Source organism: Helianthus annuus, chromosome 13 (genome assembly GCF_002127325.2).
Source record: "Helianthus annuus cultivar XRQ/B chromosome 13, HanXRQr2.0-SUNRISE, whole genome shotgun sequence".
Lineage (NCBI taxonomy): Eukaryota > Viridiplantae > Streptophyta > Magnoliopsida > Asterales > Asteraceae > Helianthus > Helianthus annuus.
Genome location: NC_035445.2, coordinates 8,165,715 through 8,309,893, shown reverse-complemented (window position 1 = coordinate 8,309,893; position 144,179 = coordinate 8,165,715). Strand labels below are relative to the sequence as shown.

The 144,179-nt window shown below is 38.7% G+C and overlaps 4 protein-coding genes, 1 long non-coding RNA gene and 1 other non-coding gene across 16 annotated transcripts in view; 4 read left to right on the top strand and 2 right to left on the bottom strand.

Annotated features, from left to right (window-relative positions):
* Positions 1-62, top strand: part of LOC110897480 (early nodulin-like protein 2) — a 1,071-nt gene extending 1,009 nt beyond the window's left edge. The window contains exon 2 of the mRNA XM_022144226.2: positions 1-62. This exon is cut by the window's left edge and continues 663 nt beyond it. The gene's annotated coding sequence lies outside the window, so the exon portion shown is untranslated.
* A 24,282-nt stretch (positions 63-24,344) lies between these two features.
* Positions 24,345-28,459, top strand: LOC110897478. 11 transcript variants are annotated; one of them, XR_004877005.1, is made up of 9 exons: positions 24,345-24,911; positions 25,640-25,860; positions 25,983-26,188; positions 26,260-26,340; positions 26,812-26,981; positions 27,370-27,477; positions 27,713-27,845; positions 28,054-28,237; positions 28,319-28,459. It is a non-coding gene; the product is annotated as an uncharacterized LOC110897478 (long non-coding RNA). The 11 variants fall into 11 exon arrangements; XR_002568684.2 differs by having other exon boundaries at positions 24,345-24,995; XR_002568685.2 differs by having other exon boundaries at positions 24,345-24,995; positions 25,357-25,860.
* Positions 28,460-61,383: 32,924 nt separating this feature from the next.
* LOC110900492 (rapid alkalinization factor) lies at positions 61,384-61,701 on the top strand. The gene has a single exon (XM_022147380.1). The coding sequence runs from the start codon at positions 61,384-61,386 to the stop codon at positions 61,699-61,701; it is 318 nt and encodes a 105-aa protein (XP_022003072.1).
* A 2,699-nt stretch (positions 61,702-64,400) lies between these two features.
* On the bottom strand, positions 64,401-95,771 carry LOC110900491 (zinc finger MYM-type protein 1-like). Its single transcript, XM_022147379.1, has 5 exons — positions 95,600-95,771; positions 66,912-66,962; positions 65,530-66,829; positions 65,328-65,439; positions 64,401-65,186 (listed from the first exon to the last, which is right to left on the bottom strand). The coding sequence occupies exons 1-5, from the start codon at positions 95,769-95,771 to the stop codon at positions 64,401-64,403; spliced, it is 2,421 nt and encodes an 806-aa protein (XP_022003071.1).
* Positions 95,772-97,876: 2,105 nt separating this feature from the next.
* LOC118486236 lies at positions 97,877-97,983 on the bottom strand. The gene has a single exon (XR_004878088.1). It is a non-coding gene; the product is annotated as a small nucleolar RNA R71 (small nucleolar RNA).
* A 1,035-nt stretch (positions 97,984-99,018) lies between these two features.
* On the top strand, positions 99,019-99,645 carry LOC110900490. The gene has a single exon (XM_022147378.1). The coding sequence runs from the start codon at positions 99,019-99,021 to the stop codon at positions 99,643-99,645; it is 627 nt and encodes a 208-aa protein (XP_022003070.1).
* The last annotated feature ends 44,534 nt before the right edge of the window (positions 99,646-144,179 follow it).

Sequence of the window (144,179 nt, the reverse complement as noted above, 5' to 3'; positions counted from 1 at the left end):
TGTTTGAGTGTCATTGTATTGTAATATATTGTTGGATTGATGTAAGTAGGAGAATGCTTATACATGAGTGGCTACATAATAATAATAATAATAATAATAATGATAATAAATTCTTGGGTGATTAAATCTTTTAATTTTTGATTTTCACTATAAATCTTAGGTGACTACTATTTCTTTTTGAATTATATAAATTATTAATTTTTGATTTTCACTATAAAGTTAAAGCACCAGCCAGACTTGTGGAAGAAATTAAAGAAGAATCACTGGATTGGGTGAACATAAGATCAAAGAGACTAGAAATATCATGGAATGAGTGGCTAAAATTCTGTCCTAGAGTAGAATAATCAGAAAATATGTACTAGTATGTGTCTAGAAGGTACTTGTAGTAGTTGGTGTCCTCGAGATGATTTTGTTTGTACTTGAGACCTGGGTGGCGATTATCTAGCATCTTGCTAGGTGTCGTTGTTAACCTATGACCTTGACGGAAATAAAAATTTATTGTTGCTGTTCAAAAAAAAAAAAAAAATATAAATTATTAGAGGTGTTGGTAAAGTTTTGTGTATTCTCTGTGTGAAATAATCCGTATACATGCATATTGTGTTGCAATGGAACATTTAGAACATGTAGCTTGATACGTTTTATATTGTAATGGTAACTAATCAAAATCATTGAACAAGGATCAGAAGATATGTAGCAATTTCAAATTTGACAAGTGATTTAGGTTTTATTCGCAATACTTGCAAGGAGAAAGCTAAGTAACTAAGGGTGGAGGGTATAGTCAATCACCCTAGGGTGTTTGAGTGAAATCTTATCCAATAATATTATGTCATGTCAACTCCTCATTCTATTCCCCATTTTACACTCAATCACTAGGTATAGTCAAACACCCCTCAATTAAAAAAAAAAAAAAAAAAAAAACTTGATTGGTTGAGTGATCCTCTCTCCTCTCCTCTCCTCTCAATCACTCTCACCCATTTTCGGTAAACAATCACCGAATTCCCCACACTCTCTCCAACTCAAACACCCAACTCAATCAAGAGGGGTGGTCACTGATCGGTGACTCCCACTCAAACACCCAACTCCCCGCTACTATACCCTCCACCCTAATATTTCATAAAATCCCTATGCACTCATAAAACAAACAAACAAACAATCGTTTGAACCAGCAACTCATTACCTCTCACATGCTAAAACCATTAATGAGACAAAGTTAAATAAATTATTAGTATAATAATTGATCATAAAGTAGATAATTAATACCGGCATTTCTAGATTATCATATATGAATGGATACTATTTTGTATATTTGAGAAAAAGATATACTAACCATCGATTAATATTTGAACAAACAATGTGGTGGTGACTTAATAAGTCAATAGAATTAAAGGATGATGTTACCCAACCCTGATGTTATGTGGGCACATGTTAAACACATCTCACAATATCTTAACGAGTAAAAAATCGAAATAAATGCCACATCATTGGTTATATTTGAATCCTTACAAATTGGTGTGCCACCAGATGCTACTTTTCAATTCATTCTAAAAGACAGGTGTCATATTGATCATATTTCACTTCATAATATTAGGGGTTTGCAAAAAACCGAATTAACTGAACCATAACCGTATTAATCGACAAAACCGAACTAAAAAAACCGAATCAAATAAAAAATCGGCGGGTCGGTTAATGGTACTTTTGAAAACCGAAATTAGCGGGTCGGTTATGGTTATCATTTTTTCCATACCCACTATAACCGAACCGAACCGACATGTAATAAATCTTTGTAGGATTTAGGACTTTTCACCATATTTTTAATATTTGATGTTTATTACTGAAGATTTTGTAGGATCGTTTGCTGATCCGAACGAGTCGTTCAGAGGTTGTCTCTTGCGTTTCAGATGCGGAATAATAAGAAATGCAAGTAGATATAGCTTGTTCTTCCTCCTAACTGCTTGTTTTATTGATTTAAAACGTTTTACAGCTCAATCTTCACACCGGCAGAGCTTCGGCGTGGAATTCAACTATCACTACTGAGGACCGCCCTAAAGACCCCTATATATAGACTGTTGGGTCCGCTTATGTGACACTTGTCCATAAGAGCGGACCAGCATAGTCCACATAAGCGAACCATAGTGACAAATAAGCGATCCTAAACTCCTATGTCCCTATGAGCGGACCTAGCATATAAAACCTATACAGACTCCTGTTTTCTCATAAAACGTGCCCTACGCTATACAATACGATGTAAGACCTGATCCTAGACATCTAGACGCAATCAACAGATGTAGTGCACTAACAGACTCCCCCTCAGATGTTGATGGAGTCGCCAATACACCCTGACAACAAAACTGACTTTTTCATATCTTCAGTCTAGATCAGTCTCTGGGCTTTCTCCTTTTTAATCTTCAGACTCCCCCTCTCGATTTACTTGCATTCTTTTGTTCATCAGTAACTTCTTCAGGATCTTTGTCTGGCTTTAAAACACTCAAATTCTTTTGATCAGATCTCTTGATTCCTTAAGTTCATCAGCATCAACGATAGACGTGATCTTCAGGATCAAAATCTGACTCTACTCATTTTTTCAGAATTGATTTCCAGGATCGAAACTTGGCTCTCTTCTATCAGAGATCTTCAGACATCGAAACCTGGCCACCTGCACAATCTCAACCCTGAAATAAATTTCTTTCACAAACATTTCAAATAACTCTGCACCAACATATGAATCTCATATCTTACTGAACAAATATATAAATGCAACAACTCATATTCTTTCAAATCTTTATGATGAACCACTTGAAGAAGGTTAGATTTAACGAAAACAGTTAGATTTATACAAACACTCCCCCTCAAATACTGCTCATCATGTTTAGCACTCGGAATTTTGAAAATCAGTTTTCCAACCTCAGTTGTCGAAAATCTTTTTGACTTTTTCAAAATTTATGCTAAAACACACTAAAATTTTTTTGGATTTTTTTTCTGAAAGATATTTCCTGACACAACTAGTGAACAAAAACACACAGAAATGAAATATTTACAAACAATATTTTTGTGAGTTCGTGTAAGAGAATCATATCAGTTTTGAGACCTATCACCAACACCGTTAAGCTTGATTTCATTATAAGTTTTAAACAATTTACCTAGATTGTCAGTATGTTTGTCCTCTTAAATTCTCAACACAAATTTCAATTGACCCGAGATACGAGATTAATGCTTTAGAGACTTAAACTTAATTGTGTATCACTCCACTTGAATATACTCCTGTATCCAGATCCCAAATATTCAGTCTTACAGGTGAGTATACCACAGATGATATATGTAAAGGGGTTAGGTGCGAAACCGTGAGAGCTCAGGTCAGAACTTCCGTTCAGCAGAGAGATGACGGCTCGACTTTTGGTGGGTCCCCTTTAGAGGATCTTTTTTACAACAGCAATGACTATCAATTTTATTGTTTAATCAGATTGCTGAGGGCGGCGCTTTTTCAAGCATTTGCAGAAAGTATTATCCGGGGACTAGGTCAGTACTTCCATACAGCAGAAGTCCCGGGATAATACCCCAGATATCACTGAGTATAAAGACCTAGTATCTCAGAATATGGGACCTTTCAAACAAGATTTCGGGGGTTACCCATATATCCAAGAATAGCTACCCACGAATCAAGCAAGTTTGAATTTAGGTTTATATCTCGTTTCAATTTACTAAATGTGCGAAAATCTACTGACACATCCGCAGTAAGGTTGTTTATCACATTTTATCTTTACATTTCTTTAGCATGCCGTGATAGTCCACTGATGTACTATCATTTCCTCTGTTTACAACAAAACTCATTTTTTAAAATTTTATCATGTTTTTGTCTTTTTCAAATTTTCAAATGTTTTTGGATTTTCCGAAATTTCCCTACTCCCCCTAAAATGCAAACACATTTCAAAGAAAATTTGAAAACTTCTAGACTCTTGACCCACTTAGAAACATAAAAGTAAAACAAACTGTACAAAAACTTGACAACTGACATCGAATCACATCAAATCACCATTCACTAGGCATAAACAATCTGAACTCCCCCTATCACAAATCATTTTCTCATTTAGATTTCAAAACACTTAAGTTTGTTTTAATCGAAATGACTTTTCCGAAAAATGAGTTTGTGATGATAAAAACCACTTGTAGGTCTTATCATTTTAAAAACAGGGATGTGGTTCATCATCTTGTCTATCTTTTGCCATGAATAGTAAATCAAGTACAATTTAATGTCCCTGATTTACCATTTGCATTTTAGAACCTTCTGTACCACTTGTAAAAATACAAACATCTCAAAATATAACCACAAATACCACTTGCAAGATCAAGGTTACCGCTTGTAGGAATGTTACGTCTACATTACCACTTTACCAATCAGGATGCCGATTCCTGCTTCGCACTTGCCAACCTGGAAGCTCCGGCGTAGTCCTTTCACCTGCAAAACATTAACAACATTATTCAAAATCTTTCAAACAATCTCTTCAAACACTAGAAAGATGCCGATTCCTGATCCACGATATAAACTTGGGATCTCCGGCGTAGTCCTTTGACTATTATGGGAAACAAACTTCCATCCAAGTCTTTTCAGACTTGATGGCTTTCAACTCTTGAGCAGTCGGGTTGTATATAGCCTTTTTAGTTGCGTAAAAATCTTTAACCCCTTTAGCTCTCCCACTCAACATTTTCCCAAAAATCTTTTTAACATTCCCGTTGAATGTTTTCTCGACATCAAATTCATTCTTTTCTTTGTAAAACTGATTAGAAATTTCAGTTTTTCCGATTTTTTTCTTCACTTCCTCAAACTTTAATGATGGAAACTCCTCATCATTCACTGAGATCTTCTTCTCAACCTGTGGCTCTTCTGGCTTTGTGGAACCAGATTCATCGCCGACATTCACTTCACCTTTCTTTGCAACCCACACCTGGTTGTCTTTTCCTTTCTTTTTGTAGAAATTCTTTTCCGAACACTCACCAACCTCAAATTTTGAATTCTCAAAAATTTTAGGTCTATTGGTTGGTGTGTCAACATCAACAACTTTCTCTTTCAACTTCTGAGAAACTCCCTGTTTTGATTGGACACTTTTTGAGCAATTCCATGCAATGTGACCAGTTTCATTGCATCTATAACAGGTTCTAGTCTCTCTTTGATAACATATATCAGCTCCATTCTTCTTTCTCCCAGCAAGAAACTCTTTATTAGACTGTCTCCAGAACGGTTTCTGTTGTTCCTCCTCAGCACTTCCACCTGACACAAATTCAGATTTTGTTTTAGAATTTTTCATATTTTTATCATTTTCTCGTGGAACAAAACCAAGACCTTTCTTTTTGTAGCTACGATTCTGGTTAGGTTTCTTTTGAAAACCAGGACCAAAATTGTTGCCCTTTTTCTTATTTAAACGTTGCTGAACTCTAGAAGTATATTTTTTAGATTTTTCAAAACTTTTCAAAACTTTTAATTCTGGAATATTAATCTCTATTAGTTTGAAAGTTTTGTTTATTAGTTCCGTTTTAATACTCATTATTGGGAACTCTTTATTGTAGTATAATTTGTCCGAACCATTCAAAGTATACACAACTTTGAATGTTTCATCATTCAAATCTGCCTTTGACAATAAAAATTCTTTACTATAAGACCGTTTATCCGACGAATTTTGACTGTTGACTGACGACTTTGACTTTCCAGACCCAGATTTCGACTCAGACTCCTCATCAGTATCCAACACCTGATCGACCACCTTTTTGATTAATTCAGACTCATGATCAGTATCGGACGAGGTATACGTGACATCAATATTATCTGGTAAAACGTCAGTTGTATCGGTTTTAAGCTTTATATTGACTGCTTTTTCCAATTGCTCCTCATTTGGTCTCCTAGGTGAATAACCATCCCAAATCGGAGGCGGACATTTGTTGTAACTAACAGTCGATTTCTTACCACAGTCTTTCTTGTCTTTTAGCTTTTCATCTTTGAAAGCTTCCATACCTGCAACAGTTGGGTAAATACGATCAATGAGATAATCAGAACTAGAATAACTTTGCAATAAGCGTCTAATTCTCTCATTCTCTATCTTTTCCGTCTCCAACTCTTGCTTCTATTTAGCACTCTCTTCGATGTAGAAGTTTATTGCCTTTTGTTTTGTCATTAAAACTGCATTCAACATCGTCAGTGCTTGTTCTCTCTCTGAGTTAGTCTTTTGGAGACCAGTTACTGTTTTATTCAAAACATCATAAGATTCTTTCACATAGTTGAGATTGAACAATAACTGCTCCTTTTTCTTCTCATACTCAGCTATGATGTCGTCTTTGGCTGCACAATTCTTGCAAGCTTCCAAGCACTTCTCACACGGCTTGACGACTTCAACAATCTTCTCAACTTTGATTGTTTTAACAACTTCAACCACTTTTTCAACTTCGATCACCTTTTCTTCTTCTTTTTCAACCTCGTTGATCTTCTCAGCAACATTCTCAGCATTTTGAATACCATCTTCAGATTCAGCTTGTTGTTCTTTAGCAGCTCGTTTCTCCTTCAGTTTCTCCATTCTTTCTGCAAAATAGAAATGAAAACTTTCAGGAGAAAGATGAGTTTTTGCAATATTTATGTGTTTTTCTTCCTCATCATCACTGCTGCTGTGATCAGGTGATTGATCAAACTTTACAGACTTATCAGAATCACTATCTGGTACATCCGATTCAGACGGTGTTTTATCAAAAACAACTTCCTTTTCATGAACATTTTCATTCTGTACACTTTTATCAGAACTTTGTAATTCTTCATCTGAACCCTGTAAACCTTCATCTGAACTTTCTGACACTTCCCTAGAATGTTCTAAAAGTTTATCAATACTGTCTAAACTTTCATCAGTTGATACAGACTTTTCATCTTCACTTTTCACAGTCTCTCCAATATATTTCATCCAAGTAGCAAACAAATCTGGCTCTCGGACAATCTTGGCAATGAAAGCTTTAAACTCTCCCTTTTTATCCACAAACATATCCCAACTGAAACCTTCTGGTAGTTTCTCATCATCTTGATCACTAATGCGTGCTGCTGTGGCTTCAGATGATATGTAATTACTCCAGCTGAAATCTACCAAACATGCTCTTTTCGGATCTTCAATCTTTCTCCCGTGAGCTGTCTGTGGTTCCTGGGATTGACCAACTTGCTGATAGATAGCTTTGCGATAGTAATCATCTTTCCCGAATGGATTCTGTGCTCCGCTAGCTTCTCTTCCCTTGCACTCCCGCTTGAAATGGCCTTTCTCCCTGCATCGAAAACAAGTAACTTTAGATTTATCAAAACCTAAAGTAGAAACACGTGCATCAAGAAAATCATTTCTCCCGGTAATGGTTTTGAATTTCTCAGCTCGTCGAAGAACACTAGCAAGACACCATTTAATATCCATGAGTTCCATTTCTTCGGCGTCTATCTGATCGTAATCCTCTTTGGTAAGCATAGGATTTCCGATTCGACCAGCAACAAGACCCTCATAGGATAACAGAACTGAACCCAGAAGTGCCATGTGATCTTTAGCAGTGTCTTCTGAAAAGCTTTGACCTTCTGGAAGATTAAGAGCTATGTTACATTGAATTATGTATCCATTTCCAGTTTTTGTACTCTGAGACTGAAAACTCGTGTTAGTCTCTTTCGGATTCACACTTGGAAATGATGAAAACCCGCTGCTACTCTTGTTCGAAACCTGATCAGCTTTCTCAGATGAATCACCAGCACTGAATGCAGTTTAAATCTTTGGACTTCTTTCAGACTCAGTGACTGGAACACTACCCCGGTAGTACATCTTAACATCCTGTTGACCACTCGGACTGTTCATCCTTGCGATCTTTTGATGTTCAAGATCCTGACTTTTTATTTTCTCAATGAACTGTGAAATAGTCAGCCCGTCATACACACCAGTATTTTTCAAGATCATCAAATATGTTCCCCACTCTTTCGGAGGTAACGTGTCAGCCAATTTATCCACCCATTCTTCACGACCTTTTTCAACTCCCAACATCGATAGCGATCGTACCAAGTGACAGTATCTCTCAATCAGCTTTTTAGTATCCTCTCCTGGTAAACTGCTAAACAAATCAAACTCCTTTTTAAGCAACGCTTTCTTGCTTTTGATCATATTCTCGCTTCCCTCAAACTTGACTTTAAGAGCATCCCATATAGACTTAGCAGTTTTGTCGTGCTGTAACAAGATGGAGATATCTTCTTTTATTGCCTGCTGCAACAAACTGATCATCATTTTCTCGGCTTTATACATTGCTCCTTCTTGTTCAGTAAATTCTGATATCTCTTTGATGACTTGTAAATCTGTTCGAGGCAACGTGTACTTCTTTAATATACATTCCCACGATCTGAGATGATTTGCCTGAACCCAGTTTTCAAACCTATCTTTCCATCCATAATACTCCTCAATGCTCATCAATCTAGGGGGCTTTTGAGTCGTTCCTGTCTCGTTTTCTAAGTTCATTGCTTGAGCAGTTGCGGCTGGAGTAGTCGATGTTGCAAATGCGTTGTAAAACTCGGAATCCATATTGACTTAGCACGTTTTTCAATGCAGATGACAAAAAAACGATCCAACTCTGATCAGATAGGCGAACCCTTATAAGCGAACCAGAATAATCCAAATAAGCGGACCAGAAAGTGTTCAACGAGCGATCCAGAAATTGTTTTGGAGCGATCCACAAATAATGTCTGTTCGAGCGGACCAGAGTCTGTTCGTTCGAGCGGACCAAGATAATGTTCGAATGAGCGATCCAATCTATGATTTTGAAGCGAACCAGGACCAATTTTGAGCGAACCAACTGAAATGTTGTATGAATGAGCGAACCAGGAAGTGACCTAAGAGCGGTTCACGATGACGTTAGTACGAGCGATCCACATATCGAACATGATTTGACCTGTTAAAACTTCGAATTTTTACACAAAACTTTCCAGGGTTTATCTCGATACAATTGCGCACAATCTGTGAAAATTTGAACGAATTCCGACCGTGAAATCTTTCCGAATCAGTAAAAGAAGGTGTAGAAGTGAGAAGAAATGTTGAAAAACAGCTACAATCTGTAGAAAACCTCCTCCTAGGCTCTGATACCAGTTGTAGGATCGTTTGCTGATCCGAACGAGTCATTCAGAGGTTGTCTCTTGCGTTTCAGATGCGGAATAATAAGAAATGCAAGTAGATATAGCTTGTTCTTCCTCCTAACTGCTTGTTTTATTGATTTAAAACGTTTTACAGCTCAATCTTCACACCGGCAGAGCTTCGGCGTGGAATTCAACTATCACTACTGAGGACCTCCCTAAAGACCCCTATATATAGACTGTTGGGTCCGCTTATGTGACACTTGTCCATAAGAGCGGACCAGCATAGTCCACATAAGCGAACCATAGTGACAAATAAGCGATCCTAAACTCCTATGTCCCTATGAGCGGACCTAGCATATAAAACCTATACAGACTCCTGTTTTCTCGTAAAACGTGCCCTATGCTATACAATACGATGTAAGACCTGATCCTAGACATCTAAACGCAATCAACAGATGTAGTGCACTAACAGATTTTTAGTACTTATGGGTTTTTCATATCATTTTGTGCTTTTAGTTGAATGTTTATTTTAATTTATGAAATGTATCATATCACTTTATTTGAATATTCGATAATAATTGGTATTAATATTATAAATTATATGCATTTTTTAATACTATGTAATATACTAATATATACAAATATGCAATAACAATTTATTCCATGTTAAAAAAAATTAAGCTATTTTTAGGTATGCTAAATACACGGTTAACCACCCATAACCGACCCACTATAACTGTTTTGGTCAAAAATCAAGCAATGATAATGCAACCAAACTTTCTGTTGTGAGGTGTGATGCTTGAATATATGAACAACACTAAGGATCACTCAGAAATGAAATGAACAAGTGGCACAAAGATTTATACGAGGAAAAAACCCTTGATCAATGAATGATCTCCGGCAAAAAAAACCTCGGGTGATGGAAACTACCGATCACCAACTCAGATTAAACAAGAAAATGTATTACAACTTCGGATGATAGCGAGCTAATTACAAGGATCACTATAGTGTAATGTGCAAAAAAGTATGTAATCGCTAAGTGAATTGTTAAGAGCTGGTGAGAGCAGTTGTGAGAGTGTGTGTTAAGCTAAAAATAGCCAAGTGTTTCTTTAGCTCGCTATCCCCTTTAAAAATGGAAAAAATCTAAGCTAACAAACATTCCGCATTTTGTGCAAGTCTTCCACGAACTCCATAACGTCCACTTTAGTTAAGCACGTGCGGAATAAGTATGGAATATGCTCCAGGAATATCGCCAAGACCAAGTCCAAGCTCGTACTCCTGCAAAACAAGATCACATACAAAGCAGGCAATCGTTAGTATAAGGATCACTATGATGATCCATGATCCTGATCCCACAATAACTTTTGAGGATCACTAATTCAATAGAATTGAGGATCACTAAGCCTGACAGTAGTTGAGGATCACTGATCATTGGAAAATCTTCCCCTAACAATTGTCCCCAAAATATAAGGAGTAAAATGTAAAATAATGAGTTATATTTTCTCGTTCTTATCCGTAACCAACCAACGGATATATAGCCGTTGAATCCTGACTAGCCGTTGCGAACATGACGTCATTGAGGTGACTATCCTGCAAAATCATCATTATAAATTGAAGTTAGAGATAAGGGTTGGAGGGCATTTAAATTCGTGCGTTTCATCCTTTAAATCTTCATTCGGAGACTTGATCAGGTATTTCCCTTTCCTTTCTCTCTTTATCTTCTCACTCTGTCTCTTCTTCTTCACCACCGTCATAATCAAGATGATGCTGAGGTCTTCGCCGGCTAAGGATCATCGTAAGGATAGTCCTCTAAAAAGTCAGGAAATCATCAAAGATTCTGTGAAGGAACGGTGCTGCTTTACTGATCCACAAATAGACAGAGTTCGTCATTGTCTTCTGGCGAGTACCGTTTTCAAACCATTTGATCCCACCATTCTAAGTGATTCTGTTTCTGAAACCTGGGTAGCTTTTCCGGTCACCCCATTCACAATAGGATACACATACCCTTTTCCAGATTTCACCTAATCCTTCTTCTCTCTCACTAGCATCTCCTACATCCAAGCAATGCCTATGATCTGGAGGGTCTTGATCACCCTTGAAAGGATCATTGAGCAACAAGGTATTGATCTGGGAATGTCGGAGCTTGCAGAGATGTATGACCTCGTAAGCCATGGGTCTCACCGGTATCTACTCAAACATAAACCTGGTGAAGAACACCCCATCTTCAAAGCCACTAAGAATGACACCAACTGGAAACGACGATTCTTCTTTGTCAGAAGGGATTCTATCCCTGATGGAAAGGATCTGCCTAGAAAATGGACCACTCATGGTAGGATAGAGGATCCTGAAAAGGATCACAGGATAACCTTGTTTCTGTTTTAGGATCACTAACATCCTTTTGTCTCTATTTTGCAGCTATTACTGTCGCACACCTCATCACAACACCTGCAACAAAGGAAAGGCTTGCTACTTTCCGAAGACTTGATCCTGCAATAAGATCATTTAAAGCAAACACCCAGGATTCTCAAGAAGCATCCTCAGGTTCTGTCACTATGTCGAGTAAGTATCCATGTCTATATGTAATTAAATGCTTAAATTAAAATGAAATAAGGATACAAATCTGTTTTGGATGTGTAGGTGCTGGAAAATCTTCAAGATCTGCCTCCAAATTCAGTGTCACTGACCTTGACACTGTCCGATCCTCAAAGAAGAAGCTTGCTGCCAGTCCAACTGTCACGGTCCCCAAGGCAACCACTTCTAAAGGCAGGGGTGGCAAGAAAAGAAAGACCTCTGAGGCTGACAATCTAGAAGGCTTGCCTCTGATCCGTCATCAGTTCCTTGAGTACTTTGCTGAGGTAAGGATCACTGACTTAGCTTAATTATCCTGCCCACTTGAGGATCATGTTATCCTAAGCTTTATATCGTCTTTTGGCAGAAATTTGCTGAAATCGAAGACTACGTAGGCAATGTTGAAGAACTTGAGCTAAAGTACTCGGACCTTCAACAAGTAGCGGTGCTCAAGGATCACAAGATTGCTTCTCTTGAAAAGGACCTCAATGATGCCAAAACCCAGACGGCTAAAGTTCTGATCAATGCTGACTACGAGAAGCACGAGCTCATGGAGGGTGCCAAAGTCTCCGCTGCCATTGCCATGTACAAGACCAAGCTGCAGATGGCCCAAGAAGCTCAGGATCTTGACTTTGACAAGAGCAACTGGGACATGGAGGGCTGGAAGGCAAGGCTGGCTGAGTTGGAGGATGAAGAGGAGGCTAAAGAGGTTCTGGCGATTGAGGCAACCGAGAGTGGCAAGGATCAGGCCGGTGGAGAGGCAAGTGGAGCTGGAGGTGGTGATGCAGCGAAGGTGTAAGCTGCAAGGATGGGCGATGATGGAAACTTCTAGACATAGCCGGAGCCCATTTTTTAAGTTTGGTAGTGGTTTTTTGGTTGTTGATGTTTTTGTTGAACAATGGTTGGTCTGTAATAACTTTAGACAATAGTTTCTAGGGTGAAGGATCATGGATCCTTGAACAATAGGCAGGATAATGGGTGGTGGATGGATCCTCTGTTTGGGGGATGAAGCCACTCGTTATCCTTCCGTCTTTTATTTCCTGCACTACAAAGACTCATAAACAATGGACACCCTTTGCCAACCCATGTGGACGGGCCATGTTTTGCTGGTAGAAACGTGGGTTGGCAATTTTGACAACCTTAAAGGGTTTAATGTTTTGTGAATAAAATAACTTTAACTTTTTGGCTATCTCCCGTGTTGCTATCTTTGTTAGTACTTTACTTTTCAATTTTTGCGATATTCATTTTGTCTAAACTTATCAAATAAGGAAAAAACTTAATAAATATCCTCAAAAAGTTTAGGATATGATCAAGGATCACATATCCTATAGTCGACAAGTTCCGAAAAGTAGTATATTTTAAGGATCATAAGTTCAGTTGTCAAAGTATAAGGGTTATTCAAATGAATAATGAATAAAATCAAAATAGTTAAGGATCATACCTGAGAATCCAAGTTAGGATCCTAACCTTTAACATTATAATCAGGATAACCAAAAGACAAACCTTAGTAAAAGGTAAGGATCAAGGATCCTTGCTTGTTTAACTTCAAAAACCTGAAATTGAATATAACTTGGGACTAAGCCAACATATAAGACAAGTTAGTGACTGGGGACAAGCCCAACAATTCTGGGGACAAGCCCAAAGGATAACTGGGGACAAGCCCAAAGGATAACTGGGGACAAGCCCAAAGGATCTTGTGTAAACTGGAGTATGGCCCTCACTGGCGACTATCCAAACTTAGTGACATGAAAATGCCAAAACCTTAGCTAACGTGAAAACGTTAGAAACCTTAGGAACGGATGTATGGTACGTCTACCATTATACGTAGGATCCCGGATACAGCCAGTACAATGAAATTGTCAGCCCCTAAAGCGAGTACTGGTCCTATTGCCATGAACTGTACCAGGATCATCGTGCGCTACTGGCGATACTGGGGACAGGCCCAAACTAGGGACTAGCCCAAAAAACTGGGGCCAAGCCCAAATAACTGGGGTCAAGCCCAAATAACTGGATACTTGTGTGGAGACTTATCCTCTGCCAAGGATACTCAAACCTTCTGCAAAACTTAGAAACAAGTGAAGGGAGGATAAAGGATACAGGATCCTTATCCTCAAGCATTTGATATATAAAAAGTTAAAGAGTTTGAGGTTAGATCATTACCATGACGAGGACCCTTCGTTGGCTAAGGATCCTTCAAGGATCATCATTGGCTAAGGATCACAGATCCTTATTACATGAAGTATCTTTTCAAATGGACAGCATTCCAAGCTCTTGTTAACAAATCACCTTCCATTGTCAGCAAGCGATATGCCCCCTTTCCTGCTTCAGCTTTAATCAAATAAGGGCCTTCCCACTTTGGTGCCAACTTTCCATCAGCAGGATTGGTGGTATTCTGAAATGCTTTCCTTAATACCATATCACCAACTTGGAATTTCCTGATCCTGACATTCTTGTTGTAAGCTCCAGCCATTCTTTGATGATAACTGGCCATCCTTATCGTTGCCAAATCCCTGAGTTCTTCTATAGTATCCAGGTCTTGAACCAAGTTTTCAGCATTTCCTTCAAGATCACGGATACTTGTTCTTGCAGTAAGAACCACCATTTCTGTAGGGATCACCGATTCTACTGCAAATACCAAAGAGAATGGAGTTTGACCAGTAGCATTCTTGGGAGTTGTCCTATCAGCCCATAATACATAAGGTAGCTCTTCTGCCCATTTCCCTTTCTTGGATCCAAGTTTCTTTTTCAAGTTGTTGATGATGATCTTGTTGGATGATTCTGCCTGACCATTAGCTTGTGGGTGAACTGGTGTTGATGTTATCATCTTAATCCCCCAGCTGTCACAAAAGTTAGTAGTTCTACTCCCAATAAATTGGGATCCATTATCACATACAATTTCAGAAGGGATACCAAATCTAGTAATAATATTTCTTTTGATAAAGGATATCACTTCTTTCTCTCTGACTTGAGCAAAGGCTTCAGCCTCTATCCACTTGGAGAAGTAATCAGTCATAGCAAGCATGAACACTTTTCCACCAGGTGCCTTAGGAAGCTTACCAACTATATCCATTCCCCATCTCATAAATGGCCAAGAGGAGGATATAGGATGCAAAAGTTCAGCTGGTTGATGAAGGATATTACTATGTCTTTGACAAGGATCATACCTTCTAGCATAATCCACAGCATCCTTCTTCATAGTAGGCCAATAGTACCCTGTCCTCAGGATCCTTGAGAATAATGCCCTGCCCCCAGTGTGATTTCCACAATCTCCTTCATGAAAATCCTTTAAGACTTCTTGGATTTCAGGATCCTCAATACATCTTAGATATGGACTTGCAAGAGATCGTTTGTATATCATGTTAGTAAATATTGTAAATTGAGATACCTTAATTTTGAAAGCTCTGGGGTTTTCTCCTGTAGGGATCTCTCCATGTTGGATATATCTCATGATTGGGAGGATCCATGATCCTGGTTGTGGAGCATCACTAGGTATGATCGCCGAATCTTCTCCTATTTCCATAGCCAGATGATCCTCTATAGCAGGATTCAGGATGTGGATAATAGGGATTTTAATGTCTTCTGGGATCTTCAAGGATGATCCTAAATTAGCCAGTGCATCAGCTTCTGCATTCTCTTCTCTTGGTACATGTGTCAAACTAAAGGATACAAAAGAGAGTGCCAATTCTTTGACTATTTCCAAGTATTTGATTAGCTTTTCACCTTTAACAGTATAGGATCCATTAAAGTGATTAGTAATTAATAATGAATCTACATGTACCTCAAGATACCTGATCCTCATATGCTTGGCAATTTGCAAACCAGCTATCAAGGCTTCATATTCAGCCTCATTGTTAGTAGTTTGGAATTCACAAGTTATAGAGTGGGGTATTATGCCCCCCTGTGGCGATTTTAGTAGTATTCTGTTTTGGTCAAAAATTACCTAAGCAATTAAGTGATCAAATTAGTTTTGTGAGGTAGTGTGCTAGAAATACTTTATGAAAAATATGTTGGTTTATTAGTTTGCGAAAACTGTTTCAGGATACGGCTCAGGATATCGAGCTGTATCTATAATCAAACAATGAGCAAAATTATAAAGGTTGACACGTGATGTACGAGGAAAGCCCTTGATCAATCTAGATCTCCAGCATAAAACCTCAGGAGCTGACAATCGTCGGCTGCCTTGTTCTTCTTATTGCTTGAATAACAGGATACAGTGCAGGATATGATACGGATTAACTAAGTGTTACAATGCGATTCGAGTATAAGTGTGAGTGTTTGTGAGTGGTTACATGTGGTAGAGAGCAAGAGTATACGAAAAGTTGTGTGTGTGAAAGTCGTGTCAACCTATGACCCGATCACTCCTTTATATAGTAAAAGGAAATAACTAACTATGCTAAAAATCCAGGATACTTTCCTTTCTGAACGTTGGGGACTGTTTCTACTCATTTTCCACGCGCATATTAACCATAATTCCGGGATTTAAGCTTCCATAACCGTTACAACATTAATAGCATTGACCAATCATCCATAATTCCCATAAAATACGCCTTTCTTCAATGCTGACCATTACAAGAGCTATTCTTCCACCATCAACGTCCTTATCCTGACCAATTTAAGCGGGTTTTCAGGATGACTTGGTCTTCATGGACGTTAGTCCCTTGTAACCAATGTTTACAAGCAAATTGTTAGTAACAGTCAGGATACCGCCTCAGGATATTACCAATATCCTGGTCCGGTATCCTGATCGTAATCAGCTATCATAAAATCAAGATATAGTATCAGGATATGGGCTCAGAATTTCACCCATAACAATTGTCCCCAAAAATATAAGTGTTGGATATCCTGAGTCCAACGGATATATTTTTTAGTCATTCCAACCAGCTCTAAGCCCTTTGCTGCTGCTGCTGCCAAAGGTTTTTCTTATGATGACCTTGGCTTCATGGAATCCATCGAGCACATGACATCCTTCCCCAATAAGGTAAGTATCCAGATCATGTATCCCGTTCACATATTTTGTAGGGTCTAACTCATCTGGTTAGTTTGTCTTTAATGATACCTGTATTTTGTAGGGTCTAAATCATCTGGTCGTCCTGCACTTAGAACAATTTTAATTTCCTACAAGTGGAATAGTTTGATAGTTGAAGGCAGAGGGATCCTGTGTTTCCAGGATGAAGCCTTCAACTGTTTATGTAAATATGCTTTAAAAACTTAATTATGTTCTTGGTGGATGGGTCTATTTTGGAGACGTAACCAAGAATACAATCTTTTGGACTAATAATAATAAACTGACCTTTTAGTCTTATTTATTATGTTTTTATTTTGAAAGGTATGTTTCGAATATCCTGATCAAATATCCTGGTCAGGATACTGATGAAATGTCTCCTAAATGTTAGACAAAACTTGGTTGAATATGACTTTTTTGAAAACTTAGATCATTTAGATAAGGTTTTCGAGACTTGAAGAATAATAAATCATACCAGAAACACTTAGGCAATAATTTCCAACCTCAACCTTTGAATCCTTTGCAATGTCCCCAGCATGGATGTCCCCTGTTTGTGCAGGATATTGCATCAATGCATGACATACTTGAGTATTTCTTCACTTAGTGATTAAACTTCGTAGCTTCTTATCCACAAAGAACGTGTGTAATCACAGCTTGTCATTTCTTTGCAATCTTGTTAAAAACTTTAGTTTTACTGGGGATAAACCCTTACTGTACTGGGGATAAACCCTTAGTATCCTGGGGAAAATCCCAAATTTTCGTGCGCTACAGGCGGGAGTGTATAAACTCCAAGACTTAGAAAGGTGAAAACCTTTAAACCTTAGAGAGTATGAAAATACCCTTTCGCGAGAGAGGGTGATCAATCCTCATATACCTTAAGGATCCAGGGTATAGCCAACAGTAACGAAATTGTCAGCCACTTTTACATGAACTGGTCCCGCCACCTTGAACTATCCCTGGATAACTTGCGCTCCAGGCGGGGTGTTTAAACTCAATTCGTGAGAAAGGTGAATACCTTTAAACCTGTGAAGGGATCAGGATCCCTTAAACGTGAGAGAGGGGGCCAATCCTCTAATCTTTCGAAGTATCCTGAGTGTGTATCCCGAAGCTATATCCCGAAGCATATTCTGCAAAACAACCTTAAACTAAGGTAGGTGTTAGCTTGGCTAACACCCCTCCGATGCTTAAGTTAGTATTGGGTTCAAATAAAATAAATTATATTTAAAAGAGACAGAATTCATACCATCTTGAGTTAGAAATTAAATTCTAAACTCACTTGAAATAGGCTTTGAGATGTATAGCATTCCAGGATCTTGGTAGTATATCCCCCTCCATATTCTTAAGCTGGTATGCTCCTTTTCCGGATTCCGATTCAATCTCATAGGGTCCTTCCCACTTTGGAGCCAACTTTCCATCAGCAGGATTCGTAGTATTCTGAAAAGCTTTCCTTAACACCCAATCTCCGACTTGGAACCTTCTAGTCCTTATATTCTTGTTATATGCTCTGGATATCCTCTGTTGATATGCCGCCATCCTTAGCTTTGCTACATCTCCTGTCTCATCAATAGTATCCAGTTCTTGACATAAGATTTCAGGATTTGATTCAGGATCCCGTAGGCTTGATCTAGCTGTCGGTATCACCATTTCTGTCGGGATCACTGCTTCTGCCCCAAATACCAAAGAAAATGGGGTTTGGCCAGTAGTGTTAGGGCAGGATTTTTATATGACATGTGATCCTCATGTGTTATCCTATTAGTGATCCTTGCTTCTGTGATAGATAGTGATCCTCGGAAGTGCTTCAGGATCAGGATCATGGATCACCTTAAGGATCCTCATACTAACGATTGTTTATTTAAATTTCGTATTGCTTTGCAGAAGTAACAAGTTGGACTTGGTCTTGGCAACGTTACTAAGGAATATTCCACGGTTATTTCGCACATGTTTGACTGGAAATGGACGTTGTGGAGAACGTGGGAGCATGGCACGAATTGCGGATAGTTAGTTAGCATAGTTAACTTCTATTTTTAAAGGGGTAACGAGCTAGTTTTTAGAACACTTGGCTAATTTTGGCTACACACACTCGTACAACTGCACTTGTTGGTGCATTTCATCTGTTGATTTCGTCTTGGATCAAGTCTTTGTCTTAGAACGTTATTTTTGGGCTCATTGTACAAGAAAACAGGAGATTGTAGGTGTTTAGTGTGCTAGGTTCGCTTATATGACCATATGATAGGAGGTCCGCTTATACAGACATAGGAGATCCTCTTTTGTGTCAGAACCGCTTATACGGACATAGGAGGTCCGCTTTTATGTCAGGTCCGCTTATACGGACATGTCCATATAAGCGAACCCACCATGACTATATATAGGGGACACATGAGCGAATCTAGTAGTAGTGAAGGTGATGGTCTTGTAAGGTACGGTGAAGCCCTGCCATTTTGTCTCCGGAGCTTGTAATTTGTCAATAGATCAATAAACGAGACGTTAAATAGTGAAATCAAGCTACACGAAGACTAAATCAATGAATTCCGCCTCTGATTCAGTCTAAGCACTCTTCTGATCGACTCGTCAGGTCGGCAAACGTTCCTACAACACTCTCGAGCATACAGCAAAACACTTAACAGTTTTCATACATTCTTGCACGTTACACCATAGTGATCCTTGTACCTAGCTCGTTATTATCCGAAGTTGTAAACATTTGTTGGTTAATTTGAAGTTGGTGATCGGTAGTTTCCATCACCCGAGGTTTTTTATGCCGGAGATCATTCATTGATCAAGGGCTTTTTCCTCGTATAAATCTTTGTGTCACTTGTGCAATTTACATTTAAGTGACACTACAACAAAAATGGCTTTTTAGGACCTTTTCTGTGAGACGCTTGTAAAAGAGGGTCCTAAAAAACTATTTAATAGGACTAATGAACTTTTGGGGTCCTTTTATAATATACTCTACTAAACCGGTGTCCTAAAAAACTATTTAATAGGATGGATGATTTTTTGGGGTCCTATTATCATATGATTTAATAGGACACTTAAAATGTAGATCCTAATAAAGTACTTTATAAGACATTTAATTGTTAGTGTCCCATTATGTGGTACTATATTAGGACACTTGATCATCTGGGGTCCTATTATAACATAACTTAATAGGACACGTTGTAGTTAAGTCATAAATGTTCAGTGTTATAGGACCCTTTCTAGTCGAAGTCATATTAGAACTTAACTTAATAGGACACTTGACACTTGGGTCTTATAACTTTAAACTTTATAGGACGCTTAATCATTGTGGTGTTATTATAATACACCGTAATAGGACACTTGATATTTTAGTCATAAAACATTAGTTTTATAGGACGCTTATACGGTAGAGTTTTATTATAATATAACTTAAAAAGACACTTGACACTTGGATCTTATAAATTTAACCTTATAGGACGCTTAATCATTGTGGTGTTATTATAATACACCGTAATAGGACACTTGATATTTTAGTCATAAAACAATAGTTTTATAGGACGCTTATACGGTAGAGTTTTATTATAATATAACTTAAAAAGACACTTGACACTTGGGTCTTATAAATTTAACCTTTATAGGACGCTTAATCATTGTGGTGTTATTATAATACACCGTAATAGGACACTTGATATTTTAGTCATAAAACAATAGTTTTATAGGCACTACGCCAAAATTAGGCTTTAGCCACACTTTTTCAAACACAAGCCTGCCACAGTTTTGACTAATGTGTGGCTAAATGTCATTTATAATATTTTAAAACACTTTTAACACACATTTTGTTATTAATGTGACCATTGTATCGCAACTCAAAACATTTAGTCACACTTTTTTTTAAAAAAAATGTGACATTTACTAGCCAATCTAGCCACAGCTCGAAAAGTGTGTTCAAATGTGACCTACTGTCACGGTATTTGTATAATTTTAAAATTCATGTGATGAAAACACATCGTTTTCAAACCTTTAGTCACACTTTCAATAAAAAAATATGACAATCACTAGTCCCAGTAGAAAAATATGGCCAAATTTTACTAACTCCCATAGTAGATTTTTAATGATATGGCTAAAAGATAATATATATATATATATATATATATATATATATATATATATATATATGGCCAAATGTGTTGAAATCCGATCAAGGTTTATTTTTAATGCACAACATTGTAAATCGATTAATTAAGAAAGTGGATTATTATTGTAACAATGTTGATTTTGTAATCATAATTAAGTAAAAAAAACTGAATGACACAAGTGTTTGTTGGTCAATCCAACCCGACCTGACCTATTTTAATTAGCTGCTATATCTCGTCCTTAGGCTATGTTATCTCATTTTGCATGCCTTAGGAGGATTGAGGTTGGTCTAGTGGTATTGGAGGATCACGTGTAAAGTCATCAGTAAATTGGTCAGTTGGAATACTAGCAGGAATGGTAAATCTAATGGTGCCATTGCATTGATGGAAGTATTCAAAGACCATGGGTTGATTTATGCATACATTTTGATGCATATTTTTGAAGCCTTTATGGTGGAGGAAGTATTTCCTAACAGCCCATGTTTTTTCTTTTAAAATGAGGTCAAGGGCATTTTTGGTATTTTTTTAGTATTATGGTCTTGATGCAGATTTTGGTATATAAGTTGGTGCTAATCTGGTTTAATGAGATTGGGAAGATCTTGTGGACTGATAAAGGAGTCCCCTTCATATGCAAGAAGTATTTAAAAAACTCAGTTGTCAATGGGAAAGCAATATATATACCAGATCTAGAAATTTAATAAGGCAGGGGTATTATGGGACTTTTTTAAATGAAAATCAACCAGCAAATTGTTGGATTTGATTTGATGAGGTATATTAGTTGGCTGCAATTTCTGGATGTTAAACCCCAATATAATCACAGTTAGGACTGGCAAATGGGTTGGGTTGGGTCGGGTCTATAGTTGTCAATAGTGAGCAGTATAGCGCGCTATGTAGCGTATAGGTCTAGTGTCGCTATTAGGGTTGTAGCGATGGATAGCGAGAATAGCGACACTTTATTTTTTTTTATTTTTTTATATAAATAGCAATAATATAGCTATAAAATAGTTGGATTTTAGGTTTTTGTTAAATATACATGTAAAATAGCATATATACCGGGGTTTTTTTGTTAAATATACATATACAAAATTTTCTAGTGTATCGCTATTTATAAAATAGCGCCCGCTATTTATCGTTATTCGCTATATAGCATTTAGGTACCTTATCGCTATTTGTCGCTATTCGCCAATAACAACTATGGTCGGGTCAGAACGGGTCATGGGTCAGAACGGGTTAGGGTCGGAATGGGTCAAACTAAAAAGGGCTGTTTTGGGTCGGGTCAGAACGGGTCCGGGTTGGAATGGATTCGGGTCCAAACAGGTTCGGGTCAGACCGGGTCTAGTTCAAAAATGGGTTTCGGGTCGAAACAGGTTGTGTTTTTTTTTCCATTTCTAAAAATTTCTAAAAACATGATTTCAACATTAATATACCTTTTTGTTTGAGTCGGTACAGAGACCGAAAAAACCGACCAAAAAGAAACAAAAAAGCGAAACCAAAACGAATCCGACCAAAACAATACAAAACAAAACACAAAACGGAAAAAAAAATCTAGAACTTAACAAGAAATACAAAACAAAAAACAATACAAAACCAACAAAATGAAACTGGTGTAGTTTTAGCTTAGAACCGGTTCATTACAGAATTAACACCTGAAGTGGTTTGATTACTAGCATTTTGTACTTAGGTTAAGTGCTTCTCTGGATATTTATCTTGTATCTACAACACATGTAAACTTGAAATAGGTGATATAGAAGATATAATGTAAAGAGTTAGTGTCACATTTTGATCCGTTCACAAACAAATTGACCATTTCACAAGAGCAGTGGAGGATCTAGAAAATTCGCGTAGGGGTGACGTTTCAATGAAAAGGGTAACAAAATCGAAAAAACGTCAAATTTTTCCAAAATTTACACTACCATCGGAGCGTCACCGGAGCGTCAAGGGGCAACTTTTATGTTTAATTTATACCCAAACTTTTATAGTATATTTTTATGTTTACTTTACAACTTTTATATTTTTTTATAGAAATGCATATTATAGCGCAGATAATTTGTACTTATGTAAAGTTATGTTATCATAATTTATTTTAATTATTTATACAAATTACAAACCAGATTTAAGTTTTAAACAAATTTACTTTTGCGTAAAATAATAAAAACAAATACTTTCTTTTAAACAGGGCAGTAATGCCCAGACCCATGCCCATTCCCGGTCACAATACCCGGTTATACCGGACGCGATCATACCCTGCTCGGGAACATACGGTATGAACCATTATGGATCACAATGGACAATAGTAATCGTACATGTCTTAATGGACCACAATAGGCCTTGATGGATCACAACAAATAATAGTAGATCATACATGTTTTAATGGATTATATTGCCCATTCATGGATCACCATGGACAATAGTAGATCATAGATGTCTTAACGAGCTATAGTGGGCCTTAATGGATCACAATGGACAATAGTATATCATACATCTCTTAATGGACAATGTCGGGTCTTAACATATCACAGTGGACAATTTTAGTCATATATGTCTTAATGGACTATCTTGGGCCTTTACCGATCACAAAGGACAATAGTAGATCATACATATCATAATGGACCATGTTTGGCCTTAATGGATCACAGTGGACAATAGTAGATAATATATGTCTAAATAGACCATGTTAGGCCTGAATGGATCATAATGGACAATAGTATATCATACATGTCTCAATGGACCATGTTGGGCCTTAATGGATCCGATGGACAATAGTTGATCATACATGTCTTAATAGACCATGTTAGACATTAATGGATCAGCTAATGGATCACAATAGACAATGGTAGATTATACACGTCCTAATGGATTGACCATATTAGGCCTTAATGGATCACAATATACAATATATCAGATATGTCTTAATAGACCATTTTGGGCCTTAATGGATCACAACGGACAATTATAGATCATGCATGTTTAATGGACCATATTGGTCCTTAATGGATGACCATGGACAATAGTAGATCATACATGTCTTAACGGACCATATTGGGCGTTAATGCATCACGATGGGTGTTAATACATGTTTTAACGGAACATACTGGCCTTAGTAGATCACGTCAAGTTTTGAGCTGAGTATGAGACATGATTTTACAACCACGTATGTGTATAGGATTAGTCATACCTGACCCATTGCGCCATCTCTAAATTTACATATAAGATTTACAAATAAAACATAACTTCCATTTACTTTTTACAACTCTCTATTAGGGATGAACATGGTACTGGACCGGTACCGAACCTATACCGGTATCGAAAGCACCAATATTGAAAAACGGGGAAAATGGGTACCGGTACTGAATATATCAGTTCGGTACCAATGTTCACCGGTAAATAGACCAAAATACAGATGCCGAACCGGTACCAGTTCCGAAAAAATGAAAAAAAAGTATACCGATACCGAATATACCTAGTAACAAACGCTTATCCTCACTCCGTACGTATTAATTTATATAAAATCTATATAAATATATTATTTTGTATGATAAATAATAGTTTATCAGCCAATAAAATTTTCGTCAAAAAATTTCAAAAATTTTCAGATTTTCACTGCTGAATTTCAATTTCCCTCTACATCTCTATTCTAAACCCTAATTCCCTCCTTCCCCAATTGCAAAACACCCAATCTCACCAAAACTTCCGATAGTTACAGGTTTCATATTTCAAATTCATGATTTCAAGAACAAATCTTCTAATAACTTATCGTTTTTGTTCAATATCATGCCACCATACATCCACTTCTTCAACTTCTAATTATCCACCTACTCCACCGGCCGCATCCTGCACATCCTCATCGTCCACCTCGTAGGTGGTAATTCGACTTTCTAGATTTGCATTAAAAGCTTTTGCATAAGCTTTCTGGATTTGGGGGTTTCGGAAGTGAAGGTGCTGGTTGTAGGTGGCGAATGGTGGTGTTAGGGTGGGGATGAAGATGGTGTTCGTCGGTGTCTAGCGAATATCACGCTATTGGAGCCATCGAAGTTGCAGGTCTGGTGCTTTAGAATAACAAGATGTGCAGGTAACATAGAAATCGAATCATGAATAATCACGCTAGAAACAGGGAACAACGCTTGGTTCGCCAATGGTGCGGTCGTGTTAGGTATGGGTGATACTAATGTTCTGTCCACAATTTGCTCGGCTAAAGGCAACGATTGTTAGAGATTTTTTTTGCCTCTTATTGAACGTATGTTTCTGGTATATTGTTTAATTTGAGTTTGCATTTTGAATTGTTGCTAGAGATTGTCTAATCAGGAGGTTTAAATGTTTAATGTTGGTCAGTGGAGAATAAACATCATTTACATACATATGTGATCAGATATGAATTAAGAGGAAGAGTGAAGTTTTAACATTGACTAGTGAATAATAAAATTTTGGATTGTTATTAGACAGATTGTGTAATCTGGAAATGTCAACATTGATTAGAAATTAATGAAGCAATGAACAAATACAAGATAAGTTAAATGAAGCAGCGTAATTATTTAGTTAGGTTTATCTTGCACAAGTTAATGAAGTAATGAACTTATCTTGTATTCTTCTTCCCCAAGGTGGGGCTGTGGAAGGTCATATCACCGCAGTCCAAGTTACTATTCTCCTTCCCTAGGTGGGGCCGCTACTCTCAGTATGCATGTATTTCTCATCTGTACTAAAGGGGCAAAATGAGCCGGTTGGATATTTGAGTAAACAGTTACACTGGGTCGGTCTGGGTCAACCGTGGATCTCTTTTGTTCGTCTCTTATTAATAAATAGTTGTCATTAAAATACTGATTTATGCATATAAAACAGTTGATCGTGATAAAAATGACCCAAATTAACCCATTTAATTTATAGTCGTAGCCGTGAGGTGGTTATAATGTGCGAGTAAATGTGGAACAACTCCATTTTGCCCCGAGACAAAAGGTATAGAGAGAGGTCTTACTCGAGGTCAAGGAGCCCATATGATTCCGTAAGCAGGAGCCTCAGCCCGGTGAGGAGCAGGAGTCCAGAAGGTTATTAGTTGTGATGTGATGCCAGACGAGGGAGATCTTGTAACAGGTGGAGATCTGTATATTGTAAGTCAGAACACTTTAATGTCCTCATTATTAGTTATTACAACCTTAAGTAATCATGTTTTGTTTGTATGCAGAACATGTTATTGCCATAAATTGTTTATTATCTTCTCATATCTGTGCAGGCTGTGTTTGACAACAGTTTAGTTGAACATCTCGTTGCTCTTCCTCCTGATGAGATGAGAAAGATAACATATATTGCACTACCTGGCCAATACTCATTGAAGGTTTTCCTTTTAAACTCCTTTAGGCATCTGTATCTTTAACTACACGTCTACAAGACAAAGCCAGTTACACACTCCTCGCTTATGGCTTGATTTATGTTGTTTCAGTAAGTCAAATATACATCGTATCAATTTGTAAGCTGATTGATGCTCCATTCTGAATTTGAGAAATATGTAGGGAGTCCTCTGTCTTGGTTTTCTCAAACGGGCTCGCCAAAACAAAGAAGCTTCAGCACAGCAAGCCACTAAAGATCTTCAAGTAAGCAGTTGATGTTAATAACCCTGTAAATTGATTGTTTCATTTGTGTCAAAAATTAGTACATTTAGCATCTGCTTTTAATTACTCTAATTTTGAATTGACGGTTATGATTTATGACCCGTTATCGATTTGGGTTGTGTTTTTAACTTTTATCTCTGTTAGATATGGGTCAAACAGGTTGAAAGGCATACAAAGATTATTTAACTGTATAAAATACTTCTAATCTGTTTACTGGAAAAAAATTATTTGTTTTTGCAGTAACATAATTTTTGATTTCATAATTAGCACATTAGTTGTTTATAAAACTTGAAAATGTATAAAAAAGTGTATGGTTGGTACCGACCCAACCTGATAAGTAAAGTTATGAAATAATTAACCGGTTACTCTTATATATGCAAATTGTTGACATTAATAACTGGAAAATGATGTTTCCATGATATGAAACAAGTTTTTCTGATCTGAACATTTTAGGAACTTGAGCTGACGCCGAGCTGAACTTGAAGCACTGCTGATCGTTGATACCCCATGATGCAGATATCAATCCACAAATGCGCGACTAGTTTGCTATAACTATAACGAAGTAGAGTGGGTGACTTTGTTATTTCTTTGGTTTCTATTGTATGGAAACTGGATTTGAATCTGTTAGTGCTTATTTCTGATGATTACAGGATGTAACTAGCACTTTTTGATGCTAAAAATAGAGTAATGACACAAATGGTCCTTGGAATTAAAAATAGAGTAATGACATAAATGGTCCTTTTAACATGGAAAGGTATTTTAGTCATTTTACTGAAAGTTAACATAAAAATTAACCAAGATTAGTGTTAGTACCCAAAGGTGTTACGAAATTGAAACCATGAAACCTGAACCTGTTAAAAAAAAGTTAGTGCCCAAAGGCGAAACTGGTTATAAACCACAGGGTCCATCTGTGTAATTAACTCTTATATTTATACCAATCTTGTATATTTGTTTTTTCTATCATTATCATTTTGCTTATAACGTTTACTAATAATCTCTTCTATGTATCAGCGTGTTCTTGATGCCCTCTTCCCTTCAGTTCTTGTTCTTGGTGGGACATGTGCCATTCCTCGTGCATTTGGTTGTGGGAAAACAATTATCAGTCAAGCTCTATCAAAGGTATTCTCAATAATTAGTTCTTCATGACTCATTTGAATAATTAGACATTAATGTTGTTTTTATATTCACTATTCTCCCTTCTATGCAATACTCAAATTCAGACGCTCTTGTTTATGTTGATTGTGGGGAATGAGGAAATGAAATAGCAGAAGTATATCCACCGAATATATTATTGTATTTTTTGCTTCATTTATAGATGCACTTTCGTCTTCAATGTTTTATAATAACTTTGTAGGTTCTTATGGAATATCCTAAAGTGACCATGATGTTGCCTGATGGCCTTGAAGAATCTGTCATGAAACATACCACACTTGTTGGCAATACATCTAATATGCATGTCGCTGCTCGTGAGGCTTCAATTTATACGGGTAATGCACATGAAAATTTAATTGCATGTTTAGTTCATTCAGGAATTACCTTAGTTGTAATGTACATTACTACTTGTTAGCCTCATGTATTAGAAATCTGAATTGATGTTTGTTTTGGTTACATTGTAACTTGGTTCTCATGATATATTAAAACTTTTCGGAACAGAGAAACCATAAAGATGTTTAACTCCTATTCATGCACATGCAGCGTAGTGGATCACAATGTGTCGCACAAGGAGATGCGGCTGCTGTTGTTGCAAGTGCTGCTAGGAGTGATGCAGGTTGAGACACAAGTGCTGCTAGGAGTGATGCAGGTAAGACCATATGGTTTATTTTCTACAATTCAAGATTGTATTGGTGCATCCAGCGCATGGCCCTATCCATTCATCTCGGTATGTATTTGTTATACTTGTAATACAAATATTTTTAATATCATGGAACTTAATGCTTATACATGGATGGTTTATTTGTAGGTAGTCCATGAGGATTGAGGACGCATGATGACTCAAGATTTTATGCTTCTTATTTCTTTAGTTGCTTTTAATTTCTTTGTTTAATGTTAAGACTTTATGTTATATAATGTTATAACTTATTTATGGTTAGTGTTTTTGTTATGAACATGATTATTTGAAATATAATGAAGTTTTATTTCTTTCATTAGTTGATGTTATACAATAAAGATTAGGATGTTATATGTTGATGGTCTATTTATAAAATTGGTTTTATAATCTTATTTGGGATATTAGGAGCATTTTCTTGATATTAAAGTAGTTGTAACGTTACATCATAAGGGTCCTATAAATTAATTTTTAAGGACGCTTGTATGTGTATCAAAAGATTAAAAGTAGGTAATCACATATTAGAACATTATAAAAGTGTCCTAATATGTTTTTTTAGGACGCTATTTAAGTTGTCTATAGACATATTAAGCGACAATAAAATTGGTTTCATAATCTTATTTGGTATATTAGGACCCTTTCTTGGTACTAAATTAGCTATAATGTTACATCATAAGGGTCCTATCAATTAATTTCTAAGGACGCTTGTAAGTGTATCAAAAGATTAAAAGTATGTAAGCACATTTTAGAACATCGTAAAAGTGTCCTAATATGTTTTTATTAGGACACTATTTTGGTTGTTCAAAGACATATTACGCGACCATAAAATTGGTTTCATAATCTTATTTGAGATGTTAGGACGCTTTTTTAGTTTCGGGACTTATTACGACCCCTTTACATGAAACGCTTTTACCATTGGTCCTATTAAATGAAAGGTCCTATAAAATAGCATTTTAGGACGCTTTTGCGCGTACTATAAACCCAGTTTTCTTGTAGTGTGATCCTTATCGTTGTTCCTCATTTCAAGCATCATACCCCGTAACAAAGAGTTTGGTTGCATTATCCTCATCAGATTTTTGACCAAAACAGTTTGGCGCCCACCGTGGGGCAATTGGTGCTTCGTTCCTAAGAAGTTTTTCTATTTGTGATCATCCCGGTTCATTGCATTCAAGTATATGGCTTCATCATCAAAGAATACTTCTACTGCAATGTCTGCGGTCAATTCATCTCAGGGCATTCTACCTTTGCCTCCACCACCTGCTGGATCTCAGAAAATTACTGCGAAGAAACCAACTCCCATTTTCTCAAAACCTCCAACTTCTTCTGCTTCTTATACTCCTACTACTAGTGACATGTTTACTTTGATTTTGCAGATGAAGGAGCATATACAGCAGCAGGATAAGACCAACGAAAGGATTCTCAAAGAAATCGGAGATCTCAAGAAACAAAAGAGATCAGCAGAGGATCATTCCCCACTGGTGCCCAGATCCTTGAATTTTGATACTCCGGTGATAACTTCTCAGCCTTCAGTGATTCCAGATGTTCAATATGTGGGAGGACCAAAAGGAGTGCACTACGGATCAACAACAGTGACTCAGGCATCAGGTTCATATTTCCAGCCAACAGGATCCTATTCTCAGCATATAGGATCCTTCGCGAGTTCAGGAGGATACTCAGGAGCGCAGCAGATTCAAGGGTTCTGGCCGTTTCCAGGATCATCCCAGGTTCAAGGATCCTCCTTTGTTCCAGGATCATCCCAGGTTCAAGGATCCTCCTTTGTTCCAGGATCATCCCAGTTTCAAGGATCCTTCCAGATGCCGGGATCCTTAAGGAGTTTGCAATCAGGGAGTTCAGATATCCATCAGGGAGATTTTATTCCAATGCAGACCATTGCTTCTACTGGTCCTTCAATCATTCCAGAGTCTCAACAATATGGGTTCACATCCGGTGTTCCTAATTTGAACCCGGTGGGAGGTAACACTTTTAACAATTCTCTTACTACTAATCATGGATTCATGCAGGATACAGGTATCAATCATGCCATGGCCAGAGAATTGCAAAAGTTAAAGGATATGATATCAAGTTTTCCAGGAGTGGTCAAACCTATCCCGGAGATGGCAGATGGGATCCATAAGATATCTCGTTTTGCACCACCAATCTGTGATGCTGAGATACCCAAGAGGTTCCACGTGTCAACCATGAAATTGTATGATGGTTCAACGGATCCTGAAGAACACGTAGCACAATACAGGGAGAGGATGGAGATCAATCCAATCCCAAAAAGGTTAAAGGAAGCATGTCTGTGCAAGGGATTTGGATCCACTCTTACTAGATCAGCTCTTAAATGGCTGCTAAGTCTTCCCCCCTACTCTATTACCTCATTTGCTAATCTAGTTAACCTATTTAATAGTCAGTTTTCTTGTAGTAGAAAATTTGAACGTTTAACTAGTGATTTATATAGGATAACCCAGGGTCATAACGAATCATTAAGGGATTATATCACTAAATTTAGTAAAGAATCCTTGGACATTCCTAAGTTTGCTAGAGCGTCAGCTTCAGCATTCTTTTCTGTTGGTACCTGTTCAAGTATAAAAATTTCGAAATATCCTGCTAATTTTTTAACAATTTCAAGATATTCAGCTAACTTTTCACCTTTTACTGCATAAGATCCATTGAAATGGTTAGTAATCAACAGGGAATCAACATATACTTGTAAATTTCTAATATTCATATTTTTAGCTAATTCTAATCCTGCTATCAGAGCTTCATATTCTGCTTCATTATTAGTGGCAGGAAACTCACATCTAATGGCCTGGGGTAATATGCCCCCCTGTGGCGATTTTAGTAGTATTCCTAATCCTACACCTCTTATGTTGGATGCACCATCAGTATGTAATATCCAAAATTCTGAACTTTCACTTAGTTGTTGTACTTCTAGGTCTACTTCATTTTGAATATCACTACTGAAATCAGCCACAAAGTCAGCTAGAGCCTGAGATTTTATGGCATTTCTAGGTTCATATACTAGATCATAGGCACTTAATTTTACTGACCACTTAGCCATTCTACCCGACATCTCAGGTTTCCTAAGCACATTTTTAACAGGATAATTAGTTTTAACATGAATCCTATGTGTCTCAAAATAATGTCTAAGCTTCGTCGATGCCATAACTAGAGCCAATATTAATTTTTCTAAATGAGAATATCTAGTTTCAGCATCTAATAAACTTTTACTAACATAATAGACAGGATACTGCTGACCTTCATGATCCTTTACAAGGACAGCACTTACTGCATTCCCTGATACTGCGAGATATAGGGATAATGGTTCACCATCCTCAGGCTTCATTAATAGAGGTGCGGTTGAAAGATATTGCTTTAATTCCTGTAGGGCTGCTTCATGCTTTTCTCCCCACTCGAACCTCTTATTCTTCTTCAGGATATCGTAGAATTCCTTGCATTTTTCCGAGGATCTTGATATGAATCTGTTTAATGCTGCTACTCCCCCTGTTAATCTTTGAACATCTTTCATATTTGAAGGTGACTTGATATCCAAGATAGCTTTAATCTGCTCCGGGCTTGCTTCTATCCCCCTTTTAGTCACCATGTATCCTAAAAACTTTCCTGCCCCCACTCCAAAATGGCACTTGGCAGGATTTAGTTTCATATTATACTGGTCCAGGATATCAAATGCTCCTTTAATATCCTGGAGATGATCCTCATCCTTCTTGGATTTGACTACCATATCGTCAATATATACCTCCATGGTGTCCCCCAGCTTGTCTTTAAACATCATATTTACCAATCTCTGGTATGTTGCACCTGCATTTTTCAAACCAAAAGGCATAGCCGTATAATAATAAATACATGTTGGTGTCATGAAAGCAGTATCCTCCAGGTCTGAAGGTTCCGTTTGGATCTGCTGGAATCCTGAGGATGCATCCATGAAGGTTAACATCTCATGACCGGCAGTGGCATCCACTATCGAGTCTATATGAGGCAGAGGGAATGGGTCTTTAGGACAAGCTTTGTTCAAGTCTGTGTAATCTACACAGACTCTCCATTTCCCATTCTTCTTTTGAACTATGACCACATTTGCTAACCACTTGGGGAATTTGACTTCCCTAATCATCTTGGATTTCAATAACCTTTCAACCTCCTCCTGTATGATTGCATTTCTTTCAGGAGCAAACTTCCTTCTCTTTTGTTGAACGGGCTTGAAAGACCTGTCAATCCCAAGTTTATGAGTTATAATATCTTTCGATGTTCCTGTCATGTCTTCGTGTTTCCATGCAAACGTGGATATCCTGCATTTCAAAAAGTTAGTAAGCTGATCCTCAATATCCTGAGGGATACTGGTTCCTACGAGCACCGAGATATCTGGATTATCCTGGTCCAGGATAACTTTCTTAACATCCTGCTCCGAAGCCTCCGCGATATCCTGGGCTCGTATCTTTAATTGCTATCCTGTATTGCGCTTGGTTGAAGATTTCATCGAGGATGAGTAACACTCCTTAGCTTCTTGTTGATCACTTTCCACCTTGACAACCCCCCAAGGGGTAGGGATCTTGATGCACTTGTGATAGGTAGACGGCACAGCTTTCATATCATGAATCCATGGCCTGCGCAATATAATATTATAGCAGGATAATGAATCCATGACACAAAATTGTTGCATCTAGTTTACTCCTTCGACATATACGGGTAGTTTTATCTCCCCAGCAGTATTCTTTACTTCTCCACTAAACCCTACAAGCACAGTGGACTTTGAGGTAATCTCCATCTCGGGGATGTTCATTCTCTTCAAGGTTTCCAATTGGATGATGTTGACTGAGCTGCCATTATCCACCAGTATCCTGCGTACAAAGTGATTAGCAACATATAAAGTTATTACCAGAGCATCATGATGAGGATCCTGGACAGTATCCCTGTCATCACTATCGAACGTGATCATTTTATCAGTCGTGAGGGTCGATATCTTGGTTGGCTTATTCCCCCTTTCGGCCTTAGCCTCCTTTGCATGTCTTTTGGCTACAGAATAAGAAGTCCCGCAGATATCGGACCCTCCTGAGATAAAGTTAATTATCTTGGCGTCGGCGGGAGGTGATGCTGCTCGTTCAGGATCCTTCTCAATATCCTGACCCTTATTCTTCTTTCTGCCCAGAAGATCCTTCAGATATCCTTTGCTTAGTAGGTAGCTTATTTCTTTCCTCGGGGCAATGCAATCCTCAGTAACATGTCCGAAATCCTCATGGAAGGCACACCATTTGGACTTATCCTTCCAATCAGCTTTTTGTTGATTCTTCCGAGGCCACCTGGCTTTATCTCCCAAACCCTGCATAACATACATTAGTTCAGTTACATTAACAGGATAACAATATTCTGATAATTCAGGATACTCCTCAGGATCCTCATTTTCAACAGCGTTCACTTTTTTGCTATCATTCCTGTCATATGGCTTAGAACGATATGGTTTGTATGAGGATTCTGACTTCCTGTTAGTTGGTTCATATGTTGAGGATGCATTCATCCTCTCTTGCATTTTCTATCATCTTCCAGCCCGATATATCTCAAGGCCCTGTTTCGAGCTTCGTCCAAGTTCCTACAAGGATTCATCATAAGATCCTGATAAAACTGGGAATCCTTTTGTAGTCCCATCTTGAATGCTTGGACTGCTGTAGCAACATCAAGGTGTGGGATATCCAAGGATTCCCTGTTGAATTTGTTCACATAATCCCTTAGGGATTCTTAAGGCCCCTGTTTTATCCTGTAGAGGTCACTTGTTAGTTTTTCAAAGCTTCTACTACAAGAAAACTGACTATTAAACAAATTAACTAAATGAGCAAATGATGTAATTGAATAAGGTGGAACATTTAGAAGCCATTTCAAGGCTGGTCCTATTAGAGTAGAGCTGAATCCCTTGCACAAGCATGCTTCCCTAAGTTCTGGCGGGATAGGGTTAATCTCCATCCTCTCCCTATACTGGGCAATATGCTCCTCAGGATCCGTCGTCCCATCATACAACTTCATGTTAGGAGTCTGGAATCTCTTTGGGATTTCTGCATCATAGATGGGGTGAGCAAAGCTGGATATATTGTGACTATCCCAGGATACTTCTGGTATAGGCTGCACTATCCCAGGCACACTTGATATCATATCCTTCAACTTTTGAAGCTCTCTAGTTATCGCTGATGTCACGCCTGCATCCTGCAATGATCCAAGATTACTAGTAACAGGGATACTGGTGTTAATAGACAAGTTACCAGCTTGGTGATTCTGGTCATATCCTGGAGCGCATCCTGGAGCATATCCTGGATTTCTCACAGTTGACACCCTGACCGAAGAGGGTATCTCCGGAATATGACTCTGGGAATGGCTAGGCACAATATTCCCCCTGTTATCCTCAGTGTATACTGCCGAACTGAAGTTTAAAGATCAAGGCTGCAAGGGTGTGACAGTATCTGTGACACCCCAGGAAAACCAGTGAACGATATAACGTACCTAGCTTCCTCAGTGAGTGCGTACCAAATTTCGGGACGAAATTTCTTTTAAGTTGGGGATAATGTGACAACTCGAATTTCCAAGATTTCTATTTCGCATTTATTGCACGTTCATGGATTGTTTAGCTTTTTATTTGCACAATTGATTGCTATAAAATTGTATACGTTTTGATACAATGAAGTGTATTGTGTGATTGTGCATGACTATGTGTTAATTGTGATAAACTTGTCAAGTGTATAAACTTGGTGGTGAAACTGCGAAATTAATTGAGATAGTGCACTCTTGTAAAATAGAATAATGAAGGGTGTAAAGAGTTATTAGTGAAACCTAAATCATACTTAACCCTAATCCCATTTCACTAATCATTTTCACAAACCAAAACACGTACTATACTCTCTAATCTCCTAGCAATCATCACCATCATCATTGGCAAGCTATTCATCACTTTCGATTCCACATTTCTCTAGGATCATCACAAGGTAAATGATTATTGTTTATTGATTTCTTGATTCTATCAAATGATTATTGTTTATTGATTTCTTGATTATGTGATTCATGTTAAAACCCTAGTTCTCCATATATGATAGTTCTGTGGATGTTGATTGAATCATGATTATTGTGAAATAATATTGATCAGTGGTGTAATCGTATGCTTAATATCAAGATGCTTTGCATGCTTTAACTGTTGAATGATAATTGGATGAATGATGTTCGTAATTAGGGTTTCACGATCAAAGGAGAAATGAAAACGTAACTGATGTAATCTCATGGAACAAGAGTATTCGTATGTTAATTTGTTGTCCGACCTTTATATTGTTGTTTTGGTCCGAGTTTTATGAGGATGTAAGTCCGATCTTTATAAATGATAAACATGTCCGAGTTCTTGCTTGTATTGGTGATGCCCGAGTTTCATTCATGAAGTATGGCTCGAGTTTCAATCATTAACTATGGTCCGAGTTTAAATTAATCAAGTATGTCCGAGTTTAAACACATGCATATGGTCTGATGTTTGTCAAATGGGTCCGAAGTTTATGATTTCTTGGAGTATGTCCGACTTTCATGTAGTCAAAAGGTCCGAGGTTAAGCATGATATTATGAGATCCGAGTTTTAGCTCCCCCCCAACACCTAGTCCGAGTTTCTTCTCATATGTATGTCCAAGTTTAATGGGGGGGGGGCAGCCTAGTCCGAGTTTCATGGCACCCTTGCATGCTCCGAGTTTTGATTCCCAACCCCTGGTCCGAGTTTGTTAACCTTGCCACATAGTCCGACCTTTAAACCCTCAATACATTGGTCCGAGTTTCATATAAGGGGTTGGGTTATTGTCTGAGTTTGTGACTTGTTTCTCAGTTGCCATCCGACTTTTAAACAGGGGAAACCCCCCCCCCCCACACTTGTCTGATGTTGTGTAATTGTCTGATGCTGTGTAATTGTCTGATGATGTGTAACTGCCTGATGTTGTGTAATGATCAATTTGAAACAACGAGCTGCATGTATATTATGTTAATTCTGTTAAGCTGTGTATGACACTTTGATTCCCTGACTTCGTTAAACATGTGAAGTTATTTACACTGTTAAATGTATAAAGCGTGTTAACAGTGGCCACTAGAATAATATACACGTAAGATTAAACCGTGGAATCAGGGACGCTACGCATGAATTACGTGAATAGGATTGACTGCTTACATGATGTATGATTCTATGTGAATGATTGTATGATATTGAATGCAACGGTATGATCCTGCATGTGTGAACATTTTATGTAATATCATCGTGTACACAATAAACACACAAAGCACCGTTGCTTGAATATCGAGGATTGTAAACCCTAATGGAATGAATCATGTGCAATATGTCCTAGGTCGTGTGTAACGGACTTAGAGATTAACAAACCCTAGAAGCAATAACATACCGAGCAAACCAAGGTGAGTTCACACAGCCAAGGCATGGGGTTCCCAGGGTGGGAATGGGATTGGATGATTATTTCGTGCGTACATAGTTAATGGAACCTAATGATATGGTCCTCAGGGTGAGGATGGTAAATGATGAGATACGGCTAGACTAGTATACCTACTTGAACTGATCTTCGCACACACGCCAAGGGTTGGCTGCGATATTATGACTGATCTTCGCACACATGCCTTAGGAAGGCTGCGAACTATACATACTAAACTTCGCACACATGCCAGGGTGGCCAGCGATACTAATATACATAGTCTAGAATACTTGAGAACCTTACTTAATCTTCGCATACATGCCTAGAGGGCTGCGATACGAACTATTACGATACATGGCTTAATGAACGAATACAATGCTTACTATACCTTTACTATTACTGAACTTACTTACTGTGAACTCGCTCAACTAGTTGTTGACTCTCTGCTGCATGCCTTGCAGGACCTTAGGTACTAATGGAGCTTGCACAAGGAGGAGCAGGTCGTTGTGGGCAATGGATTGATAAACACTTTATACGTTTCAAACAATTATTACTTATGATTGGGTTTTTACTTTAATGCTTCCGCTACACTTAATTATGTTGGTTTTTGATAGACACCTTTCGTATTGATGGATAACTATTACTACTTACATGTTCAATATGATTGGTGGCTTGATCCTGGTCATGTCACGCCTCCAAGCGGTGGTACTCCGCGTGTGGTTTTTGGGGGTGTGACAGTATCCTCAGTGGGCCTTCTTGAGCTAGATTTCAAGAGTTGTATCTCTCTCATCAGCATTTGGTTGGTCTCCTGTTGTTGCCTCATCTGTTCCTGTACACTACCAAACAAAGTTAGAATTTCTTCATTAGAGGCCAAAACAGGACCGGATCCCTGAATATTGCGAGCCGGGATAACATCCCGAGCCACATGAATTTCAGTTCCTTGAGAAGAGGCTTGCGATCTTGGAGGAGGTGGTGGAAGCACCGAACCAATTGTTGCAGAGGTTGTAGCAGACATGGTGGAAGAGCTCATGTTTGATCTCGAGGCCATTGAAAATAGTGTAGCAAAAAGTTTTGAAAATAGAAAACCGATTAACGATTTTACAAAAGCTTTTAGTAGAAATAGCACCACTTGCCCCACGGTGGGCGCCAAATTGTTTTGGTAAAAAATTACCTAAGAAATTAAGTGATCAAATTAGTTTTGTGAGGTACTGTGATAGAAATACTTTATGAAAAATATGTTGGTTTATTAGTTTGCGAAAACTGTTTCAGGATACGGCTCAGGATATCGAGCTGTATCTATAATCAAACAATGAGCAAAAATGTAAAGGTTGACATGTGATGTACGAGGAAAGCCCTTGATCAATCTAGATCTCTGGCATAAAACCTCGGGAGCTGACAATCGTTGGCTGCCTTGTTCTTCTTATTGCTTGAATAACAGGATACAATGCAGGATATGATACAGATCAACTAAGTGTTACAATGCGATTCGAGTACAAGTGTGAGTGTTTGTGAGTGGTTACAGGTGGTAGAGAGCAAGAGTATACGAAGAGTTGTGTGTGTGAAAGTCGTGTCAACCTATGATCCGATCACTCCTTTATATAGTAAAAGGAAATAACTAACTATGCTAAAAATCCGGGATACTTTCCTTTCTGAATGTTGGGGACTGTTTCTACTCGTTTTCCACACGCATATTAACCATAATTCCGGGATTTAAGCTTCCATAACCGTTACAACATTAATAGCATTGACCAATCATCCATAATTCCCATAAAATAGGCCTTTCTTCAATGCTGACCGTTACAAGAGCTATTCTTCCGCCATCAACGTCCTTATCCTGACCAATTTGAGCGGGTTTTCAGGATGACTTGGTCTTCATGGACGTTAGTCCCTTGTAACCAACGTTTACAAGCAAATTGTTAGTAACAGTCAGGATACCGCCTCAGGATGTTACCAATATCCTGGTCCGGTATCCTGATCGTAATCAGCTATCATAAAATCAAGATATAGTATCAGGATATGGGCTTAGAATTTCACCCATAACATATTCCAAGCCCTGTTCCTTTAACACTAGAGGCTCCATCAGTGTAGAGTATCCAAGGATCCTTAGTTTCCTCTAGCTGTTGGACTTCTAATTCAGCTTCCCTTTGCAAGTCACTACTGAAATCTGCCACAAAGTCAGCTAAGGCCTGGGATTTAATGGCTGTTCTAGGCTCATATCTTATATCATAGGCACTGAGTTTCACTGCCCACTTAGCCATCCTTCCTGACATTTCAGGTTTCCTGAGAACATTCTTAATTGGAAAATTAGTCTTAACAATAATGGCATGAGTTTCAAAATAATGTCTTAATTTAGTGGATGCCATGATTAAAGAAAGGATAAGTTTTTCTAAATGTGAATACCTGGATTCAGCATCAAGCAAACTCTTACTTACATAATAAACAGGATGTTGTGTACCTTGGTGATCCTTAACAAGGACCGCACTTACTACTTTTGAGGATACCGCTAAGTATAAGGATAATATATCCCCTTTCTCTGGTTTCATCAATGCAGGGGCTGAGGATAGGTAATCCTTAAGAGCTTTAAGGGCACTTTCATGCTTCTCAGTCCATTCGAATTTCTTGTTTTTCCTCAGGATGTCATAGAATTCCTTGCACTTTTCTGAGGATTTGGATATAAACCTGTTTAAGGTTGCGATCCTGCCTGTTAATCTTTGCACATCCTTAGCATTGGCAGGAGATTTGATATTCACAATAGCCTTAATTTGCTCTGGACTTGCTTCAATGCCCCTCTTAGTCACCATATAGCCTAGGAATTTACCTGCTTTAACACCAAAATGACACTTGGAAGGATTTAGTTTCATATTAAATTTATCAAGGATATTAAATGCTTCCTCCAAGTCTTTAAGGTGATACTCAGCTTTTTTAGACTTAACCACCATGTCATCTATATAGACTTCCATAGTGTGTCCAATTTGATATTTGAACATCATATTGACTAGCCTTTGATAAGTAGCACCTGCATTTCTTAGTCCAAATGGCATAGCAATATAACAATAAATACCAGTTGGGGTCATAAAGGCTGTATCCTCTTGATCAGATGGTTCCATTTAAATTTGTTGAAATCCAGATGAAGCATCCATAAAAGTTAACAGTTCATGACCCGCGGTAGCATCCACCATGGAGTCAATGTGGGGTAATGGGAAAGGATCCTTGGGACATGCCTTATTTAAATCAGTAAAGTCGACACATACCCTCCACTTTCCATTTTTCTTTTGAACAACAACCACATTGGCCAACCATCTTGGATACTTAACCTCTCTTATCATACCTGCTCGGAGTAATTTTTCTACCTGCTCCTGGATAATGGCATTTCTTTCTGGTGCAAACTTCCTCCTCTTCTGATGGATTGGTTTGAATGACCTGTCAATGCCAAGTTTATGAGTGATTATATCCTTAGATATACCTGTCATATCTTCGTGTTTCCATGCAAAGGTAGATTTTCTCCTTTTGAGGAAGGATACCAAATCCTCTTCTATTTTGCCAAGGATCCCTGATCCTATGTAAATCTTGGATTCAGGATCATGAGGATCCATAAGGATTTCTTTCAAATCCTACTCTCTTGCCTCCAAGACATCCCTTGGAGGATACTTTAATTGCTATTGCTCTCTAGGCCTTGAGGATGGTTTCATTGATGAAGTGTAGCAGTTCTTAGCCTCTTGCTGGTCACTCTCAATTTTTATCACCCCCCATGGACTAGGAAGCTTTACACATTGGTGATAAGTGGATGGGACTGCCTTCATGTCATGTATCCAAGGCCTGCCAAGGATAACATTACAACAGGATAAGCAATCTATAACACAAAATTTTTGATAAGAATGTAATCCTTCAATATAGATTGGGAGTTTGATGTCCCCCAGAGTATTCTTGGTCTCCCCACTGAATCTGACAAGCACTGAGGATCTTGGTATGATATCGGATTCAGGGATATTCATCTTCTTAAGGACATCAAGCTGGATGATGTTCACAGAGCTTCCTCCATCTATAAGGATCCTGCGAACAAAATGGTTAGAAATAAAAAGAGTAATAACAAGACCGTCATGATGAGGATCCTGAATGTCAACACGATCATCCTCATCAAAAGTTATGACTTTATCCTTGGTAACACTGGATGTTTGAATGGGGCTGTCTCCATTATCCATCTTGGTTTCTGTTTTGGTCAAAAAATCACACAAGGATAATGCAACCAAACTCTATGTAAACGGGGTATGATGCTTGGTTTATTGTAAAAGTAAAGGATCACTTCAGTATGAAATATGCAAAGACACAATGATTTATACGAGGAAAAAGCCCTTGATCAATGTATGATCTCCGGCACAAAAAACCTCGGGTGATGGCAACTACCGATCACCAAACTTAAATATAAGAAAAATGGTTACAACTTCGGATGATAATGAGCTGAGTACAAGGATCACTATAGTTTCGAGTGTCTAAGCGTGTGAGAATTGTGTTGTGTGTTCTTCCGAATGGGGAAGAGTGTTATATATACAAGTGTAGGTGACCTATTTTAGGTAAAAAGACTAATAATCAGCTCATTACCCCTTTAGAAATAAAAGTAAATCTAGCCTAAATTGTCGCCCTTGAATCATGCCAAGTTTCCATATCCTTTGCAACGTCCATCTCCGATTAAGCACATGCTATAATTGTAAAGACGCGTCCTTTGATCATGATGCTAAGAGCGGATCCTGCTAGATGTTCCTGCAAAATATCACTTAATTCAATGAAGGTAACTGTTAGCATGAGGATCCTATAATGGTCCATGATCCTGATCCTGAAGTCCTGCTGAGGATCACTATCTGCTAAAGAAATAAGGATCACTGATTAGGATCACATGTAAGGATCATATATCATAAAAATCCAGCCCTAACAATTGCCCCCGAAATATAAGGAGTTTATTGTAAATTAACGAGTTATATTTTGCTGTGATCTTATCTGCAACGAACAACTCGGATAACTAGCCATTAATCTCGAACTAGCCGTTGCAACCCTTACGTCATAGATGTGACAATCATGCAGATCATCATTATAAATAGGAGATATAGTTAGGATCAATTTGCATTTAAATTTAAGAGCTACTCCCTTTATAATCTCGTCCGAAAGATCGATCAGGTATTCTTCTTCTTTTCTTTCCCTCTCTTACTCTGTTTTCCTTTCTCTTTCTATTCTTCCGCGAATATGTTGCTCCGGAACTCTCCTCACAAGGATCACCAGAGGAATAGCCCCTTGAAAGGTCAGGGGATTATTAAAGACTCTCCTACCGAGAGATGCTGCTTCACCGATGCTCATGTCGATAGGATCCGTCACTGTTTTCCGGCGGATGCTATCTTCAAGTCATTCACTTCCACCGCTTTAAGCGATTTTGTTTCCGACACCTGGGTGGCCTTTCCTGCAACTCCGTTTACCATAGGATATTCATATCCTTTTCCAGCCTTCACCCAATCCTTCTTTTTCTTGACTGGCATGTCTTATATCCAAGCCATGCCGATGATCTGGAGGGTTCTGTATACCCTCGAGAGGATCATCGAGCAGGAGGGGATTGACTTAGGGATGTCTGAGCTGGCTGAGCTATATGATCTTACCACGTTTGGTTCCTGTCGATATTTGTTGAAACGGAAAGCTGGGGAGGATCACCCTGTTTTTAAGGTCACCAAGAATGATACAAATTGGAAGCGACGATTCTTCTTTGTTAGGAGGGATACCATCTCTAATGGGAAGGATCTGCCCAAGGAGTGGGCCACTCATGGTAGGATAGAGGATCCTGGAAGGATCACTATCAGACTTGTCTCTTATGATGAGGGTCACTAATGTCTTTCTTTGTTTTTTGTGTTTTTTCAGCTATATCCGTTGCTCATCTCAAGTTAACCCCTGCTGCAAGAGAGAGAGTTTTAGCTTTCAAAAAGCTTGATCCTGAGACCAGAAGTTTTCAAGTCACCATCCAAGATTCACAAGAAGTATCCTCCGCATCTGCCACAATGTCAAGTAAGTATCCTTACCAAAAAGTAAGTTCTATGCAAGACTGTTAAATTAGTTAGGAAACTTATCTTGTTTTGATTGTGTAGGCGCTGGGAAATCTGCTAAGTCTGCCAAGTCTGCCTCCAAGTTCGGGATTGATGAACTTGCCAATGTCAAGTCTTCAAGAAAGAAGACTTCTGTTGCCAGTCCCTCTGCTTCGGCCCCTAAAGCACCTGTTAGGGGTAAGGGGAAGAAGAGAAAGACTTCTGAGGATCTCCAAGGATTTCCCCTGCTCCGCCAGCAGTTTCTTGATTATGTTAATGAAGTAAGGATCATTGCCCCTGTTTGCTATCCTACCTGAGTATCCTGTCTGTATATTCTGTTTCTTTGAGGATCATCTGGTCCTGATCTTACCTTTTTCCCTTTTTGCAGAAACTTGCTGAAGTAGAGACCTACCTAGGCCATGTCGAGGATCAGGAAAGCCAAATCGCCGACCTTCAACAAATGGGCGTGTTGAAGGATCTTAAGATAGCTGATCTTGAGAAGGAGCTCCGGGCTACAAAGGATGAGGCTGCTCAAATGTTGATCAACATGGATGGCGAAAAGCAGGAGATCACCCAGGATGCCAAGGTCTCTGCCGCAATTGCTATGTATAAGATACAATTGCAGATGGCTGCGGAGGCTCAGGATCCTGCCTTCGACAAGAGCTCATGGGATGTGGAGGGTTGGAAGGCAAGGCTGGCGGAATTGGAGGACGATGATGAAGCTGAGGATATCCCTATGCTTGAAGGTGGTGATACTGGCATGGATCAGGGTGGAGAAGCTGGTGGTGATGGAGCAGCGAAGGTTTAAGCTGCTGGATTGGGCGATGATGGATATTTCGAGACTAGGCCGGAGCCCAATTTTTTAGGTTTGGTAGTGGTTTTTGTGGTTGTTGATGTTTGAAACAATTTATGGTCTGTACTTAAACAATAGTTTTTAGGGTTAAGGATCCTGGATCCTTTGGACAATAGGTAGGATCGCAAATGGTGGAGGGATCCTCTGTTTGGGGGATGAAGCCTTTGTGATCCTGCCGCCTTTAATTTCCTGCACTTGCTAAGACCGCACAGACAATGGACACCCTTTGCCAACCCATGTGGACGGGCCACGTTTTGCTGGTAGAAATGTGGGTTGGCAATTTTGACAACTTTTGGAAAGGGTTTAAGATCCTTTTGTTAATAATATAACTTTAATCTTTCTGGTTTATCTCGTGTTGTTATCCTTTATTTGTCTTCTTATTTTCCAGTTTGTTTTAGAAATATATTTGTTAGAGTAACAAGAGTTGAGCAAACCATGTTTAATAAATTTAGGATATGATCCTAGATCAAATATCCTGACACTGAAAATTTTTGAAGCACTCAATTTCAAGGATCATAGGTTTAGTTGTCAAAGTGTAAGGGTTGTTTAGTATAATCAAAATAGTCAAGGATCATACCTGAGGATCCAAGTTAGGATCCTAACCTTTAATCAAGATAACCAAAAGTGAAATTTTAACGGATAATAAGGATTAAGGATCCTTATTTGTTTAACTTCGAGAACCTGAAAAACGGAACATAACTTGGGACTAAGCCAATGTAAAAGATAAATTAATAACTGGGGACATGCCCAAAGGATAACTGGGGATGATCCCAAAGGATCACTGGGGACAAGCCCAAAGGATAACTGGGGACAAGCCCAAAGGATAACTGGGGACAAGCCCAAAGGATCGTATGTAAACTGGAGTATGGCCCTTACTGGCGACTATCCAAACTTAGTGACATGAAAATGTCAAAACCTTAGCTAACGTGAAAACGTTAGAAACCTTAGGAACAGATGTATGGTACGTCTACCATTATACGTAGTATCATGGGTATAGCCAATACGATGAGGTTGTCAGCCCCGGAAGTGGGTACTGGTCCCAAAGACGTGAACTATATCAGGATCATCGTGCGCTGCTGGCGGAAACTGGGGATAATCCCAAGGATAAATGGGGTTGAACCCAAGGATCTGCGTTGCTTTTGAAGATCTTTGACGATATGCTGTAGATACCTGAACTATCATAACTCAAATGGTTCTTGAGAAGAGGATGAAGGATACATGATCCTTATCCTTAGGTAAGAAGTAAGGAAATGTAATAGTTTTAGGATAAGGACATTACCAGAGTAAGGATCACTGACATCACCGGGATCCTTCGAGGATACTTCAATGTAAGGATCACATGCTTGAAGGATCATGTTCACATAAAGTATTTCTTTAAGTGAACAGCATTCCAAGCTCTTGGTAATAAATTTCCTTCCATGGTTAACAATCTGTATGCCCCCTTTCCTGCTTCAGCTTCAATCAAGTAAGGGCCTTCCCACTTTGGTGCTAACTTCCCGTCAGCAGGATTGATAGTGTTTTGGAATGCTTTTCTCAACACCATATCTCCGACTTGGAACTTCCTTATCCTAACATTTTTGTTGTAAGCACCAGCCATTCTTTTTTGGTAGCTTGCCATCCTTATCCTAGCCAGATCCCTGATTTCCTCAATAGTATCCAAATCCTGAGCCAGGATTGTAGCATTCTCTTCAGGATCACGAGCACTTGTTCTAGCAGTTGGGATCACCATCTCTGTTGGGATCACTGCTTCTGCCCCAAATACTAAAGAGAAAGGTGTTTGACCAGTGGCATTCTTGGGAGTTGTCCTATCAGCCCATAGCACATAAGGTAACTCCTCTGCCCATTTCCCCTTCTTGGATCCTAGCTTCTTCTTCAGATTGTTGATGATGATCTTGTTGGATGATTCTGCTTGACCATTGGCTTGTGGATGAACTGGTGTTGATGTTATCATCTTAATTCCCCAACTGTCACAAAAGTTAGTAGTTCTGCTTCCAATGAATTGGGAACCATTATCACATACAATTTCAGAGGGAATGCCAAATCTAGTTATAATGTTTCTTTTGATAAAGGATATAACTTCTTTTTCTCTGACTTGAGCAAAAGCTTCAGCTTCTATCCACTTAGAGAAGTAGTCAGTCATGGCAAGCATAAATACTTTTCCACCAGGTGCTTTAGGGAGCTTGCCAACTATATCCATCCCCCATCTCATGAATGGCCAAGAGGATGGTATAGGATGTAGCAATTCGGCTGGCTGATGGAGGATATTGCTGTGTCTTTGACAAGGATCACACCTTTTAGCATATTCTACAGCATCCCTTTTCATAGTTGGCCAGTAGTATCCTGTTCTAAGGATCCTTGAGAATAATGCTCTGCCCCCAGTGTGGTTTCCACAATCTCCTTCATGGAAGTCTCTCAACACTTCTTCAATTTCAGGATCCTCGATACATCTTAAATATGGTCCTGCAAGAGATCGCTTATATAATACATTTTTCAAAATTGTGAATTGAGATACCTTGATCCTGAAAGCTCTAGGATTTTCTCCCATCGGAATCTCCCCGTATTGCAAGTATCTCATGATTGGTGAGATCCATGATCCTGAATAAGATTGAGCTTCTTCACTAGGGATCACTGCAGTATCCTCTTCTATTTCCATGGCCACCTGATTTTCAATAGCAGGAGCCAGGATATGGATGATAGGGATACTTATATCTTCTGGAATCTTCAAGGATGATCCTAGGTTGGCCAATGCATCAGCTTCTGTGTTCTCCTCCCTTGGTACCTGTGTTAAGCTGAAAGAGACAAAAGAGAGTGCCAATTCCTTGACTATCTCTAAATATTTGGTTAGTTTTTCTCCTTTAACAGCATAGGATCCATTAAAGTGATTGGTGATCAATAATGAGTCCACATATACTTTAAGATATTTCACCCCCATATCCTTAGCAATTTGCAAGCCAGCAATTAAGGCTTCATATTCAGCCTCATTGTTAGTTGCTTGGAACTCACAGGCTATGGAGTGGGGTATTATGTCCCCCTGTGGCGATTTTAGTAGTATCCCGAGCCCTGTGCCCTTGACATTTGAGGATCCATCAGTGTGTAGTATCCAAGGATCCTTGGTCTCATCCAGCTGCTGGACTTCCAATTCTGCTTCCTTTTTAGATCACTACTGAAATCAGCCACAAAGTCAGCAAGTGCTTGGGATTTGATGGCTGTTCTAGGCTCGTATCTTATATCATGGGCACTAAGCTTTACTGCCCACTTAGCCATTCTTCCGGACATCTCTGGTTTCCTGAGGACATTCTTGATTGGAAAATTAGTTCTAACAACAATAGTATGGGTTTCAAAATAATGCCTTAACTTAGTTGATGCCATGATTAATGCAAGAATAAGTTTTTCGAGGTGTGAGTACCTGGATTTGGCATCAAGTAAACTCTTACTTACATAGTAGATAGGATATTGTGTACCTTCGTGATCCTTAACAAGGACAGCACTTACAGCGGTTGAGGATACCGCCAGGTATAAGGATAACACATCTCCTTTTTCGGGTTTTGATAATGCTGGTGCTGAGGACATATATTCTTTAAGGGCTTGTAAAGCATTCTCATGTTTCTCAGTCCATTCAAACTTCTTGTTCTTCCTTAGGATATCGTAAAATTCTTTACATTTTTCTGAGGATTTTGATATGAACCTGTTCAGAGCTGCTATCCTGCCTGTTAGCCTTTGCACATCCTTAGCATTGGCAGGGGACTTGATGTTCACTAGTGCTTTAATTTGCTCCGGACTTGCTTCAATGCCCCTCTGAGTTACCATATATCCTAGGAATTTACCTGCCTTAACACCAAAGTGGCATTTTGAAGGATTAAGCTTCATGTTATAGTTATCAAGGATATCAAATGCTTCTTCCAAATCCCTTAGGTGATCCTCAGCTTTCTTTGATTTGACTACCATATCATCTATGTATACTTCCATAGTTTGTCCAATTTGATCTTTGAACATCATATTCACCAGCCTTTGATATGTTGCACCTGCATTTCTTAATCCAAAAGGCATGGCAATATAACAATACAAACCGGTTGGGGTCATAAAGGCTGTATCCTCTTGGTCAGATGGTTCCATCTGAATTTGTTGGAATCCAGATGATGCATCCATAAAGGTCAACAGTTCATGCCCCGCTGTTGCATCCACCATGGAGTTAATGTGGGGTAATGGGAAAGGATCCTTGGGACATGCCTTATTCAGATCAGCGAAATCGACACATACCCTCCACTTTCCGTTTTTCTTTTGGACAACGACCACATTGGCTAACCATTTTGGATATTTTACCTCTCTGATCATACCTGCTCGAAGTAGTCTCTCTACTTCTTCTTGGATAATGGCATTCCTTTCTGGTGCAAACTTCCTCCTTTTTTGATGGATTGGTTTGATAGACCTGTCAATGCCAAGTTTATGAGTTATGACATCCTTAGATATACCTGTCATATCTTCGTGCTTCCATGCAAAGGTGGACTTTCTTCTTTTGAGGAAGGATATCATGTCTTCTTTCATCTTGCCAAGGATCCCTGATCCGATATAGATTTTTGATTCAGGATCACTAGGATCCAAGAGGATTTCGTCCACATCTTGTTCCCTTGCCTCCAAGACATTCCTCGGAGGATACTGTAATTGTTATTGCTCCCTAGGCTTCGAAGTTGGCTTCATGGATGAGGTATAACAATCCTTAGCCTCCTGCTGATCACTGTCGATCTTGATTATCCCCCATGGGCTAGGGAGTTTCACACATTGATGATAGGTGGATGGGACTGCTTTCATATCATGTATCCAGGGCCTGCCAAGGATAACATTGCAACAAGATAAACAGTCAATAACACAAAATTTTTGATAATTATGCAATCCTTCTACGTAGATTGGGAGTTTGATGTCCCCCAGAGTTTTCTTCGTTTCTCCACTGAATCCTACAAGCACGGAGGATCTTGGTGTGATGTCTGATTCTGGGATACCCATTTTCTTCAGAACATCAAGCTGGATAATGTTCACTGAGCTTCCTCCGTCGATAAGGATCCTGCGGACAAAATGGTTAGAGATAAAGAGAGTAATAACTAAACTATCATGATGAGGATCCTGGATGTTAATGCGATCATTCTCATCAAATGTTATCGTCTTTCCTTCCGAGACACTTGATGTTCGAATAGGTCTCTCTCCATTATCCATTTTTGCTTCCTTTGCATGCCTTTTGGCCGCCGAGAAGGATGTACCACAGATGTCTGATCCCCCGGAAATAAAGTTGATCACTTGTGCATTCGCCGGAGGGGCTGGAGCCTTTTCAGGGATCCTTTTAGGATCCTGAGTCCTTTGCTTTTTTCTTCCCAACAATTCTTTTAGATGCCCCTTGCTTAACAGATATCCAATTTCTTTTCTTAAAGCTATGCATTCTTCAGTTAGATGTCCGAAATCCTCATGGTATGCACACCATTTTGACTTGTCTTTAGTCCCGGATGGTTTATCATTCTTCCTGGGCCACCTAGCTTTTTCTCCTAGATTCTGCATTGCAAGGATTAGTTCATGATTATCCACGGAAAAACAATATTCTGAGATTGGAGGATAATCTTCATCATCCTCTTCTTGGTCAACAACATGCACATTCTGGTTGTCATTTCTATGGTAGGATTTGAATTTATTGTTCTTGAAGGAGGATCCTTGCTTCTCCTGTTTTGAGGATCCTACTTGTCTCTCCTGGATCCTCTTGTCATCTTCTAGCCGGATGAACCTGAGTGCCCGAGTTCTTACTTCATCAAGATTCCTGCATGGTGTCATAACAAGATCATCATAGAATAATGAATCCTTAAGCAGTCCCATTTTGAAGGCTTCCACAGCCGTAGCCATATCCAAATTGGGAATGTCCAAGGATTCTTTACTAAATTTAGTTATATAATCCCTTAATGATTCATTATGACTTTGAGTTATCCTATATAAATCACTAGTTAATCTTTCAAATTTTCTACTACAAGAGAATTGGTTATTGAATAAATTAACTAAATTAGCAAATAAAGTAATAGAGTAAGGGGGAAGACTTAGCAGCCATTTAAGAGCTGATCCAGTAAGAGTGGATCCAAATCCTTTACATAGGCATGCTTCCTTTAACTTTTCCGGGATTGGATTGATTTCCATCCTCTCCCTATATTGTGCTATGTGCTCCTCAGGATCCGTTGTACCATCATACAGCTTCATAGTAGGGATATGGAACCTTTTGGGTACCTCTGCATCACAGATTGGTGGTGTAAAGCGAGATACCTTATGGCTTCCATCTGCAATCTCTGGGATAGGCTTGACTACCCCTGGGACACTTGAGATCATATCTTTTAGCTTCTGCAACTCCCTGGCCATAGCATGATTGATACCTGTATCCTGCATGAATCCATGGTTAGTGGTAAGATAGTTATTTAAAGTGTTACCTCCCATTGGGTTTAAGTTAGGAACATTGGGTGTGAATCCATATTGCTGGGATTCTGGGATAACGAAGGGACCAGTGGAAGCAATGGTCTGCATTGGAATGAAGTCCCCTTGATGGACATCTAGACTTCCTGTTTGCAAACTTTTTAGGGATCCTGGCATCTGGAAGGATCCTGGTATCTGGGATGATCCTGGAACGAAGGAGGATCCTTGAACCTGGGATGATCCTGGGACAAAGGAGGATCCTTGACCCTGGGATGATCCTGGAACAAAGTAGGATCCTTGAAACTGCTGTGCTCCCGGATAGGTTCCTGAATTCATGAAGGATCCCATATGCTGGGGATAGGATCCTGCCGGCTGAAAGTGTGAGCCTGATGCCTGAGTCATTGCTGCCGATCCGAGGTGCAATCCTCTTGATTCTCCCATAATTTGCACGTCTGGGACTCCCGATGGCTGAGAAGTGATCATTGGAGTATCAAAGCTCAGATATTTGGGCATCAGTGGGGAATGATCTTCTGCCGCTATCTTTTGCCTTTTGAGGTCTCCAATTTCCCTGAGGATCCTGTCATTAGTTTCATCCTGCCGCTGCATACGATCCTTCATCTGCAAAATTAAAGCAAACACATCACTAGTACTAGGAACAGAAGAATTCATGGCAGAAGAAGATGGAGGTTTAGAGAAGGTAGGATTTGGTCTCTTCTCAGCATTTTTCTGGGATCCTGCCGGAGGTGGAGGCAGAGTGTTCTGGGACGAGGTGACTGCAGACATCGCCGTGGACGTATTCTTCAATGATGAAGCCATGTAACTCTTTGAAATGATTTCGAACAAAAGGTTTTCTTATGAATGAAGCACCAATTGCCCCACGGTGGGCGCCAAACTGTTTTGGTCAAAAAATCACACAAGGATAATGCAACCAAACTCTATGTAAACGGGGTATGATGCTTGGTTTATTGTAAAAGTAAAGGATCACTTCAGTATGAAATATGCAAAGACACAATGATTTATACGAGGAAAAAGCCCTTGATCAATGTATGATCTCCGGCATAAAAAACCTCGGGTGATGGCAACTACCGATCACCAAACTTAAATATAAGAAAAATGGTTACAACTTCGGATGATAATGAGCTGAGTACAAGGATCACTATAGTTTCGAGTGTCTAAGCGTGTGAGAATTGTGTTGTGTGTTCTTCCGAATGGGGAAGAGTGTTATATATACAAGTGTAGGTGACCTATTTTAGGTAAAAAGACTAATAATCAGCTCATTACCCCTTTAGAAATAAAAGTAAATCTAGCCTAAATTGTCGCCCTTGAATCATGCCAAGTTTCCATATCCTTTGCAACGTCCATCTCCGATTAAGCACATGCTATAATTGTAAAGACGCGTCCTTTGATCATGATGCTAAGAGCGGATCCTGCTAGATGTTCCTGCAAAATATCACTTAATTCAATGAAGGTAACTGTTAGCATGAGGATCCTATAATGGTCCATGATCCTGATCCTGAAGTCCTGCTGAGGATCACTATCTGCTAAAGAAATAAGGATCACTGATTAGGATCACATGTAAGGATCATATATCATAAAAATCCAGCCCTAACAGTTTCTTTGGCATGTCTTTTGGCTGCTGAAAAGGAAGTGCCACAAATGTCTGATCCTCCAGATATGAAGTTTATAACTTGTGCATCTGCTGGAGGAGCTGGAGCCTTTTCTGGGATCCTTTTAGGATCCTGGGTTCTTGACTTCTTTCGTCCCAAAAGTAACTTTAGATGCCCCTTGCTTAACAAGTAACTAATTTCTTTTCTTAGTGCAATACACTCTTCAGTGAGATGCCCAAAATCCTCGTGATAAGCACACCATTTTGATTTATCTTTCGTAGCAGCCGGTTTATCACTTTTTCTTGGCCACCTAGCTTTCTCACCTAAATTCTGCATTGCAAGAATCAGTTCATTATTATCAACAGAAAAACAGTATTCAGAGATTGGAGGATAATCCTCATCATCCTCTTCCTGTTCCACTGCATGTACATTCTGGTTATCAGACTTGTTGTAGGATTTGAACTTGTTGTTCTTGAAAGAGGATCCTTGCTTTTCCTGTTTTGAGGATCCTGCTAATCTTTCCTGGATCCTTTTGTCATCCTCTAACCGGATGAACCTAAGGGCTCTGGTTCTTACTTCATCGAGATTCCTGCATGGAGTCATAACAAGATCATCATAGAATACTGAATCCCTAAGCAAACCCATTTTAAAGGCTTCTACAGCCGTAGCTATATCCAAGTTAGGGATATCTAAGGATTCCTTACTGAACTTAGTGATATAATCTCTAAGTGATTCATTTTGACCTTGAGTTATCCTATACAAATCACTAGTTAATCGTTCAAACTTTCTACTACAAGAAAATTGGTTATTAAACAAATTAACTAGATTAGCAAATGAAGTAATAGAGTAAGGGGGAAGACTTAGCAGCCATTTAAGAGCTGATCCTGTAAGTGTGGATCCAAAACCCTTGCATAGACATGCTTCTTTCAACCTCTCGGGGATGGGGTTAATCTCCATCCTTTCTCTGTATTAAGCTATGTGTTCTTCAGGATCTGTGGAGCCATCATATAACTTCATGGTTGGTATCTGGAACCTCTTGGGTATCTCAGCATCACAAATAGGTGGTGCAAAACGAGATATCTTATGGCTCCCATCTGCAATTTCAGGAATAGGCTTCACCACCCCTGGAATACTGGATATCATATCCTTGAGCTTTTGTAACTCTCTAGCCATAGCTTGATTGATACATATATCCTGCATAAGGCCATGGTTAGTGGTATAAGAATTATTGAAAGTGTTACCTCCCGGTGGTTTCAAGTTTGGAATCCCGGATGTGAATCCATATTTTCGAGGCTCTGGTATGATTGAAGGACCAGAAGAAGCAATGGTTTGCATTGGAATGAAGTCTCTTTTATGGACATCAGAACTTCCGGGTTGGAAACTTCTTAAGGATCCTTGATCCTATGGAACATTGGATCCTTGATCCACTATGAATGGGGGTCTTGGAGGATAATCCATGGATCCGAAAACCTGAGAGGATCCTTGAGGCTGAAAGGAGGATCTTTGAATCTGAGAGGATCCTTGAACCTGCAAGGATCCTAGAACCTGCTGCGTCCCCATGTATCCTCCTGAACTGGTGAAGGATCCTGGATGCTGGAGGAAGGATCCCTGATGCTGAACAGAGGACCCCGATGGTTGAAAGTAGGATCCTAAAGCTTGAGTCATTGCCGATGATCCATAACGCATCCCTGCCAATCCACCTAAGTACTGGACATCCGGGACTGAAGAATGCTGGGAAGTTATGACCGGAGTGTCAAAATTCAGTGATCTAGGCATCAATGGAGAATGATCCTCCACTGATCTCTTCTGTCTCTTGATTTCACCAATCTCCTTGAGGATCTTTTCATTGGTTTTGTCCTGCTCTTGTATGTGATCCCTCATCTGCAAAATCAAAGTAAAAAGGTCACTAGTAGTAGGATTAGAAGAAACAGAAGAAGTGGGTGGTTTTGAGAAAATAGGAGTCGGTCTCTTTTCAGCATTCTTATGGGATCCAGAAGGTGGTGGAGGCAAAGGTGGAACGCCTTGTGAAGAACTGATTGCCGACATTGAACTTGAAGTGTTCTTCGCTGAAGAAGCCATCTGCTTGGTTGTAACGAACCGAAATAATCACAAAAACAAGAATTCCTTGGGAATGAAGCACCAATTGCCCCACGGTGGGCGCCAAACTGTTTTGGCCAAAATCAAGCAATGATAATGCAACCAAACTTTCTGTTGTGAGGTGTGATGCTTGAATATATGAACAACACTAAGGATCACTCAGAAATGAAATGAATAAGTGACACAAAGATTTATACGAGGAAAAAACCCTTGATCAATGAATGATCTCCGGCATAAAAAACCTCGGGTGATGGAAACTACCGATCACCAACTCAGATTAAACAAGAAAATGTATTACAACTTCGGATGATAGCGAGCTAATTACAAGGATCACTATAGTGTAACGTGCAAAAAAGTATGTAATCACTAAGTGAATTGTTAAGAGCTGGTGAGAGCAGTTGCGAGAGTGTGTGTTAAGCTAAAAATAGCCAAGTGTTTCTATTTAGCTCGCTATCCCCTTTAAAAATGGAAAAAATCTAAGCTAACAAACATTCCGCATTTTGTGCAAGTCTTCCACGAACTCCATAACGTCCACTTTAGTTAAGCACGTGCGGAATAAGTATGGAATATGCTCCAGGAATATCGCCAAGACCAAGTCCAAGCTCGTACTCCTGCAAAACAAGATCATATACAAAGCAGGCAATCGTTAGTATAAGGATCACTATGATGATCCATGATCCTGATCCCACAATAACTTCTGAGGATCACTAATTTAATAGAATTGGGGATCACTAAGCTTGATAGTAGTTGAGGATCACTGATCATTGGAAAATCTTCCCCTAACAATAACCATCAAAACCGAATAACCACAACCACCATAACCGATCGGTTATGGTTATGGTTATGGTTTTTGGTCAAAACCGACCCAAACCGACCCATGCACACCCCTACTTCATATTATACATTTGAACAAAAACCCAAGTGACTAGAAGTGTTTGATTTCAATATTTTTAAATTCTTAATAAAGTTTTAGAGGTTGTTAGGTAACTTCTGAATGCTTAAGTGCTAAATCACTAAAAAGTCTGAACCATTAAGTGTTAAATCAGTAACAGGTCCTAACTATTAAGAGCCAGTATAATACTTAATCATTCAGATGCAAATGTCTGACCAATTCATATTAGTGGTCTTAACCATTCAGACTCATTATAATGATTAACCATTCAGAGGCAAATGTCTGGATCATTCAGACATCTGCTCGCGAAACAAACAGTCTGAACCAATAAATATTGAACCAGTGTCTGGACCATTAAGAACCTCATTAAGTAGTAAACAAACAACCCCTTAGTTACGATTTTTAATTAATCCTTTTGTGCTTTTCCAGTTTTCCGGTAATTTCAATTGTTAAAATTGTAATGGAGAAAAAGGTTCGATGAATATCATAATATGTTAGATAGATATAATATAATAGAGGTGATAATTGTGTCGGTTAATTTGTTTGACAGCTTCATGTTGATTATTTAACTTAGGGGCTGTTTGGTAGCCTCTGAATGGTCATTAAGAGGCTACCTCTTAATGGAACCATTAAGAATTTTACCAATGAGAAGGTAGAAGAATATGACATGTGATGATTTACCATTCAGAGGTTACCTCTTAACCATTCAGACTTGAGGTTACCTCTTATTCATTCAGAGGTTTTAAACCATTAAGAGGTAGCATCTGAATGGTCATTAAGAGGCTACCAAACAGCCCCTTAATGAAGTGAACGTGACATATATTTACTCGTGTAAAGTCATCAATCATAAATCAAACACACTTTTAAAGATGTAAAGGGGTTCCAATCAGGTCATGATAAACTTGTAAATGAATTAAACATGTTATAAATAGGTTAAAGGGGTTTCCAGGAATTGACCCTTTAGTATGAATACAAACATGTGTCTATTCAACGAAATAGAATATCAATCTAAAACAACTAATGGGGTGATGGTACATTGGCAAAGACAATGCCTTTAAAAACACCTTGAGCGGTCTTGAATTCAAGTTCCATAAACGACATGAGTAAAGAAATTTGCCGTTAAAAATATCAATCTAAATATAAATAAGTCATACTAATCAGCCTAGATAGAGTCGTTATATATATAAAAAAAAACTATTTAAAAGTCGTTGCCAAAAGTTAATTTTCATTGGTCAAAAAAATTAAATATTTAAAGAATTTAGCATTGTGGAATGTGTGTGTTTTGTTTGGAAAAAATGTGTGAAAATTTAATATGTAATAAATGACTATTTAATATGTAATAAATGACTATTCAAAGATAAAAACAAGTGGCAAGGGTGATCGGGTCACTCGCGGGGAGTGCGTGCGGTGACCCAATTCACCGCTCGAGAACACCGGCGCCATCGGTGCGGGGACCCAAATCGGTGGGTTTGTTCGGGGCTTGTTCACCGAAGAGGGGGAGATGACATGGTGGGGCCAGCCTGTTTTCAACCAATCAAAAACTTTTACTTTTTTTTTTGAATAAAAAAATAAGTCACCTAATAGGGGAGTGCCGTCATCAAATTGGGGTGCGAGGGGAGTTTAAGAGGGGAGTTGACGTGGCATAACCTGATTCGGTGTGCGTAAGAGAGGGGACTCCCCTCTTAGGGGAGTGCCCCTTACACCCTAAGACCATGTGTAGTGGGGCATTTTTTTAAAAAAATTAAAAAAAAAACGCCCAAAAACGCCTCCCCTCCCATTACATAGGGCGTTATTTGGGAAATTTTTTGAAAAAATTGGACTCCAGCGTTTTATTTAAAACGCTCAAACAAACAATTGCAAGGCCAATGGAAGGTTTGACTAGCCAATCACTTTTCCCCACATGGTCTGACAACTTTTGAATAATGCCCCATATTTCGTGTGTGTGTGTCTTCATGTCCCACTTGCATGGGCGTTATTGGAATAATGCCCTACTACACCACTTTTGCAATAATTCCTCATGCTGACTGAGATGACACGTGTCAGATAATGCCCCATGATGAGGGCATTATTTTTCTTAACCACTACGGATGGTCTAAAGGTTGCCTATTTTAATTACTTTGTATATTACGAATTATCTAACAAATAAAGTGACATATTTTAGCTTCAGTGTATTGTGTACTTAATTATGTTACATCGTAGCAATGGGTACTGATGGTACATGTGTAAAATTAAAGTCTTTAAATACTTAGATTTGAGAGAGAGGTCTTGGGTTTAAAATAAAGAGATCGTATATAATTTGATGATTTTTATAACTATAAAAGATTAAACAATTTTAAAATATATAAAATTGTTATATTTTGTTAATTAGTTTGAAGCTGTTTTTTTTAATGGCCAACAGTAAAAATTCAATTTCCAAAGATAACCTAAAACTAAGGATGCTAAGGATGTTGCATTCTGCCTATACCCTCATATAATAGCCAACCTTTTTTTCCACACTACATAGTGATAATACCTCCAAATCATGTCCATGACTAAGATTTTTACATTGCTGGACGGGTTTCATCTTTTGGTGAGAAGTCTAAGGCAGGGGTGTGGTATACCGCCCCTGGCCACATCATCTTCGTTAGCTTCGTATGGCGTCCCACATCCATCCCGAGCTCGCCAAAGAGGTGGCGCTATAGACCCATCGCCAGCCTAGTAACGAGCCAAAATATGCATTGTTCGAGGAACTTCAAGAGCTGCCACTACCTAAGAGTAGGGATAGAAGCAAGGCAGTAGCACGAGACACCTCCTCTTCAACGCCATCGGATGACCCATTAAGGTTGGATGAGTTCGACGATAGACTCACTCGGCTTCTCTCGATCAAGGAAAAGGAGCATGCAATGAACTTAAAATGGAGAAATAAATCGAGAAATATATGAAGTTTCTCGAGAAAGACTTTTCCAACCTCCCGGAGGATGACCGATTAATTTTAAAGGCTCGTAAGACAAAAATCCGAGCAAAATATATGTAGCTTTTTAGTAGGGTTTTATTTTTATTTTTAAGTTGGTAGTTTTTTTAAGTAACTTTGTAGTTTTTTTTTTTTTTTTCATTTTTAAGTAGTTTGTAATCTTTTAATTATTTTATTGAAATTATGTTATTTTAATTTTGTTTTTAAATAAAAATGGTATACAAATTAAAAAACATATAAAATTCAAAAATTAAATAATTAGGTAATCATGATAGGGGCTTTAAACCATTGCATGCAAGTTAAAGAGATAAACTTTAAAACCCCCTATGTAACATGAATCCTACGTAGAGATGGGCATAAAAACCGGTTCCTACCCGATTCCAGTGGATCCGACCCGGACCCGGTTCCGGTTCCTACCCGATGCTCAGAGGAACCGGTCCCAGGTTTAAAAAACCCGACGGGTATTACCCGGTTCCCATTTTTTCTAAAAAAAGTCAACCGTACCCGGTTTCTACCCGTACCCGGTTCCTACCCGTACTCGGTTCCTATCTGTACCCGGTATGTTACCGTTGGAACCGATTCTTATATGGATCTGACCGTTGTACCCGGTTCCTTGATATATGGTAACTCATTAAATGCAAATCTGACCGTTGGAACCGGTTCCTTTATGACCGTTGGAACCGGTTATACTATAAATATCACAATTTTTTTTTATTTTTTTTCACAACTCATCTTCTTCTTGTATCTATTTCTTCACCTTCTTTACATATTTCAAATGGCTTCCAAGAACTCTAAAAGCACAAACTCCCCATCCGTCAATAATGTTCCAAAAGGTTCAAATGCTCCATTTGTGGTGGGAACATTATCGCATAGCTGCAATATGGATGTTTGGTGCAATTGGGATTTAGTCGAGATGAGCGATGGTTCGCAAAAGGCTCAATGCAAGCATTGTGGCTCCTTGTTAAGCAAGGATTCTAATTCTTCTTTAACGAAGCATGCGGAAAAGTATTGCAAAGCTCTAAAAGATTTGACACCCGGTCAAGTTCAACTTTCAAAAGATGGTAACATTTTCCGCTACGAACAAAAGATAACTCGTGATAGGATGGCGACGTTGGTCATCAAAAAAGCGTTGCCTTTTGGACACTTTGACGACCCCGATCTCACTAAGCTAATTAGGGAGACTCTTCAACCTAGCTACAAACATGTAAGTCGTCGAACTTTAAAACGTCATTGTTTAAATATATGGGAAAATGCAAGAAAAGATTTAATTGCATTTTTTCAAAATTTAAAGACTTGTGTAAATTTAACTAGTGATGTGTGGTCGACTCCACACGGTTTACCCGAATCATACATTTGTGTCACCGCTCATTGGGTTGATCCCAATACATGGCAAATGATGAAACGTACGATCGCATTTGAAGAGTTTCCTTCTCCTCATTCGGGAGAAAATATTTATAAAATTATGAATGCCACAATTATAAAATATTGTTTAGAGGATAAAATATTTTCAATATCTTTCGATAACGCCTCAAACAACTCAAATGCGATCCAAAAACTAAAGTTGAAGTACAAACCAATTTGTGATGGTGCTTTTTTTCACACAAGATGTGTTGCTCATATTATTAATTTAGTTGTGCAAGACGGTTTAAAAAATAAATTTGTAGCGGATTTTATTATAGCTTTTAGAACTATGCTTCAAGATGTTTTTAAAAGTGGTACAGAAAGATATCAAGATTATAACAAACTTTGTAAAGAAGTTAACCAAAAATTAATTGGTCCTAATTGGGATATCCCAGCTCGTTGGAATTCAACTTGTCATATGTTTGAAATGGCTTTAAAACAAATGGGCACTTTAAAAGCATTTCATACAACTTTAAGTGATGACTACCAAGTCGACCCTTTTCCCGACACGGCTTGGAATAACATTCAAACACTAAGTGATTTTTTAAAAGTTTTCAAAAAATCAACAACTTTAATTTCCGGTGTTTATTATCCCACTAGTTCTCGAGTTATTTCCGAATTATATTTGATAACAACTAATTTTAAAAAGTTTGAAAACTCAAGTGACATGTTGAGGAACATGTTGACACCAATGATCAATAAATTTAAAAAATATTTTTTGGACTTACCACCCGTATTTTTATGTGCCGCCGCTTTAAACCCAATTTTAAACGTAGCGGGTGTTAACGCGTTAGTTGATGAAATTTACGACAAGTTGGATATGCACGAGGAGGATCCAACATTGAAAGCCAAAACTAAAAAACTTTTCGATGAATCTTTGAATAAACTTTATGATCATTATTTAAAAAAATATGGGGAAAAAAATCATACCATTTTTAATGGAGCTTCATCATCGGCCTCTAAAGATCAAACAATTGCCGACCCCATCATAACCATGTTGAACGTCGTTAGAGACGAAACGGCGAAACAACAAAGGGGTAACGAACCATCTAGTGAACTCGGCCGATATAAACTAAGGGATGATGCACTTACTATGACGGCCGAGGAGTATAATAATTTTGACATTTTGGCATGGTGGAAGTCTAAAGAATCGGAATTCCCGATTTTAGCCACCATGGCTCGTGATTTACTAACGGTCCAAGCTTCCACGGTAGCTTCGTAAAGTGTTTTTTCTCTTAGTGGTAGGGTATTGTCGATTAGAAGAACAAGATTAACCCCGAAGTCGCTAGAGATGGCAATTTGCCTAAAAGACCATTTGGACGGCGTTGATCGTGTTCAACATAAGTCGAGTCTCGAAGACGAGGTGGAGTTGGAGCACAAGATTATTGAAGAAGAGGATGAAGAGGAAGACGAGGTAGAGACCAATGATTCCGAAGACGATTGTAACGAAGTGCCCGCACCAAAGTGTAGCGGAAGTGAAAGTGTCGCACCGTCCTCAAGCAAACGAGCAAAAAAATAAATTATAGGAACCGATTCTGATCAGTCCCGAAGGAACCGATTCTGATCAGACCCACGGAACCGGTTCTGTTAAACGATTTTGATTACCGATTATGATTACCGATAATCAAAATCGTTTAACGAAACCGGTTCTGTTAAACGATTTTGATTACCGGTTCTGTTAAACGATTTTGATTACCGGTTCTAACGGTACAAATTTAAAAAAAACAGCTTTTTCTGCCGGAACCGGTTACTAACAGTAGCCGTCAGTCGCTTTTTCTGAAATACGCAGTGGAACCGGTTCTGCACAGTACCCGTAACCGGTTCTGCATAGTACCCGGACCCGGTTCTATAGTACCCGAAACCGGTTCCACCGGTTCTAAAAAAATGACGTGTACCCGGGTTATACCCGGACCCGGTTCCACTTACAACCCGGTTCCATTCACTTGTACCCATACCCGGTTCCGGGTTGGAACCGGTTCCGGGTTTTAAAAATACCCGAAAATGCCCATCTCTAATCCTACGTGGTGCTGATGTGGTGTGATAAAGCCCATCATATACCATACCCACCAGCCTTAGAGCGTTTACAAGGTTTCAAAAAGGAACACTAGTTTTTTTTTTTTTTTTTGCTTCTTAAAGTAAAGGATCTTGTTTTCATAAAATTATGGAATATATCACAAAATATAATGAATGTTATATCCAAATTGATTTATTTTTGTACCCTTACAAAAGTTTAGGCGACTCCTCAGTGAAAGTTTTACTAGGAAAACATTCATGTTAAGACTGATTATGGCCATGCATAGCCAGTCAAACGTCAAAAACTCTAATATGTTTGTTACGTTCTTGCATTCCAAATACTTGTGGATCATAAATCTTAACCACAAAACACTTCTGTTATTTCTCCCCAAAAATCTCAACTCTTGCCCAAAACTATAACACCAAAAACCTCTATTCTTTGATTTCATTTCTTCTTATTGTCTCTAAAAATGGCTAACGGTATTGCATTTTTCATCTTAGCGTTGGCGTTTTCTTGTTTTGCACTTTCCTCTTCCATGAATGTGCCCTTTGAGGGGAATGGTCGTGGTGAAATCGTAAGGGACCTTGAAGAGGAGGAGGTCACGATGGAGTCTGAGAGTGCTAGACGAGTTCTAGCAGGAAGGGGCTACATCAGCTATGGTGCACTACAAAAGAACAATGTTCCATGTAATCATCGTGGTCACTCTTATTACAACTGTAATAGTAGACGTCAAGCTAACCCGTATCGTCGGGGTTGCAATATTATTACCAGGTGCGGTGGCCGATAAGTACCATACTTTATATAGATAGATCTTTAGTTTTAATAATATTTTACTCCTCTTTTTTTTTTCATGTGTAGTGAGATTCTTTATTACATAAAATTATGTCTCGTTCAATTTCTATATGGTTTTCTAGGATTGATTCACTTTTCTTTTCAGTTAAGAGGAAATTAATTGTTCCATAAAAACTACCTATATATAGAATGAATAATCACTTTCCTTTAAAAGCTTAAAAGAGTACTTTCAAATCTAACTCACTTTAATTAAACAAGTCGATCCATCAACCCGTTTAAAATTAGAACTAAAAATAAAAATATATATTTTAAAACGCACAACATGTTTAAAATTAGAATTAAAAATAAAAAAACTCATTCCATATATATGACCCAAGATGTTGTTTACATCCATCAACTTGTTTGGATAAATGGTTATACCGGTTGTGTTTAAGTTGCACGGGTTTAAGTATGTCCAGGTTAGGATTGAAGTCCTTGATACGAATAAATATAGGGGTTGACTAAATGTAAATACCCCCTTTCTAAAAATATAATTTAAAAGTTGTTAAATTTCGTCACTCTAAACAATTCAAATATTATTTTTGAAAACTATTGTGTTTCTATAATTTGAAGACACTTTCTATTACTAGTATTTTATTATGTTTCTATAAAACGTCATTAAAATTAATAAAAAAGATATTTTTTATACAATAAAAAAGTTTCAGAACTTTTTTTTGAAAAAAAAAACAGCTGCATTTATATTTTTTATTTATTTCGTATTTTAGTTCTCTCATCTTTCTATTTCTATTTTTATTAGTATTATTATATTAAAATGTTTTTTTAATATAATTAATAACTTTTATTTATTAAAAGTAATAAGACGTAAAAAGAAAATAAAACGTTAGTTAAGTTGGCTGGCTTTAAAGCTTCATTTAATTTTTTGTGTATCATTGTTTATACGAACCGAATTCGCATACCCCCTTCAAGACGCTATGAACAAAAAAATCCATTTCAAAATTAAAATGACTCGCTTTAGTTTAAAACGTAAGAAAACGATTATTTTTCAAATAATCAAAAAAAAGTTTCTTTTTAAATGAAATAATGTTTTAAAAACAAATACGAGTAATAATAATAATTAAAGATTAAAAAAATGAAAGAAAAACAAAAGGGTTTGAATTATATTAATGTAAAAGTTGAAGGAGGGGGTGTATTCAGTAGAAAAGAGGGTACATTTAGCAACACCCTCTTCGTTTATCAGTTTAACTTGCCAATCCAACATGATTGCCACGCCTAGTCTTACTTGAAATTAAAACAACTTGTTTCACACATGTTACCAAACGGCATTTTGTTAACTCGAAGAAGTGGCGTCGAGGTGGTGAATGCACTTTTTTGCACTACCACTAAATCATTTCACTATAAAAGCATGTAATTAATTGTTGAACAAATATAGCTTCCACATTTCTCACTTCCTGCAAGTACTCCCATAAGACTTTTCCCTTGGCCACAGTCACCGGAAGCTGATCATACCGCATATGTTCTTCAATGCAAATAAAACACAAACCCATTGAGTTCATACCAATGAAGCATACGGTTCCTGTCTTATTGTTTAATTCCGTTGAAACATATACATTATCGTTAACATGCACGGTGTGTGATAACGCCCCTTTAAAGCCCCTAACTACTTAAAAAAAGGAAAAATGAAATTAAAATAAAAGGGATTTAATGCATGTTGGACTCCTCTCCTTCCTTTCACGCCCGCCATCACTTTGGCGGAGCCCATCTTCGTCGGTGGTTATAACCGGAACCGAAACCATTTGTACATATATATAAAGAACCGATTTCCAGCCCTTTTACTCAGGGCCGGCCCTAAGAATTCGTGTACCCTATTCGAGCTCCAAAAACGTACCCTTAGGCCAAATTGGGTATTTGGCTCAATAAAGATCTAGACCTAATGCCAATTGGCTAATAACTAATCTAAAGCATAAGAATAGTTTTGTAAGTGGGCCTATCTTGGTCTTTATATAGGTATACCCTATTAAAAAAGAAATTTTTACGTATACATATCGGCTTTTTTCTAAAAATGGCGTGCCCTCCGAAACATCAGGCCCTGGCCGGTGGTCCTCCCCGCCCACCCCCAGGGCCGGCCCTGCTTTTACTACATATGGTTCTGTCCAACGGTTTTTGGGTTGGGTCCAAAAGAAGTAATCACCATGGAGAATTTCTCAAACTCAAACTTTCTGAGGCCGACAAACTACAAAGTGAGCATTGCCTTGGGCGGAATCATGTAAACCTCCTCATGCAAATCATCATTCAAGAATGCATTCTTGACATCCATTTGAAATATTTTATACTGTCGAATAGATGCAACTGCTATAAGAGTACGAATCACCGTCATTTTAGCAATGAGGGCAAAAGCCTCCTCATAATCCATACCATACTTTTGTAAATATCCTTTTGCATCAAGTTTGGTCAGGGCCGTCTCCGAAAATCACAAAAAAAATTTTGGCCTTGTTCGAGATAAAAAATTTGGGCCATATTCGCAAATCTTCATATAACATAAACTCATCAATCATTCAATCATATATATATATAAATACTAAAAATTCATAATACTACGATAATTGTTATGAAATAGATAAAACAAATTAACAAAAATAGTGTAGCAAAAATGATCAAAGTATCGAACTTACTTGCTAAGCAAACAATGTGGTTCTCCTAGCGTTTTTTTGAAGCAAAGCTCTCGATCAACTCCTTGTAATCCATAGTATCTAATATTTCACTTTCAATAGATATTGTCGCCAACCCGTTTAGCCTTTCTTGTGACATTGTAGAACGTAAATAGGTCTTCAACAACTTCAACTTTGAGAAACTTCTTTCTGCCGATGCCACGGTTACCGGAATTGTCAACAACACTTTATATGCATTTATAGCATAAGGATAAGTAGTACTGCGTTGGAAGATATAGTCTAAAACGTCAAAAGCGTTGTCAATGTGTCTCGGTAAGAATGTAGTAATCAACTTCAACTCCGTACACAATTCTTTAGCATCAATATCGGATTCTCCTTCATACTTCAATGCATCTTCAAGGCGATAACAACACTCCTTAAGCTTGGCCTTATCAAGAGTCTTCAACTTTTTAGGAAACAAGAACCCAAATATTTTTTCGAATTTTTGGTATTGTTTAAATCTTGTTTCAAGTGAAAAAATAGCTTGATCAACAATACTTAAAAAATAATTTACTCTAAAATCCTCATCGGGTGAAAATGTTACTTCTTCTACACTTGACGATTCATCAAATTGTTTTTTCCTATATATCACACGTTTTTGACGAAATTCCGCATTAACACCTAATTCATTTGCAATTTCTCTAGCTTCATCAAGTGCCTTAGAGAACCCCACTTCTCTATAATCCTTAAAGAATTTAATTAATTTGTCCACTTCATCAATAGCAACATCAAGAACAACATCTTTTGCTTGTAACCGTTTGCTCACCACATTCACCTTTGATAATAATTCAAACCAAATGACAATTTGTGCCAAAAATTCAAAATCACCAAGTTCATACTCTTCTAATGATTTAGCTTCACTTATGATTTTAGCATCCCTATCCGTCCCCCTAACTTCTCACAAAGCTTTTCTTACATCTCCAAGTTGAGTTCTTATAGGCTTAATACTATCTATACGACTTTCCCAACGAGTTGTAGACAATGATTTAAGAGTTAATCCTTTAACATTGTCTTTCAAAATTTGCCACCTATTAATAGAATGGGCAAAGATAGTATATAACCGTTGTATTGTTCCAAAAAATTCCTTAGACTTAGTAATTATGTTAGCCATGTCACACAATACTAGATTTAGACTATGACAACCACAAGCACTATAGAAAGCTCTAGGATTTTTTTCTAAAAATCTAGTTTGAACTCCTTTGTTTTTTCCTCTCATGTTTGCCCCATTATCGTAGCCTTGACCATGCATATCACCAATATCAAGATCAAGCGACTCTAATTCCTTACATGTTACTTCAAAAAGTCCTAAACCTGTGGTATCATCAACAACCAAAAAACCTAAAAAGGATTCCTCAATGGTCACAGAACTAGAGTTAAAATTCACATACCTCACAATTATGGACATTTGCTCTTGGTGACTTGTATCAGGCGTGCAATCGAGGATGATGGAGTAATACTTTGCTTGCTTAACTTTCTTGATGATTTCGGTTCTAACTTTATCCCCTAATAGTTGTATCAACTCGTTTTGAATATTGTGGCTAAGAAAGTGTACATAACACTCTTCATTCAAAACTCGGCGCACATGTTCTTTCATAATCGGGTCAAACTCTTCCAACATCTCAACCAAACCCAAAAAGTTTCCATTTCCTTTTTGATACAACTTCTCATTTGACCCACGAAACGCTAAGCCATATTTTGCAAGAAACTTCACAAGTGTAATAATCCTTAAGATGACTTGTTTCCAATAATCTTTTTCTTTTCTAAAGTGCTCATATGCCCCTTTGTCAATTGTTTCTTTGCATTTCAACCTTTGTCGCAATTCAAACCATTCATTCATATTCTTGAAATGTTCTAAACCAACTTCATGTTCTTTAAGTCTACCACTGGCATGTCTCCAATCGTTATAACCTTCATCATCCAACCCACCTTTCGGATGCCGCGTTCTAAAAACTTTACAACAAAAACAATAGAGTTTGTCAAGTTTTTTTGAATACACTAGCCATTCTCTATCGCACGTCTCCCTATTTGATAAAATTCTAGTGTACATGGTATTAGAAAAATGTCTTCCAAATTTATCCACGGGGCCCTTAACATCCATATCTCTTTTTGGACCTTTCGTAACCAACTCTTTAATCATGTCATTACTAAGCCCACCCCAATTTCTAGGATCAAAAATATCAATATCTGGAACCGGATTAACATCATCTTCATCTACGGTATCATTAACATTATCTTCACATACGTTCATGTTGCCTTCACCTACGGTCACATTGTCTTCGCCCACATTACCTTCTTCACCTACGGTCACATTGTCTTCGCCCATATTACCTTCTTCACCTACAGTCACATTGTCTTCGCCCACATTAGCCTCTTGACCCACATTATCGTCACCCAAGCTAGAACTAGAATTTTGAGTCTCTTTTGAAAAAAAACTTGTTTATTCGGTTTTGTTTTACGTTGTCCGCCTTTCTTTTCTCTTCCTCTAGCTTCCTCTTCTTACGTTTTTGATGGCCGGATGGGTATTTGTATTTAGGAACGGGAGGCATAATTTCTAAATATTAACAAAAAAAAAACATTCATTCAATATTTCAATCACATTCACAAGGCATCACTTAACAAAAAATATACATTCATTCATTATTAACAAATAACATTCATTCAATATTTAAATAAAAAAAAAACGAAATCAAAAAGAAAAAAAAACATATGAAATCAAAATCGAAATCAGCAACTGATATTAAGTTTATAAGTTATTAACATACCTCCGATTGAAATCAGAATACATATTAACTGTTAACACAACTCTGATTGAAAATATATGAAATCAAAAACGAAATCAGCGACTGATATTAAGTTATTAACATACCTCTGATATCAAAAAATATTGCAATTGAAATCACAGCCGATCAGCGATTCAGCAACGTCTTGCGTCTTTTTGTTTCCCAGTTTCCTCGTCCCCTCATATCAGATCACATATACTGGCCTTATTGTTTGTAATTGGTTATCGGGCCTATTTCAAAATTGAATTCACTGCAACCGTATGGGCTTTAGTGCTTTACATGTGAAACTGATCTAGTAATTGGGCCTATTTCAACATATACAGGAATTTTAGTTTTTTTTTGGGCCCCATGCTGGTTTGGGCCCTGTGCACAGGCCCATCCTGCACATGGGCTTTTGCCGGCCCTGAGTTTGGTCTTGTATCATTCAGTTGAACCATCCTACGTGGTTTTTGTCTTATAGACCCCACGGAAAGTGATTGTATGCTTTCCAGGTGGGAGCTAGTGGAACCAAATCCCACATATGAGTATGGTATACAGCAGTAAGCTGCTCAACTATATATCTAACAGGTGTGCTCTTCGGGTTTCAGATTTTTTGGGTCAGGTTTCTTGGGTTTTCAAAGCTAAAAATATTATTCAATAACCGAACCATTCTAGGTTCAGGTACTTTGGTGTTCAGGTTTTATGTGAGTAAATGGGCTACAAGAGGTGGGCTATATATTGGGCTGCATAATTGACTATGGGTATGTTTGGCAAAAGTAGCCGGTGGCTGGTGGTTGGAAGCTGGTGGCAGGAGGCTGAAAGCTGGTAGCCCATAGCTGGAGCTTTTAATAAAATGTATAAAATGACCAAAATGGACATAACTAAAAAAATATAACTAAAAACTTCATTATCTTTAGAGGTTAAAATAGTCATCTTTCCCTAAAAGATTGTAGCTTCTTCTAAACACTACTAGTAGGAGCGTTCAACCAAAAACTTCAAGCTACTTCAACCAAACATGGTTTTTTATTGAGTATGGGGTTTTTTTTTTAAAAAAAAAAAACTTAAAGCTAGAAGCTACTAAAAGCTCCATGCCAAACATACTCTAAATAAGTTCTTTGGTAGGTTATACTGGTCTGCAAAATGGTTGATCATGGCAAATATTGGGCTACATAATTGACTATATAGAAATTTTTGGTAGGTTATACTGGGCTGCAAAATGGTTGATCATGGAAAAGGTTTAGCGCTATGCATTTCAAAGCTAAAAAAACTAGTAAATGATCATGTGTGTTTTACACCAACTTATAAACCATATGTATTTCAAAGCTAAAAATATTTTCATAAGTATAGGATTATCAACTATATAACGGTAAATGTGGAGAGAATTAAAAAAAATATCAACACTAAACTAATGGTTCAAGATTAACCATTTAATAAAACAAAATCAAAATCCCAAATCGTATCAACCAATCGTCAAACCACTAAAATAAATTCATATATGTCTTCGCTCTTCACGCTTGACATTGCAAAAAGCAAACTTCATGAATGTTCCTCTATATCCAATGCTATATCAAATAAAATTCAATATAAACAAAGCGTGGTTGCGTATTATGATATGAACAAAATTACAAAGCTTATTAATAATAAAACATGCGTTTATCGATTTCTAGGATTGTGTCCCAATCTTCTGCGGTGATGAGACTATTGATTGAAGCAAAACAATCCCAAAACCAACCAAACTCTCAACAATCATAGGTAGGGGTGTTTATCGAATCGAATAACGAATTTTTGAATTATTCGAATCGAATTTTTCGAATATTTTTTTTCCTGAATTCATATTCGATTCAATTCAATTTGTTTTTGAAACTCGAATTCGAATCGAAAATCGAACTGAATTCGAATCGAATTCGAACCAAATTCGAATAATTCGATTTAATTTAAATTCATCATAAACAATAAATTATTTTACTTTCATTTTTAAAAACTACTACAAACTAATTATATTTAACATAAAATATAATAACTTGCAAAATTAAATAACTATCAATATGTTAAAACACCAAAATTTAGAAGATATGTTAGTTACTAGTAGCGATTTAAGTTAGGTAAAAATTAGAAATAAGTAGATAAGTTATTTGTCATTAGATTTGATAATGTTATAAATAATAAACTTTTCAGTTATGGATGTAATTCATACTTTGACCCAAATTTAGAAGTTATATGTGTGTGTATATATATTAAAAAAGTTATGTACAAATTGAATTCGAATTTCGAATCGAATTGAAAATTGTAAATTCGTATTCGATTACTGGACGTGAATACGAATCAACTCTAATTCGAACCTTGATAATCAAATTCAAATCGAGTCGAATTTCGAATTTCTCGAATTCGAAACGATTCTGAACCCTAATCATAGAAGTCATAGAACTCCTATATGGGTCCAAAACCCTCCTACTTTTGCTAAATGTTGATTATGAAGCCACTGCTAACATTGGAATGGTGAATAAGTCTTTGGCCATCAAGGACAAAATCGGGAATCTCATGCTACTAACTTTCCACTATGCTAAAAGACTAAAGTTCTCTTAATCTTTTTCCAAATCTTCTTTCAAAAATTTGTCTAACTCACCAACATGTGCAACTCTATATGTTTGCATCTTTTCCCTTAGTTTGTTTCTGAATTGTGGTTTTGGTGTGATATCATTAGGTTTTTTATGTTTACCTAATACTGATGAATCTGAAGACTCGGTATTACTAGTACCTTGGGAATATGGTCGTAAAAATCCCTACTAGGCGCCGATTAATCCCCGATTAATCACAAGTAATCCTGATTAACTCCAAAAAATTCCGATTAATCGCTAGTCCCCATCCCACCGATCGACTAGCGACCAACGATTTCTACAACCATGCTTAGGAATAAATACTAATATAATTATATAATCCATGCATGAATCCATAACAAGTTTCATATTCCCTTTTATCAACTATTTCTTCATAATGATCAAGAAAAATTAATCCAGGTAGTGCTTTTTTTTTTCCTTGGGCCTAGATGTCACACCCCAACCGATGACGGAAACATCGGGGCGTGGCACTAGGCGAACCAGATTGCTCAAGAGATCCATAACAACTAATTGTTACCAATACTTTTAAAGGTCAATTGTCCCATACCAATCAACAAATATTCAACAAGTAATTATTACAGATAACGAGTTTCTCTCGAACAAAACAAGTCCGACAACCAAGATTTTCTATTGATGTGGTTTCTAGACTGCATATCCTAATTTCGCAAGAGATTAGCATAGCATCCTATCAACCTGTCACATACATTAAAATAAAGTAATTACATAAAATGTAAAGGTGAGTACACAAGTTTGAATAGCCTATAATACCGAAAGCGTTTACGCATAACCAACATGTAACACGTAGAAATGTGAATCAAGTAAGCTATCGACAATGACACATGCAACCAACATGACTGCAGGTTGTAGAATGCGCAACACATTTTCACCACCGTGAACATGTGAAGTAATACCCTTAACAACCCCTGAATAAACAGGTGTTGAGTCCAAACTGTAGTACTATCGTTGCTAAGGTGTCAGGCAAGCAATCACTATGTAAATATAACATACAAGCATTCATCAAATCACGTATAACATGCGAGAGCGGTTAGCGTTTGTAAAAGAGTTTAAGTATTGTGTGCGTTGATATAGAACGTATGTAACACCCCAAAAGTGCGTTAAACGAAAAGGGTTCGAGTATACCCACAATGCATGTTTAGCTAGTAAACACAGACTTGGATTGAAGGGAGCGCGTTGGAGTTAGCCTAATCATAGAACGGTAGTGTAAGCGTTGAACAGAGCGTAAACAGAAGGTCGACTGGTAGAGTGTTCGGATGGTGATCCGAACAGATGAGTATCCATTCGAGCGGATGGTCATCCGGACGGATGGTCATCCGAGCGGATGACCATTCGAACGGATGGCCATTCGAATGAAGTGTATGGTGTTGTTTTGGAAAGTTGTTAAAGTTTGAAGTTTGCTCAAATCGCTTTGAACATAGTTTAGTATAGGGGACAGGTCACCTGGTCGAATGGTCATTCGATCGGATGGTCACCCGATCGGATGGCCACTCATGTGGGTAATCTTGTATTTGAAAAATCTTACAAAGTCTTCAAAGTTAAAAAGTTTGAGGTTTAACGGAGATGGCGTGATGACGTGTCAAACAACGGAAACACACCAAGGTCCAGCTCATTTGATCGGATGGGAATCACCCCATTCAATCAGATTCACTATTCTTGAAGGAGTTTCATGTTTGACCCGTAAATCGGTCATCTCTCGGATGGAAATCCGTTTTCAAGCCGGCTCTCGACTAAGGAACGAGTCTATGGTCAGTTTGGGTCCAGGTTCCATCGGTTTAGAGTAGAAAAGTTGAAGAAAAGATGAAATCAGTTGAAAAATGTTGTTATCTTGTTGAGATTTTTGTTGAAAATTGTGGAAATCCTATAGATCTGAACCAATCTTGATGAGATGATGTCACACAACAGCTTGCATAAGCAACTGAGTGAGAACCACCTTCAAGGAATCCAAATCAGGCGATTTCAAGAAGAAAATGTGTGATTTTGATGGATAAGATGATGTAGAAATGTGTAGTGATGCTGATTGTACAGGATTTGAAGAGAAAAGCTTACCAAAAAGCCTTGAGTCTTGATCAAGATTGGTTGAGAGCGACCGGTGTGCGTGTGGTCGGATGGAGACGTCAAATCAGTGAAAGGACGTGTACGGGTACTATTTATAGGGAGAGAGAGGAGTTAAGTCGGTGGAAGATGCAAGGTGTACTCGGTCGGATGGCCTTTCGATCGGATGGCCATCCGGTCGGATGGCCATCCGGTCGGATGGTCATCCGAGCGGATGTCCATTCGATCGGGTGTCCATTCGATCAGTCGAGTTGTGCGAGTTAGTTTTCCAATTTTCGTTTCTGTGTTAAGCGTTGCGTTGTGTTTAAGCGAGTTGCGAGTGAGCGTTGCGTTGAGATAACCACATAACATAAAATAAGTAATCACACAAATAGCACACGTAATATATAAGATGCACAAAAGTAAATCCGCGTTTCGAGTTTGCGTTGCAATAGCGTTTAGTCTAAGCAAGCAATAAAATGCGTTTAAATAGTGAGCGTTATAAATAGCGTTTAGTTGCGATAACTGCGTTTTGAATAAGCATTGTAATAAGCGTTTAAAATGTGTTTGAAAACATAGTTTAGAGTAGTTAACCCGTGGCGATAATCGGGATCTCGAGAGTACAAGTAATTAAGCAAGAAATGACAGATACACGTAATGACCCGGAAGGTCGGGTTGTTACACTAGAACCAAAGCAGGGTATAACAATAAGTCCATTCTCTATATGCTACAAAAATACTACTACAACTTTGCCTTCATTGCCATTGCAATCTGACAAAGAGTATCATTGCCAATAACCTCATCATATGTTACATAATATGACCCTAAGACCCTCAAAGTAACATCAATAAACGGTTTCAGAAAATACCACAAATCTCTAACACTTTCCCAATCAGTAGGCGTAAGTTCCTCATAACCCATTATTTCAAGTTTGATTCTAAAGATAGTTTCCTCAATATCATATCGCTAAAAGTAGGTGTTTTGTTGTATCGCCATTAACAACCATAACAAAGTTGCTGAATTTGTCAATCCATGAAGGTGATTGCCTAATCCACCTAATTGCCTAGCTAATTTTATCAACCGCCATATTAACTTTTTTTTAATTCCATCCTGGACCACCAGGTATAGAATATGTGCAACGCATCTAATGTGTGTCCATTTAGCATTTAGAAGTCACTTGTTGGAATTTTGGAAAACCCTTTTCAGAAAAGTCTATTGCAACATCGTTAGCACTAGCATTGTCAACTGAAACTATTAAAATGTTTTTAGTTTTTTAAATTTTTGTGAAGTTTTTCAACCGCTTTCTCAATGGCTACACCACAATGTTCTCTTGGGGAAAAAAAGCTAAGATTTTGTTCCTTAATTCCACTCCTGATCTATAAAGTTGGCAGTGAGGCACGTGTAACTAGACTGTTGATTAGAAGTCTAGTTGTCTGTTCTTAAACAAACCCCACCAACATTATTTTTTTATAGAATCGCATACTTTTTTTTTCTTCTCGGAACATATTGTATATGTCCTTTTAATGGTGGTTCTAAATGAAACTTTAAGAGATGGTTGACTTAGGCTCACAAAAAACCTAAAACCTATCATTTCTACAAAAATAAATGGCAATTCATCAACTATTATCACGTATACTAAACCATGCCTAATGGCTTTTTTATCAAATTTTCAAATAGTTATATGCAATTTGTGTTTGACCGCCACTATTTTTAGCTAAGCATGGGGCATACTTTTTTGATGTGTGCAAAGATTAGTCGCACCTTAAGATTTTGATTAACACTTATACATCTTGTTACAATGCATACATCTTACTCTTTGAATACCGCCTTCATCTTTGTACTTTTCAATATCAATCCACACATTGGATAATTCTTATGAGTGGCAGATGATCGTCTTACTTTTACCAATACCTATCATACATGCTCTCAACATGTCTTCCTATGTTTGTATTGTTCTTCCCCCTGCTCATAAGTTGTACTTAGATTCAGTCGAGTTTCCATGGCTTTTTGAAAACTTTCCCAGAAATGAGAAGTGAAATGACTATCTCGATCTGATATAATACATAACAGGATTCTATGTATCGTGACTATTTCATCCATATACAACTTAACTAAGCGTTTTATACTAAAGGTTTCCTTCATTGGTAGGAATTGAGCTGACTCGGTTAGTCGATGCATAATCACCCAGATTGCGTCGTTACGATTTATTGTTTTGGAAAATTTGGTAATAACATTCATTTGTTATCAATCTCATTTCTATACTGGCATTTCTAATTGTTGAAGTAAACTTAAATGTCACACCCCCAAAATACCACCTAGGGAATGTCCCTGTTAGGCGTGTGACGTACCAACAACGAGCCACTAATTACGTTGAACCCATACAAGTTTCAAAATAAAATTCTCAATTATTAATAAAAATACCATCCACAAGTTCAAATGAAAACCAACATGTTCAGCGGAAGCAAACAGTAAACCCAAGTTAAACTGTTTCAAAACCAATGTATAGTATCAATAGTTTAAAGACATAAATCTCTCCAGTCGACCCATGACCACTCCAGCTACTCCAGACAGCAAGTTCCCAAATCCAAGATATCTAACGACCTGCAAGCATGCAGACAAGTGTGTCAGATGACGCTGGTGAGTTCAAAGTTTTGTTAACGCATTTAGTTACCAGGTATGTGTATAAAACAGTTCCACAGTTCAGTAGTTCAATAATTTGATTTAATGTTGTTATTAACTCGATTACCGCAGATGGCTACAAGATGTATTTGACCAACCCCAATGTCTCTATCAAAACATTGGTCATGCTTTAAGGAAATTAGTTCACGCCGTCCTCCCCGGTACGGTGTGAGGGTTAGCGCTATCAACTAATAACCTCGTTGCCTCCCCAGCAACTATCGGTAGATGTAAGGGGTCATATATGATAGAAATGGGTAATAACAAACATCTCATTAACTTGACATTCCTCCCCGGAACGTTACCCGATATCCCTCCCCGGGATGCATGCTTGGAAAAAGAGCAATGAACTCACCTTTGGTTTGCTCGGTAAGACTAGTTACTTGACCACACTCAGTTATTCAAAGCCTAAAAGCTTCATGTATATATAGCAATCAGTTTGCATCCATGTTGATCACGTTATCACACAAGAAGTCACGATAAAACATGTACAATGTATCCTTGGTTTATTTACTACTCATCAGTTAAACATATCACGCAATCTTACACATAATTAACACACGTATCCATACCAGGCTCGATTCCGTACTACAGCCCAAGACTTAATACCCGAGGAGTGCGGCCCAAAGAAGTATTCGGCCCGAACCCAAGTGTGCAGCCCAAAACGACATGTCATCTAACAAGTGCACGTGTGTGTGTGGATAACCCATCGAAGCCCAAATTTAACTTATTAACATAACTCATTGTTGAAACTAGCCTAACACTTTGAATTGTAATCGCCCACTAGGCTTCGGCCCACTTCAACTATACTCATGTCCATACATTAATCAAACACACATATTCTGTTTTGTAAAAACTAGTGCGGCCCATGTGAAATCATCACAATCTCCTTAAATCAATCATATAGGACAAATTCCATTAAATTCGCAGATTTCAAAACATGCAACATAAAGGTAGGTTGTACCCTATGCTAGTACACTTGTACATTCAAGAAAACCCAGAATCCATCACCTCTAATGGCAGCTCCTATTTCCAATTCATATAACATTTATATTCAAGCATCTTTGTCATTAACCATACTAGTAGGAAGTCATCATTTCCACTTAGCATAACTAATAGAACTTCTTATAACCAGTATTTCAATGATATCCATATTAATTTCAATGATAATCACAGTCGTCTAACATGAGCATCTAACATGAATTTATATATATATATATATATATATATATATATATATATATATATATATATATATATATATATATATATATATATATATATATATATATATATATATGCAGCCCTCACATCATTCGATTTCACGTAACATTCTAACTGTTTCATCACATGGCCGATCACATAATACTATAATCATCTACCTTGTTCACATGTTCTTTATTCACAAATCAAGCATATGTTCATACTTGCCATTAACAGTTGCATGTAATCATTTATTCATAAGCACATATGCATTTACAGATCACCCATATATGTATCTGACATCGTCATCTCGGTTCGTGTCCACACACCTTCGTGTAATCTACAACTACGCTTACATATATATTCAGATTAGCAAGTTTCGGCAGTCGTAACGATACACGTTCAACGATCACATTCATGCATAACACCACATACATACTTTCAAAATCTTCAAGTCTACTGTTAGTTTTATATATATATATATATATATATATATATATATACACATGTATATACACACACGCATACATAATACACCCACTAATTCAGATTTGCAAACACATAAACAGTTAAGCATGATGTCACGTAAACAAAGATTCACAAGTTGAACCGAAACCATGACGAGAAACCGCGATGAATGCGTTAATTTAAAGAGTTACAAATGAAGGAGAGGGGCCTTACCGGCGATCGGTAGTTGTGCTCCGGCTGAAACGGGGGTGGTGGTGGTTGCCGTAAGTTTAAAAGTGGGGGTGTTTAGGGTTTGTGATAATATGAATGCTAGTGAATGCTAACTTATGAAAACCACGTACAATTCCTTAGATGTGTGCGTGTATATATCATCTCAACAGTGGCCAACCCAATTCCTCAAATCTCCTTCTTGGGCTTCACTTAACCCATGTACGGTTAAGATATAATTGAGTGTGTAAGTTCGGGTTGGGCCTCAGTTGTGTGGGCCTAGGGTGAAGTAAGAGGGGTGTGACCTCAGGCACAAACGTGTGCGTTAAGCGAGCGAGTTTGCGGCCCAAATGTATCAAGTAACTCGTGGCCCGATAGGTTAGTTTTCTAAATTAGATAAATAACACATAAAAGTGTTTAACGGTTTCCACACATAAATATTTAATAATGCACGAGGTAGGTAAATAAACACAGAAACACACGCTAAGGGTTTATGGAATTTCAAATAATGCTAACCTTAATTATCCGGGTTGTCACATCATCCCCAACTTGAAAGAAATTTCGTCCCGAAATTTGACAAGTAAGCACGAAGAAGTGAAGTGATAAATCAAGATTGCTGCGGATTTTGCTCAAGTGCCACATCATCCCCAACTTGAAGAGTTAGATTGGTCATCAGGAAAAAGTTGAGGATACTTGAGTTTCATCTGATCTTCGCGTTCCCATGTGAACTCCGGTCCACATCTTAGTTCCAACGAACTCTCATGATTGGAAATTGGACTATGTTAACGAACCTTACTTCCTCGTCTTTGTCTTTGATTGGCTCCTCGACAGCTGCAACTTGTCTAATAAAGGTATCACAAATGTTTCATCAAACACTACCTTAGTTCTGAGACATAAATGATGTTGTGCACATTACCCAATTCGTCGGGTAACTCGAGTTTGTAGGTCACGTGACGGATTTTTTTTTTCCAGAACTCAGAATGACTCAATGTAACGTAAATTAAGCTTTCCACGCTTCCCAAGCGTACCACACCCCTCCCAGGGTGAGACTTTCAACATGATACGATAGCCTACAGTGAACTCCTAGTGTTTCCTAAGCTTATCAGCTTTCCTGACGGTCACGCGTTGCCGTCAAACAATTTCTGATCTAAGCAATCTTTCAAGAGTTTCGAGCACGAGTCCTGGATCTGTGATTAGGTTGTCACCCCCGTTAACCCAACACGGATGGCCTTATTGTCTATGCAATGCCTCAAACAGAGCTGTCTAAATACTAATACAGTGACTGCTGCAGTAGAACCCAACCAAAGGTAAATGTCCTTCTAACTCTTACTAAATTCCATCACGCACATGCTTGCAGCATGTCTTCGAGTGTCAGGATGGTTCATGTACTCTAACCGTTTGTCCTAAGTAATGCTCATGTCTAGACGTGAGCCAGGGGTGTTGTGTATTGCCTGACATAGATCAAGCATAGATCAAAATCAGAGGTAACCGGAGTTGGCACCTCGTGCCTAAAAAGAACCGCCTCTCTCAGTGGAATATTTACCAGCTGTGAAGACTCGTCAGTTTCCTCGATTGCAAGAAAGTGTGCTGGTTATGTGAGACAATCAACGACCATCCAGGTGATATTATTTCCGTTCTGAGTTTTAGGTAGACTAGTGACAAAATCCGTGGCAGTCTGTTCCAATCCTCCAAATGGGTGTTTCTGATTACTGACACAAACCAGAAGGTTTATGATGTTCCACCTTGGCTTTCGCACAAGTCAAACGTCGTTCACATGCTTCGCTGTGTAGGCCTAATATATTCCATCAAAATCCAAATGAATGGGATGTCGAGGCTGGTGTGCTTGCTCAACACAAGTTCCCTAAAGTTGCCCTATAATGAGATCCACATTCGTTCCATGAGGTAGCGAATACCATCCGACCTGCCAAAGGTTGCTTCTCCATGCCCCGCATGGGTTCAACTTGAAAAATCCTCTCCCTTCAGTTCTCTAGTTTGAACAGATCGAGTCTGATCAGGTAGGTTAGAGTCGATAGTGAGCGGCAAAGCTCGTGCACATTCAAGTTTCACAGTCATAATCATCCAAAAGTTCCATCCAGCGATGCCATTAACTGATTTAACTCTTTCGAAACCAGGGTACACGGGAGGCCCTTGTGATCGGTCTAAGTAGTGCATTCGGTACCGTCCAAGTAATGCCTCCAACTTACATCCAAAGACCACGGTTTCCACCGCAGATTGTGTGTCATGCAATTCTCCTTGTAAGTCTATTATGTAAGCTATCACATTCTCGTGTCGCATCGGCGTGTAACTGGGACTCTGATTCGAACCATCATGATGTACCACTAAAATACCCGCAGATGGCTACAAGATGTATTTGCCCAACCCCAATGTCTCTATCAAAACATTGGTCATGCTTTAAGGAAATTAGTTCACGCCGTCCTCCCCGGTACGGTGTGAGGGTTAGCGCTATCAACTAATAACCTCGTTGCCTCCCCGGCAACTATCGGTAGATGTAAGGGGTCTTACATGATAGAAATGAGTAATAACAAACATCCCATTAACCTGACATTCCTCCCCGGAACGTTACCCGATATCCCTCCCCGATGCATGCTTGGAGAAAGAGCAGTGAACTCACCTTTGGTTTGCTCGGTAAGACTAGTTACTTGACCACACTCAGTTATTCAAAGCCGAAAAGGTTCATGTATATATAGCAATCAGTTTGCATCCATGTTGATCACGTTGTCACACTAGAAGTCACGATAAAACATGTACAATGTATCCTTGGTTTATTTACTACTCATCAGTTAAACATATCACGCAATCTTACACATAATTAACACACGTATCCATAACAGGCTCGATTCCGTACTACAGCCTAAGACTTAACACTCGAGGAGTGCGGCCCAAAGAAGTATCCGGCCCGAACCCAAGTGTGCAGCCCAAAACAACATGTCATCTAACAAGTGCATGTGTGTGTGTGGATAACCCATCAAAACCCAAATTCAACTTATTAACATAACTCATTGTTGAAACTAGCCTAACACTTTGAATTGTAATCGCCCACTAGGCTTCGGCCCACTTCAACTATACTCATGTCCATACATTAATCAAACACACATATTCTGTTTTGTAAAAACTAGTGCGGCCCATGTGAAATCATCACAATACCCTTAAATCAATCATATAGGACAAATTCCATTAAATTCACATATTTCAAAACATGCAACATAAAGGTAGGCTGTACCCTATGCTAGTATACTTGTACATTCAAGAAAACCCAGAATCCATCACCTCTAATGGCAGCTCATATTTCCAATTCATATAACATTTATATTCAAGCATCTCTGTCATTAACCATACTAGTAGGAAGTCATCATCTCCACTTAACATAACTAATAGAACTTCTTATAACCAGTATTATATTCATATTAATTTCAATGATAATTACAGTCGTCTAACATGAGCGTCTAACATGAATTCATATATATATATACAGCCCTCACATCATTCGATTTCACGTAACATTCTAACTGTTTCATCACATGGCCCATCACATAATCCTATAATCATCTACCTTGTTCACATGTTCTTTATTCACAAATCAAGCATATGTTCATACTTGCCATTAACAGTTGCATGTAATCAGTTAGTCATAAGCACATATGCATTTACAGATCACCCATTTATATATCTAACATCGTCATCTCGGTTCGTGTCCACACACCTTCGTGTAATCTACGACTACGCTTACATATATATTCAGATTAGCAAGTTTCGGCAGTCGTAACGATACACGTTCAACGATCACGTTCATGCGTAACACCACATACATACTTTCAAAATATTTGATTTATCATTCTAACTGGTTTAAACATTCAAATGCAATTCTTATTATTTGCATATTAATTTAAACAAAATAAATCAATGCGGAAGCTTGTTCGGTGCGTTCGGTACCACGTGTTTACCACTTACTTGGCCAGAGTAAGCGATCAATGCCTGGTATACATGACCTTTTTATAATTTTCACATTACACCCCATGTAAGTAATGCCTCTATTTGTTTCTCTTGGAATCAATATCCCAGATAGGTTTTCTATTCGGGTTTTTCCAAGTTTTTAATCTACATATGCAACTTTCAATCTCTACGTATTTGTTGCATATTACTATTCACGTAATAATTTAAAATGTGCACCTGTAAATGCTTGCCCTAACGGGCTTTCTATGTCGTCAACCTTGTTCGCGATCGTCACGCGATTTAGGTCCTTGATGAGTATGCTCTACTTATCATACCTCGGACCGTTCCACCGTCATATCCACAATTTGTTAAACTCTCGCTATCTTCAGATGCGAGTGTCCTTCAATTAAAACATTTACAAGAATTAGTAACATCAACTTCAATAATCGCTCGTATTATAATACAAGGCTTTTTTACTATACGCGTCAACGTGCGCAATTTTGTCAACTATATTTATCATTTAATTGAGGTAACGTGTATCACGCGATAGCCCTATGTGTTGTTTACAACACTTTAGCATGCTAAACTATTAACATACATGTACTTACTATGACACCTGTGTCACCGCGACCCTCAAACAAATACCAAGCCGATGAAATATCGTATTTCATACTTGGGATCTTGTATAATTATGTGTATCTATTGCACATATCAATTCTAGTTCAATTTCAAACTTTACATCGCTCTCTGAAGAATTATACGCAACCTGGTGCGAAAACGTACTCAGTTTAATGCGACAAATACTCTGGGACATCAACATATACTTAACATACCTTAAATAACCTTTACATAACTTAGAAATAAGTTGTGAAGGCTTTGGTATGACAAAAACAAGTTAATTCGCTTACAGGGACTAAACTTGACAAACTGTGAAAGTATGCCAATTTGAACTGTAACAAGCATTCCAGAACATGTCCATAAGTTAAACATATCATAAATATCCTTTATATAGCTTAGAAATAGGCTTTGAGGGGTTTGGTATGCTAAAACAAACTTTTGGGTCATTCAGGGACTAAAAGTGTCAAAAAGTGCACAAGTTTGCACCTTCGCGCATAACTTACGTTCTGAATACATCCGGACATCCAAAAACTTATGTAAGCATCCTAATATTATGCCTTAGTGTTTGGCATGAGAAAAATCCATTCGTTGCGTCATTTGGATCGTTTTCCGCGCTTATGCGCATTCCGTCGTAATTAACGGAACATCGCGATCGTACGGCCAAACGAGCCAACATCCGGAACATTTTTGAGCATGTTTAATGTCCACAATGTTTAGGCATCATTTTAGGGCCTTAAAGTTGGCTTTACGGGCCTTAGAAGTGTCGGAAATGGCTTAAATACGCAACAGGGACCAAAACTGCCATTTTTGAAAGTATGTGCAGATCAGAAGCTTCAGGCGGCCCGCGTGAGTTTTGCCTAAATGTTGAGGCGGGCCGCGTCAGACTGTCAGACCAGATTCAATGTTTCTAATCAATGCAGTTGGCCTTTCGTTCGATCAAGGGGCAATGCCCTTTCACCCAATCAAAGGCCAAAGGCCATTTTCAGTAACCACCACATTTTTGACAAGTGTACGCACCCGATCGTGGCACGATATTCGATAAACGATCCTAACGGTTATGATTTTCCTATAAATACCCCCCCTTTGTTCCAAAAACCCACAAGAATCTGATCTAAGCTCTAAGTTGGAACCTTTGTTTCATACCTGAGCTATTTTGATCTAGATTAGCATTCGGGGACCCTTCGTAAGTCTTCTTTCGCTCTTTTATTCGCTTTTCGAGTCCGAAAGTCAACGTTTTGTTGACTTTCTGCATTGACCAGCCTATGGTCAACATGAAGTTCATGGAACTTCATAACGTGAGCGTGATCACGATGGTTATAGTCCGTAGTGACTATACCTACTGATTACCACGTTATCTAGGCTCAGTGACGAGTCATAGTTTCGGCCAAAATGTGCATTCTTGCATATTTTGTAACCAAACTACTCGTGAGCATCAAAACCGTTTGCTTTGATGCCAAACCTGTTTTCTAAACTTAGTTAAGCATGTTCTAACATGCTTAGCTCGTCACTTTTTGTATAGTGCTTATATAGGGTCGTAAGGTAAGCGATCTAAACCATCGCTTATACTTTCGAACCCGACCCATTTGGTCGATCATTAGGATCTGACCAAACACATTAGGTGACCATAGCTATAACCTCCCGAGGTTATACCTTGTGGTCACGATGTTAGGCGTTCCAGACACGTTCTACGCGAACGACGCGTAAGGTAGCATAAGCTACCTAAACGGGTCGTGATGGACCGTAAGCACTTAGGTTAAGTTTCATTCTAGTATGTAGGCTTTGTTAAACCATATTACACGAGTCTCCATACTCGTTTGGTTTACGAACCCGGGTACTATCCGATCCTTCCATTTTGGTCTGGTATATTAACATAGCTACCTATTAGGTGCCGTTTGATATCCCGTGATCGTTAGCATTATCTGGTTATTATACAAGAACTCCAAAGCAATCTCAGGTGAGTACATTGAACCCCTCTTTTACTGTTTTCTAAACTGTTTTGGGGTGAAACACATGTGCCTATCTGTTACTTTCATGCTTTCCTGTTTTCACATCATATACTTGCTATGTTCGATAGTACATATATAGTACATGATATGTGATTTTATGAACTTGAATGTGATGTATGTGCACGATATGTGATTTTATGAACTTGAATGATTAATGGAATGTAAGATTGTATGCTTTGTGTTATGTAATGTGTGTATGTATTTAATGACCCGAACGCACAACATGGATCAATCACACAAGGCCATTGGGCCGTATTGTGTGCACGGACCAAAAGGGCAGCCCGTGATGGGCCGGCTCACTCCTTCCAAACGTGTTCCAAACGTGTAAACACCCACCTATGGGGCTTGTGATTTCATTTGTTACAATTTACCTTACACACACAAAACCCTAGCTTCTCTTCCTTCCCTCTCGAAGCTCTTGACTTGGCCGATTCCCCCTTTCTCCTCTCAATCCGGTTAGTGATTAATGTTATTGATTGTATGTTGATGATATTAGCGATTTTGCTTGATAACCGAGGAGTCTTGTTAACATGGTTGCTTATGATACTAGTTAATAGTGTTCTTGTTAATCGGCCACATGTGTATGATTGATTTAATGTTCATATGAATAGGTTGGTAATCGTATGATGATGATGATGACTTAAACCGAATGCATGTCGGCTGTGATGTGATTATGTTTGCTAAAGTTAATAATCGTAGTGTTGCTAGATGATCAGGATTGTATGTTGATATGATACATGTTCATATGAGTTGTTAAGATTTTTGTTCATGAATTGACTAGGGTTAGTATGGATTAGATGTTTGATTTCACTGTTTGATCTATTATGTGTTGTATGATTAGTTGGAAACTTGTAACCGATTTAGCATGATTTCCGGAAAGTTTAAACCATCGCACAAGACTTCTTGGCCGTCCAAGAAGTCCAATCGCACAACGATCCAATCGCACAAGGTGTCCTCAGTCGCACAAATAATACTTCTTGATTACTGTCGGGCCTCAAGCCCAATGGATCACTCGCACAACCCAACTCAGCCGCACAAGGCTAACCGGGTCGCACAAGATTGTCTGGATCGCACAAAGGACCCTGATCGCACAAGCTGACTGTTTTGTTTGCTTGGGCCGAGATTTTTATATGAACTTCTTAACTGTTGGGCCGTATGTTAATTGTTGGGTTGGGCTCGTCCGATCGCACAACACAAACCGGATCGCACAAGGCACGCATGTACTATTTAATTTGGGCCGAGTATGTTAATGGATTGTTTATGTGTTTGGGCCGGGGTATTGGATCGCACAACATGTTGTGGATCGCACAACATGTTGGGCCAGATATTATTGGGCTTCTTGATATATTACTTGACTGCTAAGATGTTGCCATGATCAATACGTGTTAGTAACGTGTCAACTTGTATGATTTATACGTGCATTACTTGAAGTAAAAACCTGACTTGTGTGGTAACCCTGTTAGGACGTGGTTGAACACCCTTAGTTCAAGAACCCTTTTATTGTGTATCTGCCGAGCAACCCAAGGTGAGTTCACACAGCCAAGGCATGGGGTTCCCAGGGTGGGAATGGGATTGGATGTTTATTTCGTGCGTACATAGTTAATGGAACCTAATGATATGGTCCTCAGGGTGAGGACGGTAAATGATAAGATACGGCTAGACTAGTATACCTACTTGAACTGATCTTCGCACACACACCAGGGGTTGGCTGCGATATTATGACTAATCTTCGCACACATGCCTCAGGAAGGCTGCGAACTATACATACTAAACTTCGCACACATGCCAGGGTGGCCAGCGATACAAATATACATAGTCTAGAATACTTGAGAACTTTCCCTAATCTTCGCATACATGCCTAGAGGGCTGTGATACGAACTAATACGATACATGATTAAATGAACGAATGCAATGCTTACTATACCATTACTATTACTGAACTTACTTACTGTGAACTCGCTCAACTAGTTGTTGATTGTTTGCTGCATGCCTTGCAGGACCTTAGGTACTCATGGAGCTTGCACAAGGAGGAGCAGGTCGTTGTGGGCAATTGGATTGTGATTACTTATTAAACACTTATGACGTTTCAAACATTAATACTTATGTTGGGTTTTACATTAATGCTTCCGCTATACTTACTTACATTGGTTTTGATAAACACCTTTCGTATTGATTGATAATGATTACTATCCATCTACATGTTCAATATGATTGGTGGCTTGATCCTGGTCAGTCACGCTCCCAAGCGGTGATACTCCGCAGGTGGATTTTGGGGGTGTGACATTACATTTCATGCTATGTATGCCCATTGTGTGCGTACTTAGTACATCGTCTTACATTACATGCTATGTATGCCCATTGTGTGCGTACTTAGTACATTGTTTTACATTACATGCTATGTATGCCCATTGTGTGCATACTTAGTACATTGTTTTACATTGCATTTCTGTTGCATATGCTCATCCAGCATATGAACACATTATGCTACATTTTGAACCGTTGTGACCATTTGACTATGTGAACCGTCTAAACCCGTTTGATTATATGAACCGTTCGTAACCATTGAACCGTGTGAACTGTTGTATCCGCTGACATGATTTACATTTGACAATAGACATTTGACTATACATAAACATTTCTACCGTTGTTAAACATTTCATCTTGATGGTTTGGTTTGAGTAAGTGATTAAGTAACGAGGCGTGTGTAATATGATACAAGCATGGTGGATACGTCGCTGGTACTTCCTATATATAAGTGTTTGTATGGTATTGCATATCGTAGCGTTATTCGAATCATTTCAATTTGAGACATATGACGTTTTATACAAATAACACACTTTTCATGAGACATTGTTTTACAAACTCATTTTACATGGTTATCCGTTTAACCATACAGTGTTCTCTTATTTATACATATCATTTGATCTTATCGTTTTTCAAATGATTTACAAGACAAAGCAAATTACAAAGTTCATGACTAAACATTTTCTCAAACATAAGTCATGAATCCCGTTTTCACAAAACCAATGTATCTCACAGGCATTTTTATGCTGACGTACCTATTTTCACATGTGTTTTCAGGAGATGATGCATAGGACTTATCAAGACATACTTAGGCGGACCTGTGCCTTAGTGACTTAAAACGAGACAAGAACTAGTTAAATTATGTTATGTATTCTTTGGTTCTTGTTTAAAGCAATGTAAACTTTCATGTTTGATTAATAAAACGAAACTCCATTTACCATCGATTTGAACAATTGATTCTGTTACAACACTCCCCGATGTTTCCGCCACGATTTGTGTGTTCTTCGTGGTCGGGGTGTGACACTTACCGGATTTGCGATCAAGCCTCGAACCGAACACTTTATTCTTTTAACCTTGAGCTTTGATTACCAACTTGTAAGACCCGTCTTAAAATAACAGAATTTATAATATTTAGCTCGCATTTATTACAAAAATGCGAGCTTACAAAAACTTTGTTGGGTTTACAATCATACATGATCAAAATATTTGAGTTATCATTCTAACTAGTTTAAACATTCAAATACAATTCTTATTATTTACATATTAATTTAAACAAAATAAATCAATGCGGAAGCTTGTTCGGTGCGTTCGGTTCTTGAAAGACGCTTGATCTTCATCCGGATATCTTGTGAGCATTCACCTAATGCCAAAACCACATAAACTGTTAGTTTTGACAACTTTTAAATACGTATAATCAAGTCCTACGGCCCAACAATGGAAATAAAAGAAAATTTATGAAATATAGATCGGTCGCGCCCCGCGACCGTTTTCGTCTCGGCTTTCGCGACCCGCGACAAGTGTCGCGTCGCGCGACCAGTTTATTAATTCGCCGTCGCGTAGCGCGACGGCCTATTTTCAACAGCAGGTTTGTTTGTTTCAGCTGCAAATGCCCAACTCCGAGTTTTAACCAAATTCTAACTTTAAAATTTCATAACATTAGTTCTACATGTCCGTTTCGCGTGATTCTTTTTTTTCCCACGCGACCGTAATTCGATTCTCCATCATATGGAGTTATAATTCAACATTCAAACTAATAAAATTCCAAATTTTTAAGCATTCGACTTATTATTCGAAATCAACATTTTGACCCGTTTGTATTTAAAACAACCAACTTGTTTCTTAAACAACCAAATACATACATCAATGTACTTAACTCAAGATCTCTAGCTCGGGTTTATAATTCTTATAAATTATGCTATTAGTATGCAAGTTATGCGCATAAATCCGTTTTTAGGCATTCGACCCACGAATGTCATTACCTATAAACTTTATACATATCCAAGGACTACATAATCATAATACAAGTTCGTAAACAACCTCTAAGGGTCGTTTGCCCGACTTACCCCTCAAGGGCTTTTTGGTTAAATTTATGTCCTTCATTTTACAGCGAGGGACCGTCACTATCTATTTGACCAAAAATTACACTTTTAACTATAAATTCAGTTAAGCGTACCTGGCTCGGGTTATAGAATTAACCCGTTTAAATACCTTTTGCTTTTAAACTTGCTAGTTTAAAGCAACGCAAGCCATAAATTAATTCCTGTGATAGCAAAACTCAACAAACGGTCATCAGTTATTGTTGTCAAATGGTAATAACACACCATTTGACCCGTTAAGTCGAAATGACCAATTGTTTTTATGAGAGGATATCTAGTTACCATCTCGCCCTTTTTACCCATTCCGGTTTCCTCCTTGAACTCTTTTTACTTAAAAACTGTTTCTTGTCTTGTTTGACCCGTTATGACTTTCGCCATATGATATCTATTTGAATCTCTTTTCCCATCCGTCCGCTCATGTCTGGATTACCTTTTTACCATTTTTTTTACTTAAACCCCATAACGTAATGTTTCAAAATTTCTTATTTATTCATCACCACATGAATAGTATACCCTTTTACTCTTTTTTACCATATTTCATGGTTTCTTACCATTTCTCCCTTGTTCCGACTCGTATTATTTCGTGCCGGAACATCATATTTCAATTACTTAATAAAGTTCATATACAATACTTGCAAATAAGTATTTCGTAAATGATATAAAGGGGCGTAAGCTTACTTACCTTGCAACCGAAACACGCTTTTCCTTCACACTTGATTCGTTTGACCCGCTTCCTTTCCAAGCCTCGACCTAGCTTGTCAAGCGTCAAACTATAATCATAATTCGTAAGACGGTTAGATTAGTCAGTGTCACATACGACTATTCCATCTTACGAATTCTATGTCGAATCTAGTATTCGACTTCATCATTGGTTGATATGACTTATAAAAGTCATTTACCCTTAATCATACAAAATGCAAATTTGCGTTCATTAACTCACTTAGGCAAACCCATCTATTATAACTGAAAATAGGCTGTTTTTGGTGACCTGTATAACCTGTTTACAAGTCTTCAAAAATTATGATTTTTTTATGTGACGTATATCTCGGGGGTTAGGCCTTGTGTTAGAATTTCAAGATCTAACTTTTTACCAAAATTCGTAAAAATTCATTTACTAAGCTGCAATCAGATTCGTCACTTCTGACTGCAGCTTACGAAAAAATTCATTTAAAATTTCTCGTTTATCCGATTGACGAAATTCCAATTGGAGATTTTTGTAATCACTTAACGCTATCTACAGTAAAAATTTGAGATCATAACTAAATTCCTAAATTGAGTTATGACATTCTTAATGGGCTGCAAATTCTGCCAGAAAACTGTCACACCCCTAATTTCCACGTGTCACCGGTGGGCCCGGTGGGGAGTATCGTGACGTAATTGATATCATCATAGTCAAACAACACAACATATAAATGCACAGCGGAAACAAAAGATATAGATTCATTTCAACTGAATAAAATGTAATGTTTAAGTATCACAACACAGTCGAAACAAATCCACAGGCAGATCAAAATAAAAAGGAAACTGTTCAACAGACTTTGACATCTAAAGCTTGCGAGGCTTGAGTAATGATGCCTGGAGTAGCCAGCCTATTTCGTCTAGCACCTGCACTTAGCCTTTTGGGAAAATACGTCAGTTTGCACTGGTAAATACAACTTAACTGACTCATTTTGAAAGGAGTTTGAAAATTGATTTAAATGCACTTCGGCAAAAATATTTTATAATGTGGGACAATTATTCAAAATAATCTTGTATACAGTTTTACTCATTTGTCGTTCCTTAGGGCCGGTTTGTAGGGCCAGACTTAAGTTAACTGACACGCCATAGGTATAATGCCCACAAGGTCGATTCCTTATAGTGGGATACCAGTTTTTACATAATGCAACTGTCAGGTGTACGCCTACACCCCGTGCTTAGGTCGTGGCCATTTCATGAATGATGCCAAGGATATCCGGGACATGGTCATTTAACCCCCAAGGGCCATACACCAAATAATACATATCAAACAGGTTATGTAAATTCATCAATCACAATACGATTTAAATGACTACATACACCCGACCAAGCGGTACTTTTATAGTACCGTATCCCAAACCCGTATAGGGAAAATAAGTTAAGGATATTTACCTGAGCAAAGTATAATTCAAATACAGCAAGTGCACGTAGCTTTTACTGGGATCCTAATCTGGAACAAAGGTTTTTAATAACCTATTAGAATCCTAACGGGTCTTTAATTAAGCTCAGACTTAGATCGGTCAGTTTTCAAAAGGAATACACGGTTCAAACGCATGATAAAGCAAAGACCGGTTTAGAATGTGTTTTTGACCTGACAAGCTTGTATGCTTGTTTAACATGGGTAACTTAATCACATTCTGGATTTTGAGACAAAAAGATATTGTTCGACCCGTTTCGGCTAATATATGCAAACTAGTCACATAGGCCGATCCGAACGCGAAACATGCGTAACGGGTAACCATAAGAGTCATGAACATGTTCCACAAGTTAATATGCCTTAAATATGTTGCGATATCAGTAGGATATCTTTTATTATGCCCCAAATGATTTTAAACTCGAATTACGCCTCGTAAGGGTATTTTGGTCATTTAAAAGGTTATAAAAGGGTTTAAACATGTTTCTGAGTTTCAGATCTGATGTATTCAGTAAAAATACTCAATTTACTAAGTTATATCAGTAAGGTATAACTTATATGTGAAATCTATCCTTTATGACCAAACTATGCATCTTAAGGGCATTTTGGTAATTTCACATAAGCCTAAAAGGTCAAAATCGGAAATCTGAGCTTAATGCCTTTGCTTACTGTTAGAATGTAAATATTTACTAAAAATATCAGTAAGCATCAAACCTTATATTTATAAAATGGTTTTAATATACTATGCGTTAAAAACGCTTAAAAAGGCAATTTGGAGCCATTTCCGGGCTTTTTTAAAGAAAAGCTGATATTTTTAATATTCCAGAAGGCTCAAAATACTTTATTTATCATATTAGATTAGTAGAAAAAGGTTTGGGGTCAAAAGGATTTGTAAAACTTATTTTATAGCCCAAAAGGGCAAAACCGGCAATTACCGAATCAAGCTTAGAACTCTAAGTTATGCTCAGCCTAAAAATAAATAAAAATCTCTAAAAATCCCGAAATATTATATTACATCAGTGGGTAATAAGTTTGGTATAAAAAATTAGGTTTAGATATGCTATATGCTAATTATCCGGTTTAATTACTAAAAAGCTTCTTATTTACGCTAATGAGCATAACTCCTAATCTAGACCTCAAACTGATGTCAAATTTTAGGGACAAGTTTATAAATCAGTACCTAAAGTTTTCACTCTTTTATATTTTCAAAATTCATGTTTTAAGGTCATAAGGGCATAATAGTCAACATTGAAGCATTTAACGGAATCATGCATATGAATCGGATAACTAATGAACCAAGTTGTATAATCTCAGAGGGTTATACTTATAGGTAACTTGGTCCTATTAGAGCTCTAAGGCATTCCTAAATCATGCTCAAACGGGTCAGAACTGAAAGTCAAAGCATAAGTCAAACTATGCGACTTTCGGTCCCGAACCAAGCTTAAACTAAAAATTGTCGAGTTGAACATGTTTAGACATGTTCTTACATTAATTACCAAGTTATATTAATGTCAAAACAGGTTGCATAGCTTCTACATTGCTAATTATGCATTTATTTGAAAATTAGCTTTCTGTTGACTTTTTATAATCAAGTTTGACTCGACAATTGACCTAATTAGAGTGGGAATCAGAGGGTGACCTTTTAGAGGTTTAATGCCCACATAATTACCAACTCATAGGTACTTTCATAATGAAATTTGACTGGAGCAATTAAGATTAATGACGAAGTCAAACCTTAATTACGACGGTTTGACTAAACGCTAATAAACTAAGCAAAACTGAATTAAAGGAGGTTAAGCATACTTACAATAGTCCTAAGCACAACTAATGATCATTAGGAAAGATGCTTGAGCTCTAGGAACCTCCAAGAAGTGAGTTGTGATGGTTACAAGTGAATGAGCAAATGAAAACCCAAAGTTCATGGCTTTATATAGGTTTCTTGGATCATTAAGATCATGCCAAACAAGTCTAGGAATGTTATGGGATCATTCCAAGTGTCCCTATACTCTTTAAAACCATCAAACAAGCTCCAAGTATTGAAAACCAGGCATTTAAGTCGGTTAAACCGGCTGTAACAGGCAGCTGTCAACATTTCCTGTATCTGGCAGTCCCAGGCGGCCCGTGTAAGGGTCCTGCCTGGGCTTACGCGCCCTGCGTGACATCTGGTTTCAGGTTACAAGTTTTCAAATATTGCATATTTGGTCCCGGGTCCTTCCAAACTTGATTTTTGGCTCATTTCTTGCACTATAAACCCCCAAACTTGACTTTTAAGGACTCCAAGTTATAAACTAACTTGTTAGGTCCCCGGTAATTCATACGTTCATCGAAAAGTTTTAAATTTCAACGTTGACGTTTTTAACCCTTCGTATACGAATATTGTCATAACTTTCTCATATTTTATCGAAACCTCGTGAAATTTTTATCACACATTCTTGTGAGTATAATTTATCATTACAAAGCTTTGGGTCCACTAAAAGATCACTCAGAGGTATATTTTAAACATGTTGACACATTTAGCCCCTGTAGTTTGTAATTCCTCACTTTCTTTCACAATTAGCTTCGTATGATCCATGATTTATTCGTTTGAAGGTATAAACATCTTGTAGGGTTATTGAAAGATATATTTTTTCATCGTTGACATTTTGAATCCTTTTACACACATAGATTCCCTGTTTGTCAACTTTAGTCCCTCTAATTCATTCCTTTACACGTTTTAAGTCCATGACACGTGTCGATACAATATTGGACATGAATTTTCGAGGTGTTACAAAAACATAACTTGAACCTTCGATACGGAAAAATTCATAAAACGCTCAATTTTCATCGAAAAAATGCAATTCCAGTGGGGTTTTAAAGATATTTCCTGGAATTACATTTTAGGCTCAAGAAACACATGTTTTTGTCAAGTTTTGTCCACGTTACAGCCAATACAAGTCGGCTGTAAATTCTGATCAGAAGCTGTTTGAATTCAGCTTTCAATTAAAACCTGTTTATTACATTATAACACTTAATTTTAGCAATCAAAACCCTAAAAACATCACATACACGAATTTAGCATCAACAAATCTGAATTTACTTCATGGAACTCAAATTACACTAGAATAACTATCAAAATCCTAGTGTTTAACATGTTTCTACAAAACCCACTTATCACCTTCAATGGTGTTTATGGATTTTACTAGAATTAAGCATAATTTCAACATGTATTTGTCTAGGGTTTACTCCTAAACACTACAATGTTCCTATTTCATCCATATAACAAGAATGCATCAACAATTTTTGAATTCTCTAGGTTTACTCAGAAATTCAACTAGAGATTTCTCATGAAATTTACATACCTTGTGACTCCTTTTTCAGTGGAGATCATTAATTCGTGCTCGGATTTTGATTTAGGCTGATTTGGTCCTTCAATTTGAGAGATTTAGCAAGAACTAGGGTTGTGGGGGGGTTTCTCATGGTCGCCCTGTGTTTCTGTCGACCAGATACACACACTCCTGTGTGTGTTTGGTTTATTTTACTTTCTTTTTATTAAATCAAGTTTCAGAATTAACGCGTTTAGTCCCTCCACTTTCCTTAGTTCATATTTTGAGTGTTTTAACAAGACTCTCGACTAACTGGGTTATTATTATTCCTAGTTAACTTATTGGGTCCGGGAGTTATAACCCGTCTTATTTAAGTCCCGCTAAGTCGGCCTATCGTAAGATTTGTTTTTCTCAAAACTTTTATTCTCTTTTTATTTAATATTAGGTTTAATTATTTAAATACTAATATTTACCGGGTAAATTTTCACCGCTAACGGTATTTTACCTGTCGTCAATATTAACGTGGTTCGATTACCGAACCCGTTTTTAGGGTGTTATAGTTTCTTTCTTTCTTTTGAATTTACAGGACTAAACGAGCTTAAAAGGACAAAAGGGGCAAATAAGCAGCCAAAACCAACATAAATACAAAAAGAAGGGATAAAACGTGACATGCCCAACCCTTCGGCAGCATCCCCAAAGCAAAAACAAGGAAACAGAGATTGACCATAGGGTCGTGCCTAGCTGGGCATGGGGTGTGGTCAGGAGCCTGCACAACAAGACAAACTGATAGAAACTTCTATGCCCACCACGGGGGCGTGCCTAGCTCAACACGGGGCGTGGTCAACGCAAAGATACGCTAAAATTTTGATAGTACATCAAAGAGTTGACCACGGGGTCGTGCCCAGGAGACACCACCATCATAGGGGTGCTTGGTTCACTTGAAAGGCATCCCTTGGCAAACCATTACTCTCACACATTGCCACCACTACAACACCAACACCCACCACCATCATCCATCATCTATCTTTAGAGTGTGTAGTAGTCTCGGGATCCAAGATTGATTGTAAGGGTTCTTGCCAATCAAAGGCCATTTTTAGTTAAGCCTTTTATATCACTTGGTGAAGACAAGTCTTTTATGTATTACTTTTGATTTCTAATATTTCGGCACTTCTTATTTGGGTTTGTCTCGTTCAGTGTATAGATCCTGCGAGGACCTGGTTCAAGCTTACTAGGACCTCCTTGCATACCCACTGGTATTGGATGGCGGGGGTGCGAATAGCTTGAACCCCTCATATGTAAACTACTATTAATACTTTAAACCGGCTTCTTGTGATTGTATCCTTGCTCACTCAAACCACTTAGCCGACATTAACTTCACCTTCAAAAGAGGGGCCTACCACTTTTCGCATTAATAACTTACTTAATTGTCATTCAATATTCCAACCCTTTGGGATTGTATCCCTGCTGACTCAAACCACTGGGTTGAGGGTAACGTCACCTTCAAAAGAGGGGCCTACTACTATAACTAAGATAATCTCTTAAAAAGTCCGAAAGTGCAAAAATCATCAAAGGATACATTAAAGACGAGTTGGATCCAAGTGATTCTATCTTGTCTATCTGTTTTTATTTTATTTATCTTTGCATTTTTAGTTTTTATTTTCATGTTTCAAAACTTTTCTCAAAAATTTAGATTGATTAGACGTTGAGGATAAACCGGTATTAAAAGCTCTTGTGTCCTTGGACGACCTCGGTATCTTACCAACACTATATTACACTCACGATGGGTGCACTTGCCAGAGTGTGTGTTTAGTGTTAGTATAATATCGTGTTTTATAAATTTAAAACTTGACTAATGCGTAAAATGGGCTTAAAATATTAAAAAAATCATATCACACCTAACGCACACCAAGTTTTTGGCGCCGCTGCCGGGACACAAGGATTTTAAGAAAGTTAAAAATCAACGACCTAATTATTTTTATTTATTTTTCTATTTTTTAGGATTTTTCTTAGTTTTTCAGTTTCTACTGACTTCAGCACGGGCCGTGCCCGGTTAGACACGGGGCCGTCCCTGTCACACCCCAACCAATCGCGGAATCATCGGAGTGGGACGGAATAGATTGCAAGGGACTTCATAACACTATTGGTGACAATATTTAATTCAGCCCATTTTCATTTCATAAAATCAAATTGTCAACATTACATAGAAATTTCAATTAACAACATGTTCATAACATAACAAAACAAAATTGATACAACATTTTAAACCTAAGACATCTAAATGTGTATCTAGGCATCATCGCTACTTCGTTTTATAGCATCATCATCCTCAACCTATAACATGCTTAAAATAAAGTTCAATGCAAAAGCAAAGGCGAGTACACAAGGTTTGAATAAATATAGCATAAGTATAAAAGAATTTTCTTGAATCCACATGGAAATTTGTAAACAAGGTAACTAGCATGCATCACAATATGTCAAACTCAAGTGTCCACTAGTATTTAGCATCCCTCGCCACAAAAGTAACGAGACCGTTTTAGAAAAAAAGACTTAACAAGACCCCGACGGGTGATGTGCTACTCCTATAGCGCTATATATGTTAAGTTGAGGGCTTATCAAAGTTAATGACGTAAAGCATGTATAATCTAGCATGAACCTAAGTAAACAAGTAGCATGTATAACAGATTGAGATCATAAAGCATGTTTTAAGTGTGTGAATGTGAAGTTTGTATAATAACATGTTACAACCCAAAGTGTTTTTAAAGATAAATGGGTCAAGTGTACTCACGGTTTTGCAAGCTTCCACTTGATAAATCCGCGAGAGAGTTGTTGTTGTGGGAGGTTGGAACACCAAGTCCTTCTACACGAAGAAACAAGGCGTATGAATATTGGAGCATAACGGTGGAGTAAAGATTCGGAATATAAAAACGTATGAACATAAACATAAGAAAGTAAATCATCTCTAACACATAATACTTGTTTGACACTATGAAACCCCAAGGGTTAGAATGTTTTCATGGGTAGAATACCCATTAGAATCATAACAAATTATTAGGTCTTAGATGATGTAATCTAGTACTTTGACGAATGAACACAAATTCATCATCAAAGGTTCGAATATTTGGATAGTATATATAAGTATTATATAGGTTATGTAATAGATAAATAAGTCCAATAGTTCAAGCATGAGGTAGTAGGATGAATACTCCATTTAGGAACCTCTTTTATGTCATAGAAGTCATGTAGGAGGTAGGAAGAACAAGTCTTCCATTTAGGTACCTCTAGGTGTTCACCACTACACTTGATGTTATGAACATTCAAGCAGGGTCATGAACATACAATAAGAAAAGAAATAAGACAACTAATCTATGGAAAAACATCAAGCAATGTGTGGATTCTCAAGTAGGATAGCCCAAGCTAATCCTAAATTACACAATTATCAAGCTTTAGGCTTGAACATCACTTGTGGGTTAAACCCTTAAACAAAACAGAAAGTTTGTGAGGTTTACACCTTTGATTTTACATGTCTCAACCTTGTTTTTAAGCCTAACTAACCATAGATGTGGTTATAAGCATAAGGACATAGGTTTGAGATGAGATAACTCAAGTTCAATCAAGTTTAACAAAGTATGAATCAAAAACAGAAACTTCAGTCCACTTTTGAGCCTTTTTGGTGACATTCCAGACCTTGGTTTTCCATGGAAAACCTGTGGAAATGTTCCTAAGGTTGTTCCAAGCAAGTGGGAAAAAGAATCAAGTGAAGAAGTTAAGAAATGAGTGAGATATGCTCACTTTTGTAAGATGTGATGCATCTGTCTTGTTCACTGAATTCAGCTGCAAATTTGAGAGTTTGAGAGTGAATGGAGAGTGTTGAAAAAGTGTAAAAGGATTGGAGGAGGCTTGGTTTATATAGAGTATGGATTAGGGTTGGGTTGGGTTGGTGAGGTATAAATGCAAGAAACACACCTTAAACCAATAAAAAACCCACCAAAAATCGACCAACCAGCGAGCAAACTGATCTGTTCTCAGATTACACTGGCTCGCGACCCGCGAAGGTGTATGGGGGGCGGGTCGTGACCCGTAGCTCTCCTCCAGATGAGTTCTCAAGTTTTTATTGTTGACATGTTTAGTCCCTTAGGTTTATTTTAGATATTTTAAGGTGATTCAAAGGTATAATTTGACATTTAAGCGTAGTATAAGGGCAAAACAAGTATGATGAACATAAACCAAGTATAATGAAGTATGATTAAGCGTATAAATGTCGTATTTAAGTATCGTATGCATTCAAAATACGTATGATTAGCATGTTTCACATATTTGCAAGTTTAGCACAAAGTTTCCAAGAATTATGAATATGTATCAAATGTTTCACGAATTCAAACATACGATCAAGTATGAAGTATGTATAAAACGAATTTAAAGAAATCCAAAGTTTATTTATGATTCAAGTCTCGGATTTTACAACGATTACAATGAAGGAACGATTAGAAGAACTCAAGACTTCCAATAAAGACATAAAAGAAGCTACGCAGTGCATGAGCTCCATCGCAGGGCCTGAATTCTCTACGCAGTGCATGAGCTCCAGTTCCAATAAAGACATAAAAGAACCTCTAGACGAACTCGAACGCTTTCTAAGAAAAAGGGTAAAAGCCAAAAATCAAGAAAAGGCTTCGGGGGACCAACTCCCAATGGCGGATCAGCGTACTCTAATGGATTACCTACGGCCCACGGCCGGTAATCTCGGAGCCACCATCAATGCACAGAATGTTGATGCCAACAACTTCGAACTTCGGCTGCATTTGATCCAAATGCTCCAAAATTCCGCAACCTTCCATGGCGTGGCTGATGAAGATCACCATTTACATATTACCAACTTTTTGGAAATATGTGACACTTTCCGGATCAACGAAGCATCAAACGACGCCATCCGCCTCCGAATGTTCCTTTTTCACTAAAAGACCGAGCTAAGGCTTGGCTAAACACCCTCCCAAGTGGTTCGGTAAACACTTGCAATGAACTTGCCCAAAAATTTCTATATAAGTATTTCCCGCCCTCTAAAACCACTAAATTAATGACTAAAATCAATACATATTCACAATAGGACGGGGAATCCTTATATGAAACTTGGGAATGATTCAAGGAGCTATTAAGAAAATGCCCTCGTCATGGTCTCACCATGTGGCAACAAGTATCCACTTTCTATAATGGACTATTGCCACACACGAGACAAACACTTGACTCAAGCTCCGGGGGACTCCTAGGTAATCGTCGCCCAAATGAAATCTATAATCAAATTGAGGAAATTGCTCAAAAGAATTTTCAATGGCACACCCCCCGAGGCTCAAAATCTATTACCCCAGGCGCCCATAAAGTAGATGAGAGCACCTCTTTACAAGCCCAAATCGAGGCCCTATCCTCAAAAATAAAAAAAGTTAAAAATGACAAAAACGGCCTCGGTTATGGCTTGTGAAGGGTGTGGTGGGCCACATGAAAATTGGAGTTGTATGAAAGAAATGGAAAATCAAACAGAAATGGTAAACTACATTGATAATCAACCTAAGCCGTCGGGTCCCCCAACGGGTACCTACAACCAAGGATGGCGTAACCACCCTAACCTTGGTTGGAGGGAGCCTGGAAATAGTAGTAACAAACAAAAAATAAAATCAACGAATAAACTTTCAACAACAACCAAGAAATGAGTCACAAAATTTCACTCAACAACAACAAGGGGGACGGGAGAGGCTTAAAGATCTCATCACACGCCTTATCTCCAAAACCGACAAAAGGTACTCGGACCGTTTCCTACAAACGAAATCCAACTTTAGAAATCAACAAGCTAGTATTCAAAACGTTAAAAAACAACTAAGTCAACTAGCCCAAAATTTCTCTGAGAGACCACAAGGCGCATTACCTAGCAATACCGAAACCAACCCAAAGGCGCAAATACACCTCATAACACTAAGAAACCAGGCCGTAGGTCCCGAGGAAACCCCACTACCCTCAAATAATCCACCCAGCCAAACCACAAACTCGCTCTCAACCCACAAAGAAACAACTCCCCCACAAAATTCCGAACCTACCAAAAACCCCTCGGTACCCTACCCCGGTCAGTTACTTCGCCAAAAGACTGATGAGTAATTCACAAAATTCATAAACTTGCTAAAACAATTGCACATCAATCTTCCGTTTATAGAAGTCCTCACGCAAATGCCGAAGTACTCAAAATTCATGAGAGACTTCCTCACCCACAAAAGAAAGATTGAAACATTGCAATTGGTCAACCTAAGTGAAGAATGCTCCGCTGTACTCCTCAAGAAACTCCCACAAAAGAAAATCGACCCCGGAAGTTTCACTATCCCTTGTTCCATTGGGGGATCACCCGTACGAAATGCACTAGCCGACCTTGGGGCTAGCATCAATCTCTTGCCCGCATCAATGGTTGACCGACTCGGACTAGGTAAGACGAGCCCCACAAAGATGAGCATACAACTCACCGACAGGTCTATCAAACACCCACAAGTCGCCGTCGAGAATCTATTGGTAAAAGTCGGAGACTTTGTCTTCCCGGCCGACTTTGTCATACTCGACATAGAGGAAAACACTGAAGTTTCACTCATTCTAGGAAGACCATTCCTTGCCACCGCTCGTGCCATGGTGGATATGAGTGACGGGAAGTTAACATTGAGGGTTGGAGACAAGGAGATGAAATTCGGGGTTGGGAAAAGAGTAGAGGACGACCCGGTCAACTACATGGATGTCATAGACTCAAGCTTGGATGACGCTCTCCGACGGTGCAACACGGGATGCGAGACATCCCGCTTGGGTAACATATGACTAACTTTGGGTCTAGCCAAGGACCCTTATAAACGTGGCGCACCACGAAGGCATTCCGCGAAACTATCCTTAGTTTTAATTTCATTTTAATTTAGTTTAACTTTTATGTTTTCTAGTTTAGTCTTACTTTTCAGGAATAAATCACACTCGAAAAGATGGAAATTACCAAAATGGACGTTAAAACCACAACCCATGCACGAAAACAGAGCCTTCCGTCAACTTTTCCAGCATGTGCAGCATGGGGCCGTGCTCAGCCCAACACGCCCCGTGCCCAGGCTCTGCAGAAAATGTCCCGGTTCAGGTAACTGGCCACGGGCCATGCTCACTAAACACGCCCCATGGCTAGCCTTCTGTTAAACTTTGATACTGGCGATCTGACCACGGGGCCGTGCCCGGACCACACGGGGCCGTGGCTAGACGCCCAGTAACATAAAAACTTGTTTTTCAACACTTTTTACACATTCAAATCAACCTAAAAAAAACTTATTTTTGGGACACATTGAGGACAATGTGTAATTGAAGTGTGTGTGTGGGGGGGGGGATGCTAAAACCTTGAATCTTGCAAGTCCTAATAACAAGCCTTACACAAAACTCTATTGGAACCGCTAATCACCCCAAATTTTTTTACTTGTCTTGGTTTAATTCGGGAATAACAAGTTCTAAAAAGGTTATATATTTACAAATTTACAACCGATAGCGTCGTGATAAAAAGAACCAAATAATAAAATTATGAAAAGGCATGACAAATCTTTTTAAAATTTGATTATATATACTTGATCACATTATAAACCCATTCCCACAACAAGTGAGTTTTGAGCCTTTATTGAGCATACTTGCATACATCTTTAAACTCAATGCTCATTTTTGTTTCTTGTGTGAATAGCCGCTTCGTTCTTACAACTCTAGAACTTGCAAAGACGATACATTCCTGGTCCTTACCAACTTGAACCCAAGTAAGTAAATGATGGAGGCATTAGGACTAACCCATTTTCTTTTGAAAACCATTATTTTTCATTTTTTATCACCTACCCAGAATCCCCCTAGTCAACCCATTTGAGCCTAAACCTTTTTGTTTCAAAACTCGAAACACAAACACCCATTACCCACCAAAACCTTTTTCTTTTCAAACCCCTTTTGTTTTAGTAAAAAGCTCGGTTATCTTGTGACATGAAAAAAATGAAAGTCTTGTAATAAACAAACAAGTTCCTCAAAGAAATCTTGTTTGAATATGCTTAGTTTGAATAAAAGTCACAAAAACAAAAAGTTTTACGACGACCGACGCCTTTTACGCTTTTCGCCATTCTTACTAACCACTAACCAAAAACCACCTACCCTTAGCCCAAGCCTAACCCTTCCCCAAGTCCTCTTGATATTTACAAAAGTTTATAGTTAAAAAGGAGGAGGTTTGATCGCTTGGGAAGCATATGGTAGATGTAAGTTCCACGCCGGTCTCGAGTGTTCCACAAAAATACATCTTCAGCCGAGTGTTAAGTGATCTTCCGTGAGGTATGTGAACTTGTATATAAATGGAATTTTAAAGAGGCATGTTATGCCCAAATAAATAATTTTTCTTATAAAATGTTCTAAATAAATCATGACGAATAGGATTGTAAATATAATAAAAATAAAACTCAATAAAGATCTTGGATTCCTGACACTCAAGATAAGCCCAAAACTTCTCCTCTACTTCTTCTATTTGGGTGTGTAAGCCACATATTAAAAAGTTTTGCTTGAGGGCAAGCAAAGATTCAAGTGTGGATATATTTGATGTGTGCAAAATGCAACATATAAATTACATCAAATGATGCATAAAACTAACCATTTGTAGTACTAATGTTAGAAAAAGCGTGTTTCTTTCTTCCTTTTGAATTTACAGGACCAAACGAGCTTAAAAGAATAGAAGGAGCAAATAAGCAGCCAGAACTAACATAAATACAAAAAGAAGGAATAAAATGTGACATGCCCAACCCCTCGGCAACATCCCCAAAGCAAAAACAAGGAAACAGAGACTGGCCACGGGGTCGTGCCCAGCTCAACACAAGGCGTGGTCAATGCAAAGATACGCAGAATCTTGATAGTACAACAAAGAGTTGACCACGGGGACGTGCCCAGGAGACACGGGGTCGTGTGGGGCCTTCTGCTGACAATTGAAATTAATGAAGGAAGAGAAGATGCTGGCCACGGGGCATGCCCACCGGACACGGGGCCATGGACAGATCTTTGTACAGCTATAAATAGGGATGCTTGGTTCACTTGAAAGGCATCCCTTGGCAAACCACTACTCTCCCACTTTGCCACCACTCCACCACCACTACAACACCAACACCACCACCATCATCCATCATCCATCTTTAGAGTGTGTAGTAGTCTCGGGATCCAAGATTGATTGTAAGGGTTCTTGCCAATCAAAGGCCATGTTTGGTTAAGCCTCTTACATCACTTGGTGAAGACAATTCTTTTATGTATTACTTTTGATTTCTATTATTTTGGCGCTTTTTATTTGGGTTTGTATTAATGAATTTAATAACTAGTTTCTTATGTTGAAGGTGAATTTTCTTTATCATTTTCTCATGGTGTCTAGAGGTTACTTTACTGTCTATATAAAGTAAATGATGTCATCATTCATGTCTTTACGGTCTATATAAAGCGCGTGGTCTATATAAAGCGCGTTGACTACCTGGTCGGGGGTTAGGGGGATGGTTTGCTAAAGTTCTTGTCTCGTTCAGTGTATAGATCCTGCGAGGACCTGGTTCAAGCTTACTAGGACCTCCTTCAATACCCACTGGTATTGGATGGCGGGGGTGCGAATAGATTGAAGCCTTCATATGTAAACTACCATTAATACTTTAAACTGGCTTCTTAGGATTGTATCCTTGCTGACTCAAACCACTTAGCCAAGGGTAACGTCACCTTCAAAAGAGGGACCTACCGCTTTTCGCATTAAATACTTACTTAATTGTCTTTCAATATTCCGACCCTTTGGGATTGTATCCCTGCTGACTCAAACCACTGGGTTGAGGGTAACATCACCTTCAAAAGGGGGGCCTACTACTATAACTAAGATAATCTCTTAAAAAGTCCAAAAGTGTGAAAATTTTCAAAGGATACATTAAAGATGAGTTGGATCCAAGTGATTCTATCTTGTGTATCTGTTTTTATTTTATTTATGTTTGCATTTTTAGTTTTTATTTTCATGTTTCAAAACTTTTCTCAAAAATTTAGATTGATTAGACGTTGAGGATAAACGGTATTAAAAGCACTTGTGTCCTTGGACGACCTTGGTATCTTACCAACAGTATACTACGCTCACGATGGGTGCACTTGCCCAAGTGTGTGTTTAGTGTTAGTATAATATCGTGTTTTATAAATTTAAAACTTGACTAATGCGTAAAATGGGCTTAAAATATTAATAAAATCATATCACACCTAACGCACACCACTAGTCGTGGTTATCTTCTCAAGAGTTCTTAATGAAAGTAGAATTACTCTCATTCGCGTAAGTTTTAGTTATACGTTTTGTGCGTAGCACAACTGTTAGTTACAGGTTTCCTACTAGCGTTGAAGCTCTAAGGTAACGTATTGGAAATTCTTAAACTTTCGATGGCGTCCCAACTTAAATGATTCCTATCGTTCATCTTGTCGCACGAGTTGCGACACGGATGATCAATTGGAATAGTGTTTGCTATCTAAATTATAGACGTCTATAAAAGGTTGATGGTAACGAAATCTAAAATTATCATTGACACACATGCTCGTTATTCATCCTAAATTGTCAATCATTATAGTCTTTGGACTTCATTATAGATATACATATCTATACAATCATATGTTTCATATACAATATTCATACCATTCACAAGGTTAATGTATTGAATACGTTCATATTTCCAAAAACATGTCAGATATCAGGTCATGGTATTGTTTTGGGAATTCTGTAACTCTTTAACATAACATATACCTCATCTTACGCGGTCCCACCAGAGAGGCTACCCCATCTTACCCCCAAGTTGGAGATTCTATCACACTATACCCAGTCTTGCCGGAGAGTTAATTATCATTGTATTTCCCATAAATATAATTTTCTCAAATCCTGATTTTAATGGTGCATCTTTAATTAAAGCTTTCATCAGGGAACAAGGAAATTAGTATTCACATGACGGATCATATTCCAGAACTAAGCAGTACCAACAAACAAGAAACGATAGTGGCCAAGTATTACTTTTTATTTACCGTACTTACAATGTTCTAATCATCATCCTCACGGCATACCAATACCCATCACACTATATCTATGCAAGTAATTGGCTTATCTCGAAGTATATTAAGGCATCTTTCTTAAATTCAAGTCTAAATACTCTCCTGGGTGTTATCAATTTCCAAACTCTTTCGTTTAAGCTCAGGTATTATCACAATACCTCTTACCATAAACCTATGCGAGCAAATCACTTATCTCAAAGCAAATCTTAAACCGCATTTCCTAGTTCAAGTCTAGATACTATCCTTGTACCTAGTTCACTTAAACTACGATGCTGATACCAACTTGTAACACCCGCATCCCAGGATAAGCTCTGGGAGCGTTATGCATCGAATATACAGAACACATAGTGACCAGAGAATTCACAGCGGAAGTTTCAAACTTTTATTTAAATATTTAAGAGTATTATGCATATCTCATATTTCACAATGATATTGCGTCAGCTTAACTATAATAACGATCTAAATCTTCAACAACCCTCTAGACCTCTATATATTTAAATCTCATCATCCTCGATTCCTACAATCACATGGCACCTAGGATGTGTGCCTGAAAAATATTCGGGACTCAGTATAAACTGGTGAGTTCATGAACATAAATGATTTTATTTAAAACATATATTTATCGACTATAACATCAGTCAGATATAATCGTGGCAAACAGATAAGAACAAAGTAAGCATAGTATGTTCACATAACTAGGCTATGTATACAAACTCTACTGGCTAAATCAGATATACACAATCAACCCTCAATCATCCTATCAATCATTGCCACATATCCAAGATGCTATACATAGTCGATTCCATAGTTATTACCACTCAGACTGAACATCACATCCCGTTTTAGAAACGGTTCAGAGGAACTCACCTTGCTAGCTTGTAGTTCTTGAGCCTTCAGATAATTAAGCTTCTTATAAGTCTATAGTCCTGGTTCTATGCCTTTTGATAACTAATCATCTTATTTAACAGAGTACAATACGCATAAGTGTAAAAAATGAATCAAACTTAACGACAATCACGAGATCAAAACCTCAACGTAGATGACAAATGTCACACCCCGGCCGCGTATAACATGCAACCGCGGCGGAAACGCCGGGGATTGTTGGGACAGAATTAATTATTTCATAACCATGGAAATTAAAGTTACATTTTTATTTATCAAACACGGGTGTTACATTGTCTTAAACAGGAAACAAAGATTTCATAACATGATTAAACTAGTCTATCTTCATTTTTATGTCTCTAAGGCACAGGTCCGCCCTAGTGTCACAATCGTCATCCTAAGCGATAGCTCCTGAAAACACATGTGAAAGTAGGTACGTCAGCATAAAAATGCCTGTGAGATACATAGGTTTTGTGAAAATGGGATTCACGACTTGAGTTTAAAGAAAACGTTTAATAACAGTCAGTCATGAACCTTGAAAGTTGTTTTGCTTTGTAAATCATATGAAAAACGGTAAGATCAGATGATATGTGTAAATAATATGTAAGGTTAAATGAATAACCTAGTAAAATGAGTTTGTATAAGATAAGTTGTTTGTAAAAGTAATGTCTTGTGAAGAATATGTTATTTGTGTAAAACGTAATATGTCTAAACTGAAATGATTTAGATAACGCTACGATATGTAATATTATACAAACATTTATATATAGGAAGTACCAGCGGCGTATCCACCATGTTTGCATCATATTACATACGCCACGTTACTCAAACCACGTTACTCAAACCATTTTACCCAACCCAACCACCATGTAAGATGTTCATGTATAAATCAATTGTCAAGTGTTATTGTGTAAACCATATCGAAAAGTCTATGTTCAATGTAAACCACCAAATATGTATATCAATGTCAAGATGTTTATGTTTAATGTAGATCATGTAATGTGTACCCAAAATATATCATGTATGGTAAGCGAAATGTATCAACTAAACCATATGTAAAATGCACAAAAACAAGGTATTGAAGTAAAACATGGTTTAAATCAACGTTATGTTTTGTGGAACAAATGCATGCTATACTGATACAAACATTTATGCGGTATTGTGAAAATGCATACATCCAAGCCTTGAGACTGTGGCGATAAACCCTTAAACAAATTAAAGGTTTATCTAAGTTATGTGTATCGAATTCGGTCATTCCTTTCATCCAAACCAAGCTAGGATGTCCGGAACGGGAGTTGTCAATTCCTATGGTACCACTACCTACTAACGAATGGCGTAGCTAGTGTTAATGAATGTATTGTCCCATGTTAAACAAACCAAATGTCATACCGAAATGTAGGCATGTGATGAATAATTGTACTAAGTACGCACACAATGGGCATACATAGCATAAAATGCAGTGTAAAACGATGTACTAAGTACGCACAAAATGGGCATACATAGCATAAAAGTCATGTAAATCGATGTGCTAGCATGCTCAGTCAACATACATAGCAGAAAAGGTAATGTAAAACAATGTACTAAATACGCACACGACGGGCATACATAGCATAAAATGTAGTGAAATCGTGTACTATAAATGTACTGATAAACATAGCAAGTATATGATGTGAAAACAGGAAAGCATGAAAGTAACAAGTAGGCACATGTGTTTCACCCCAAAACAGTTTGGAAAACAGTAAAAGAGGGGTTCAATGTACTCACATGAACTCCTCGAAAACATGTAAAAGATGGGGTTCTATGTACTCACCTGAGATTGCTTTGAAGTTCTTGTGTAATAATCACACAATGCTAGAGATCACGGAATATCAAACGGTACCTAATAGGTAGCTATGTTAATATACCGAACCTAAATCGGAGGATCGGATAGTATGCGGGCTCGTAAACCAAACGAGTATGGAGACTCGTGAAATATGGTTTAACAAAGCCTACATACTAAAATGAAACCTAACCTAAGTGCTTACGGCCCATTACGACCCGTTTAGGTAGCTTATGCTACCTTAACGCGTCGTTCGCGTAGAACGCGTTTGGAACGCCTAACATCGTGACCACAAGGTATAACCTCGGAAGGTTACAGCCATGGTCACCTAATGTGTTTGGTTGGATCCTAAAGATCGACCAAATGGGTCGGGTTCGAAAGTATAAGCGATTGTTTAGATCGCTTACCTTACGACCCTATATAAGCACTAAACTAAAAGTGACGAGCTAAGCATGTTAGAACATGCTTAACTAAGTTTAGAAAACAAGTTTGGTATCAAAACAAACGGTTTTGATACCCACGAGTAGTTTGGTTACAAAATACGCAAGAATGCGCATTTTGGCCGAAACTACGACTCGTCACTGAGCCTTGATAACGTGGTAATCAGTAGGTATAGTCGCCATGGACTATAACCATCGTGATCACGCTCACGTTATGAAGTTCCAATGAACTTCGTATTGACCATAGGCTGGTCAACGCAGAAAGTCAAACAAACTTTGACTTTAGCACTAGAAAGCGATTAAAAGAACGAAAGAACACTTACGAAGGGTCCCCGAAAGCTAAACTTGATCCAGGAGCTCAGGTATGAAGCAATGGCATCAACTTAGAGCTCTTTGATCAGTTTTGTGGGTTTTAACACAAATGGGGGGGGGTATTTATAGGAAAAGCAAAGCCGTTAGGATCGTTTCTTGAATATCGTGCCACGATCTTATGCGTACACTTGTCAAGATGTTGTGATGGCTTATAATGACCTTAACTCTACAGATTGTGAAAGGGCATTGCCCTTTGGAGTGTTTGAAAGGCCAAGTTTTGCAAGGAAAACAAGTTTCTGCATCTGTAGGACTGACGCGGCCCGCGTCAAGGTGCAGGCCAAACTAATGCGGGCCGCCTGGCCCTGTCTGATCTGCACAACTTGCAGAATTTACAGTTTAGGTCCCTGTTGCGTATTTAAGCCATTTTCAGCACTTCTAAGGCCCGTAAAGCCAACTTTAAGGCCCTAAAATGATGCCTGAACATTGTGGACATGAAACATGCTCAAAAATATGTCGGGTGTTGGCTCGTTTGTCCGTACGATCGCGATGTTCGGTTAATTACGACGGAATGCGCATAAGCGCGAAAGACGATCCAAATGATGCGACGAATGGATTTTTCTCATGCCAAACACTAAGGCATAATATAAGGATGCTTACATAAATTTTTGGATGTCCGGATGTATTCAGAACGTAAGTTATGTGCGAAAGTGCAAACTTGTGCACTTTTTGACACTTTTAGCCCCTGAATGATCCAAAAGTTTGTTTTAGCATACCAAACCCCTCAAAGCATATTTCTAAGCTATGTAAAGGATATTTATGGTATGTTTAACTTATGGACATGTTCCGGAATGTTTGTTACAGTTCAAATTGGCATTCTTTCGCAGTTTGTCAAGTTTAGTCCCTGTAAGTGAATTAACTTGTTTTTGCCATACCAAAGCCTTCAAAACTTATTTCTAAGTTATGTAAAGGTTATTTAAGGTATGTTGAGTATATGTTGATGTTCCGGAGTATTTGTCGCATCAAACTGAGTACGTTTACGCACCTGTTTGCGTATAACTCTCTAGAAAGCGATGTAGAGTTTGAAATTGAACAAAAGTCAAAACATGAAAAATGTAAAACACAACCAAACAAACATTGGGATCAAATAACATTGTTTTATTGATAACTGAACTGCTCAAAATGATTACAAGCACAAATGTTACAGTCTCCCCTACTTGTGGAAATTTCGTCGCGAAATTTATTTAGAGGAAACTCGTGGAAAAAGATGCGGATATTTCGCCTTCATTTGATCTTCACGTTCCCAAGTAAACTCCGGTCCACGTTTAGATTCCCAGCGAACCTTGACCAAAGGAATGCGCTTGCGTTTAAGCCACTTGACTTCACGTTCCATGATTTCCACCGGTTTCTCAACAAATTTCAGTGTTTTGTCAACACGAATTTCGTCAAGCGGTATGTGGAGGTTCTCATCAGCTAAACACCTCTTGAGATTGGACACGTGAAAGGTTGGATGAACATTTCCAAGTTCTGGAGGTAACTCAAGTTTGTAGGCTACCTTACCGATTCTTTCGACGATCTTGAATGGTCCAACGTATCTAGGTGCAAGTTTTCCTTTCTTTCTGAATCTGATCACACCTTTACAAGGTGAGACCTTAAGTAATACACGATCACCAACTTGAAAATCCAAGGGCTTGCGTTTTAGGTCCGCATAACTCTTTTGACGGCTTCTAGCTGTCTGAAGGTTATCATGAACTTTCTTAACCTTATCAGTTGTCTCTAAAATGAGGGCAGGTCCAGTAAGTTGAGCCTCGCCAATCTCATTCCAGCAGACTGGTGAACGACATTTTCGACCATAGAGAGCCTCGAAAGGAGCCATGTTGATGCTGGAGTGATAACTGTTGTTGTAGGAGAATTTAATCAATGGAAGATGTGAATCCCAACTACCACCAAAATCGATCACACAAGCTCTAAGCATATCCTCCAGTGTCTGGATTGTTCTTTCAGATTGACCATCCGTTTGCGGATGATAAGCTGTGCTCAAATTAAGTTGGGACCCCATAGCAGATTGCATGGTTCTCCAAAAATGAGAAGTGAAACGAGCATCTCTGTCAGAAATGATGTTCAAAGGAACACCATGTCGAGCTACAATTTCATCCACGTAGATTTGAGCAAGTTTGTCAGCAAAAAAATCCTCACGAATTGGCAAGAAATGCGCTGATTTAGTAAGACGATCAACAACTACCCAGATGGCATCGTGACCTTTCTTTGTGCGCGGAAGTTTAGTAATGAGATCCATTGTAATGTTTTCCCATTTCCAAACTGGGATCTCTGGTTGCTCCAATAAACCAGAAGGACGCTGATGTTCAGCCTTCACCTTAAGACAAGTAAGGCATTTTGATACATATAAGGCAATGTCTTTCTTCATACCAGGCCACCAATACTGAATACGAAGATCCTTATACATCTTATCTGAGCCAGGATGAATAGAATAACGAGACTTATGGGTTCATCCATAAGCAAGGTACGAAGGTTATCTTGGCTCGGGACCCACAAACGGTCCATGAAGTAATACGATCCATTGTCCTTCATTTCTAGAGCAGGCGTTATGTGATAAGGAAATTTCTTATCCATCAAACCTTGTGAAACACAAGATTGTTGTGCCTGAGAAATACGGGCTTGGATATCTGATTGAGCTTGAATAACAGATTGGATACGAACACAATGAAGCTTAGTACGTTCCTTACGACTCAATGCATCGGCTACGACATTCGCCTTACTAGGATGGTAGCGAATTTCGCAGTCATAGTCGTTTAGAAGTTCCACCCAACGTCGTTGCCTTATGTTGAGTTCTTTCTGATTGAAGATATGTTGAAGACTTTTGTGGTTTGTGAAAACCACACATTTTGTACCGTACAAATAGTGTCTCCAGATTTTGAGAGTGAAGACAACTGCACCCAACTCAAGATCATGAGTGGTGTAGTTCTTCTCATGTATCTTCAACTGCCTCGATGCGTATGCTATGACTTTGTTTCTTTGCATTAGGACGCAGCCAAGACCTAATTTAGATGCATCGCAATAAACGACGAAATCATCATTGCCCTCAGGCAAAGTTAGGACAGGCGCGTCACAAAGTTTCTGGTTCAAGTGTTGAAAAGCTTCCTCTTGCTTGAATCCCCAATCAAAGGGTTTGTTCTTCTGAGTTAGAGCAGTTAGAGGAACTGCAATCTTTGAGAAGTTCTCTATGAAGCGGCGGTAGTAACCCGCTAGACCAAGAAAAGAACGAACTTCAGTAGGAGTAGTAGGTGTATCCCAATCCTTAATTGCACTGATCTTGGAGGGATCTACATGAATACCTTGTTCGTTGACAATGTGTCCTAAGAATTGAACCTCTTTAAGCCAGAATTCATACTTGGAGAATTTGGCGAAAAGTTGCTCTTTCTTTAGGAGTTCCAACGTAAGACGAAGGTGTTGCTCATGATCCGCTCGCGTCTTAGAATATATCAAAATGTCATCAATGAAAACGATGATGAACTTATCCAAATAAGCTTTGCAGACCCTATTCATCAAGTCCATGAAAACAGCAGGAGCATTAGTCAAACCGAATGGCATGACTGTGAACTCATAATGTCCATAACGAGTGCGGAATGCTGTCTTTGGAATATCTTCTTCATGCACACGGAGTTGATGATATCCAGATCGCAGATCAATCTTTGAAAAATAAGAAGCGCCTTGCAATTGATCAAAGAGATCATCGATGCGAGGTAGGGGATATCGATTCTTGATGGTAAGCTTGTTAAGCTCACGATAATCGATACACATGCTAAAAGATCCATCCTTCTTCTTGACAAAACGAACGGGAGCACCCCAAAGTGAAAAGCTAGGACGGATAAAACCTTTGTCAGAGAGCTCCTAAAGCTGCTTAGATAATTCTTGCATCTTAGATGGTGCCAGACGGTATGGAACTCTGGCAATGGGATTTGCACCAGGTACGAGATCAATACGGAACTCGACTTGGCGTGCTGGGGGTAGACCAGGTAACTCTTCAGGGAAAACTTCAGAATAATCCCGAACGACAGGAATATCTGAAATAGACTTACCCTTGCCTTTATCTGCTGTAACATGTGCTAAGAAAGCCACATAGTTCTTCCGTAGATACTTCCGTGCTTTAAAACAAGACATAAGTTTGAGACCACCGCGGCAGGCTTCTCACCACGAACCTGTAGGATCTGGCCTGTTGGCAGCGGTACGCAAATAATCTTCTCGCAACAAACTATCTCTGCGCGATACTTGGCTAACCAATCCATACCCACAATAACGTCGAAGCTTCCAAGTTGCATAGGCGTGAGGTCAATAGGAAAAAAGATGGTTGTTAAGGTTCAGCTGGCAGTTGCGGAGAACAGAATCAAGAACAATGGGTTCACCGTTAGCAACCTCTACTGTCAAAGGTTTACCTAGTTTCGTTCTAGACACGCGAAGCATTGGCTCAAAAGACAATGACACAAAACTCTTGTCGGCACCCGAATAAAAAAGAACAGATGCAGGCTGATTATTAATAAAGAACATACCGTTCACCACTTCATTGTCTGCTTGTGCCTCTTGAGCATTCATGTTGAAGACTCGCCCTCGAGCCTAAGCCTGATTATGATTCTGGTCTGGTTTGCTAGCCTTGGGCACCGGTTTCTGTAGTGGGTCAGATCCCCACAGTTATAACAAGCACCTGGTGGGTATTGTGGTCGTGCAGCTTGACCCTGTTGCTGAGCAGGAGGCTGAGCAACTTGTTGAGCCGGGTTCTGAACTGCGCGATTTTGAGCAAACCGACAAACATCGGCAAGATGACCTGACTTCCCACAGTTAGTACAGAAACGACAATGATGTTGCGGCTGATGGTGACTGTTGCATCGATTGCACGAAGGTGCACTTCCTGAATAGGGCTTCTTTGCTGGAGGCTGTGCGGGTTGGTTGGGAGCTGCCTGGTTAGCTTGGGCAGTGACAGCATAGTTTTGGGAAGCCTTACGCTTCTTTGCCCTTTTTGATGAACCAGAATCCTTTCCATTCTTGTTTTGACCTTTCTTGCTATCTTCCTTGTCAGACGACTGTTTCTTGCCTTTGTCACCCTTCCTGTGTAATTTATTCTTTCGAATCTGCGACTCAGTCAATGTCGCTGATAACTCGATTTCCTGACGGAGTGTGGTAGGGTTGCTACCAGTAATAATGTCTTATACCGAGTCGGGCAGGCCGTCGATGTACCTTTCGATAGCCTTGTCGAGTGGGGCAACCATAGTCGGGCAAAGCAGACCCAACTCCTCAAACCTATCAGTATATGCCCTGTGCTCGCCACTATCTTGTTTCAAGTCATCAGACTCTTTCTCCAACGCTCGTTGCTCATGACGAGGACAGAACTCCCTCATCATAAGAGCTCTGAGTTCAGCCCATGTCTGTGCTAGAGCAACGTCTGCACCACGGTCTCTCATTACCCCATTCCACCATGTAAGAGCCCTCTTCTGAAACACGCTCGAAGAAAACTCGACCTTGCGATTATCCGGACACTAAACGTGGCGAAAAGTATTCTCAATGCTCTCGAACCATTGAAGAAGCCCAGTCGCTCCTTCAGAACCACTAAACTTGAGTGGTTTAGCCGAGTTAAAATTCTTGAAATTGCATGGAGCATTGTTGTTGTTGTTGGCTTGGTTCCATTGAGCAAAGAGGTTTGGAAGTGCAGTAGCCATTTGCTGTGCAATAATTTCTGCTAGTTCGGCATTTGCTACCTGATTGTCACGTCGAGGAGGCATTCTAAAAGAGGAAAACATGAAAGGAAACGAGTGAGATGATTGGGTGAAGAGGATGAAATGAAACAAAATCAACAAAAGCTCAGATGGTGGTTACGCATCGCAAAGCAAACAAGCGACACACAATGTCTAGTCAAAGTAAATGGGTCAAAAATAATGTATCGCGAAGACATGTTCGCCTACAAGTGAACACTCACCCCAAGAGTTCCCAGGTAAGAGTGACTGGTCCGATTATGTGGATTTGTACGAACACTCTAGCCTTAGACAAAAAACTCAGGGTACAGGCATTCACTCTTCCAGTTCGCACGTGTTCACACTATTAAAACCCGAAAACCTTGACGAGATTTATGAAAATCCAAAGGGGTTCAAAACCTTATAACAGAGGGTTCAAAGCCTAGTAATCAATCATCCTCGAACAGACGATTAATTTTCAAAGCGGATTGGAATCGAAGTTCCCGTTGTGGTTATCACCTAAGGATAGGTGAAGTGCATGTTTTAAAATCTAAACACAAGATAACTTGTGTTAGGGTCCTAGAAAGTTATAGTCTAGGTCAAAGCATTACTAATAACCTAATTCCCTATAACCATTGGCTCTGATACCAACTCTTCTGTCACACCCCGGCCGCGTATAACATGCAACCGCGGCGGAAACGCCAGGGAGTGTTGGGACATAATTAATTGTTTCATAACCATGGAAATTAAAGTTACATTTTTATTTATCAAACACGGGTGTTACATTGTCTTAAACAGGAAACAAAGAGTTCATAACATGATTAAACTAGTCTATCTTCATTTTTATGTCTCTAAGGCACAGGTCCGCCCTAGTGTCACAATCGTCATCCTAAGCGATAGCTCCTGAAAACACATGTGAAAGTAGGTACGTCAGCATAAAAATGCCTGTGAGATACATAGGTTTTGTGAAAATGGGATTCACGACTTGAGTTTAAAGGAAACGTTTAATAACAGTCAGTCATGAACCTTGAAAGTTGTTTTGCTTTGTAAATCATATGAAAAATGGTAAGATCAGATGATATGTGTAAATAATATGTAAGGTTAAATGAATAACCTAGTAAAATGGGTTTGTATAAGATAAATTGTTTGTAAAAGTAATGTCTTGTGAAGAATATGTTATTTGTGTAAAACGTAATATGTCTAAACTGAAATGATTTAAATAACGCTACGATATGTAATATTATACAAACATTTATATATAGGAAGTACCAGCGGCATATCCACCATGTTTGCATCATATTACATACGCCACGTTACTCAAACCATTGTACCCAACCCAACCACCATGTAAGATGTTCATGTATAAATCAATTGTCAAGTGTTATTGTGTAAACCATATCGAAAAGTCTATGTTCAATGTAAACCACCAAATATGTATATCAATGTCAAAATGTTTATGTTTAATGTAGATCATGTAATGTGTACCCAAAATATATTATGTATGGTAAGCGAAATGTATCAACTAAACCATATGTAAAATGCACAAAAACAAGGTATTGAAGTAAAACATGGTTTAAATCAACGTTATGTTTTGTGGAACAAATGCATGCTATACTGATACAAACATTTATGCGGTATTGTGAAAATGCATACATCCAAGCCTTGAGACTGTGGCGATAAACCCTTAAACAAATTAAAGGTTTATCTAAGTTATGTGTATCGAATTCGGTCATTCCTTTCATCCAAACCAAACTAGGATGTCCGGAAGGGGAGTTGTCAATTCCTATGGTACCACTACCTACTAACGAATGGCGTAGCTAGTGTTAATGAATGTATTGTCCCATGTTAACAAACCAAATGTCATACCGAAATGTAGGCATGTGATGAATAATTGTACTAAGTACGCACACAATGGGCATACATAGCATAAAATGCAGTGTAAAACGATGTACTAAGTACGCACACAATGGGCATACATAGCATAAAAGTCATGTAAATCGATGTGCTAGCATGCTAAGTCAACATACATAGCAGAAAAGGTAATGTAAAACAATGTACTAAATACGCACAAAAATTGCATACATAGCATAAAATGTAGTGAAATCGCGTACTATAAATGTACTAATAAACATAGCAAGTATATGATGTGAAAATAGGAAAGCATAAAAGTAACAAGTAGGCACATGTGTTTCACCCCAAAACAGTTTGGAAAACAGTAAAAGAGGGGTTCAATGTACTCACATGAACTCCTCAAAAACATGTAAAAGATGGGGTTCTATGTACTCACCTGAGATTGCTTTGAAGTTCTTGTGTAATAATCACACAATGCTAGAGATCACGGAATATCAAACGGTACCTAATAGGTAGCTATGTTAATATACCGGACCTAAATCGGAGGATCGGATAGTATGCGGGCTCGTAAACCAAACAAGTATGGAGACTCGTGAAATATGGTTTAACAAAGCCTACATACTAAAATGAAACCTAACCTAAGTGCTTACGGCCCATTATGACCCGTTTAGGTAGCTTATGCTACCTTAACGCGTCGTTCGCGTAGAACGCGTTTGGAACGCCTAACATCGTGACCACAAGGTATAACCTCGGAAGGTTACAGCCATGGTCACCTAATGTGTTTGGTCGGATCCTAAAGATCGACCAAATGGGTCGGGTTCGAAAGTATAAGCGATTGTTTAGATCGTTTACCTTACGATCCTATATAAGCACTAAACTAAAAGTGACGAGCTAAGCATGTTAGAACATGCTTAACTAAGTTTAGAAAACAGGTTTGGTATCAAAACAAAAGGTTTTGATACCCACGAGTAGTTTGGTTATAAAATACGCAAGAATGCGCATTTTGGCCGAAACTACGACTCGTCACCGAGCCTTGATAACGTGGTAATCAGTAGGTATAGTCGCCATGGACTATAACCATCGGGATCATGCTCACGTTATGAAGTTCCAATGAACTTCGTGTTGACCATAGGCTAGTCAACGCAGAAAGTCAAACAAGTTTGACTTTAGCACTAGAAAGCGATTAAAAGAACGAAAGAACACTTATGAAGGGTCCCCGAAAGCTAAACTTGATCCAGGAGCTCAGGTATGAAGGCAATGGCATCAACTTAGAGCTCTTTGATCAGTTTTGTGGGTTTTAACACAAATGGGGGGGTATTTATAGGAAAATCAAAGCCGTTAGGATCGTTTCTTGAATATCGTGCCACGATCTTATGCGTACACTTGTCAAGATGTTGTGGTGGCTTATAATGACCTTAACTCTATAGATTGTGAAAGGGCATTGCCCTTTGGAGTGTTTGAAAGGCCAAGTTTTGCAAGGAAAACAAGTTTCTGCATCTGTAGGACTAACGTGGCCCGCGTCAAGGTGCAGGCCAAACTAATGCGGGCCGCCTGGCCCTGTCTGATCTGCACAACTTGCAGAATTTACAGTTTAGGTCCCTGTTGCATATTTAAGCCATTTTCAGCACTTCTAAGGCCTCGTAAAGCCAACTTTAAGGCCCTAAAATGATGCCTAAACATTGTGGACATGAAACATGCTCAAAAATATGTCGGGTGTTGGCTCGTTTGGCCGTACAATCGCGATGTTCGGTTAATTACAACGGAATGCGCATAAGCGCGAAAGACGATCCAAATGACGCGACGAATGGATTTTTCTCCTGCCAAACACTAAGGCATAATATAAGGGTGCTTACATAAATTTTTGGATGTCCGGATGTATTCAGAATGTAAGTTATGCGCGAAAGTGCAAACTTGTGCACTTTTTGACACTTTTAGCCCCTGAATGATCCAAAAGTTTGTTTTAGCATACCAAACCCCTCAAAGCATATTTCTAAGCTATGTAAAGGATATTTATGGTATGTTTAACTTATGGACATGTTCCGGAATGTTTGTTACAGTTCAAATTGGCATTCTTTCACAGTTTGTCAAGTTTAGTCCCTGTAAGCGAATTAACTTGTTTTTGCCATACCAAAGCATTCAAAACTTATTTCTAAGTTATGTAAAGGTTATTTAAGGTATGTTGAGTATATGTTGATGTTCCGGAGTATTTTTCGCATTAAACTGAGTACGTTTACGCACCAGTTTGCGTATAACTCTCCAGAAAGCGATGTAGAGTTTGAAATTGAACAAAAGTCAAAACATGAAAAATGTAAAACACAACCAAACAAACATTGGGATCAAATAACATTGTTTTATTGATAACTGAACTGTTCACAATGATTACAAGCACAAATGTTACAACAAAGTATAGCCTTATTTAGGCAGCACTTAAACATCCGTTGATTGGTTTCAAATCTATCGGATATGTGTCATACCAATGTGTCACACCCTTTCAAAGGTGGAAGCACGAGGTGTGATCTGAGTGGTTCTCATTGCATACGATAAGTAAACATACCACATGATATAAAACAAACTCCATCTTGCCATTCAAAGTTTAATTAGCCCAAAACACAGAAGATAGTTTAGAGTTTACATCATAAATAAAAGATAATTGTTTGAAAGTTTACAACACCAATTCAAAACAAAGATCAAGGTTTTACTTCCTATATCACCGCAAGAAGGCAAGATATAGCAAGTAAATCCAACAAAAGATGGCAACGAAGGTTGGACAATAAACATCTTGAAACACAACACTACATCTTGACAAAAGAGCCCGTGAGCATATCCACTAATTTCCTGTAATACATGTAAGTTTAAAAATCGTCAACAAAAGTTGGTGTGAATTCAAGCAGATTGTGTACAATGTAACATTTTTAATTGTGTAAAAGCATGGTATGTAATTGTAAATTGTAAGTTTGTAAGTTGTAATGAAATGGAATCGATATCGCACATGTTTAGCTAGGACATTAACATTTGTGACGACATAGGAAGCATCCAAACCTAGGCGATTTTTAACATCGTTTACCCTACGACTGTGACCCAAAGAACTCCATGACTATGTGTTGTCAAGAGAGTGAGGCCTCCCGGACCTGTTAGATCTAACCCTTGTTTTTTCGGTCTAAACTAGATTGATGGTGCTTACGTATCCCCTATTCGTGACATGATCTATGTGTTGGGGCACTGATGTCTGTTAACTTCGTCTTTATCAAGTCTTGTATTGTATTAGATAGATCAGGGCACGCAAAACGAGAAATCAAGTTTAGAGGTAATTCCGCGCGAAAGCATAATTCCGCTTGGAATTGTAATTCCGCGTGGAATGTTAATATCGCTTGAATTATAATATCGCTTGAGATAATTCCGCACGGAATTAAATCTCGCATGGACCTTTCAAGCGGAATTACGTTGCCTATAAATACTAAGGTGCCTGTGTCATTTAAAACGGAATTAGGAGGTGTGATTCAGAGCCGAGGTGCTGTCCGTTTGTCATTTGAATCTGTAAAAGCTCAGAATTGGTTAATAAGAAGATAATTAGAGGAAAACAAGCTGTGTTGCATCAATTTCATTGATTCCGCCTTTGTTTTTGATGTTGAACTCATCAGATTGACTCGTTAGGGTCACACGACGATCCAACAAGTGGTATCAGAGCTCAGGACGAGGAGTTCATACCAATTCAGCTTGATTTCATCGGATTTTCTCACTTCTACTCTTTCTTTTCTGATTTGAACAAAATTTAATGGTTGAAATGGCTTAAAACTCACATATATCACGTAAAACAGAGTTTTAACTAATCCTTGAAAGATTTGGACCTTAATTCGAACAAAATCTGATAAAAATTGCTAATTCCGCTTGTACGACAGAACGAACATGCTGACGTCATAAGTAATTCCGTTCGAAATCATCTTTGTAATTCTGCACGGAATTACACATTTGGGTTAATTTCGCTTGAAAAGTGCACTCAATTTCAAACGGGATTTAATATCGTTTGAAACATTCAAACGGAATAACTAATTCTGCTTCAAAGTATCTAATTTCGTTTGTATTGGCTTAATTTCGTTTGAAGTTAGGCTAATTCCGCATGGAATTAGATATTGTTTGGTAATTTCGTTTGAAATACTTAATTTCGTTTGAGTGGATATTTCGTTTGAAGAATTAATTCCGTTTGAAGCAATTCCGCTTCAACTGATTCCGTTTGAAAACTGCTTTTCAAAATTTCAAAAAACTTTTAAGTGTTTGTTGATTGTTTCAGGTACTTGAAAGATGGATGAGTTTATGAATCCTTTCAGTGACATGTTTGCTTTCGCGGGAAACACCGGAGATGATACTTCAAACAACACCAATGAGAATGTCACACCCCCAAAATCCCACCTGCGGAGTACCACCGCTTGGAGGCGTGACTGACCAGGACCCAGCCACCAATCATACTGAACAAGCATATAAGTAATTATAAAAGTTTAACCATCCCGATTGGTGTTTCAAAACATATAAGTTTAAGTTGCAAGCGGAAGCATAAGTTTAAAGTTATAACATAAGTTCCAAAAGTTTCAAGTTTATCATGGCCTTGTAGCAATCCATGTCCCACAACGATCCTCCTCCATGCAAGCTCCAGCTAAGTACCTATGGTCCTGCAAAGCATGTAGTAACGAGTCAACAACTAGTTGAGTGAGTTCACGGGTGGGCGTTCGTTTTAGTTGTTTCGAAAACAGTTTACTTTATCTGGCATCCAGCCGTGGGGGTTACCCCATAGTTTTAAAAACGTGACCAGTTCGTTCCCAGTTACTCCGGCACTCCGGCCGTGGGGGCTACCCCATATAGTTATCAGGCATTTCGGCCGTGGGGGCTACCCCATGTGTATACTAGACTCGTTACCGTATCGATTGCTGACTGTAGTCATGTTTATGTGCCCTGAAAACATCAATGTCTATCATCATTGACGTGCCCCAGATCCATTAGTTCACGCCCGTCCTCTGCGGCACGGTGTGAGGCTTGTCAGACCTAAATAGCGCTATCTAACTAATGACCCGCTCGCCATTGGCCCGGCGATTAGTCGATACAAAAAAGGAGGGACTTCGTGATAGAGTTTTAGTCTAGTACGTTTATCCGTCCATCCGGACGAGGAATCACATTCCTGAACCACTGACGTCCTACCCAATGGTAGACGAGGAACCCATGTTCCTGAATCCCATTCCCAACCCAGGGAATCCCATGCTTTGTAAAGGGTGTGAACTCACCTTGGTTTGCTCGGCAGTCAAACACAGAAAGTCAATCAAGTCGCAAGTAGTCAATAACGTCCTAACACGGATATCACGTATAATCAGATTCGAACCAAGTAGTGCACAAATGTTCAACACGTTTGGCAAGCACGTTTAGCAGTAACAGTTAACAGTCAACCGTAGCACATACGGTTCACAAGTTCAGCCCAACTACTTAGGCCCAAACACGTAAAAGCAGTTAACACAGAAGCCCATCAGTCTGGCCCATTAACTAAGGCCCAAAAAGTGTGGTCTCGAGTCGCAACCGGACTCGCAAGCATGGTCTCGAGTCATGCTGTGTGTTGATCATGGATGGTTGCGAGTCGCAACCGGTGTCGCAACCGTAGTCTCGGTTCATCATGCTAAGGTCTCGAGTCGCAACCGGACTCGTAACCTGCGGTCTCGGCTTGTCCTGTTATGGTTGCGAGTCGCAACCGCGTGGTCTCGAGTCATCACGCTGTGGTTGCGAGTCGCAACCAGGTGATTGCGAGTCGGTAAGCTGTCATTTTCCACGTTCAGGTGCTGATGCAGATAGTCAGATTAATGGTACAATATAATCAGGCCCAAATCCGGAAATAACCAATAGAATCCCACTAACATATTTCCTAATCAGGCCATTAGTCAAAGATGGATCAAAATCATAAGGGTTTTCAATCTTCAACTATCATTCAAAGTGTTCTTCCTATGTTCAAACACATATTCATCAAGTATTCAACCTTTATTCAAACAAAACTATGAACAAGCATCAAAACACTAAACATAACACACAACTCGGTTTTTATATATGTCCGATTTCATGAGAAATGCAAATCCGATTTCATGTATCATCAAGATCTAGTAGTTTAACTCTATTTAACACAAGATGTCATGAGTTCTTTAGCAACACATTCCAACACTATAACTTGTTAACATACATAAAACTTCATCTCATTCATGCATCCATTTAAACACAAACATAACATAAACTAACAATAATCATCAAGAAATACTAACAATAAACATCATCTCATGCATTTTATCATTTAACATGATTAACATAAATCCATAAACATTAAAAGCACTAACCGGTTAATGAAGTGTGTGTGTGTGTCGATCCGAAGTTCCAAGCCCGAGAGTTCTTGTGCTAACCGATTAGATCCGAGAGTCTTGGAGGTGGGTTTGTGTGCTTAAGGCTTAGAGAGAAAAGTAGGAGAGTGTGTGGGTGTAATGTTCAACAAATGGTAAAAACTAACTAAGGCATGGTATATATAGTCAAGTTCCAAGAGTGTGCACCCTTAGTGGGTTTCGAGTGGGGGTTCACGGCCCAATGGCCCAACCGGCCACAAGGTTCTCGGCCCAAAGGCCTATTCGGTCACTATTCACTCGAGACCTCTTGGTCTCGAGTCGGGTCCGTTGTTTCGTGTCGGGTTCTCGGTTCACATATAACACGTACACACATATATATATATACAATACACGCGTAACAAAGCACTTATCACATAAAAAGATTCACGTTATCATTTTAACTAGTCACATAACGTACAAGTAAGTTACAACGAAAGGTTCTAAATTTCGAGTTGTCACATCATCCCCAAGTTGAAAGAAATTTCGTCCCGAAATTTGATGGCACTCACTGAGGAAGCTAGTCAAGTTGCAAGGTTTTCCCGGTTTTCCTGGGGTGTCACATCCACCCCCCGTTGATCTGGAATTTCGTCCCGAAATTCCGTAGCTTCAGCCTCAGTAGCGTTTGTACTGTTCTCAAACAGTTGGGGATACTTTTGTTTCATCCGATCTTCGCGCTCCCAGGTGAACTCTGGACCGCGACGTGAGTTCCAACGAACTCGAACGAGAGGTATTCTAGTGCTCTTGAGGACCTTAACATCCCGGTCCGTGATCTCGACAGGTTCTTCGACGAATTTCAACTGTTCGTCGATCGTGAGTTCCTTCAGAGGAACTACGTGCGTCTCATCTGACAGACACTTCTTCAGATTCGACACATGGAAAACGTTGTGAACTGCACCGAGTTCTGCTGGTAATTTCAGTCTGTAAGCCACCTTGCCTATTTTCTCAAGGATTTCGAAAGGTCCAACGTATCGTGGGTTGAGTTTGCTGCGTTTACCAAAACGAACCACACCCTTCCAGGGTGAAACTTTGAGTAATACCCGCTCCCCAACCTGGAGCTCAAGTGGTTTCCTGCCCTTATCGGCGTATGCCTTCTGACGGTCACGAGCGGCCGCCATGCGTTGTCGTATTTGAGCAATCCGCTCAGTAGTGTCTACTACATGTTCTGGACCAGTGATCTGACTATCCCCCACCTCTGCCCAACAGAGGGGTGACCGGCATTTACGTCCGTACAATGCCTCAAACGGAGCAGCTTTAATGCTGGTGTGGTAGCTGTTATTATACGAGAATTCCACGAGTGGCAGATGTCTTTCCCAGCTGTTGCCAAAGTCGATTACACAAGCGCGAAGCATGTCTTCTAAGGTTTGAATAGTACGCTCGGACTGCCCGTCCGTCTGTGGGTGATATGCTGTGCTCATATCTAAACGTGAGCCAAAAGACTTGTGCATTGCCTGCCACAGTTCCGAAGTAAAACGTGCATCTCGATCAGAGATGATAGAAGTGGGCACCCCGTGCCTCGAAACAACTTCCTTGAGGTATATCTCCGCTAGAGTGGAGAACTTATCCGTTTCCTTGATTGCCAAAAAGTGTGCGGATTTCGTGAGTCGATCCACGATCACCCAGATAGTATCGTTTCCGCGCTGTGATCTAGGTAGGCCAGTAACGAAATCCATGGAAATTTGCTCCCATTTCCATTGTGGTATCTCTGGTTGCTGAAGTAGGCCTGAGGGTTTCTGATATTCCGTCTTGACTCGCGCACAAGTCAAACACTTGCTGACATACGTTGCTATGTGGGCCTTCATGCTAGGCCACCAATACGTGGTTTTAATATCGTGGTACATCTTGTCCGAACCAGGGTGTACCGAGTAGCGAGATTTGTGCGCTTCATCCATCACAAGTTCTCGTAAATCGCCATAGAGTGGGACCCAAATGCGTCCTGTTACATAATAAGCACCGTCTTCCTTCTGTTCTAAGCGTTGCCTTGACCCGCGTAGGGCTTCGGCTCTAATGTTTTCTGGTTTCAGTGCTTCTATCTGAGCAGCTCGTATCTGCGAAGGTAGACTAGAATGGATCGTGAGTTGTAAAGCTCTTACACGCTTAGGCGTAGTGTCCTTTCGACTGAGGGCGTCTGCCACAACATTGGCCTTGCCCGGGTGATACCTGATAGAGCACTCGTAATCATTCAGCAGTTCGACCCATCGTCGTTGCCGCATATTCAGTTCCTTCTGCTTGAATATGTGTTCTAAACTTCTGTGGTCGGTGTAGATGGCGCACTTGGTTCCGTACAGGTAATGCCGCCATAGTTTAAGTGCGAAAACAACAGCTCCCAGCTCTAAATCATGTGTCGTGTAGTTCTTCTCGTGAACTTTAAGTTGTCGTGAGGCGTAAGCTATGACTTTATCTCGTTGCATCAATACACAACCAAGACCTTGAATTGATGCATCACAGTAAACCACAAAATCATCTGTGCCCTCTGGCAGTGAAAGGATAGGTGCACTACAAAGTCTATCCTTTAGATGTTGAAAAGCTAACTCTTGTGCATTTCCCCAATGATAAACAACGCCTTTCTGCGTTAGTAAGGTGAGAGGCTGCGCGATCTTAGAAAAATCCTTAATGAATCTCCTGTAGTAACCTGCCAATCCCAAGAATTGGCGAATCTCCTTTGGTGTACGAGGCGCAGGCCAGTTCTTAATAGATTCCACTTTGGATGGATCAACGTGAATCCCATCCTTGTTCACCACATGCCCTAGGAAATGGACTTCACGAAGCCAGAAGTCGCATTTCGAGAATTTTGCGTAAAGCTGTTCCTTCCGAAGGAGTTCCAAAATAAGTCGTAGATGTTGTTCGTGCTCTTCTTTGCTCTTAGAATAGATCAGGATGTCGTCGATAAAGACTATAACAAACTTATCCAGGTACGGTTTGCACACTCGATTCATCAAATCCATAAAAACTGCCGGTGCGTTCGTCAACCCAAACGGCATGACCAGAAACTCATAGTGCCCATATCGAGTTCTAAAGGCCGTCTTGGAAACATCCTCTTCTCGAACTCTCAGCTGGTGATATCCCGATCTCAGATCGATCTTTGAATAGTAGCTCGACCCCTGCAACTGGTCGAACAAGTCGTCAATGCGCGGTAGAGGATAACGATTCTTCACAGTCACCTTGTTGAGTTCGCGATAGTCGATACACATTCTGAAGGTACCGTCCTTCTTCTTCACAAATAACACTGGAGCTCCCCAAGGCGATGAGCTAGGACGAATAAAACCCTTATCCAAGAGTTCTTGTAGTTGCGTGGAGAGTTCTTCCAACTCTGATGGCGCTAAACGATAAGGTGCACGGGCTACAGGCGCGGCTCCAGGAGCTAGATCAATCTGAAACTCGACTTGGCGATGGGGCGGAAGACCAGGTAATTCCTCAGGGAATACCTCAGGATAGTCGCGTACAACGGGAAAATCTTCTAACTTCTTCTCCTTCTCTGTGGTATCAGTAACTAGAGCCAAAATCGCAGTGTGGCCCTTTCGTAAGCATTTCTGGGCCTTAAGAAGAGAGATGATGTTCTCAACAGCACTTCTCTTGTCGCCACGAATCATGAGAGGTTCACTACCTAAACCAGGAACACGAACGATCTTTTCGTTGCAAAGAATCTCTGCTCGGTGTTGGGATAACCAATCCATCCCAATGACAACGTCGAAACTACCCAAGACAATAGGAATAAGATCGATAGAGAAGGTCTGGTTAGCGAGAATAAGCTGGCAACCCTTGACTACGTGAGAGGCTTCCAAACTCTTACCATTAGCTAGCTCTACAGTGTGCTTGTCGCTCAGGGGTGTAGGAATACGCTTAAGCATCTTACTAACTTCTAGTGACACATAACTAGTATCGGCACCCGAATCAAATAAGACTGTAACATAAAAGTCGTCGAGAAGGAACTTACCCGTCACCACGTTGGGATCATTCCTTGCTTCACCTTGACCAATCACGAACACACGCCCCCTAGCACCATTGTTGTTGTTTCCATTGTTACCATTCCCCTGGTTGTTGTTGTTGTTCTGGTTCAGTTGGGGACAATCTTTCTTGAAATGACCTTCAGCTCCACACTGAAAGCACCCTTTGTTGTTACCCTGCTGCTGTCGCTGATTCTGCTGAGGTTGCTGACGATTCTGGTTGACGGGGTATGCGCTTCTGCAATCCTTTGCAACATGACCAGGCTTGTTGCATCGATGACAGTTGCCCCTGGTGCATGGCCCACTGTGGTGTAGGCTACAACGATTGCACTTGGGGTGATTCCCCTTGTATCCACCGTGACTTTGACCACCAGACGACTGCTGACTGGGGCTCTTGTGATCGTCCGTCTTTCTCTGCTGAGACTGAGTTTGCACTGAAGTTGAACCCCTGCTTGAAGTTCCATCCCATTTCCGTTTATCCCCACTAGAAGCACCAGAAGTAGTTGCAGCACCTATTCGCTTCGGTAACTTGTTCTGCTCCACCGCTTGGTCGGTGAGACGGTGAGCCAACTGTACAACCTGCTGGATAGTAGTCAGCCTCGCTGAAGTCACATGACTTTGGATTTCTGGCACCAAGCCCTTGAGATAGAGTTCAATTCGCTTATATGGAGGGTCCACCATAGTAGGACACAACAAAGCAAGCTCATGCGATCTCTTAGTGTATGCCTCAATCTCCGACCCCGACATCTTAAGATTGTAGAACTCATCTTCCAGTTTGTGAATGTCGTCACGACTGCAGTATTCCTCCCTGATCATTTCCTTGAAGTTTTCCCATGGGGTGGCGTTGGCAGCAACCAACCCTAACATCTGCACTTGAGCATTCCACCACGTGAGAGCCAAACCCTCGAGAGTACCAGTAGCATACTTCACCCTGCGCGCTTCAGGGCATTCGCACATTTCGAACACAGACTCCAGTTTCTCAAACCAGTGTAGGAGACCTACTGCTCCTTCAGTGCCGCTAAAAGTTGTGGGTCGACAGTCCATAAAGGTCTTAAAAGTGCACACCGGTGCCTGAGCATACTGACCTAAGGTAGGTGAAAGAAAAGACAGAGTTTAGCACAAAGGTTGGTTCACGAGAGTAGGATCCAAACGATCCTAGAACAATTTCGGACTGCAGGATATACCTCCTGCGCGTGCAGCTGCGAGCGCTGCGTCAATTCGCTCGTTGATCAAAGCCGTCAACTGGGCTTGTGTCATGTTAACGCGTCCAGACATGGTTCTTCATAATAAAAGCAATACGTGTGAGAGAGGTTCGCGAAAGCACGATAGTAGGACAGAGTAAGTACGCATGTGTTCAAACAACAGTAGTTATACTAGTCAAGCATACCATGAGCAATGTACTACGCAACTAACAAGTAGGCCATATACATACATTATATTACCTAGAACGTCGAGCCTTGCATGAGGAGCGAAGTGTCGTTGTGGACCGTTGAGCACTAAACCGGTTATAGTCTGGTTTTAACAAAAACGTTTCTCCTTTATTAAAACCAAGTTCACTATAACCAATGGCTCTGATACCAATCTGTCACACCCCCAAAATCCCACCTGCGGAGTACCACCGCTTGGAGGCGTGACTGACCAGGACCCAGCCACCAATCATACTGAACAAGCATATAAGTAATTATAAAAGTTTAACCATCCCGATTGGTGTTTCAAAACATATAAGTTTAAGTTGCAAGCGGAAGCATAAGTTTAAAGTTATAACATAAGTTCCAAAAGTTTCAAGTTTATCATGGCCTTGTAGCAATCCATGTCCCACAACGATCCTCCTCCATGCAAGCTCCAGCTAAGTACCTATGGTCCTGCAAAGCATGTAGTAACGAGTCAACAACTAGTTGAGTGAGTTCACGGGTGGGCGTTCGTTTTAGTTGTTTCGAAAACAGTTTACTTTATCTGGCATCCAGCCGTGGGGGTTACCCCATAGTTTTAAAAACGTGACCAGTTCGTTCCCAGTTACTCCGGCACTCCGGCCGTGGGGGCTACCCCATATAGTTATCAGGCATTTCGGCCGTGGGGGCTACCCCATGTGTATACTAGACTCGTTACCGTATCGATTGCTGACTGTAGTCATGTTTATGTGCCCTGAAAACATCAATGTCTATCATCATTGACGTGCCCCAGATCCATTAGTTCACGCCCGTCCTCTGCGGCACGGTGTGAGGCTTGTCAGACCTAAATAGCGCTATCTAACTAATGACCCGCTCGCCATTGGCCCGGCGATTAGTCGATACAAAAAAGGAGGGACTTCGTGATAGAGTTTTAGTCTAGTACGTTTATCCGTCCATCCGGACGAGGAATCACATTCCTGAACCACTGACGTCCTACCCAATGGTAGACGAGGAACCCATGTTCCTGAATCCCATTCCCAACCCAGGGAATCCCATGCTTTGTAAAGGGTGTGAACTCACCTTGGTTTGCTCGGCAGTCAAACACAGAAAGTCAATCAAGTCGCAAGTAGTCAATAACGTCCTAACACGGATATCACGTATAATCAGATTCGAACCAAGTAGTGCACAAATGTTCAACACGTTTGGCAAGCACGTTTAGCAGTAACAGTTAACAGTCAACCGTAGCACATACGGTTCACAAGTTCAGCCCAACTACTTAGGCCCAAACACGTAAAAGCAGTTAACACAGAAGCCCATCAGTCTGGCCCATTAACTAAGGCCCAAAAAGTGTGGTCTCGAGTCGCAACCGGACTCGCAAGCATGGTCTCGAGTCATGCTGTGTGTTGATCATGGATGGTTGCGAGTCGCAACCGGTGTCGCAACCGTAGTCTCGGTTCATCATGCTAAGGTCTCGAGTCGCAACCGGACTCGTAACCTGCGGTCTCGGCTTGTCCTGTTATGGTTGCGAGTCGCAACCGCGTGGTCTCGAGTCATCACGCTGTGGTTGCGAGTCGCAACCAGGTGATTGCGAGTCGGTAAGCTGTCATTTTCCACGTTCAGGTGCTGATGCAGATAGTCAGATTAATGGTACAATATAATCAGGCCCAAATCCGGAAATAACCAATAGAATCCCACTAACATATTTCCTAATCAGGCCATTAGTCAAAGATGGATCAAAATCATAAGGGTTTTCAATCTTCAACTATCATTCAAAGTGTTCTTCCTATGTTCAAACACATATTCATCAAGTATTCAACCTTTATTCAAACAAAACTATGAACAAGCATCAAAACACTAAACATAACACACAACTCGGTTTTTATATATGTCCGATTTCATGAGAAATGCAAATCCGATTTCATGTATCATCAAGATCTAGTAGTTTAACTCTATTTAACACAAGATGTCATGAGTTCTTTAGCAACACATTCCAACACTATAACTTGTTAACATACATAAAACTTCATCTCATTCATGCATCCATTTAAACACAAACATAACATAAACTAACAATAATCATCAAGAAATACTAACAATAAACATCATCTCATGCATTTTATCATTTAACATGATTAACATAAATCCATAAACATTAAAAGCACTAACCGGTTAATGAAGTGTGTGTGTGTGTCGATCCGAAGTTCCAAGCCCGAGAGTTCTTGTGCTAACCGATTAGATCCGAGAGTCTTGGAGGTGGGTTTGTGTGCTTAAGGCTTAGAGAGAAAAGTAGGAGAGTGTGTGGGTGTAATGTTCAACAAATGGTAAAAACTAACTAAGGCATGGTATATATAGTCAAGTTCCAAGAGTGTGCACCCTTAGTGGGTTTCGAGTGGGGGTTCACGGCCCAATGGCCCAACCGGCCACAAGGTTCTCGGCCCAAAGGCCTATTCGGTCACTATTCACTCGAGACCTCTTGGTCTCGAGTCGGGTCCGTTGTTTCGTGTCGGGTTCTCGGTTCACATATAACACGTACACACATATATATATATACAATACACGCGTAACAAAGCACTTATCACATAAAAAGATTCACGTTATCATTTTAACTAGTCACATAACGTACAAGTAAGTTACAACGAAAGGTTCTAAATTTCGAGTTGTCACAGAGAACACTCCAAGTGCGAAGAAAACTTTGTCCGATGCTTTAAGTGTGGAGAGTTCATATGGTACATATAATAAACCTCCAAAGTTGATGGCGATTGAAGAGTACAATGGGTGGGCCAAAAGATTTGAGGAGTGGTTGAAAGCGTTTGCATATCCAAGCTGGAAAAGTTTAAAGAATGGATTCAATAATGGAGGACAAGATGGTGAAAATCTGACACAAACTGAAGATATAGGAAATTTTGTTGCTGAACAAAAGTGCATTGCATTGCTTCATCAGTCTGTCAGAGACGACATAATATCTTTGATTGAGTACACAAATGCTACAGATCTTTGGGAAAAATTAAGAGTTAAATGTGTGGGTAGTGCTGAGATAGTCAAAAACAAAAAGAATCTGTTAACAAAAGAGTTTGATTTATTTGGCTGTTTGAAAAATGAATCTATCTCTAAGATGATTGAGAGATTTGGGCACTTGAAGTTGGAGCTGGCAAGACACGGAATTAGTTGACAAATTGTTTGACTCGTTGTCGGATGAGATGGATTGGCAATACTTTGCTTTGATGTTAAAGAATACAATCAAGTCAGAGGATCTGACGGTTGACCTGTTGATTGAAAGACTGGAAAGTCATGAGCTGGAGATAAAGAAATCAAACAAAGTTAATCATTCCTCATATCAGCAGAATGTGGAGCTGTACTATCCAAAAAGTATGATTCCCAAGAATGTGTCTCCTAAGACAGTTTTCTCTGCTGAAAATTCCAACACATCAAGTAAAGAGAGTTCAAGCAGTGGATTTCATAGTGGTTCTTCGTCAACTTCAAGCCAATCAGCCTGAAAGAACTTGTTTCAATGCAACATTGCTGTGGATTTAGAGAATGCTCAAAATTTCAGTGAAGAATCCGCAAAGCAGCAGATGGTATTATTAGCTTCTGTGCTAGAGTCATATGAGAGTCTTATGGCAGGCAAGATTGGAAACACTAACCCCACCAAGGAGGATTACGATCAGATCGACCCGGAAGAGATGGAGTTGATCGACATCAGGTGGTGTATGGCTAGTGCAGTCCGACGAGCACAACAGTTCATGGAGATTACTGGTAGACATTCTATCGGAGGGCCGTCCACAAAACTTGGCTTTGACAAATCAAAAGTCACGTGCTTCAGGTGTAAACAAAAAGGACATTTCAAAAGAGAATGTCGTAACGCACCAGCTGATGATATGTCACACCCCTATTTTCAACGTGTCACCGGTGGGCCCGGTGGGGAGTATCGTGACGTAGTTGATATCATCATAGTCAAACAACACAAATTTAAAATGCATAGTGGAAGCAAAAGATAGATTTATTTCAACCAAATAAAATTGTAATATTTAAGTATCACAATGTAGTTGAAACAGATCCACAGGCGGATCAAAATAAAGAGGAAATATAGTTCAACAGATTTGACATCTAAGCTTGCGAGACTTCTAGATGATGCTAGGAGAGGCCAGCCTATTACGCGTAGTACCTGCACTTAATCTTTTTGGGAAAATACGTCAGTTTGCACTGGTAAATACAATTTAACTGACTCATTTTGAAAAGGTTTGAAAATTGATTTGAATGCACATGGCACAAAAGATTTTTATAACTTGGGATAATTATTTGAATATAAACATGTAAAAGATTTACATGTTTCTTATGCGTCCAGTAGCCCGGGTCTACACCGAGTTAAGGATCAATAGACACACCACTTGATATAATCCCGCAACGGTTTTAACTCAAAACTGGCAGTTATACCTTAATATTTATTTATGCACAACGGGTGTACGTCTACACCCGCATGCTTAGGTCGTGGCCATTTCGTGAAATGATGCCAAGGATATCCGTGACATGGTCATTAACCCCCCAAAGGCTTTAAGCAAACAAAACAATTTAAACAGGACATTTCAATGATTTAACCTCTATTGGATCAAAGATTCAATGCCCGACCAAGCGGTATTTTATATACCGTACCCCAAGCCCGTATAGGGAAAATAAGTTAAAAGTATTTACTTGAGCAGGTAAAATCACAGAAGCAAGTGCAAATATCTTTTACTGGATCTCCTATTCTGGAACGAAGGTTTATAATAACCTATTAAAATCCTAACAGATCTTTAATTTAGCCTAAGCTTAGACCGGTTAGTTTTAAAGAAAGAATACAGTTCATTCGCATGGAAGGCAAAGACTGGTTTTGAATGTGGTTTTGACCCGATAAGCTTGCATGCTTGTTTAATATGGGTAACATAATCACATTCTGGATTTTGAGAAAAAAAGGATATGGTTTGACCCGTTTCGGCTAAAATGTGTAAACGAGTTACATAAGCCGATCCGAACGCGAAAGTGCGTAACGGGTAACCATATGAATCATATACAAGTTCCCTGAGTTAATATGCACTAAATATGTTGTGATATCAGTAAGATATCTCCTGTTATGCCCAAAATGATTTTAAACACAAACTATGCCTCAAAAGGGCATTTTGGTCATTTTAAAGGGTATAAAAGAGTTTTATTTGTAATCTGAGTTACAGGTCTGATTTATTTAATAATTACACTTAATTTAATAAGTTATAACAGTAGGGTATCATATATATGTGAAATTTATCAATTTTAACCCTATTATGCACCGAATGGGCATTTTGGTAATTTCACATAAGCCTAAAAAGGTTAAAACTGGAAATCTGAGTTTAAAACTTTTTCTTACTGTTATAATATAAAAATTTGCTGAATATATCAGTAGGTATCCAACTTTATATATATATAAACTAGTTTTGATACATACTATGTCGTAAAAATGCTTAAAAAGGCGATTTGGAGCCATTTCCGGGTTTTGTATAGGAAGCTGATATTTTTAAAATTCCAAAAGGCTCAAAATAATTTATTTATCATAAAAAATCAATAGAAAAAGGTTTGAGGTCAAAAGGATTCATAAAACTCATTTTATAGCCCAAAAGGGCAAAACCAACAATAACCAAATTAAGCTTAAAACTCTAAGTTATGCTCAGCCTAAAAATAAATAAAAATCTCCAAAAATCCCAAAATATTATTTTATATCAGTAGGTAATAAGTTTTGTATAAAAAATTGGGTTTAGATAGGCTATATGCTAAATACGCCAATTAATTACTAAGAATGCTTCTAATTACGCTAATGAGCATAACTCTTAATCTAGACCTCAAACTGATGTCAAAGTTTAGGTACAAGTTTATAAATCAGTAACTACGGTGTCTACCCTTTTACATTTTCAAAAATCATAATTTAAGGTCATTTGGGCATAATGGTCAACATATAAGCGATTAACGGAAACATGCATAAGAATTAGATGTCTAATGAACCAAGTTGTATAATCACAGGGGGTTATACTAACATGAAAATAGGTCCAAAAGAAGCTCTAAGGCAATCCTAAACTTGGCTTAAACGGGTCAGAACTGAAAGTCAAAGCATATGTCAAACTATGCGACTTTCGGCTCCAACCAGAGCCTAAACTGAAAATTGTCGAGTTGAACATGTTTAGACATATTCTTACATTAATTACCAAGTTATTTTAATGATCAAACAGGTTGCATGTATTCTAATTATGTATCAATTTGAAAATAAGCATTCTGTTGACTTTTTAAAGTAAGCTTTGACTCGACAATTAACATAGTTAGAGTGGGAATTTGAGAATACCCTTTAAGGGTTTATTACCCACATAATTACCTACTCATAGGTATCTTTAATTCGAGATTTGACTGAGTAATTTAAGAGTAAACTCGAAGTCAAACCTTAATTACGACGGTTTGACTTATAGCTAATTAACTAAGCTAAACTGAATTAGGAAGGGTTAAGGATGCTTACAAGAGTCCTAATCACGACTAGGGACCACTAGGAAGCTTGCTTGATGACCAGAGAGCTCCAGGGAAGAAGTTGTGAACTTTTGCAAATGAATGAACAAAGTTGTTACAACCTCAAGTTCCTTATATATGCATTTTGATTGCATAAGATGGTGCCAACATAGTCTACAAATGTTATAAGATGAGTCTAAGTGCCCCTATTGCATGAAAAACTATTGGAGAGACCTCTGGTGTAAGAAAACAACTATTTAAAGTCGGTTACAGACCTGAACTGGCAGCTGCCAGGATTTTCTGTCGCTGTGTCTCTCTCGCGGGCTGCATAAACCCTTAAAGGTTTCTTACGCGGGCCGCGTGACCTGCCAGAACCAGCCAAGCAAGTTATAAAAATTGCATTTCAGCCCCTGGTCCTTTGTAACGTGGTTCTAAGTGTGTTTCTTGCACTTTTGGCCCTCTAACCTTACTTTTAAGGACTGTAGGACGTTTACTAACTTTGTTAAGTCCCTTGTTAACTTTGTGATCACCCGAAAGACCTTGAATTTCAACGTTGACGCTTTTAACCCCTCGCACACGAATTTGATCATAACTTTCTCATACTATAACGAAACTTTATGAAATTTTTATCACACATTCTAGTGAGCATAATTTGCCGTTACAAAGCTTCGGGTTTGCTTAGAGGTCACTCAGAGGTATACTTTAAACATGTTGACACATTTAACCCCTGTAGTTTGTAATCTCTCACTTTCTTTCATATTTAGCTCCGTATGATCCATGATTTATTCGTTTGAAGGTATAAACATCTTGTAGGGCTATTTTAAAATATATTTATCCATTGTTGACACTTTGGACCCTTATATTCACATAGTTTCCTTGCTTGTCAACTTTAGCCCTTCTAAAGTATTCTTTCACACGTTCAAAGCTGACGACACGTGTCAATACATTATTGGACATGAATTTTCGAGGTGTTACATCCTCACCCCCTTAAAAGAAATCTCGACCTTGAGATTTGCTAGAACAAATGAGGGTATTCCTCCTTCATGGTGGACTCTAACTCCCACGTATATTCGGGACCTCTGCGGGCATTCCATTTTACCTTTACAATAGGCACATGCTTCCTTCGAAGCTTCTTTACCTGTCGACCCTCAATCGACAGAGGTTTTTCCACAAATTTCAAGCCCTCATCTATGTGCACATCTGTGTGTGGTATGACTAGTGATTCATCAGCTAGACATTTCTTCAGATTGCAGATGTGGAACACGTTGTGAATACCGCTGAGCTCTTCTGGTAAGTTCAACTTATAAGCCACTGACTGTGACACCTGTGTCACTGCAACCATCAAACAAATACCAAATCAATGAGATATTGTGTTTCATACTTGGGATTTGTAAAAATATGTGTATCGTTTACATATATCAATTCTTGTTCGATTTCGGGCTTTAAATCGCTTTCTGGAAGGTTATACGCGATCTGATGCGTAAATATAACCAGTTTAATGCAACAAATACTCCGGAATAGTGAAATAGGCTTAAAATACCTTAAATAACCTTTACATAACTTAGAAATAAGTTTTGGATGGTTTGGTATACCGAAATCAAGTTTATTCGCTTACAGGGACTAAATTCGACAACTTGCGAAAGTATGTCGATTTGTACTGTAATGAACATTCCGGAACTTGATCATAAGTTTAATATGCCCTGAATATCCTTTACATAGCTTAGAAATAGGCTTTGAGGTGTTTGGTGCGCAAAAAAAATAAACTTTCTTGATCAATAGGGACTAAAAGCGTCAAAAAGTGCATAAGTTTGCATTTTCGCACATATATGACGTTCTGAATATATCCGGACATCCAAAAATTTATGTAATCATTAAAATATTTTATTTTAGTGTTTGGCGTAAGAAAAATCCATTCGTCGCGTAATTTGGATCGTTTTTGCGTCCGTTACGATTTCCGTCGTAATTAACCGAACAACACAACCGTACTACCAAACGAACCGACATCCGAGATGTTTTTGAGCATATTTTAAGTTCCCTATACTATAAGTTTATTTTAGAGCCTTGAAATGGGGTTAACGGGGCTTAAAAGTGCAAAAAAATCAAGTTTTACAAGTGCAGGGACCATTTTTGAAATTTCTGGCAGATACATTGAACTTGGTCCACTTTTGATATTTGATGGTTTTAACCCATGGTTTTGCAATACCATGGGCTAATATTCGATGGTTTTTATTATACCATGGACTCATTCTAGGGGCTCCCATGGTTTTACAAAACCATGGGCACATGTGTACGGTTAAGATTAAAGCACGTTATTCGACGAACGATCTTAACGGTTCCATGAAATCTATAAATACCCCTCCATTCTCATTTGCAAAACCCACATTTGAATCTGATTTTGGCCCTCTAAATTGGAGTTCATACTTCATACCTGAGGGTAAATCGGATCAAATCTTGCGGGGACCTTCTGTAAGTATTCTTTTGTGCTTTTCTTTCGTTTTAGCGTTAAAGTCAAACTGTGTTTGACTTTCTGCATTGACCAGTTTATGGTCAATACGAAGTTCGTTTGAACTTCATAACGTGAGCGTAATCACGATGGTTATAGTCCCTAGTGACTATACCTAATGATTACCACGTTATCTAGGCTCAGTTACGAGTCGTAGTTTCGGCCAAAATGCGTATTCTTGCGTATTTTGTAACCAAACTACTTATGGGTATCAAGACCCTTTGTCTTGATACCAAACCTATTTTTAAACTTTGTTAAACATGTTTTAACATGTTTAACTCGTCACTTTTAGATTTGTGCTTGTTTAGGATCGTAAAGGTAAGCGATATAAACAATCGTTTATACTTTAGAACCCGACCCATTTGGTCGATCATTAGGATCCGGTTATTAATGTAGTTACCTATATTAGGTGCCGTTTGATTTCCGTGACCCCTCTAGCTTTGCTTGGTTGTTGTTTAAGACTTCTAAGCACCCTCAAGTGAGTACATAGACCCCTCTTTTACTATTTTTCAAACATTTTTGGGGTGAAACACATGTGCCTACTTGTTACTTTCATGCTTTTCATGTTTTCACATCATATACTTGCTATGTTCATTAGTACGCTATTAGTACATGATTTCATTATGTTTTTGCTATGTATGTCTATTATGTGCATACTTAGTACATCGTTTTACATGACATTTTATGCTAAGTATGTTCATTTAGCGCATACTTAGTACATTGTTTACATTACATTTTGCCGCACATGCTCATCCAGCATATGGACACATTGAACTACATTTTGAACCGTTGTAACTATTTGACTATGTGAACCGTTTGTATCTGTTGATTGACATGAACCATTTAAACTACGTTTTACTTCAATACGTCGTTTTGTGCATTTTACCTATGGTCTAGTTGATACATACTTCGCTTGCCATACATGACATTTTGTTTACACATTACATGATAAACATTTTGACATGGTTTTCACAAAGGCATTTGAAAAATGGTTTAGACATGGGCAATTTACATTGGTGGTTTGGTTGGGTAAGTGATTTAAGTAACGAGGCGTGTGTAATGTGGTACAAGCATGGTGGATACGCCGCTGGTACTTCCTATATATAAGTGCTTGTATTATATTACATGTCGTAGCGTTATATAAATCATTCAATTTGGACTTATACAATTTATACAAATAACATATTTTTCCCAAGACATTGTTTTACAAACAACTTATCTTATACAAACTCATTTTTACTTGGTTATTCATTTAACCTTACATTATTCTTTTACATATACATATCTATCATCGATTTTCAAATGATTTATAAAACAAAACATTTTACAAGGATCATGACTGACTTTTGTTAAACAACTTTTTTTTCTAAACTTATAAGTCATGAATCCTAAATCAATAAAACCTATGTACTCGCCGGCATTTTTATGCTGATGTATTTTCACATGTGTTTCAGGTACAATAGTAGATGATATTTGATGATGATAGTGATGCATGCTTACATAGGATTGGACGAGACCTTAGAGACATTAAAAGATGCAAGACTAGTTAATTACGTTATATTTTCTTTGTTGTTAAGACATTGTAATACATTTAATTCAATAAAACGAAATTGTTTAATCTATGGTTGTGAAACAATGATTCTGTTACAACACTCCCCGATGTTTCCGCCACGTTTTGTTGTTTTACGTGGTCGGGGTGTGACAGAAACGTTGGTATCAGAGCCAATGGTTATAGGAAATTTGGTTATTAGTATTGCTTTGACCTAGTCTATAACCTTCCTAGGACCCTAACGCGAGTTTACTTACGTTTAGTCATAAAACAATACCATCACTTTTCTTTAAGTGACAACCACAATAAGAACATAAATTTGAATCTGCTTTGAAAACTAATCATCTGTTCCAGGATGATTTATTGTAAGATTTTGAACCCTCTAATTTTTCAAAATCCCGTCAAAGTGTGGTCTAAATAATGTGAACACGTGCAAACTGGAAGGGTGGGTGCCTGTACCCTGAGTTTTCTATCTAAGGCTAGAGTGTTCGTACAAATCCGCAGTATCGGACCAGTCACACTTACCTGTGAACTCTTGGGGTAAGTGTCCACTTATAGGCAAGCATGTCTTCGCGATACATTATGAGGACCTATTTACTTTGATTCAGCCTTTGTGTGTCATTTGTTTGCTTCGTGGTTCAAACAAATGACCATCACCCATGCTTTTGGTCGGTATTTGTAACTTCCTATTCTTACCCAATGCCACTTCACTTGTTTCCTCGCTTGTTTCCCCTTTTTTGAATGCCTCCACGACGCGAAAATCAGGTACCTATTGAAGATCTGGCAGCTATCATTACGCATCAAATGACTGCTGCAATCCCGAACATCGTTGCTCAATGTAACCAAGCTCTCAACAACAATAATGCCACCTGCAACTTCAAGACGTTCAACTCAGCTAAGCCATCAAAGTTTTCTGGGACCCAAGGAGCGACTGCACTTCTGCAATGGTTCGAGAGTTTAGAGAGCACCTTCAGACATGTTCAATGCCCAAACGAGCGAAAGGTAGACTTCGCTTCTAGTGTCTTTGAGAAGCGAGCTTTGACATGGTGGAATGGTGTGATGAGAGATAGGGGTGCCGATGTGGCACTGGCTCAAACATGGGAAGAGCTTCGAGCTCTTATGACGAAGGAATTCTGTCCTCGTCACGAGATCAGGGCCATGGAAAAAGAATTTGACGATCTTAAGCAAGATAGCGGTGAGCATCGAGCCTACACGGATCGTTATGAGGAATTAAGTCTGTTATGCCCAAACATGGTCACGCCTTTGGATAAGGCAATCGAAACGTACATTGATGGCCTCCCTGACTCAGTACAAGACATTGTAACTGGTAGTAATCCCACTACAGTTAGACAGGCCATTAAGCTATCCGCTACCTTGACTGAATCTCAGATCAGGAAAGGTAAACTTTCTCGAAAAAGTGACAAGAAACCGGTCGAGGAATTGAAACCCAAGGAGGAACGGACTGGATCCCCTAAGAAGTCAAAGAAGCGAAAGGCTTCTCAGAACTTCACCGTGGTTACTCACAATGATCAAGCCATCCCCAACCAACCAACTCAACCCCCTGCTAGGAAGCCCTACAACGGAACTGCACCCTTGTGCAACCAATGTAGCCTCCATCATCATGCCAATGTAAAGTGTCGCAAATGCCAAACTTGTGGACTTGTAGGCCATACATCAAGAGTCTGCCCAGCTGCAGCTGCACCAAATCAAGCTGGCAACAATCCTGCTCAAGGTCATTTTCTACCAGGTTCTTGCTTCAACTGTGGCGAGATGGGCCATTTCCGAAGAAATTACCCAAAGCTTTCTAATGCGAATCCAGCGCAAGGATGAGCATCTGACCAATTGGAAGACGACACTGTTTAGAAATAATCAAGCCTTATGTATTATTTTCTTTTGTTGTCATGGTCCATAAAACAGTTGTTGATGTTGTTTATAAATAAATCTTTTATTTACATTGCAATATGTTTATGTGGTTGCATGTATAAAATAACATATCTCCTCCAATACCGACAATCAAGGAACCGTATTCCTTAAAGAACAGACTACCCCCAAATTTCTTCCATTTTATGATCTCTTGCGTTTTCCACGAAAATTCTAAGTACCCGTTTCCTCCAAGGAAAACGAAGTACAAGGCGCAAGTTACAACTCTGGACTAATACCCAATCCTTGATAGGATACCTAAGGGTATTTCCGTAAGTCCTTAATTATAGTATACCTTAATTCGAATGTGGTGATTCCTTGTAATCAAAAATCGAATTTTTGGAAGATCATCCTATCTTTTCAGATCGATGCTTGAGGACGTTGAAGTCAATCGAATGGGTTCCTGGTATACCTTGAATACCCATGTTCAAATCAACGTCAAGTTAATGGCAATCAATAACAAGATAATAACAATTAATAATCAAGAAAACAATTATGTGATTATGTGCTTATGTGTTCCCTTTTTTATGTCTTTGTATGATCCAAATTTTTGTTATCCAAATCCTCGTAGAATCTTCCATATCTTCGTATAAGGGATTCATAGTAGGATACCCAAAGGTACTATCTTAAATCCTTAGTGGACCTCTACGTTGTAGTTAAGTCCCTTGGGTTATGAAGTACTATTCCATAATTAGACCCCTTGAGTGGTCTAGTTAAACAGATTGATCCAAAAATCTGGTTAGGAATATCATGTGATGATATAGCTGAAAAGACTCCTTGGTGGTCTAATTAAAGAGATCATTTGTCGATCTAATTAAAAGGACCCTATGGTAGTCTAGTCACACTCATCACAGGTTTGATTTTCTTCCCCTACACATTATGAAATATACTGTGTGGACTGTGTAAGGAATTACGTAATTATGGACGCGTACATAATTATGGAATTTAGTGCATAGGAACCACAAAAAGTTTTGTCATGTGTCTAGAGTTTAACCCTTTTCATTTCCGTTTCTAAGGAAGCAACCGTTGAAAATGACTCCGTCCGTTCATTTTCGTTTCTGAAGATTGTCAGTTGAGGAAATGAATATCCGTTTGTTTACCCTTTTCATTTCCGTCTCTGAGGAAGCAACCATTGAAAATGACTCTGTCCGTTCATTTTCGTTTCTGAAGATTGTCCGTTGAGGAAATGAATATCCATTTGTTTGCCCTTTTCATTTCCGTTTCTGAGGAAGCAACCGTTGAAAATGACTCCGTCCGTTCATTTTCGTCTCTGAAGATTATCCGTTGAGGGAAAGAATATCCGTTTGTTTAACCCTTTTCATTTCCGTTTCTGAGGAAGAAACCGTTGAAAATGACTCCGTCCGTTCATTTTCGTCTCTGAAGATTGTCCGTTGAGGGAATGAATATCCGTTTGTTTAACCGTTTTCATTTCTGTTTCTGAGGAAGAAACCGTTGAAAGTGACTCCGTCCATTCATTTTCGTTTCTGAAGAATGTCCGTTTAGGAAATGACAGGATTATGCCTTACATATTTCTGGTGATTATTTGACACACAGTCACAGACAGACTCCTACGAATAAATTTCGGGACGAAATTTCCTAAAGTAGGGGAGACTGTGACACCTGTGTCACTGCAACCATCAAACAAATACCAAATCAATGAGATATTGTGTTTCATACTTGGGATTTGTAAAAATATGTGTATCGTTTACATATATCAATTCTTGTTCGATTTCGGGCTTTAAATCGCTTTCTGGAAGGTTATACGCGATCTGATGTGTAAATATAACCATTTTAATGCAAAAAACACTCCAGTGAAATAGGCTTAACATACCTTAAATAACCTTTACATAACTTAGAAATAAGTTTTGGATGGTTTGGTATGCCGAAATCAAGTTTATTCGCTTACAAGGACTAAATTCGACAAACTGCGAAAGTATGTCGATTTGTACTGTAACGAACATTCCGGAACTTGATCATAAGTTTAATATGCCCTAAATATCCTTTACATAGCTTAGAAATAGGCTTTGAGGTGTTTGGTGCGCAAAAAATAAACTTTCTTGATCAATAGGGACTAAAAGCATCAAAAATTGCATAAGTTTGCATTTTCGCGCATATCTGACGTTCTGAATATATCCGGACATCCAAAAATTTATGTAAGCATTAAAATATTTTATTTTAGTGTTTGACATAAGAAAAATCCATTCGTCGCGTAATTTGGATCGTTTTTGCGTCCGTTACCATTTCCGTCATAATTAACCGAACAACACAACCGTATGACCAAACGAACCGACATCCAAGATGTTTTTGAGCATATTTTAAGTTCCCTATACTTTAAGTTTATTTTATAGCCTTGAAATGGGGTTAACGGGGCTTAAAAGTGCAAAAAAAATCAAGTTTTACAAGTGCAGGGACCATTTTTGAAATTTCTGGCAGATACATTGAACTTGGTCCACTTTTGAGATTTGATGGTTTTAACCCATGGTTTTGCAATTCCATGGGCTAATATTCAATGGTTTTTATTATACCATGGACTCATTCTAGGGGCTCCCATGGTTTTACAAAACCATGGGCACATGTGTACGGTTAAGATTAAAGCACGTTATTCGACGAACGATCTTAACGGTTCCATGAAATCTATAAATACCCCTCCATTCTCATTTGCAAAACCCACATTTGAATCTGACTTTGGCCCTCTAAGTTGGAGTTCATACTTCATACCTGAGGGTAAATCGGATCAAATCTTGCGGGGACCTTCTGTAAGTATTCTTTCGTGCTTTTCTTTCGTTTTAGCGTTAAAGTCAAACTGTGTTTGACTTTCTGCATTGACCAGTTTATGGTCAATACAAAGTTCGTTTGAACTTCATAACGTGAGCGTAATCACGATGGTTATAGTCCCTAGTGACTATACCTACTGATTACCACGTTATCTAGGCTCAGTGACGAGTCGTAGCTTCGGCCAAAATGCGTATTCTTGCGTATTTTGAACCAAACTACTTTTGGGTATCAAGACCCTTTGTCTTGATACCAAACCTGTTTTTAAACTTTGTTAAACATGTTTTAACATGTTTAACTCGTCACTTTTAGATTTGTGCTTGTTTAGGGTCGTAAAGGTAAGCGATCTAAACAATCGTTTATACTTTCGAACCCGACCCATTTGGTCGATCATTAGGATCCGACCAAACACTTTAGGTGACCATAGTTGTATAGGGAATAACCTTCCGAGGTTATACCTTATGGTCGCTTCGTTTAATTAGTTGTATGATAGGTAGTTTATATGCCTTAGGAAAATTACCAAAATGCCCTTTTTACGCATAAATACATTTTAAGCATATGTAACATAAATTTTGATATCTAAACTGATTAGGTAACATTATTAGACTTGTTAAGGCATATAATACTTGTCATAGGGCTAGTTAGGCGGTCCGAACGCGTTTTACGCGAACGACGCGTTAAAGTGGCGTAAGCCATCGTAACGGGTCATAATGGGTCGTAAGCACTTAGGTTAGGTTTCTTTTTAGTATGTAGGCTTTGTTAAACCATATCATATGAGTTCCAATACTCATTTGGTTTACGAAACCTCACACTATCCGATCTTCCGAGTTAGGTTCGGTTATTAATGTAGTTACCTATATTAGGTGCCGTTTGATTTCCGTGACCCCTCTAGCTTTGCTTGGTTGTTGTTCAAGACTTCTAAGCACCCTCAAGTGAGTATATAGACCCCTCTTTTACTGTTTTTCAAACATTTTGGGGTGAAACACATGTGCCTACTTGTTACTTTCATGCTTTTCATGTTTTCACATCATATACTTGCTATGTTCATTAGTACGCTATTAGTACATGATTTCATTATGTTTTTGCTATGTATGTCTATTATGTGCATACTTAGTACATCGTTTTACATGACATTTTTATGCTAAGTATGTTCATTTAGCGCATACTTAGTACATTGTTTACATTACATTTTGCCGCACATGCTCATCCAGCATATGGACACATTGAACTACATTTTGAACCGTTGTAACTATTTGACTATGTGAACCGTTTGTATCTATTGATTGACATGAACCATTTAAACTACGTTTTACTTCAATACGTCGTTTTGTGCATTTTACCTATGGTCTAGTTGATACATACTTTGCTTGCCATACATGACATTTTGTTTACACATTACATGATAAACATTTTGACATGGTTTTCACAAAGGCATTTGAAAAATGGTTTAGACATGGGCAATTTACATTGGTGGTTTGGTTGGGTAAGTGATTTAAGTAACGAGGCGTGTGTAATGTGGTACAAGCATGGTGGATACGCCGCTGGTACTTCCTATAGATAAGTGCTTGTATTATATTACATGTCGTAGCGTTATTTAAATCATTCAATTTGGACTTATACAATTTATACAAATAACATATTTTTCACAAGACATTGTTTTACAAACAACTTATCTTATACAAACTCATTTTTACTTGGTTATTCATTTAACCTTACATTATTCTTTTACATATACATATCTATCATCGATTTTCAAATGATTTATAAAACAAAACATTTTACAAGGATCATGACTGACTTTTGTTAAACAACTTTTTTTTCTAAACTTATAAGTCATGAATCCTAAATCAATAAAACCTATGTACTCGCCGGCATTTTTATGCTGATGTATTTTCACATGTGTTTCAGGTACAATAGTAGATGATATTTGATGATGATATTGATGCATGCTCACATAGGATTGGACGAGGCCTTAGAGACATTAAAAGATGCAAGACTAGTTAATTATGTTATATTTTCTTTGTTGTTAAGACATTGTAATACATTTAATTCAATAAAACGAAATTGTTTAATCTATGGTTGTGAAACAATGATTCTGTTACAACACTCCCCGACGTCTCCGCCACGTTTTGTTGTTTTACGTGGTCGGGGTGTGACACTGACCCTACACATTCGATGATCTCGAATGTTCCTATATATATCGGGCTTAACTTACCTTTCTTACCAAATCGCATCACTCCTTTCCAGGGCGATACTTTAAGCAGAACTTTATCACCAACCT

Bases quoted from the DNA above. Each gene is read 5' to 3' on its own strand.
- LOC110900492 (XM_022147380.1), top strand. From the start codon at position 61,384: ATGGCTAACGGTATTGCATTTTTCATCTTAGCGTTGGCGTTTTCTTGT.
- LOC110900491 (XM_022147379.1), bottom strand. From the start codon at position 95,771: ATGATTTACTTTCTTATGTTTATGTTCATACGTTTTTATATTCCGAAT. The intron at 66,963-95,599 runs GTGAGTACACTT...GTTAATATTTAG, and splicing joins AAGTGGAAGCTTGCAAAACC to AAATTATGCCTCCCGTTCCT. The intron at 65,187-65,327 runs GTAAGAAAAGCT...TTATTATCAAAG, and splicing joins TAAGAACTCAACTTGGAGAT to GTGAATGTGGTGAGCAAACG.
- LOC110900490 (XM_022147378.1), top strand. From the start codon at position 99,019: ATGCCGAAGTACTCAAAATTCATGAGAGACTTCCTCACCCACAAAAGA.